This window comes from Lepidochelys kempii, chromosome 9 (genome assembly GCF_965140285.1).
Source record: "Lepidochelys kempii isolate rLepKem1 chromosome 9, rLepKem1.hap1, whole genome shotgun sequence".
Taxonomy (NCBI): Eukaryota; Metazoa; Chordata; order Testudines; family Cheloniidae; genus Lepidochelys; species Lepidochelys kempii.
Genome location: NC_136388.1, coordinates 8,919,451 through 9,063,629, shown reverse-complemented (window position 1 = coordinate 9,063,629; position 144,179 = coordinate 8,919,451). Strand labels below are relative to the sequence as shown.

Genomic DNA, 144,179 nt, shown 5'->3' with positions numbered 1-144,179 from the left:
GTTACTTGGTCCTGTCTCTGCACAGGGGGCTGCGAGGTCCCTTCCTGCCCTACATTGCTATGATTCTAAGTAGTGATGTTAGGGCTGAAGGCCAGGGATAAAGGGCTGCTCTGTGCACCAAAGGGGAGGGTGCCCCTGCATTGAGCTGCTATTCTGGTGACGTTTTAAACTTGCCAGGAGCGGGCAAAAGACTGCTTGGCCTGGGGTATTTGGAGCATTTTGGGCCTCAGGTCTAGTCAGTGGTGCAACTTCTTATCGGTGTCCCGGGCTGGTACTTCCAGAGGGAGGGGAGCAAGAGTCTCTGAGGGGCTCAGCCCATGAGTACGGGCAACTTTCTGGGTTTGCTGGACTCTTTTGCTTAGCTTGGAAAGGGATTCCTGTGGAGTGGTCAGAGGGCTAAATCAGCCCAGCAGCTGGAGGGATCCTGGACAGCAAGAGGACACTGAAACATGGCACACCTGATATGGGTCCAGGTGAGAGGAGCCTTCAACATTCTTAACTCCTTTGGTAAAAGTACCTTATTCTTTTTGGCCCTGCTTGGCTACCTCCCCTATCCCTTTATCCCGTATTGTGTTTGGGATTTCTTCCCCTGTATAGGTTTTAGGAGCTACCTGAGAGAATGACTCAGAGGGGGATTGTGATCAGGTCAGAGCCTGGTAAATTTTTGAGGACTGATTAGAAGACACCATTATTTTATGTTAAAACTAAGCAGCAGGGAATCTGATTGTAATCTCTTCGGGGCAAGGACTGTCCTTCTACTGTGTGGTCCTGATTCTCTGTGGCTGGGGAATGGGGTAGAGCACAAAAGGTAGGTTTAAGCCACTTTTGTGCTCCCCATATTTGGGAGCTGTGCAGGGACCTGCTGGAAACTAGTGCAAGTTTAGAGCAGCCCTCGGACTGCTCTAACCTACACTGTACTTCCCCATACCCTCTATGGGCTCTGGCAAGTAGAGAGCAGCTGTAATGCAGCACATTCTGATCATACCCTGGCACAGAGGGCATATCGTGGGTATGAGGTTTCATGCCAGCTTTTGCAGCAGCTGAAGAGATTCTCTGCATAGGGGACGTTCTTAGGAGATTATTTGCACCTACCCTAAGGCTCCTTTCCGCTGCTAGTATAAAGGGACTTCAGTGTACCTGAAAACTGGCCCCTGTGTTTGAGCAGTGCTCAGTATGATGGAGTCACAACCCTGGCTGGGGTTTCTAGGAACTGGTACTAATGAGTCAGAAGATGCAAGAGAGAAGAGATGTGCAGATAGTAAATCTGTCCATGGAAATAACTGAAATAATCATGCCTTTGTTCTGAAGTGCTTTGTGTTCCCAGTGGATGCTGTTTAGATGATTATGAGGAGGTCCTTAGCTGTGCTGCCTTCCTTTGCTATTGCCAAGTACTTCACAACGCATCATGGTGTGTGTCTTTCTCCTTAAACAGTGGGACAGCTTATCATTCATTATTACCCACTCATTCAGATGTTGAGATACAAGGCGAGTTTTTGGCTGCATGCAGCTTTCTGCAGGAGACTGTTAGGCTGATGGTGGCAAATTGTTACAATCTAATGGCTTGCCCAAGTTAAGTGCAATTAGTGCTAAGCATTTGGCACACCTTGGTTCATCCTTATTTAAAAGAGCAAGGCCCCTCTTCGCACAGAATCCCTTAGGAGCTGCTTCATGATACCGTTTTATATAAAAAGAAAAAGGAAAAAAAAAACAGCAAAAAGCCAGTAAAAAGAAATAGGTCTGTGTTCTCTAATTGTCTTCCCCACCTGCTTTGGAGTTGCATCTTGTCCATGTCTCTGTCACCCCTGCAAAATAGGCCTCCTGTTCTTCTCTCATCACTGACAGCAGCATCCTGTCCCCACAGCCCTCTGCCTTGAGCAGAATCCTGTCCTTATCCCGCCTTATGCTTTGGAGTAACATGCTGTTCCATCTCCCCTCTCACAATCCATGAGCCCCTTTCCCATCCCAGAGCAAGGTTGTGAGTGCTCTAGAAGTCAGGGCTGGAAGGCTCCACCAGTTGCCCCCCAACTGTGTTGCATTCCCCTGGCCACAGTAACTGTTACTCTGTGTGTATTTTGCTTTAAATAAGTAGTTTTCCTGAGAACTGGTGAAATATCACAGAAGCTGGGGAGCAAGTGCATCGGACCCCAATGCGCTTGTAAGCTGCTCTTCTCTTTGCTCCGTTCTGGAAGTCGATCCTCAGCAAACCCTGCGCTTATCTCCAAGAGCTGATTTCCTCAAACGCCAGCATAATTAATTTCTTAAATACAGTCTCAGCAGATCTATGTCCCTTGATAACTGAGTCGCAACAAGCTCGGGCCACGGTGCCACTTGGACAGCTTCCCGGGTCTCATGGTAATTTCAAGATGATTCATCAGACTTTTACAAAGCAATCCTCCGTGCATTAATGGGTCCAGGAGCCTGTCATCCTAAGGGCACTGCTGCTCCTGCTCCTCAGAGGTAAGAGTCTGCAAGGTCTGCCATATGTCCCATTGCCTGTCCTAGAGCTTGTTACTGTCTGTAGCATAGTTTTCTTTCTTAAGTCTTTGCTTGTTGCTTAAGGACTTGTCTACATAGGAACATCCAGAAAAATTAATCCAAATTAACTAAAGATGTGAATTTGAACTAGATTAGTTAAACCACATTTAATCCCCGTGTGGATGCTGTTATTTAGCATTACAGAGTCTCTAATTTGGTTCAGTTTAATTCACTTTGGAAGTGAATTAAGCTAAACTGAATTAAAGACACTTTAATTCTGAGGACAGGTCTACACTTAAAATGCTGCAGCGGTGCAGCTGTGCCGCTGTAGGGCTTTGAAGATGCTCTGTGCCAACAGGAGCCGAGCTCTCCCATCGGCAGAGTTAACCCACCTCTGTGAGAGGCGGTAGCTATGGCAGCGGGAGAAGCGCTCTTCTCGACATAGTGCTGTCTACACGGGCACTTAGGTCAGTATAACTGTCACTCAGGGGTGTGCATTTTCACAATGTGGTTATACCGAAGTAAATTTGTAGTATAGCCCTGCACTGAGCGAGGGTGTTCACACAGGGGTTTAATGTGGTTTAATAATCCACTTCAAATGCACACCTTTATTTAATTCATATTAACTTTTCTGGATTGTCCTTGTGTAGACCAGCCCTAATGCTCTCCTGAGACCTCAGCTGAATATTGAATTTCCTCTCCCCCACCCCCCCACCCCATCTAGAGCATCTACTTATTACAATTTTAATTTGATTACTTTTGGAGTTTTTTGTTTGGGGAAATTGAGGAAGAAGGAATGGAGGTGAAGAGAGTGGTAATCCATATTTAGGCACCTCAATAAATGGTGTTTTTTTTTAAAATGAGGTCTCCACTCCCACTTAAATTGAGAGATGTTAACCCTGTTGGCCAGTTTTCAATGTACATCAAAGACCATTAGAGCCATTTGTGGTTAGGCAGCTGGCCAGCAGGAATTTGGAGATCACTCATCTATCGTGTCTTAATACTTTTAATAAAACCACCCCCTGCCACTGTGCAGTCTATCCCGTGGTGTTCCCGTCACTGCTCCCCTTGTCTCCCCACCTTTCTCCAGCTGTTTGTTGCATCACTCATTGCATTTTTTCTTAATCCAGGTGGTAAGGTCTCTGGGACAGGATCTCGCTGTGTGCGGGAAGCGCTCAAGCACGATGGGACCCTGCTCCAAACTGGGACCCCTGGTCATCACTGTAATGATGATCCTCCTCCCCAGGCCCTCCTTCAAGAAGAGTTCCCACCATTGGCCATGATAGGTGGACCCTTTCTTTGCCCTAAATGCAGCTGGGACAACAACCTCATCGTCACGCTTTACCCTTCTCTTTCAGTGTCCATTCAGAGTGCTCGACGGATATTCAGGGGTACTTTGTGAGGCAGAGAGGTGGTTTCTGCACAGGAGAACTGACACACAGTAAAACTAGGGGGTTGCACAGTCTGGAGCTTCTGGCGGCCAAGTTCATTACACACACCAGAGACTCCATGCATCCCTCCGTCTCCCCCTTCCCTCTGCAGCGTCCTCCCATCCCCTATATCAGGAAAGCCCTGAAATCCCCCTGTGCCCTCCATTCTCCCCATCCCCCCATGCCAGGGGCTGTGTGATCCCATCTCCCCTGTGATACAGCATGGCCAGAGGGCAGCAGGAGAGTGATAGAGGGGAGAAATGTAAGCCCCAGGATGATGAGAGCCTTATTCCCTGTAGAGCGAAGAAAGGTTGCTATAGATCAATTAGAGCACCAGAAGCCAATTAGAGCACCTGAAGCCAGTCACCTGATAAAAAACCCCTGCTTCAAGCAGATAGTTGGAGGAGTTGAAGCAGAGTGGTTTGGTGTGAGAGCAGAGAGCAGTTTGGAGAAGTGCTGTGGTGGGCCAGAAGACCAAGATTCTAGGTAAAGGGAAACCCGGCTTGTGCAGAGCAGAGGGACTCCACAGACAAGGGGTTGGGAGAAACCTGGCCCAAGCAGAGAGAGGGCAGGAAGCCCCACAAGCTGAAGGGCCAGAGAGGGAAGTAGCCCAGGGGAAGGAATCACTAGTTCAAGTGGTTTGCTGCTATCCCTAGGGCCCCTGGGCTGGGACCTGGAGTAGAGGGCGGGCCCGGGTCCCTCCCTCTCCACTCCCCTTCTCTGGAATACTAATGGGACAGTTGATACCCCAGACTAGGGGCGAGAAACGGTGCCCTGAACCCCCCACAGGAAGAGAGAGCACAGGACCCATCATACTAGTGCTGGCAAATTTGCCACACCCCTTTCCCCCATACTTGCATCCCCCATTCTCTACCCATGCCATGGGCTCTGTGTGCACCCCCATGCCTCTCATCCTTCTATCCCCAGGGCTCTGTGTGCCCCCACATTCCCTGTTCCCCACCATTGTTATTTCTTTCCTTTATGTCTAGGAGGTAAATCATTCATGCTAGCAATGTGCTAAACTCCATTAGGACGATGGGCAGAGCTGAGATGGGGGCTGCTTTGCTGGAATGGGTGCCATAAACCAGTACTTTGATCTATATACAAGCCAGGGCTCCAAGTGGCCCCCATTTCCCTCTTCTGTTTGTCCAGTTTTCACCCAGATCAATAGGATTCTGCCCACTGTTGTCTAGAACATTCCCTGAAATTTTGAAACTGATTGGATGCTGTCAAGGCTGATTCCCCACTCTGGCACTTTGAGTGCAGAAGGTGGGGGCCCGCAAGGATTCTAAAAATTAATACTGGCCACTTCAGGCTTGTACTAAACTCCCAAGGTTACAGCTTCTCTCTGACCTTGGATTGGTAGATGCTGCCACCCCCCAAGTGCAGAACTCCTTGGAGAGCCCAGGAAGGCGCACTTGGGAATTCCTTTCTGTGGGGTACCCTCAAGCCCTTTCACCCCTCTCCAGGGAAGAGCTGAGAAAGGAAGGAAGGAAGAAAGAAAAAGGAAATCAGCTGTTATCACCAGCTAATTAAACAACATGCGCACAAACCTCTTAAAACACAAAAATCCAATTCTGTTCTTAAAAAAGGTAAATTTTATTAATAAAAAAGAATACATCTTGGAACTCAGATTTTAAAAGAGCAACAACAAGAATTAAGCACCAAGAATCGCTTTCTTGAGGTCCAGCTTAAAGGTTACAAGCAAAACAAAAGCAACTGGGATTAGTACAGAGGAATCCACAAGCCATAACGAAATAAAAGGGATAAACCTAATCACGTCTTCCTAGACGTTTCCTGATTGACTTACATATCTGGGGTTTTAAATGAGTAGTTTCTAGGTATGATATTGATGATTTTTTTCATACCTGGCCCAAGCTTCTTACAGCATAGCTGTTGCCTGTCTGCCTCTCCCCAGGAGAACAACAACAGACAGACAAAAGGGGAGTTCTCTTTCAATTTCAAAAAGTTCTAGCCTTCCTATTGGCTCTTTTGGCCAGGTGCCCACTCCTTTCCTTTTACCTGTGCATAGCAGTGAGACTTTATAACCCTAGAGCAATTAGAGAACAGCTACTAAGAGGGATTTTATAGCTACTGGCTGGCTGGGTATCCATAAAAGGGAGATACCCCCTGCCCCTTCATTTATCACAGATGCGGTGCTCCAGAGTTATTGTGTTGCATCCACACAGAGAAATGCCCTCCACTTGTCTGCAGGGCCTCACTTTGATCTGACAATTAAGTGATTTGCTCAAGCCGCACACAGTGAGCGAGTGGCAGAGCAGGGCATTAGAACAGAGCTCTCCTGAGGCTCCATCCAGTGCCTCCAATGAAGTGTGGTTCTGCCCTGAAAAGGGTCTGCAAACAATGGCAGAGGTCTCTGTGGTTGTTTGCATCTCAGGGGTCCAGAGCAAACTTGCTCAGTTTACAAGGTTGGGGGGGAAAAAAGTGTGTTTTTGCCAGTGCCACACGGGCGAGTCACCCTAGGCTCTGAGAGTCAGGCTGGATTCTTTCTGGCCCACACACGTCCGCATTGACTCCACTGAGCTGTTTTACAGATGCCAGGAGGTGCCACTGAGGTGTCTGCCTCTGAACAACTTGAGGTAGTGTAAAGATTTTGCTGTTGGAATGAAATCTTATTGCCTTTGGAATGGGGCCCGCTGCTTAGAATTCATTACAAATACCCATCACCTGCCTGACCTCATCCGACCCAATTAAAGGTGATGCCTGGCTGTTTCTCCCGAGGAGAGGCAGTGCTCCTGAATTGTTCAGTGCTTTGTGCCCTCGCAGCTTCCTGACACCAGGCCGTACCATGGCCTGGCGTGATACCCTTGGCGGCAGAGATCTCTCGGCGTATGCTGGGATGCGGCAGGAGTTCAGTCGTAACCTAGTTACCTAAGTGCAGCTTTCTGTGTATACCTCCTCCTTAGAAAGGTGGCAGTTTTCAAGTTCACCTTTTACAGCCCAAAGACGGATTACAATTAACAGGGTAGGCAGCAATCTCTGGAGCCAGCTGAGGTCTCTAGGAGCAATGTCTTGGAAAGATCTGTCTAGGTGCCTGGTCTGAGGGGTCGTGTCATCACCAAATGTGCTGGAGACTCATTTTTTCGGTCTCATTCTGGCACTTCATTTCTTGGGCTTGATGGGCACATTTAAAAATCTGTAGAGAGATGGCCCTTGCTGGGGGAAGGGAGTGCATGTTTGGCAGCTAGATTTTGGGATGGGGATGAGGCCTGAAGAGAGGGAGTTTATGGGCAGGATTGCCAGATGATAGGATTATTAGGGGGGGTTGGGATGCCAGGCAGTAGTGACGGGGCATCTGTTTCTGGTGGTTAGCAGAAAGAGAGAACGGGGAAAAGATACAGGAGGGTTTCCGTAGCTGGGTCAGAGGCTGGGACAATGTGCTTGTCACTTGGTTGATGCCATCAGTAAGTGATGTCATTGCTCTCTTATCCGGCAGAATGCTTTCATTGATAGTATAATGACACAATGCTTCTGCAGTTTGTCTGCCTGGCTGGCAGTCTCCCTTGCAGTATAATTAAGCAACTATATTAATAGAAAGGGAGTCTGTGCCCTGGTAATGTGGTCCTGTGACAGAGACAAAGCAGACGCTTCCTTTAGAAGTACTGCAGTCTGCCAGTAGGAGGCAGAGGCTCTCATCCCCTTAATGGTGTTGCCGTTCTGCAGCATGGAATTGTTTGAAACGCAAACAAAGCTTCCAGATCAAGCCCTTCTGGTCGCTGAGGAAATCTGTCCCAGCTGGGACATGAAACCAACATTGCCAGAACCATGAAAAGGGTTGAGGACCTTTGCTAGTTCATAGCACCCACGCACGTGCTAGGGGCATCGCTGAAGTCAGGTCTCTGCCCCCAGGGAGCTTGCAATCTAAAGGATGGACTTGACAGGCAAGTCAGGGTATGGCTACGTTAGGAGGGGGGAAGACAAGGGTTACAGAGATTAAGCCTCCATGTGTTTACGTGGATCAAAGGATGTGGGTTTTAGTGGAAGTGGAGCCCATTCGTTTTTTCTCGGGCAACGCTGCAGCTGGGAGCTGTCTGAACGAGAGAAGAGTGGAGCAATAGCCACAGAAGAGCTAACTAGGTGAAGCTGGGATAGGAGATGCTTTCCCTGCTCATAGGAAGGTTGCTTAAGGCACAGCTACGCTGCACGCTTCTTTCAGCGGCGTGTCGAGCCCATACCCGTGCAGTGCCCCCTCACATGGCTATAAATAGCAGCGTAGTTCAGGTGAGCAGAGTAAAGATGCTCCTGAACGCTGTGGGCATGTAGGCAAATATATACGCTGCACAGTCTCTACTCAGCCGAGCCCTGTCTCCTTGTGTACACTGCTGCTTTTAGCAGCGTATTGTCTTGCTGCCTCCCACCGCGACTAGAAAAGACTGCCCTAGCGGGGAAAGGCTCTGGCAGGGAGGAAGGCAGCTGAGGAAAGGCTTTCCCTCACCATGGTGAAAGGCTCTGGTGGCAAGGAGTAGCTGAAGCTTTTCCCCACTGTCTCCCCACTGCCAGACCTTTTATATGTATGTAAGTGGGGGAATGGTCCTGCTGTTGTGGGGAACTTTTCTGGCTTCTACACTACACCGGTGAAGTGGGCTAGTGAAAGGATCTGAGTCCTCGCTCCCATGCCCTTTATCCACAGGTCTGTCTGACCTTGAGGGCTCCCCTTCCACTCTCCTGTGTGGCAGAGTCCTCTGAACCTCAACAAGACAAGTCCAGGTTTCCTGGGGGGCTCGACCCCCAACCTTGTTGTGGTCACTTAGGGCAAGGGTTAGGGTGTCCCCACTGCAGGGTGCTGTCTCTGCACTGGATGCTTCTCTGAACCACTGACCACTACATACAGTTCGAAGCAAATACAATTTTTATTAAACAGCAATCAATCAATTTTTAAAAATAAGGAAACAATGGGAAAGGCTAAAGGAAAACACGTCACCCTGCTGTGTGGCATGGGGACATCACAACCAGCGTCTCTGAAATGTAAGTGAAATTCAGTCTGTTCCTTACAAGTCCCAGGCCCCTTCTCAGGCCCTGGCTGTGCTGCAGGGATGCTGCGGGTCGGACGCTTGCTCTGGTGGTGGTCACATGCCCTCAGGCTCTAGGTGGCAAGACCCTTCTTCCCAGCATCGCCCCCACCCCATCGGGGTTACGATCCCCCTCCAAGTCTGGCCTGCCAGGCCTCTTGGCTGTTCTCCCTGCACTGGGCCCGCTGCCCAGGGTCCCCCCTCGCTCTTCCCAGCTGCTCACCGCACCCGGCTCCGGACTGCTCCAGCCCCTGCTCCACCACTCGGTCCCAGCACGGTGGCTGCTCTGCCTCCAGCTCCCTGGGCTGCTGTTCGGGCCCCTCTGGCTGGCAGGGCTCTGCCCCCCAGCTCAGCTCGGGCCCCTGCTCTCACCTTAGCTCAGCCCCACTCTGTCTGACCCAGGCAATTCTGGCTCACACGGAGCGTGGGACCCCCTCGGCCTCCTGACTCCCTGATTAGCCTGCCCGCCCCGTCAATCAGGCTGACCTGGAGCAAGGGCCTCTCCCCACTGTTCCTGGGGCCTGTCAGTCTCAGGGTCCTGATTTCTCATCGACCTGTCCCCTTTCTGTTGGTACTGGGAGCTACCCAACCAAAACACCCCCACTGAGTGTTACTGAGGGGACAACAGTCCCCTTACGTATAGCTACACACCACAGTGAAAAGCCTGCTGTATCCACACTGTGGTGTGTAGCTGCACATACCCCACGTGCCTCTGCCAGTGGTGTGGTGTGTAAATGTTACCATAGATACCACAGCATTAGGTGTTTTAAAAACACAGAGGTAGGGTGGATAAACCAGAGCGTCACTAGTAAATCTGAGGTGGCACTGGAGTGCCCTGGGCACTCGCAACACCTGGGCAGTAGGACTACAAGGGATGCTAAACATCACTAGAGATCTGACGGGGAATTGGACTCGCAACTGTGGCCTTACCCGTGCTCAGCCGCGTTTGAAGAAGCAAAGGGATCACCATGAAGTGTAAAATCAGATGGCGGCAGTCTCGTCTTCAGCATCGTGCTATATGTACATGAGACACGGACTTTAAGGAAACAGGACAGACGCTTTCTGCCTGTGAGCTGGAATGCTACAGGCAATCTCTGCACCTTAGCCATGAGCAAAGTACAGCTAACAAGGAGGTTTATCCCCTTTTTTTTTTTTAGCATAAGTGGAGTGATACCCAATGTCATCAAGACGATCAGACAAAGACAACTTCAGTTTGTGGAACAAGTGAGTCACAGGAGCGGAGGAAGATCACCAAAGCAAGTGTTGCAGGGATGGGTACCAGGGGCACCCGCAGTGAGTGTGATTGGACCATGTGGCTGACCGGACGGGATGCAGTGCACTTTTCAAGTCTGTGTGAAGACCGTGAAATGTGGACGAAGATTGCTGGCCAAAGGCTGTTGTGTTGTGTTTCCTGGTCTTTGCAGTGTGACTCTGTGGCACTTTGTGCTGTGAAAGGATGTTTGTATGTAAACAGCAAGGAAGGGAGAGGGGTTGTTTTAAAGTGGTACTTAAAGTTGTATCACTTTATTTTCTTTTTAAGCCTTTTCTTATTACTAATTCTAATGTTAGATTTCTACCTCTCTCTGCATTCCCCTGTTTTGCTTTACGCTTTTCATTTGGTTTCTTCCCTTCCAGGGAAGAACTTGGTAGCCTAGAAAATTCCACAACTAGACACACAAAGCACCAGCCATTGTGCTATGGGGAACACAGAGTTGCCAGTGGAATTGACCTCATTCCAAAGGTACCATCCATCACATTTTTAAAATATGATTTTTGTAAGTAAAAGAAGGCAGAATAATTGTTTTCTGGTCCCCTCCAATGTTAAACTGACGTTAGACTTTGTATTTGAAATGAAATCTTTACTAAATGTATTTTCTTTAGCGTCCAGAGACTGCGGCAACGAAGTTCATTGTCTACATTCTGCTTTCAACCAGCAGTCTTAATAGGAGTCCCCAGTGGACACTAGGAAAAGACAGTCCTGGAAAGCCCCCGGAACCACATCAGTTCTAAGTGGCAGTTAGGAGGAGAATTATTTTAATGAATACATTTCCTTTCAATTGTACGTGAAGAGCAAGATCCCATTAGAACGGGGAAGCAATTAGAGCTAATAAAGATGAACGCGCAGTGCTTGGTACATGTGGAGTAACAAACAGTGAAGAAAGGATTCAGGAGAGAGCTGACTCTAATCCAAATAAATGAGCAGTGATGAAAGGGAAAACTGCTCTGGTCTCCTACAATGAGATGCACTTCCTCACTGGCTTCTGTCTCCCCGTATTTCACCTAATCAGAGCAGGGAAAGGAACACACTAATTCAATCATGGGAAGAGAGAGGTCAATGGGACCTGTCCGCTGGAGAATTTAAGGCTGCCCATTGTCCCAGGGATCAATGGCTTAGCAATTCAGTGGCGCTATTATTTACACAGTGCTGTGAGTGTACGTGACCCTGTACGAAAGCCAAACAAATACCAGCATCTTAGGCTTTCTTGGGAATAGCCGCAGTGTGAAGTGTGCGTGACTCCCAAGCGTGCTTCCAGCCTTGAAGAGTCAAATGGCACAAGTAGGACAACTGCAGCGGCCTTCGGTCACTTATAAGCAGCTTTCTGAATGGGAAGGGCGCAGAGAGCACTCATTTGCCCTGCGATTTGTTCTCTGACCCCTGGCAGGCCAGTAATCATGACGGCTTCCCTGGAGGTGTTCTGGGAGTGCCTCTCACACATTGGTCCACTGGGCAGGCAAGCAGCAGCTGTGCAGGCAGATGGCTTTGAAAACCGTTCCCTCCTGGGTTAAAACACAGCCAGCTGCCACAGCTTCGAATGTGTTATGGGGCATCTTGATGGAGTTTTTTGTCACTCATGTTAAGCTAACTCAACAGAGCTGACATGATGGGGCGGGGAGGAAACCCACACGTTTTTTGCCCACCAAGACTGGGCCTTGAATACATCACTGATTCACTAATGTCATCCTCCTGCTGGAAGAAAAATGTTCTCTAACAGCCACAGCCAAAAGCCCAATAAACCAGTCATAGAATCATGGAAGATTAGGGTTGGAAGGGACCTCAGGAGGTCATCTAGTTCAACCCCCTGCTCAAAGCAGGACCAACACCAACTAAATCATCCCAGCCAGGGCTTTGTCAAGCTGGGCCTTAAAAACCGCTAAGGATGGAGATTCCACCACCTCCCCATTCCAGTGCTTCACCACCCTCCTAGTGAAGTGAATCCAGCTCTGTAAGTATCCCCCAGGAGGAGCTCTCCTCTTGCAGTTCACACACCCCAGCTGGGAGCCCACGAGACCTCTGCTAAAAAATAAAAAAATCCCAACATGGTTTGGGGCTGCTGACTGGTGCCAGAGTCTACAAAAGTTTGATGGCCATGGGTGCAAGGGGCTTCCGATTGGATAATGGGCACTGCTGCTTTGTGGGGTGTGAAGTAAACACTAGACACTTCCCAATGGGGTATTTACATAGGAGGCTTACAGGAAAAGTGGGTAAACTGATAATGACCCAAGGATATTATTGGCTTTGGCAGAGTCAGTAATAATTAGCACTTTTCATCTTCCAGGCTCTCTGCAGGAGAGAGTCGGTAAAGTACAAAGGGCCCAGCCACCAAGAACTGCTTCCATGTGCAGCGTTGAACGAGTGTTTCTGACCCTCTTTCTGCACTCAGACTCAAACGGGGAAGTTTTCAAAACAGATCAGGGGCCTGCCTTTCAAAAAAGAGCTCTGTGCTCAATGTGCTGAGGCCCCTGGACCGTGCAGCCTGGAGGGCTGCATTCAGGCTAGGCAGGGAATTTGGTGCTGTTGGTCCAGGGATGAGTTTGGTTCTCATGCTTTCCAGATCTCTGAAGTGGGCTTCGTCTGGGAGGGCTCTTTGCAAGTGCTCGGCCATTCCTCTCCCCATGTCAGGCACTTCACCTTTCCCTTCCAGTGAGCACTGCATTTGCGTTTGCAGCGCAGTATGTTTCGTTCCCAGAGGTAGCTTTTGCAGGATTGATGATCTAGGCATTTATGCTGTGCTCCTCATCGCTCTGGGGTCTCAGCTCCTCCTTCCCAAGCTCGGTGACCCATAAAGCCAGCAGTTTCTTCTCCAGGTTGCTAGGCACACAAGAGAGCTCGAATACGGCTTAGGCTGCAGCCACTGCCTTATGCCCGTACTCAATCAATGGTGAGCGCAAGCTGGAGTCCCAGTGCGTGAGGGATCCTTCCGATCACTGTAAGCGCTCAGTGACTTGTATGTGCGGGAGGGGTGCAGCGGGGGCACAGGGAATGGAGGCTCTGTGATTTTACTGATCGCTCTAACCTGGCCAAGAATGAGAATCCCATCCCTGGCCTTTGTGTAAGTCCCACTTGCTGAAATCCTCCCCGTACACTCAGAACCTTCTGTCTAGTGGGGGATGAGGAGGGTATTTACCCTCTGCCCCCTTTTCCGTCTCTCCTGACCCTCTCTCTCTCTCTCTCTCTCTGTCTCTCGGGCAGCCTTCACCTGCCCCTTTCCTTGCTCCTCCAGTCTGTGCTCTCAGGTAACTCTGGGCATGTCTACACTAGAAACGTAAATTAACCTGTGTTAGGTCGACTTACAGCCACCACAGTAATTACTGCGGTGGTTCATGTCCACAGTGCCCTCCTTTTGTTGGTGGTGCGTGTCCTCACCAGGAGCACTTCCACCGACTTCAAAGGCTCCACCTCCCCCACAGGGTCTCTGCTCCCCACCGCCGGGAGTTCGGCTGCTCTCCGGGCTCTTGGCTTCCCGCTACCCGCCAAAGTGGGGCTCCTGGCTGTGAGCTCCGCGTCTGGAGTCTGGGCAGCTCCTAGGAGCCTCAGTGCAGTTGCTGGGCTCCCCGGACAGACTGGGGAGCTGGGAGCCTCAAGGCAGCTGCTGGTTTGTGCCTGTCCGGCTCCCCGCTCTGAGGTAGGCTGTGCCCTGGGCTCCCGTAGGGAGCCTGGGTGCTGCCCAGAGTCTCCTGGCTCCCCTGAAGCTCCGGGCTCCCCTCTGGGTGTGGAGCTCCCTGCCAGGAGCCCGGCTGTGGCAGGGAGCCGAGAGTGGAAGAGCCAAAAGCCGGAGAGGAAGGCAGCTGGGCTTCCAGTGGCAGGGGCCAGCCTCACATCCAGGCTCTGTCTAAATGTTGCCGATTCTTTGTGCATAACGTCTCTAAGATAAAGCCTTTCCTATCCATCCACACAGCTAAAACTCTCATCTGGGCTCTCCTCTCATGTCTCAATTACTACAACATCCTTCTCTTTGGCCTTGGCAAATGCAATCTTGTCTCCCCCGCATCTGTTCGCAACGCTGCAAAGATCATTTCCCTGGCCTGTCACTTTGACCACTTCACCCTCACTTTGCATCCCTCCACTGCTTCCCCCTTCTCTATACATCTACCATAAGCTACAGGTCTTCCCTTCCCTTTCACTATCTCTCCCCTACCTATCAGCTCTCATTCACTAGGGCGATGTTGATTCCACCTCTGATCAGCCCATGCTCCCAGCCTCTATCACCCACTTGTATTTTCAAAAATACACCTTTGTGCTTTCCTGCATGGACCAGTGCTCCTCATGCTTGGGAGGAGCTCCCTGTAAATCTCCACAGTGCTTCCTCCTTCAGTGCCCTCCTTGAAACGCTTCTCTGTCGTGATGCCTACAGAAATCTTGACAAGGGCTAGGCCCATTATGCTGACCAATACACCTCATTGCTCCCCCATCTGTACGTCTGCATCCATCTGTTGTCTCATCTTCTACTTGAATTGGAAGCTCTTTGGGGCAGGGTGGACCATCTTTTGCTCTGTGGTCACAATGAGGTCCTGGTCTATGACTTAAGGCTCTTAGGAGGCTTCTTGTTATTATTTATTTGTATTACCATAGCGCCTAGCTGTATTCAGACCAATAAAACCCCATGGTCGGGGATCTAGGAAGCTGGAGGGTTCCGCCTCAGGCTGGAGCGATCTCGGCACCATCTTCCTTCTAAATCATCTTGCCCCAAAAGGTTAGAGAAAGGGTGATATCTGATGAGATCTGATGAGTGACTTGGCCTTGGGCAAGTCACTTAATCTTGCTGCCTCCATTTCCCATGTGTACAATCGGGATGACAGTGCTTTCTCCCACGCTCTGACTGTCTTGTCTATTTAGACTGTAAACTCTTTGGGGCAGGGGCTGTCTCTTGCTGTCGATGTCTAGAACGCTCACCACAGTGGGGCTCTGACTGGTTGGGACCTCCTAAGGGTCCTCTAAGAATAGTGTATTCTTGGATAAAACCCAGTTCATCCAGGCACCCTACCTGAGGTATGACTGAAGCTACGAGACTCAGGCTTATATGATAGGTAGAAAACAAACAGTGGGTGTTTTGATCTTGTCTCACTAGTTCCCTCTGTTAACCCCATTTTGTATCCTCCTGTAAGCAGAGACAGTCGAGTAGCTGGAGTGTAGCATGTTCACATTCTGCAAGCCTTTCAGATGGTGCTTGGACCGGTCACATGAGCTCTGACGTGAGGTTACATGCCCAGCTGCTATAAATAGGTATAGCTCTACTGAAGTCAAAGAAGTACTGATTCATACCAGCTGAGGATCTGGCTCATAGTGGCCGTACCGTGAAACTAATTTAATATTTTCATTATGTATTTTTCTAAACACTTTCTTAGAAGTTTTCTTGAAACTCTCCTCCCTCCCCTCCACCCAAATAATGGTTAACAGGTTTGGGTGTTACAGCAGGATGATTGGAAAAGTTTCAGCTACAGTCTCACCTCAATAGCATCCTCCCCCTCCCTGCATTCAGACCACCGTGTCCCTTACTTGTCCATGACAATCTCCAGATCCTTGAAATTGCTCACTTGGAATTTTGGAGTGAAGAGGAAATTGCGCTGTTCTTTTCTGTTAGGCTAGCACAGAAAACAGAGCCAAATGAAAAGCAGCAAGCGTATGTCTTGTGGATGTAAACAGCAGGGAAAAAAAAATGTAGTTAAAAGGCTGTTGGGGCCTAAATCCAGGCAGATAAATTCCATAAGGACTCAACTTTGGTGGAAGAACCAAGAAATAAAACCTGGAGAGATGGGTATTTGATGGGCCGTTACATGGCTCCAGCTACTTGCTGTGCCAGCAGTGGCAGGGAGAGGGGGCTAATTAGGTCCTCCCCACCTTCCCTTCTCACCACAGAGTGAGTACTTTCAGTGGCACGTTGTCTGTACAACCTTCTTCCCTTCTAGCAGATATTTATTTATCCTTAATAGTTCTCCTGTCATGCAGTTTGTCACCCAATCAGGGCCCAGAAAAAAATACCATGTGACTTAGCTGACCAATCAGACACCATGCACAGATGACTGACCGGCACCTCGCAGGCCAAAGTGTATTCGTCTCGATGACCTGGCAAGCAGTCACAGCTAAGGAGAATGCGAGAGGAAATCAGGACTGATTCACGAACAGGAAGAAGGGCTAAATTAATAATGAATTTTTCTACCCCCTCAAATGACGTCAAACCACCACACTCCAAAAAATGACCAACTAAAAAGCATGCTTTGGGCCCCAGCCATAGGTGCCGACTCTGTGGGTGCTCCAGGGCTAAAGCACCCACCAAAAAAATAAAAATAGAAAAATAGGGTATGCTCCGCACCCACGAGCCTTAGGAACCCATATGGGGTGCACAGTGAAACTGGAAGGTGGAAAGCACCCACTGGCAAAAACAAAAGTGACACACCCTCTTGTGCTTTGTGGCAGGTAGGATCTCCTGAGCCCAGGAATCAGCTATGGAGGGTCTGTATGAAGCAGAAAGACTCTGCTAGGCCCTAGGGCAGTGGTTCTCAAAGCCGGTCCGCTGCTTTCTCTTGGCCCGCGCCGCTTCCCGCAGCCCCCATGGGCCTGGAGCGGTGAACCGCGGCCAGTGGGAGTCGCGATCGGCCAAACCTGCGGACGCGGCAGGTAAACAAACCGGTCCGGCCCGGCAGGGGCTTTCTCCGCACAAGCGGTGGACTGGCTTTGAGAAAACCACTGCCCTGGGGTATTCATAACTTTCTCTTTGGAAGGGGTCAGAGGGAGGAACAAACAAAGATAATGAGGGTTTGGATTTGATCACTGTTTGTCACAGTGAATAGCTGCTTTTCCTGCCGGAGCTGCTGAGGGGCCGATACCACCCAGAACACATCTTACAAAACCAATTGTTTCTCCTGAACTATTGCCATGAAAGTCATTCTTTTTGTAGTGGTTCCAAACGAGCTGCTGGAGCCTGGACGCGACGTTCTCTCCGGTTCATTGTGCTCAGCAAAAGCGAAAACACTTCGTCTCTGCGTTTCTTCAGAGAAATGTCAGCTATTTAAATAAATCAATGGCAGGCAGCCAGCAGAGAGGACATGTAAAATGGAGAATCCTGGGATTGGAGTGAAAGGGCAACACGAAGAACTCTTTCCCCTTGCTGTTCTTCCTTGTTCCTTACCAAGGCTGTGCACCCAGTCACAAAATTCTCTGGACAAAGACTAATATCATCTAGTTGGGGAAAATATTAAGATCTCTACGGACAAATATAACCATCAGAGGAGTGATGTTCAGGAACAGCCTTCCAGGAGCAGTAGTGGGGGCAAAACACCTAACTTGTTTTAAGACTGAGCTTGATAAATTTATGGAGGGGAGGGTCTGATGAGATTGCCTATGATGGCATGTGGCCTATCCATGACTGCTTTAGGATACATCGACAACAGCTAGAAATGGGACACTTAGAGGGGGAAGGCTCTGAGTTACTATAGAGAATTCTTTCCCAGGTGTCTGGCTGGTGGGTCTTGCCCACATGCTCCGGGTTAAACTGATCACCAGATTTTGGGTTGGGAAGGAATTTTCCCCCACCTCAGATTAGACAAGACCATGGGGTTTTTTCTCCTTCCTTTGCCGTTTAGGGCCTGGGTCACTAGCAGGTTTGAACTAGAGTGAATGGTGGAGTCCCTGTAACTTGAAATCTTTAAATCAAGATTTGAGGACATCAGTAACTCAGCCAGAGGTAACGGGCCTATTACAGGAGTGGGTGGGGGGGTTTAGTGTCTGACAATGTGCAGGCGATCAGACTAGATGATCATGCTCACGGCCTTAATGTCTGAGTCTGTGAGACAATTGTACAGGATCAGCTGTGTCTATAACTAAAGCCCTACCAAATTCATGGTCCATTTTGGTCCAATTTCACGGTCACAGGATTTTAAAAATTGTAAATGTCATGATTTCAGCAATTTAAACCTGAAATTTAACAGTGTTGTAATTGTAGGGGTCCAGACCCAAAAAGGAGTTGCGCGGGGAGAGGGGTGTTGCAAGATTATTGCAGGGCGGGTGCTGTACGGTTACCCTTACTTCTGCACGGCTGCTGACGGCAGCGCAGCCTTCAGAGCTGGGCAGCTGGAGAGTGGCGGCTGCTGGCCGGGAGCCCATCTCTGAAGGCAAAGCCACCGCCTGCAGCTGAGCAGAAGTTAGGGTGGCCTGGTACGGTGTTGCCACCCTTACTTTTTGTGCAGCTGCCTGCAGAGCTGGGCCCTCAGTCAGCAGCCGCCGCTCTCCAGCTGCCCAGCTCTGAAGGCAGCAACGCAGAAGTAAGCGTGGCATGGTCTCGTATTGCCACCCTTACTTCTGTGCTGCTGCTGGCGGGGGGGACGGGGGGGACGGGTTGCCTTCACAGCTTGGTGCCTGGCCAACAGCTGCCACTCTCTGGCCGCCCAGCTTTGAAGGCAGTGCAGAAGTAAGGGTGGTAACACCGTGACTCCCCTAAAATAACCTTGTGACCTCCCCCCCCGCAACTCCCTTTTGGGTCAGAACCCCCAATTTGAGAAATGCTAGTCTCCCCCGTGAAATCTGGTCTTTTGTGTGCTTTTACCATTACTATACCGATTTCATGGGGGGAGACCAGATTTCACAGTCCGTGACACATTCTTCATGGCCGTGAATTTGGTAGGGCCCTATCTATAACTATTGACTAGAAAGAACAGTCAGGAACTCTCCATGTTACTTCCTATGCTATGTAAAATAACCTGACCCTCCTCTCAGATAAACACTTTTTGGGAAATATGATTCATGCAGAAAGGACTATTTCCATGGAAATTTTAACCTTTGATGTGACTCTGACAACCTGCAGTTAATACAGAAAACTGAATGAAGGCCATAAATAAAAAGATGGAAGTTTCATACACCATCAACAAAGGATCCTAGAGACCAGACTGATTCCAGCAGCACAATGAGATTACCACTGATGAGCCATCATGCTTTTTTTCCCTCCAGGACTCCGTCTGCAATTGAAGAAAATGCCAGATGCTAACAGGAGACTGGCACACTTCCTTTACTATTACTACTGTCAGGCCCTGATTTGGCAAAGTACTTTGGCATGTGTTTATCATTACACGTGTCCTTAAAACCCATTGACTTCAAGGTGGCTTCTTTAACACTTTTTACTAGACAGCGCCCTAGTAAGAGACAGTTCCTGCCTGAAGAGCTCACTCTCTGAATGGACAAGACAAAGGGCGGGAGGGGAAACAGGCACAAAGAGGTGTAATGACTTCCACAAGGTCATGCAGTTGGTCAGTGGCAGAACTGGGAATAGAATTGATTTGAATTCTTGCAGTGAAGATAGGCTTATACTCAACCAGAAGTTCAGGGCTCAGGGCACAGATTACTGGGTTAAAATTCCATGCCAAGTGTTATGCAGGAGATCCGACTGGATGATCATGATGGTCTCTTCTGGCCTTACTATCTATGAACTGAGGTCTTCTAATTCCCAGTTGAGGGTCCTGCCCACTGTACTACACCATTGTTTCTTCCCAGTATAGATAGGAAGACGCACACATTGCACAGATGGGCCTTCTAATCCCATCCCATAACGCAGAACCTCATGTCTGGAAATTAACCCAAACCCTTGCTCCCAACAACAGCATTGGGCACTCGGGAGTATGGGCTTCTGGAGCCCCAGAATATGCTGGTATTGCCATGATGTGAGGTACGCTGCATAGGAGACACACCAAAACTGTTCCTTCAAAGCCAGCATTGCTCTGCCAAGCACCTGGTCTGGCTTCTTGGGCCTTGGACTGGGCTAGGGCCTTTCCCCGGAGTGGACAGATAAGAGCTTGTAAGGCAAAAAGAAAGTTCAGTGTGGGTTTTTTGGCCACATCTACAGAACAGGCAGGTTGTCATCCCTCTCTACACAGCTTGCATGCCACCACATCTTGAATATTGTCCTCTGTTCCAAGTACCTCAATGCCAGAGAGCTGTAAACAACTTTGGAAGAGATGAGAGCATTAGGAGGCTGAGGGACTGATTTACAAGGAAAGACTGAGAAAACCAAATATGTGCAGTTTGAAGGATGAAAACACCAAGGAGGGAAATGGATTGTTCCGGACCATAAGATCTGTTGGATCCTCTCCTTTGGGATATGATGGGAGCCCCATCAATGCCATTTAAAACTAGGCTAGAGACTAGACTGTAAGTCCTGCACTAACCCGCAGAGGGGATGGGCTACAGCTAGACCCACCTCAAACGTCTCTGGTTCTGTTTTATATGCCAATTTATCGGATAGCTATGAAGGTTTATTTACATAGGATTGTAATTTTAAGACCACTCATGTATTTCCTACAACAAATGGCGATGAGGGTATACAATCCCCACTCTGGGCAACAAGGGGTTAAAGAACTGCGGGCAGCTCCACACCCCACCACACCCACAATGTATGCATAGGCTGGGGGAGGAGCTTAAAAGGGGGAGCAGAGAGCTCACTTGGCAGATGAGGGAAGGGGAGATACCTTCAACTCCCAGCACCTGAGGAAAGGGATGACTAAAGATAGGAGCTTCCCGGGAGACCGTGGCCCCCTCCCTGAGGAAAGGATGCATCAGCGTCTGGCCCTCCCTAAGTGGGACTCATTCCCCTCTATGTCCTATGAACTTAGTTTATTTCTGTTAATTCTCCTTGCTTTTTGTTCATGGACTACTCTGTAAGGGGAAAGACTTTAAAGTGAATTGCCTGGAGGACCAAGTCATAGAAAGAGGTAGACCACCCCAAGAGGCACTGAGACCATTGCCAGGAGGTGGGAAAAGAATTGCTATGCCATTCTGGAAACAAGGAGGTGCTAGCGGTGAGTCAAGCCCCTTCACTTAAACCCAAGCCTCTGTTGTTGTAGTTTTTTAATCTGTTTGGTGGTAGATCTATTATCCCCTTGGGTGAGAACTAGGGACCAGATCGAAAGCCCATTGAGGCTGATGTAAAGACACTCACTGATTTCAGTGGAACTGGATTGAATCCTGGATGTTCTCACCAGAGCTGGGAGAAGGTTTTTCAACCAACGCTTTTGATTTTTTTGGCAAAAAAAAAAAAAAAAAAGCAGCTCCGGTGACACCAAAATATTTCATGAATTCGTGTTGATTTTGCCAAATTGTTGATTTCGAAAACCCCGGGGAAAAGAAATTCCAAACAGGTCAAAACAAAACCATTCAGTGTTTCGATTTGAAATTACTTTTCGGTTTTGAAATTTCCTTTTATGTTATATTTAAAAAAAATTTAAAATTATTAAATATCCCGGATCAAAATGAAACGTTTTGTTTGAAACAGTTTCTCCCCCAATTTTTTTAGAAATTGCCAGTGAACCAAAAAATCTGTTGTTTGACCAGCTCTAATTCTAACTTCCTGATTATAGAAGCAAAAGCCTTGAGTGCACATTAGTAAGCTATAGTTTCATAGTGAGGGGTGAGGCCTTTGGCTCCATGCCTTCATGCATCCAAAAAATACCCCAATAACCTATTAATGTACCTCCCACCATGAATTACTGCTATGGCTTGTGCCTTGTTAAACGAGTTAATTTTATTTTTGAGAAACCTTTTTTAAACTCCCTTTTGTAATAGTTTTGTGCAATGATTCCTTCCACTATGCAAAGTAGTTCCTAGTGAAATAATGAGAGGAAAATATTAGGGGGAAGGCTTAAAAACACCTGTTATCTATTATTTTTCATTTAATTTTTTCTAACCCTTCTTTTTTTATAAGGCCTATTTGGCCCCTCCTCCAACTCTCTTTCCCCATAACTAAACCTTTAAGCCCTGCCGAGCAACCAATTTAAACACATTTTGCCGTGTTCTCTTCCCCCGCCCCCCACAAAGACAAATGAAATCTGGAATATTGAGCAGCTTTCTGCTGGGACTTTACACTAGAAAACACGTTAAAATGGGTGAAAGGGGACACACACTGCTGCTGAAAGGGCTTCTGGGTGGTGGGTACATTTCTTTTTAAGCTGCCCACTCTCCCAACCGAAAACCTCTTCCCCCTGTCCCGTGTCCCCAGAGGGTGCCCTAACCTTGCCCTCCCCTATCCATTTATCATAATGGGCACAGGGATATGGTGTGTGTAATTCATTAAAAAGAGGCCCCAAATATGCACCCTTGGGAGTTGGGGCACGGCTGTGACATCATCAGAAGGTCCAGCCAACCAGGGATGCCAATGAGCCTCCAACTATTGTGCATTAGTAGCTTATGAAGATTTTGGTTCCCTGCTGGTTCTTGGGCATTGGTGCTGGAACTAGGGGTGCTGGGGATACTGCTGCACCCCCTGGCTTGAAGTGGTTTCCGTCCTACACAGGGTTGACAGGTTGGTTCAATGGCTCTCAGCACCCCCACTCTACAAATTGTTCCAGCACCTCTGTTCTTGTGCATCTCTATTAAGGAACAAATTCTTGGCTTTATAGAGCTGCTGGACTTCTCCCGGGGGACTAGCTTGATCCCAAGTCTATCCAGAGATACTTGTTTAGTCTAATTGTTCACAGTCCAGTGGTCAGCCTTGTCAGATTTGGTGATGGTGCTTTAATGCCCGCACTATCATTGAGGAAGGTAAAAGTTAATTTGCATTACACAGAAATTGGTCATTGAGCAGGATGTGTTTTCTAACAATAATAGTTTCTCAGTCTTCAGCTTTTATTTACAAACAACCATCATCCTATTCTAATTAGAAAGGGGGCCTTGCAGGAAGTGAGGTGATGGAGTATTACCATTGAAGCACCTACTGTCATCCATACAAAAGGCGGACAAGTAGGAGCCTAAGATCTGGGTTACATGAATGGAATGGGTTAGGTGTGCAAGGGAGATGCCCTTCTTAACTATAAACCCATGGCCTGTAATAATGCAAAGGAGTCCTTTGAGTGCCTCTTTGGTGCAATACAAATGTGTCAGGCCTGACTGTTGTTGTACGTGTCAGGTATGTTGAAGTGTGGGATAAGGCAGCCATTGTATTCTTACGGAGAGGACAGGCCATGATTAATGACTAGTCCCTGAATTCTCAGAAGGCGAGATGGAAGGAGGAGATATGGCCTTTACTGCTCCAGAGGGGCAGAACACCAGTGGACATGTGCAGATCAAAGCAAAGTTGTCCTCCATATAGAAAGGCATGATCAATAGACCCTACCCTGAAGGACCACCATAGTCTTCTAAGCCCATTATGGGAGCAACCAGGTTTTAGCTGAGGAGGTGCTGCACGTATTTGTAACTGTTACCTTCCTTTCCCTGCTGCTAATTCTTTTCATGCCTTTCCTTCTACTGTGTAGTGAACGATGCATCTTAGAAGCAAGTTAGATGTCAAGTTAGATGGATTGCAAAGAATGTGTGTATTATCAGGGAAATCCCAATTTGTGCTTTGCCTAATTACTATTCACATAGCTAACTACGTTACCTGTTTTTCAAGTTTACATGCAAAAGGCTTCCAGCCTAAAGCTTTGCCAAAATAAATTACAATTGGTCTTATAAACAACTACTCTTCCAGGAAAGGTTTGTCTGTATTGGGCATTAGTACCATTTATCATTGCTCCACTGTTTGGAGTTGACTGCCCTTTTAGGGTGAGATGTTTCTTGGTTTTAGTGTGTGCAGAGGCATAGAAAGGACAAGGTCTTACCCCAAGAAAAATGTACTGAGAAGATGTCATTAAAGCTAATGAGAGTCCAGGCAGCTGCAGCTCATTAGAGTTTGCCTGAGGCCAGTTGTAACTCAGACCTTTAAATATACATCATAGTCAAATAAACAACATCATATTTGAGCTGCAAAGTCTATATCAGTTCCTGCACAATCCTTATTGTTCGGCCTTACATTTTGCTGAGAAAATGTTCTCTGCTCAGTAACAAACTCAGAAGCGAATAAGACCATCACACTTAGGAGTGGTGGCAGGCGCTTGTTTCAATTTTCAGAAAACGCCCATTTAAATGAATTGATTGTGACTGGGAGTCACTCATAGCCCGATCCCATTGCCCTCTCCCCTTCTGCATCTGACTGAATGGAAAGCAGCTTGAAGAGCAGCCTGCAATCATGCTGCAGATCATAACTTTTCAAGCAATAAGTCATTTCTCCTCCCTTTGGCTTCAGGACACGACTTTTCTGTTTAAAACAAAAATCAGCATTTTCTGGCAGTATTTTTGGTTCCTCTGAAGCATTTAGCTCAGAATTACAGATTTATGAGGTTGGGGGTTTCCTATTCAATTAGCAGAATCCAGAAGTGGCACTTCCCTTGAATGCAATGACAGAGCTCCTGTCTCACGCAGCTGGATAAGCAAAAGGTAGCGTGACAGTGAGAGCAAGCGAAAGTAGCATGATGCTGCCTTCTCTTTCTGTGCTGACAGGTGAGGCTGTGAGGAGGCCCCAGTAGCATGAAAGTGAAGAAGAGAGATGGGAGGAAAGGAGAGATTCCAAAGGAGACAGCAGCCACTGGAGAGAGTTTATGGGTATCAGGAGTACAAGGCATAGGGATAGGTGTAGAATAAGGACATGAGGAATAACTGGACTTTTTGGCATAGGCCGTGGGGGGAGGGGGGAGTTGACGGATGGGGAGGATGTAGGCGAGGGTTAAAGCACTTCATGGAGAAACATGGGTAAGTTCTTGCAACCCCATCTGCTCCTATCCAGCTATTGAAAAGCTGGAAGAAGCATGGCTGGATCTTCGGGGCTGCCTCTCCCCGGGAAAAGCCCCGAGAAGACTCAGGGCTTGTCTAAACACAGCCTGTAACAGGCTGCTGGGGAAGCTCAGTAGCTCACAGTGCAGGGTTACCTCTCCGCCTTAACAAGAATGAACTTCGCTGAAGATTAGACTGTGTATCAGCTCCCTGCCACCCCAGTCCGTCTTCCTCGCCAGCAAACTCCTCAAGGCTCTCCTGGCTCTAACTTCAATTAGCAGGTAACAAGAAGATGCAATGCACAGCTCCTATCACTGTGCATTCACAGAAGATATTAAGTTTTATGGTCTTTTAAAGAGCCAGTACATTACTGCTTATTAATTTAATTGGGGGAAATATACCCTGCCCTTCAAATACAGCACTGACCTGGCTTATAATAAAAATAAAACAAGTTTATTAACAAAAGGACATAGGTTAAGTGATACCAAGTAAAAGGGATAAAGGTAGAAATGGGTCCAAGCAAAAAACATGTATCTAAAAGATTAAAACATAATCTAGAAAGATATAGTCTTTGTACAAGATTGTGTCTCACCCACAGTCTTCTTTCCAGCTTTTACTGGCCAGGATCCACCATAGAGATCAAATTGTCTGGTTCCTTGTCTTCTAAGGTGAAGGATCAAGATGGAATCCTCTGTGTTCCTTATATCCCTAAAGGGATTGTCTGTTTTACAAGCCAGGAAGGCTCCTTGAGGATTCAGTCTTCTGTGTCTCTCCAGGAAGTGGGAAATAATTTGATATAGCCCATCACTGAATGCAGTTGACTTCCTCCTTATGCCCGTTCGTTGCCACTGGCAGGCATGGTGGGGGGCAAGGAGACAGATCCAAGTCTGACCTCACTGCCTGCCCATCTCTGCCCCTTATGTCACATTGCCCGGGGGAGTGGTGAGGGTTGGGCATGCAGCTGCTGTCCTATCCCCTGCCCTGCTCCTGGCCCATGGTGCAGGAACCATAACATAGCTGTGGTTGAGTGTCTTGCTTTTCTGCCTGGCCACATTGGGGGCCAGTTACAACTTGGCTCTAATAAGGCCCTTGAATAGGCTATTTCTTTGCAAGGGCTAAGGGGAAGACCGCACAGAATTCCAGCCCAAGAGCCTGATGCTGAATATTACAGCAGGATGCTGGTGGCCACAGTATAATGGGCTTGTTCCTATTATAATCTCCACTTTCATTGCTCATAACTTTTATCATTTGGGCTGGAATTTTCCAGGCTTGGGCTCTTTTTTTCTTTTTATGGCAAGTATTCAGCCAAAGGGTTTGTGTGTGTGTGTGTGTGTGTGTGTGTGTGTGTGTGTGTGTGTGTGTGTGTGAGAGAGAGAGAGAGAGAGAGAGAGAGATCATAGTGAACAACAGACTTTTCCCATTATAAAAATATGAATAATATTGTGACCTCTGTTTGAACAGCTTTTGCACTGAAATGGCCAGTGGCCAACCAGCTGAGAGCTGATGTTTGGCAGGCAAGTAACTCCGTCAAATCAAACCCAGTTTTCTCCGGAACAGCCGCAGGCGCTACTTCTCAATAAGGGGCGACACTCTTGGATGTTCTGGGGAGGACAGGGTTTGGTTTAACTGAGTTCTGGGCCTTTCATGAAGGCCTTTTGAATATGGATAGTACAATGAGGGTTTTTTTTAGCAACACTTGGAAGGAGGTGGCTGTGCTGCGCGTTAGTGTGAGGCTAACTTAGGTACGGGCTCAAATGCTTGGCCTCCTGAATTACTCAGAGCCAGCTGGGACCTGTTTCTGGTAAACCCAGGTGCTAGTGAGAGGTAGCCTGTATCTGGTGCTTTGTCCACCAAAATGCCTCCTTCGCTTGGGCACTTTGTGGGGAACCAGAAAGGCCCGAGTTCCATTCCCACCCCAGTGACTGGCCTTAAACATTTTAGGCACTTCACAGCCTTTCTTGAGGGCCATCTCACAGAAGAGGAGTGAATACCATTGCTCCCATTTTACAGATGGAGTAACCAAAGCCCAGAGTCGCATGCAGGACAGTATTCAAAGAGGACCATTCAGATGTGCAGCCGGGCACTCAGGTGCTGTGCTCTGGGTGCTGCTGCTAAAACTAGAAGGGTTCTCAAAGCTGCAGGTGGGCTTTGCAGCTCTCCAGGGAATGTGGCTATTTCTGCAGGGCCTGACCCAGCCCCTGTGGTCGGCATCCGGGCAGCATGAGGCTCCAACTGAAGCCAGTGCAGGTCTGCTCCCTGGCATCGACCGCCCTGCCTGTGCTATGCTGCGCCCTTTTAAGCTGCCCCTCCATTGAGAGGGTGCCCAGCAGTTGGTCCTGTGACCAGAACTGCTCCTTAACCCCTTCTTCCCCACCGTGGGGTTTGAACACCCCATCACAGGGTCTCACTTGAACCCAAGGGGGCTGGGCTCTCTGCCATTTATATCCTTGAGCGGGCCTGATCCAAACCCAAGCGCCCTGTGCACTTTGGATGCTTTCAGCTTGCAGTGGCCTCTCCTCCGCCTGTCGATAAACAGGCAGCTCCAGATGATGCTGAGGCCACCTGGACTGCTCCATGGGCTCATATGTATCCTCATTGTCCTGGTGAAGAAGACTGTAGGGAGCCCTTCCCTGCTGTGGTCTGTCTGACCATCTAAACGTTGCTGCTCCTATCTACACAGGAATACTTATAAATTCCTCAGCGCCCCCGCAGCATTTCCAGTGTCCTGCCATCATCCCACCATGCCCGTTGCCTAGTTAGTGCCCAGCATGGGTTTCCGTTCTGGCAGCACCAATTCCTCACAGATGCCAGTGTCGGGGACAGGGGTAAGAAGACGGTGAGTTTTGAATCTGGCCTCTTCAGCCAGGCTTTTCCTCAGTGGCTCACTTCGGAAAACCACATAATCTACCACTGGGCCAGAAATCGAACCATCGTAGATAGTATTTGTATTCCAGGAGAACCAAAAGACGCTAACCAGGGTCGGTGCCCCATTATTATGATTGTCCATTATTTGTATCATTGTAGCATCTAGGAGCCCTTCTGATGGACCAGGACCCCATGGGCAGTGTGTGCGCAGAGGATAGACCGCAACCCTGCCCCACAGCATTTACGCTCCAAAAGGCACGACGCACCTATATAGACAAGCAACTTACCGGAACACAGACAGCACAAGTTCTCTGCTGTTTCCCCTTCACCTTTACCCCCTCTCCCTGCTAACCTCCCCTCTCTCCAGCTGCTGGTCAACCCTCTTTGCACTCATTGCTCAGCTTCAGTATCCTCTTTCTATCCACCCTGCCACCCCTTGTGAAACAGAGTCGTTCTGGGGCAGTGGGTGTGTCTCTGCTCCAGCGGCAGTTCGCACCCTTGTAAGAATGCCCGAGCTCTATGGGCGGGTACCAGAATGGTTAAAACTGACACACACACCCCCCACACACGCACACTGTGCCAACTGCCCCACTGCGTGACTCCCGTGGGGCCTGGGTTGCTTCATGTTTGCTTAAGAGGAGCGTTTTCCACCCACTCCTCTACAGGGCTCACAGGGCGTCCATGCTGTCCTCCCCTCAGCCAATCACACTACCTCATCCAGTTAATCAGCACAGAGTGGCTGGGTTTCCAGGTGGGATGGCCTCTGGGAACTGCGAGCACTCCGCAGGTGACGGTAGGTTTGCAAGCAGGGGAAGGGATCCAGGTTCCTTGCCAGAGAGGTAGTGAGGGTGGTCGGGCCCAACGGCTGCCAGGGGCAGTTTAAGGATAACAGTCTTACACTGGTGCTTAGTGTTAACGAGAGGACTGTTCCCCCTCGGCCCTGCATTGTATCCTTAGGCATTAAAAGTGCCTTTGATGTACTATGAGCATGTGGCAGATGGGGCTATTGTTCTAAAATCTTTATAGGTTTTTTTTCTCCCCTCACCCAGTGAAGAACGGGAACTGTCAAAGACCGCAGAAACTGCACTTTAAATTCTCCAGCCATTAAACTATTTGGCAAGGACATCCACCCACATTCCTGAGTACTGAAGCGTCTCTCACTCAAAGCCCCAGGCTGGGAGAGGGTGGAGGAAACACCACTATTTCTTTGCTCTCTTGTTTTAACAATGACGGCATCAGGTTATCTCAGCACCTTCTTCGTGCTAACCTCGCCCGTCATCCGTCATTTACAAGGCTTCGGCTGTCAAAGCTCTGCCATGTGTGACATTCATCCAGTCCTCGCCCAATTGGGTTCTGCAGCAGAATCCCCCCCTACTTCCTATCTGCCCTGAAGAAACCCACACAAAGAAAGATCTTGTGCATTTCTCCAATTAATGCAATTAAGAGAATTAACGTTTTGGAGAGAGCGAGCGAGAGTTTTTCATTTTCTTTTTATTCGATTAGCGAAATTCCCACCGCACAGTTTGTGCAAATGAAACCCAGACTCTGTTCCATTGTTCTGAAGGCCTCATGAGACTGTGTTACCTTTCAATCTCACACACTAATGTGTTTATAGTTAAAGCCCCTCCAACCCCCTCTCCTCCCGGGTGGCTCGAGGAAGTATCCCAGAGTCTTGATTAAAGCAAAATTTCTTACAGAGTTCCTCAGTATGTGGAACTGCAGGGCCAAGGATAAGGGCATGGTGGAACCCTGCAGTTGGAATTGGGTGTTCTGTTAGTGCGTCCACTAGCCGAGTGTCTGGATATGATTCCTACAAGTTTGTCTCTCTGTCCTTCTGTTGCCAGTTTTGTTACAGGGGGAGGGATGTTGCTGCTCCAGGATTGTGTCTTAAGCACCATAGAATTCCTTGGAATAAGATCAGGAAATTAGGCTGTTGGCCCCAAAGCCGATCTCCCTGTCACCGCTTGGACAGAGCATCCCAGAGATGGTTTGTCTACGAGCCACTTCAACGGGACAGTGGTGTCGGTGTTAGTGACGCGTCCCTGCCTCCCTCTGTCTCTCCAGCCACGGGAGATGAGTTCATGTCACTGAGCAATAGCTATTTTTGTCAGCCCAAGTGGGAAAGCCTCTTTTCTTTGGGAGTAGCTTAAATATCAGGGTTGCTACTAAAGTAAAGAATGAGGAGAAGCCTCCTTACTATTCCATTACAGGCCTTGTATTGCCAACCCCAGGCATTCAAAAATGATAAGCCAGGACCTAAAAAATGAGAGATAAAAATGCATTTGGGGTTCTTTTAATTTGCTTTCTGCTTTCCAAGCCCTTAGGGTGCACCTGGGTCATGTTTTCAACTTATTCTCCCCAACTGTGAGAGCTAGAAACTTACTATATGTTTTTAATGAAATCTGAGAGTCTCGTCTAATCACAGGATTCCAGGAGCTGGGACTTTAAGAAAAACATCAAAATATTACCAGACTCACTGGAAAATCACAAGAGTTGGCAACACTGCTCATTTCAAATTTTATAGGTGGATGAGCATAGTGGTGGCGGTGGTGAGGGGGTGGGGTGTGAGGACAGGTGAGTTCCCAGTAAGGGGTAATCAACAGAATGCCAGGGGATAATAACTGTTCTAGCCTCATTCAGGTGACACCATACATCTCTCTCAGGGCCACCCTGTCCACAAGTGGGAAGGGGATTGGTGAGAGCCAAGCCACCTTGTTTCCTGAGCAAAAGTTTGCTGATCTGAAGACTTGGGCCCTCCAGATAAATAGAGTAAATTTAGGATACAGTTGCAGGGACACTGCCTGTTTCATCATCTCCTAGTCAATGTAACCACAGACCATGTCCATCTTAAACCAGCTGTCACGGAGTCTCCTGGCAATGCTCTGGAACTGCTCCCTACGAAGCCAGTCAGGACTCTGGTGAAGTCTCCTCTCTGTGAGCAGACTGTCTTCAGGGCAGAAAGCTCACACGGCTTCCACCTTCCTGGGTCTGACCTTGGAGCATTCAGCATCCTCTGCCCCTCCGTGCGCTTCCCACAGTGAGTCTACCCAGGGAGAGCTCCTGGGGAAGCCAGAGGGTCCTGCACCCCAACTCCGCAGTCAGACACGACTCTCAGCTAGGCAGTAAAATAGAAGGTTTATTAGATGACAGGAACATGGTCTAAAACAGAGCTTGTAGGTGCAGAGAACAGGACCCCTCAGCCGGGTCCATTCTGCGGGGCAGTGAGCCAGACAACCATGTCTGCACTTCACTCCATGTCCCCAGCCAACCCCAACTGACTCCCCCTCCAGCCCCTCCTCCTCTGGGCTTTGTCCCTTTCCTGGGCCAGGAGGTCACCTGATTCCTTTGTTCTCCAAACCCTTCAGCTCTCACCTTGCAGGGGGAAGGGCCCAGGCCATCAGTTGCCAGGAGACAGAGTGTTAGCCATTTATGTGCACTGGCCCTTTGCTCTGCAACAATTACACCCCCTTACCCCACCACCTAGAGACTAAGAAATGCATAGGGGAAACAGTATTCAGAGGAAACACTAAGAACAGTCCCACTTCATCACACCAGGTTCTCCCACTCCTCCCAGGAAACCAGTTACTTGAACCTTTTTCCGGGGTCTGATTTTAAGTTGGATATGATCAGAGCACAGCCAACTTTAAACATGCTTTCAAGAGTTAGAGGTGACCAAGGGATCTGAAAACAGAATGAAATGGAGGTAACTGGAAGAAGCTTTGATTTTATTAAGTTTATCTTCTACCCAGTTAAAACTCCAGAATCCTGTAAGAACAGACAGTCCAGCATAAAATGTTTGCTTTCTAGTTTCCTCCAACCATAGATTGGGGATTACTCCCTATGGTGCTGTGGCTGAGTTGGATGGTTTCAAGATGATCAATTTTTGAGTTACTTTTTGATAAAGTGAACTATTTTCTCCCGTAACTCAAAGAAGGCTGAATTTCTGTTCCTCAAACTTACTTAAGTTACAGGCTGAAAGTTATGAGCGAGGGAGGAGGAGGAGTTATTCTGAAGCTCAGTACGTAACCTTAACTGCAGCGTTTGCTGGGGTGAACAGCACCATTAGGAAAATCACATTTTATAGTTGCAATAAACAGTTGTGGGCACTGTATGTGTTAGTATAAAATGCATTTCTAGGTTCCCTCCTGGCTCTCAGTCATGCACATTGAGAGTGCTCTATAAATAAGAATCATAATTATAGCCTGGGTCCTGGCTGTGCATGAATCTCCATTACCTGCGCACACTGGTACTCAGCAGCAAGCTGCCTCTATCTTGCGCTCTCAGTGCTGCTGACTACTCAAAGGGGATGGCTCAGGATTTCAGCAAAGTCTTTCAGTGGAGAATTAACATATTTGGCTGCAGAGCTGATGCAATAAAACACCCCTGATTGCTTTTGGATTCTGCCATCCAGCTTCGAGCACATGGGAAAGGGAAAACTTCCCAGTGTAATGTGCGTGGCCTAATTGCAGCCTCTTATGTCAACAGCCTTTAATGTTTCACTTAAGCTTTGCGTTCTTAATATGTAAAATCTGTTTAGGTTTTCTAATTCTCGGAGCATGTGGTGGAAAGTCCTCAAACCTGCCTGTTGGCTTGTCTCGTTTCTGCTCTCCAAGGACCCCTGAGGGGAACGTAGTACAGACCCCAGTGATAACCAAGTCTGAAGAGCTCTTTAGCTAAAACCCTGAAGTCCACATGTGCACTGTAGAAGCACCTAGGACCACTGTCCAGCAGCTTGAATGAGGTCACAGGCAGCTAGCTGCTATGAAGCAATGCAGCTAAAAACGGTTCAAGGCACATTTTATTAACCAACATAAATAAATAATCTGTTTAACAATAAACCCTAAAGCTGTGTCCATGCCTGGAATTTTCTTTCAAATAAATATGGAGCCAATTGCTCTCACCCTTTGTAAAACATATATTGCAAACACACACTCGGAACCGGAGCTTGAGAGCAACGAGTGGGGTAGTCCTGGGATTGCTGTAGTCTATATTCTTCCCCAGCTACATTGTTCATTGGCTCCAGCTGCTCGACCACAGTGCTGTGAGGTTCCAACATGTAGCTCCATAGCAGCTGGCTCTGCAGCTGCTGCATGGGAACGATCCCAGATAAACCTTTATGAAGATGCAGGAATGAAAGTCCCACTCTCCATAACGGTTCAGCAATGCTGGATTAGAGCCGTGCAAACAACGTTATACTGAGTAAATTGTTCTGTGAATTTAGCTCCCCATTTTTGTGTTCATGAATATCTAACAACACGCTGGGAATCTTCGCAGACTTGTTCCCTGTTTGGAATAGTTCACCTAGTTGTTTGTGTGAAAAAATGTGAAGAGTGGATTATTCCCCACACTGGCTGGATCCCCTGGATCATCCTGGTCCATGTGTTTGCTGACACCCTTGAAGAATTCTAATAGATTGGTGAGGCATGACTTTCCTTTACAACAGCCATGTTGAGTCTTCCCCAACATACTGTGTTCATATATGTGTCTGATAATTATGTTCTTTACTATAGGTTCAACCAATTTGCCCAGTACTGAAGTTAGATTTGCCAGCCTGTAATTGCCAGGATCGCCTCTAGATCCTTTTTTAAAAATTGGCATCACATTAGCTACTCTCCAGTTATCTGATACAGGGACTGATTTAAGCAATAGGTTACATACCACAGTTAGTAGTTCTGCAATTTCATATTAGAGTTCCTTCAGAACTTTTGGGTGGATACCATCTGGTCACGGTGACTTATTACTGTTAAGTTTATCAAACCTACTCTGTTGACACCTCAATCTGGGACAGTTCCTCTGATTTGTCACCTAAAAAGAATGGCTTCAGTGTGGCAATCTCCCTCACATCCTCTATAGAGAGAACCAATGCAAAGAATTCATTTAAATTCTCCATAACGGCTTTGTCTTCCCTGAGTGCTCCTTTTGCACCTCTATCATCCAGTGGCCCCACTGATTGGCTGGAAGGCTTCTGATGTACTTAACAAAGTTCTTGCTGTTGATTTTTGTGTCATTTGCTAGTTTTGGCCTGCCTAGTTATACTTTTACACTTGACTTGCCAGAGTTTATGTGCCTTTCTATTTTCCTCAGTAGGATTTGACTTCCAGTTTTTAAAGGATGTCTTTTTGTCTCTAGTTGCATTTTTTTACTCTGTTGTTTAGCCATTGTAGCATTTTTTGGTCCTCTTACTGTTTTGTTTTTTTTTAATTTGGGGTATACATTTAGTTTGGGCCTCTGTTACAGTATTTTTAAAAAGTTTGCATGCAGCTTGCAGACGTTTCACTCTTGTGACTGTTCCTATTAATTTCCATTTAACTAGCATCTTCATTTTTGCATAGTTCCCCCTTTTGAAATTAAATGCTACTGTGGCGGGTTTCTTTGGTATTTTGTACTCTACAAGGATGTTACATAATTACATTATGGTTGCTGTTACTCAGTGGTTCAGCGATAGTCATCTCTTAGACCAGATCCTATGCTCCACTTAGGTCTAAATCAAGAATTGTCTCTCCCTGGTGGGTTGTAGGACTAGTTGCTCCAAGAAGCAGTCATTAATGGTGTGATGTTATTGACATAATCTGGGACCGTATAGATCATTGTTGCAACCAAGGTCCTGTAGTGGCACTAAATCTTGTATAAAGGGAGTCAAATAAGGTGTCTCAGACAAGGTTATGGTTTGCTGGTTATGATTATGCTGTCTGTGTATGTGTATCATTTTTGTGGTTAAAGTTATGAATATTGGCTCTATACTGTCTTTAGTTCAAATTTATGCTATGCTTCTGGGTGACACCCCAGACAAGTTGGTGTCAGCACTGCCTAGCCTGCTTGATGGCCCATTAAGGGCCATCAGCTATACAACTGACCCATTGAGAGAAGGCAGATACGCCTTGTGACTCAGCAAAGTATGCAGGGGCTTGCCCATGTGACTCCAAACTCCATTTTGCTGTAATTTTCCACAGTAAGAACAAAGAGGTGTTACACCTGGAAAAGACTATAAAAGGCTGATGCCTCATTTCCATCTTGTCTTCAGTCCTGCTTCATACCTCTGGAGGAACTTTGCTACACTGAAGCTTTGAACAAAGGACTGATGACCCATCCCAGCTGTGGATGGATTCCAGAGACTTGATTTGAACCTGCAGCTTATTCCACCACTGCTACAAGCCTGAACCAAGAACTTGGCCATCACTGTATGTCATTGATTCCAGTTAACCCATTCTCGCTCTCATCTCTATCTTTTTCCTTTTATGAATAAACCTTTAGATTTTAGATTCTAAAGGACTGGCAACAGCATGATTTGTGGGTAAGATCTGATTTGTATATTGACCTGGGTCTGGGGCTTGGTCCTTTGGGATCGAGAGAATCTTTTTTCTTTTACTGGGGTGTTGGTTTTCATAACCATTCATCCCCATAACGAGTGGCACTGGTGGGGATACTGGGAAACTGGAGTGTCTCAGGGAATTGCTTGTGTGACTTGTGGTCAGCCAGTGGGGTGAGACCAAAGTCTGCTCTGTTTGGCTGGTTTGGTTCGCCTTGGTGTGCACAGAAACCCCAGCTTTGGGCTGTAACTGCTCTGCTTTAAGCAATTTGTCCTGAACTGGCACTTTCAATTGGATCCTGCCAGAACCAGCATCGTTACAAATGGTGTCTAGAAATTTTATCTCGGCATCTCATCTTGAGGTAACATGGACCCAATCAATCTGGGGATAGTGGAAATCCCACAGGTAAGTAGGGCTTTAAAGGCAGAGACAAGAAGCTTGTATCTAATGTGGTGGAAAAAGGGGAGCCAAGTGGTGGGGCTCAAAGAGGAGGTGTGACATGATGGAAGTGACCAGTTAGGAGAGTTATTTCAGCAGCAGTGTTTTGAATGGATTTGAGGAGCAGTCAAAGCCAGGTTGCAGCAGTCAAAGCCAGAGAGGGGGCAGTTACAGTAATTGAGGTAATAATAAAGAACAACTTTTGTCATCTATGCAGAGAGGACAGGTCAGATCTTGGAGATGTCATGAAGGAGAAAGCAGCAAGATTTGGATACAGCCTGGATACAAGAATGCACAGAGAGTCAAAAACAATGCACAGATTATGGGCCTGAGTGACTGGGAGGATAGTCATGCTCTTAAAGGTGAGCAAGAATAAGGGAAGAGGAAGAACTCCATTTTAACCAAGTTTCATTTCTGCTGCCAGCCAGACATCTGTCAAGAGAGATCAGAGAGATGTGTGGGATTGGATGGAGGGAGATAAGTCCACAGTACAGAGGAATGTCTGTGACTTATGAGCACAAAGATTGTGATTGAAGTCATGAAGGCATCAGAGCCCCTAGAGAAGGTGCAGAAGAGGCGAGCGCTCTGTGGGATGATCACTAAAGATCAGGTTCACTGAATGAGACACTGAAGGTTCCATCGGGGAGAACTGTGAGAGGACAGAGTTGCGAAAGCCAGTGGAAAACAATATTCAAGAACTAGAGAGTGGTCAGCCACGTCTCAGGCTGCTGACCATTCAGAGTTTTCGTCCCCTGACTGTAATTACTAAGCTTATAATAAAAAGAGTACCTGAAGAAATCACTGGGGGCTTTGGTACTCTGAGAGAAGGTGACTTGAGAAGGGAACGTTTGAGAGCAAGAATGCAGGAGTTTAGAAGGGTGATTTTAGGGCATCTTATTATATCCCTGTTCTGTCTTGCAAAAGAAAGAGCTTTCCAAATGCAGGCAATATGAACACAATGACTGTGGTGAAGCGCACTCCTCCCCCCACCCCCTGCCCCCCAAATCACGAGTGATGTCAAAGAGGTGACTCTGGGAGACAGAGCTGAAAACACGGCACCCTAAAATGTCCACCTGTTCAATTCACCAGCACTAAATGATGCTGAAGAAGCACATCAGTGTCCTTCTCCACTGCAGAAACCGTGAGCCGATTAGAACTGGAAACCCAACCCCTGCAACAAGGTCTGTGCAGGTGTCTTTTTGGTTTATGGAAGTTCAGACCTCAGTTGGGGGGCGGGAATTAATTAAACTAGGGACTGGGGGAAAGCCGGCAGTAGTTTTGAGAAATACTCTGACCTGACAAGGACATCTCTGTGCTGCAGGTGTCAGTAACATGAAGATAGCTCTGTATACGCTATAGGACAGGACAGAAATTGCAGAAGAACTGAAGGAGAGCTGGCTGAGATCACAGCTGTGAATTCAGGAAAAGTAACTGGGGGTTAGACTAAGGAGTTAAACACAAATAGGCAGATGGCCAAAACTAGTGTAAATGTCTATATACAAATGTAAGAAACTTAAAACAAAAAGAAGTGAACCAGAATGCCTGGCGATGGAAGAGAATCCTGACAACAGGCATTACTGCCACATGATGCAATGATCAATCAATGGGATGCTGTAACATCTGGCTCTGAACTACCCAGCGAGAGCAGGCTAGAGCGCAGAGATGGGGATGGAGAGAGCAGTGCTAAATCTAGTTCCCACTCAGAGTTTAACTTATGGGCATGGTCACTCCTGTGTCAGCATGACATCATCTCATTAGCACAGCCACGCCATTAAGGGTTATGTGAGACCTATTCTTCCAGAGTCAGACCACGTACAAAGGGGAGATCTGCAAGTCTCGGATGCACTTCTCCATTTCTCTGTCTTCAACCTTACAGTTACAAACACTCTCTGGGCGAGGGCATCTAAACAGCTGGAGGTCTGTAATTCTCCACGTGGAGCTGGGCCCTAGCCAAAATGGTGAGGTATCTACCTACTGCGTTCCAGTCTGGTTACTAGTAACCAGTGTCTGACAGAGTCCAGACAGTGCCACGTTCTCACTTGGACAAAGCCCCTTTTCATGGTGCTAAAAAGCCTCCCAGGGCCTGCGGCTTTCTGAACAATCAGCAGCAGCATTCAGCGCTGTCCTTCTCCATCCTGTGCCCCTTGGCTTCCAGATACCAGCGCTGTTATCAGGTCAGGTCCTCTGTGAGTCAGCAGCAGCCAGTACCCTTCTGCTGGAGAGGAGCCAATTTCTGAGCAATGATTTCCAATACCTGGGGCTTGTGGTCAGGTTGTGTGTGGAGAGGATTAATGACAAAGGCTTCCTGGGGGCTTAAGGGATCTGGATCTAATTTAAAACCAAAACAAAATATAGGAACTTAGGAACGTAAGAATTGCCATACCGGATCAGACCAGTCCCGTATCCTGTCTCCAGCAGTGCCCAGTGCCAGATGCCTCAGAGAATGGTACAGGAAAACTCCTAGTACATAGTTATGGAATAACCAGCCCCGCAGAGGGACTTTCTTCCTAGCCCCTGGCTGTTAGTCATTGGTTTATGCTCTGAAACACAAGGGTTTATATCCCTTCTATATATTTTTATTGTGTCCTTCTTCACTAATGTCGTAGATGTTTTTATTAGCCATATAGATGTCTGATCCTTTTAAAAATCCTACAAAGCTCTTTGCCTCGATAATATCTTGTGGCAACGAGTTCTGCAAATGAATTATGCATTATGTAAAAACATGTTTCCTCTTAGCAGATTTCAGTTTTCTGCCTGTGACTTCAGATGACTATCCCCTTGCACTGGTATTAGAAGGCAGGGTAAACAGGAATGCACAACTTACCTTCTCTATACCATGCATTATTTTAGATCTGTATCGCAGGGTGGGCTGGCCCTTTAAGGAAGTTTGAGCTAAATTATACTTGTGCAATGGACTTGAGCTTGGGTGAGTGGGTCAGGTGACCTGTATCACCTGATATCAGCCTGGGGCAGGACTTTCTCTAAGAGGAAGTTTGCTCCAGTAATGAAGAGAGGAAGACAGACTTGCAGGGAGGTTTCTCTGGAGGGGCTGTAGCGTGAGAGAGAAGCAGGGAAGGTACTCTGCACTCCAGCCAAATAGAAAGGCCTGTCTGGAGCTACCTGCAGTGAGACGCAGAAGAGGTAAAAGAAAGAGGCTTGAGGTAGCAGGAGCTGGGGTTTTGCAGAAGAATGGGTGAGCCCATCAAGGGACAGAAGGAACTGTGGAGAAGGGGAAAGGTTCATCTTGATTTAAGTTGGCATTGAACTGTGATGTTCTAATGAACCAGAGCCCCGGAAGGGGTATTGTTTGCCTGGCAATGGGCTGGGTGCAGTTTTTGAGGAGCCCCAAATGGGGAAACTGAGGCAGTAGCACAGGGTCTGATGCCGGATCTGGTAAGACCCTGTTACAGTCCCTCTATGTTCCTTCTTCATCATCTCTCTGAACTAAACAGTCCCATTCTCTCTTCACCCAAGTCTCCCCAGACTCCTATTCGGTCTAGCGGCCTGTCTTAGAACCCCTCTACTTCTGCTATGTTTTGCTGCAATAGGGTAACCAGAACTGAGTACACTCTTCCAGGGGTGGACATACCATTGACTTATGCAATGGCATGACACTTCCTGTCCTATTTATTATGCATTTGAGCATCTTGTTTTCTCTCTTGACCAATGCTTGCACCCTGAACTAAGGTATTCATTGAGCTGTCCAGGTCTCTTTCCTGAGTAGTTACAGTTAACTTAACTGTAAGGATAAGGCATGTGTAAAGATAAGCCAGCTTATCCCTTCCCATGGGAGTGTTAACTTGCATTAATCTACAGTGAACTGCCTCGACTCATGGCGTCCATTGACCCGGCTTTGTTAGATACCAATAAGTACCACAATCCCTGCCCAGCACGCAGGAGAAGCTCCTCAGTGTGAGGCTAATAGAACTAGGTTTTAACCGTTTTCTCACGTTTGAATAGATGCTGAAGATTGGGTGGCTACCTACAGCCAGTTGACATCTGAGGCTGGAGAATACCCCTGGTATCGGCTGGAGAGGAGAATGCTGATTGGTTGGCAGTGATGCTTCCTTCTCTACCGCTGTCCTCTTTGGCTCATCCTCCATCCTGGCTTCCAAGCACTTCTCCCATTGGCCGTAGTGATGACCCTCACCCTTGCTCTCCCTGCGCCATTCAGCTGATCGCTGCTCACTTATGCTGGAGGTAAGACTGCATCTCTGTCTCCCTCCCACCCTGCTGCTGTGCCGGCACATTCTGGTTCTGCAGAACACACACATGCATCCCCTGAGTAGCCAGAGGGTGGTGCCCCACTGGGACACATGGGGAGGAGGGATAGCTCAGTGGTTTGAGCATTGGCCTGCTAAACCCAGGGTTGTGAGTTCAATCCTTGAGGGGGCCATTTTGGGATATGGGGCAAAAATTGGGGATTGGTCCTGCTTTGAGCAAGGGGTTGGACTAGATGACCTCCTGAGGTCCCTTCCAACCCTGATAGTCTATGATTCTATGACAACTTACAGTGGAGGAAGGCCTCCTCTTGGCCTGGAATCAGGGGGTTACAGAGTCTTTGCAGGGAAAGAGAAGGGAAAATGCAACATGGGCTGGACACTGGCACTCTCATGCTGCCAGAAAAATATGTACTGAACTCGTGGGCAGTTGCTCAGCTTGGGGCATTGAGTCCCTTCGAGGGAAATGGCAGTCCTAATGTTATGTCATCGGCTCAGAGGCTATGGGTAGAATCCTCTGTGAAGACCTCACATGAGCTGCTTGGTGCTATAATCGTCGTGTGCCCAAGCTCCTACCCGCACACGTCATGCTGGTGTAGATGTAGCTACATGGATTGATGATGCCATGTCCATATCCACACCAGGCGTTACACTATCCCTCACTACCTCTGGTGCACAATACACGACTGATTTTGTACTCCCCTCCTCCCTTACGTCTGTCAACACTATCCACCTAGAAGTCCCACCCCTCCTATTAACCCGCCAGGGGTGAGGCAAGTGGCTTCCTAGAGTCTGCAAGTTCCCCACCTGCCAGCATCAGCAGCCATAGGCAGCTTCAGTGCTGTCGACCAAAAGGCCTAAGAGCTATTAGTAAAGTGCTAACTCCCTGCACTAGTACTCCAACTGATGCTGTAGATCCTGGAACAGAATGAGCTGGCTCTTTCAGAAAAGGCATTCTGGGAGTTGTAGTCTCCAGGGACCATGTGGTTATAAACTGAGGGCAAGGCCTGCTGGGAGAAAATGCAGGCTATAAAAGCTAAGCCCCTGCAGCAGTGTGGGAGGAACCTAGAGGAAAGTAGGCAGTCTCTTTCTTGGAGACTTGAAGGGAAACAGCTGTGGCTTTTAGCTCTTTCCTGGCAAGGGCGTGAGATGGAACCTGAGTGGAGCTCTGGCCAGAAGCCGGTGAAAGGACCTAGGGGCTGCCAGAAACTACTGTGGACCCCTGCAGCCAAAAGGAATGAGGCTTTAGGGGAACCTGTACAGCTGCAGGGTGAGCAAGGGCTGTTGTGAACCCTGGAGAAAGAGCTGCTTGTAGACACTAGTGTGAGAGCTGTAGAAGACTGAGAAGCTGTGGGAGGGGAGTGGGGCGGAGCTTCCTGTCTGAGGGTGGGAATATAACTGGTCTATTAATAAACCAGACCCCAGAAGAGGAGATTTGATTTGGGAGCATGAGGTGTGTGAGTACTCCTCAGGAGCACAAAAGGTGGGGGTGAAAGGCAAGGAAGAGGGAGTGGGTCGTGAACCCTTCTCCCATATGACTTCCAGAGTGCTCTCCTCTGCATCCCCTGTCTAATGTTAAAATGCCTATCTGCATCACAGACCTGTTTCTCTACAGTTCACAAGCAGAGCTGGTGTCCTCTGGGTTTATTGACACGAATGTGTGTGTGTGTAGGGGTGCAGGAGACTCTGAGAGTAGCTAAATATCTGAGCGCCTTCACTTGTGCCCTAGGCTTGTCTTGCTTCTGAGCACCTGGAATAGTCCTGGAGCATGCCAGGCTGCTCACGAAAATACTGCCTGGAAAGCCAGCCACATACCCATGCCCCTTGGCAGGGCACGTGTCCCAGGAGGAGGTGGGTGAACTCATCTCTCAGCTTTCATCTGCCCCTTCTGAGTGCCCAGTTCCTCCTACAGCCCCTTTCCGGGCACCAGAAAGGCTGTTTAAGCCTTTGCAGGCTTTTGGGAATGCTGGTCTTGATGTATGCATCTTGGCACTGAGTCTCACATTATCATGCCAATAAACTGATTGGAATTGAATTTACGACGGGAGTGCTCATGGAATTCTTTCTATGAGCCTAAGGGGAAAGCTCTCGGTTTTTATCATGCATTTCCCTGTTATTTCTCCCACTTAAATGGGAGAAAAAAGACATTTAAAATTCTCCAATACCTCGGTCCCCAGCTTCCAAACTCAGAGCTTTCCAGTGTAGGAGACTAAAGGAGGAGAGGCCACTGAGCATGCAGGACCCGCTGGGGGAACTCCACCTGTGGATACCTGCAAGGCCAGGCGGACACACAGCTCTTGGCCATGGCAGGGCCCAGCTTCACCTCAGTTCCTGAGCCCTGCAGAGTTCCTTCCCTGAGCTGCACCCAAGGAGGGGCTTCTGTCTCCAGAGGCAGCACTCCCCTTGCCGTCTGCTGGGCCCAGGTCCTTAAAGGTATTCAGACACCTAACTTCCATGGAGGTCAGTGGGAGTTAGGTGCCTAACTACCTTTAAGGACCTTATTCATAGATTCCAAGGCCAGAAGGGACCATTGTGGTCATCCTGTCTGGCCTCCCGTATCACACAGGCCAGAGAACTTCTCACAATAATTCCTAGAGCAGATCTCTTAGAAAAATCATCCAATAGTGATTTAATAATTGTCAGCGGTGCAGAATCCGCCATGACCCTTGGTAAATTGTTCCAATGGCTAATTACTCTGACTTAAAAATTTATGTCTTTTTTCCAGTCTGAATTTGTCTAGCTTCAGCTTCCAGCCATTGGACCATGTTGTACCTTTCTTTGCTAGACTGAAGAGCCCATTATTAAATATTTGTTCTCCATGTGGATTCTTACAGCCTAGAAGAACCAAGTCACCCATAACCATCTCTTTGTCAGACTCAAGGAGCTCCACCTATTTAGCTTATCGCTTAAGGCATGTTTTCTCATCCTTTAATTATTCTTGTGGCTCTTCTCTGATCCCTCTCCAATTTACCAACATCCTTCTTGAATTGTGGACACAGTGTGCCAGCCATGGTCACACCGGTGCCAAATAGGAACCTGGATCTTGATGCCTCTCGGAGGAGGAAAAGCTGAGCAGACCAAGCATGTGGGGAAGGGACAGAATGTGACTTTATTCTTAAAACCCTTCCCCCACCGGCCACATTTTCATTTTGTATCCCTCTGATCCTAGTAGTTAGCCAAAATTCAGGGTCCTGCAGGTTGTTCTGGTGAGGACACATTGATGGAGTAGGGTATCTCTGACACAACCCTGTTTATTCGTAAGGAGGGTGCACAGTCCTCTTTCCCCAAACACAACAGAACACACAACTCCAGGCCCCTTTCTAGCCACCATTCACTCCAAGAGCTCTTTCTCAGGGCCAAGCTGCCCGTGCTTTTGTGGCTCTGTCAGGTGCTTCCTTGCTGCCATCTCTCTCTGCTTCTCTGCTCTTTCTGCCTCTCCTTCACAGATGTACACAGCATCACACACCAATAGCCAGGGAACCCCCTCCGTTCACATGTGCCTGTGTTTGGGGCAGAGGCTGCAATTGTTTCACCTAGCTGGTTCCATAAAGGAATTTAAATTGTTTCCGACATGAAGGGGCGGATGTTACACCTCATGCTTTCCATGAGGTTTAACCAAACTCACAGCACTCTCTTGGCCCCTTCCCCATAGTATCTGAGCACCATCTGTCCTCTTGTCTGGACCCACCCACTCCTACACTGCTGTGCCATGATAAAAATGTCCTCTCTAGCCTTAGAGCTGGGTGTCAAGTTAGACAGTCCCTCTAAGGGAGCGATCGCCCTGGGCGTGAGGGTCCCGTTCACACTGTATGGTGGTAGCACCTGGAGACCAGGCCACTGTACAAACATAAAGATGGCCGCTGCCTTGAGAAGTGTATGGTCTACAGAGCACAGAGTAACACTGAGTGAGATTGGTGTGGTAGGGAGTGCACACACAGAGCGTGACAGCTGCCTTCTCCCGCCCTGGCGTCAGAGCAAGTCCTGTCTCACCGACGCGGCGTTCCCATCGCTCATGTAAGTGGAGGGGACGATCCGATTTCTTTTAATGTGAAAACACTTGTATAATTTTCATTGAATAATTTAACAATTCCCAAGAAATGTCTGTCGATTGTAAGTTATTCTGAGCAGACACCAGTAAATAGCAGCCATTCATCGTTGTGTTAGGAATCGGTAATTAAAAATTATGAGGTAATTTTGACCAAAAATGGAAAAATTCTAAACAAAATTAAATAATTCTCTGGGATCACTAGTAAATGACACCAGTGTTTTATTTATCAGTGGCTACAAATTACCAAGCATTCTCTGACTGCTCTCCCTCCCGCTTTGTGTCTGTGTAGCTCCCTGTAATTTGTTTAATTGCTAATTTTAATGAGTAGGGTTTTTATAACATTTTAGTATGTTGTTTTTTAGCAGTGGGTTTTATTGCATTGTGCAGAGCCTAAAGCACCTTTGGTGCAGGAGCAATTTGGCAGTTAAAATTATTATTATTTATTTAAATCCAACCCTCCAGCCTCTTTAACCATTTGGCTGAATCTGTAATCACAAGAACTGTGTGGTGGAAATGCTCCGTGCTGAAATCTCAGGGCCACTAGGCTGGCACGAAGGAGACCTGGTTCTGTTGTTAACTCTGTGATCTCGGGTATGTCTCTTTCCAATCCCACCCATCTCCCTGTCTCTCCACATAAACTGTCAGCTCTTCCAAACAAGGGCTGGCTCTTGCTAGCACAGTAGGCCCTGATCTTGGCTGGGCCCTCAAGGTGCCACCATACTAGCAATTATAAACCAGTATCTTGCCGCCTAAGTAGGGCACTACTTTGAAAGGCAAAGAGTCAGCGCTGCAAAGCCAGCATTTGGCGCTGGTTTTGCAGCACTGCAAGGAACACGTGCAGTAGTAGCATGCGGCTAGCACTGATCGTTATAGTCACCTTCTAACCAGTCCTAACGTCTTCACGTTCCCCAGCTTAATGGTGACTTTCAGGTACGGAGTTCTTATTTGATAGCACCCACAGGTGTGCTCGGAGCGCGACAGGAACACTGAGAAGTTAGGCCACTGCCCACCGACCGCCCGGAGGGCAGGAGCCAGGCCAGACGTGGGTCACAGACATGATTTATGCAGCTGCTCAGCTTAAGCAGGTGGCCATCTTGATGGTTTAAAGGTGTTGTCTGTACTGTTCTTAAAAATGACATGTATTGTTTTGTTTGCGTGTGAGTGAGTGTGTGTGTGTGTGTATGAGAGAGAGAGGTGCCAAGCAGGTGTATTTAGAAAAGCGGCCAGGACAGATCCTGTGCTGTATCTCTTAGGGGTGGTAGCAGCTGTAGTCCACCTTTACAAACTGTGGGGTTCTCTGCTCTCCCTGGGGCACTGCAAGTTACAACAGCCCCAGGAGCTGCTCTCACTTACACTGGCTTCCCCAGAGCTGCTGGCCAAAGCACTCTGCCCTTCCCAGTTGCTCTCCTGGCATGCTGGGGCTGCACAGAGGGGAGTTTCCCAGGGGGCCACCTGGGTCCCTCTGTGATGCCCCGATGGAGGTACGAAGGAGACAAGCTAGGTAGATACACGACAGCATAGGAGGCAGGGGAATAGGGACAGTTAGCTGAGTGCAGCTGCATTCTTTTTATTTTCAGCGATGAAGATTTTAGGGTGGTTTTGAATCAGATAAGGGGTCTGGAAAAGGTGCCCAGACCGGAGTGTCTCCTCATATCTACACAGAGGGGGTCTCCGTGATGTGATGATGCATTTTGTGCATTCAGCCAAAAATCGCGCTGGCCTTTTTTGCTGCCGTGTTGCATTACCAGCGCCTGTCTGTGCTAATTTGCGATGCACCATCACTCCAGGGGCACGGCTGCTTTCTACATTTCTCCCGGTAAGTGACAAATAAGCGTCTGCCCACTGACTAAGGGTGAGGGAATCTCCCTGCAGAATCTCTCTTCTCCACCCCGCTCCTCTGCTCCTTGGAGATGTAATGGGGCTGAGCTCTGCTTATGACTAACAAAGAGGGGCGGGAAATGGGCTCTGTTGGTTCATTGCTACTGTCCTTCCACTGAAAGATCTGCAAATGCAAGCACCACCTTGCTTGTGTCTGATCATTTCCCAGGTGACAGAGCTGTAATGAGCAGATCCTTTTATTATTTCCATTTAGCCGTTTCTCTGTGGGATGCAGGAGTTGAGCTGCAGGATGAAGTTGTTGCCACTTGTCCTGGGCTTTGCAAAACGCCCACCTCAGGCTGTTCTGCACTTTATGGGCTATTTAACCCCCCTCCGTCCTCTCCCCTCCCCAAATACAAATCTCCTTATAAAGTCCATTTACCAGGCAATTGCCCTCAGACTGTGATCGCTCCCACTTTATGATCTGACCAAATCAGACACCAGCTGGAACAAGGAAATCATTTGTTTTTATGAAGAAGTTTTAACGAGAACTTCTCCCTTCCCTCAAGTCCTAGGAAATAACTGGTTGACAAGTTTAATCCTTTGCTGGCATCAGGCCTGTCTACTTCCAATGAAACTGCTGTTTCTCAGGTACCTTTCCAGGCTGGGAAGCACCTGGCTGCAAACGGCTCGCCTCCCGAAACAGGAAGTCCTGCTCTGGCAGGGCTGCTCTTGGGCAAGAAAGGACAAGAGACCCCAGAGGACCTGAGGCATGTAGGTGGATGTGTCCCCAGTTAGCTGGGGAAAGGTCTGAAAGTGAAACTGCCTGGACTTGTTTATGGAAAAATGTTTTTTTTTTAAAAAAGCAGCAAAGGCATGAGGGTGGTTGTAGTATTGTCAGCCCCCGAGTGTTCCAAAATCATGAATCCGGCCTCCCAGTGTCTGGGAATTTAAAAGAATAATAATAATTTTTGGCTCTATATTTGCCTTCATTGCTTCAAACTTTTGTCTGCAACCAAGCTGGCTAGAAATGTCCTCTTTCTTTCAATCAAAACAGAGATGCTCATTCGCATCCATGAGTGGGGCCTTATGAAAAGTGCCCGATATCTCAGGAGCGGCAAGAGAATTGGCGAAGCTGCCCGGGACCCCGTCCCTGAGTTAGGGAGAGCTCAGAATGACCTCATCATCCCAGGAAGCCAATCCTTGCCCTGGGCTAGAGAGAGAGAGCAGAGAAACCCCATTACGTGAGCCAAGCTTCCTTCAGCTCATGGCTAGACCCCATTGCCCCAGGGAGTCAATGCTGTGGAACTGGAGGAAGGGGGCAGTTGCTCCCCAAACCTCAGTTTTCCCCCCCTCCCTCCTGACTTCTTGCCTTCTCCCCCACACCCCTGACTCTGCAGGATATGACATAATCCCATATAACGTTCTATAGGCTGATGCAACGTTACCGCACCCCACCCCGAATCTTTCTGCAATGTCGCCCCTGCATGCAGGGTTATTCAGAGTTCACGACAGCAGTGAAAAGCAGCAGATGCTTGTTTAGCAGGGGCAGGGACCACAACTTATTATTCACACAGTCTAAGCGCTCAGTTCCAATGGGAGTTTATATGGCCAGCATCTGCCCTCTGCTGGTGAGATCCAGACGTGCATGGCTTATTCCCAAATTTCTGGCACAGAGTAACAGAGAGAAACCATATTGATCCCCTGGTGGCCCCTCCCTGGCTGCCAGAGCCGGATTGTTCCCTATAGACTGTTCCTTGAGGCCTCATCCAGCCTAATTTTAAATGTCCTGGCAATCGGGCCCCTCTCTGCTTCCCTTCAGAGAGACTGTTCCTCAGCCTAATACATCCTGCTCACAGGCATGTGTTTGTAATGCTTGGCATTAATTTTCCTTTGCTTAATTTCATCCCATTTAGAGCTGGTAAAACTATTCATTGTAAACAATTTATCCAGCAGGTATGGCTGGTACTTTCTGTTACTGAGCTGTCCGGGAAGAGCTGCCCCCCCTTTGAATTAATCTTTTCCCATTGTTCAGTGAATACAATTTATGACCATATTTGAGCTCTGGGTTGTTTGCGAATGATTTGTAGCAAGTGACTGGTCAACTATTTGATGTTCAGAATGGTCTAGTAAAGCTTTGGGATGGGTCATGTGGCATTGTTTCTGTTTCCTGATTGGATAGCCTCATCTCCGTAAACTACTTCTGCTTCCCTGCCAAACAAATGTAAATTAATCCTCACACAAAATTTGGCTTCTCAGTTAAATGAATCTGTGTCACGAGCCACAATTTCTCTCTTCTCGAACAAAATTTCACTTGGACGCACCTCCACAAAGAATAAACCAATGCAAGCAGGTGGAATCCAAACCTGGTTTCTAATTCTGTCTGTTCTCCTCGGGCTTTACACAGTGTGAAGCCAGTTTTGGAATGCCTTCCCTCTCCCCAGGTACCACACTAAATAATCACCATCCCCCTGAGGTGCATAAACACCTCAGATATTTGCAGACTGTTATCATGGCTCTCACCCAACATGCACTTAGTTGTTGCCTAGTCAAGCTTGACAGTTTCAGCTCTTTTAATCTTTCCTTAGAAATCAGTCCCTCAGGCCCTTTAATCTGTTTTCTCTCCCTCCCCTGCCTTCAGTTGCTTCCAATTTGTTGACATATTCTCGACGCTGGGTTGCCCAGTTGAACACAGCGTTACAGGTGCAATCTCACCAGTGTCATGCAGGGGCTTCCGGGAGGGATGATCGCCTTTCTGCTCTATGATCTGATGCTTCTTCATTTGCAGCCCAAAATTACATTGGCGTCTCTTTTTGCATATTTGTTCTGTGTGGATTCCAGAGCTCACAAATTGCACTGAAGCCCTTTTTACGCTTTGCCTAATGATGACAAACATACTGGAATACTCACAATCGCTCACTTGAGGACGGCTTTGTCAAAACCTTCCTATTCCAAGGAGTTTTTGTAGGGAGTGTGCAAAGTGGGAGGGGGTGCGGGGGAGGAGTTAGACATGGCGGGTTCTCACCATTTTTAATTAGAATTGTTCCTGTTTTGCAAGAGGGATCGGAGGTTATTATTTATGGATACAAGGCGGCTCAAAAAAATTCCAAGCACCATCTGTTTGAGAGAGAACAGGAAGAATTTCAATATGCTTCAGACCTTGAACAGTAATGTTTGTATCACAGGCTCATAAAATCAATTTCTAATAGTTACAGGTACCCCCTTAGGAATTTAAATAGTCTGTTAACAAAGTTAGTACATCTGCCAAGCAAGTACATTAAGTGTACACACAGTATTGTGTGTATATACACACATGCGTGAGCCCCCCAACGCACTGTACAGCACTGTGTAGACACATGCACAGTGCATGCATTCACTCAGGTTATGTGTATAAAATATTCCCTCAGGCAGAGGTGTATATGCAGATCCAGACAGGAACATCGTGTGTCAAACCCGAGGACACTGAGCTTTTATCTAGTGCCCCTCACTAACCTGCCCTGAAATACTGAGGCACCAGGGGAAATACTTGGCCCGACACTCGGCCCATGTCCCATTCCAGTTCTCCTCCTGCCGGGCCTACCCTCTTCTAAATGGTCTCCCACCCAAGCTGCCTAGCTGTCCGTCCTGCGGCTACTTAAAGACGGATGGGGCCATGACCACGGCGGACGGTTTCACTCTCGACACCCCACTGCGAGCTCCTTCCCTTTAGACTCAATGCTGGGAAGTCCCTGCCTCCTCTCTTCCTCCCTCTACCCCCAGCCTCTGCTGCAGGCCCAGCTGTGTAGAAGGAGGGGTAGCACCTGGTACCCGGGCAAGATGGGTGTTGTTGTGGGGGCAGGCACAGGAGGGGGGGGGTTTACCTGGTGGGTGGGAAGTAGACCCTTATAGAACTCATTACAGGCCGGAGTCCTTAACCAGCCTCTCTGTCAGTGGCTACAGACTTTCCCTCGTCCCCAGCACAATGCCCCCACTACCCAGACCCTGAAAACTTAGCCAGTCCCCAGGAAGCATCCATAGGCTGTAACTAGGAAGAAAGGAAGAATGTAGGTTGAGTATCAGTCTCCCATTATGTGTCCCGGTGAGGGGCGGCAACAAACTGCAGCCTCTGCAATCTGTGCTTGTTTCCCTGAGGCAGGGCAGAGTCCGGTCCTCCACCTGCGCATGAATTTGTGTATCTGCAGAAGCGGATTCTCCCCAGTGCCTGAAAGGGGTTGATTTCCCACCAGATGTTGGGGGAATAATCTTGGCCCAAGTCGGTGGCAAGTACCGAGGTGGAAATTGACGTTCAGGTGTGGGAGGTCGGGATAGTCTGACCCACAGCTGGACTCGGCCTTTTCGTCCAGGGGGGCTGTATTTTGCTAGTTCTTCTCTGAGCCTCACTAGGAGATTGTGGGAGCGTCTGTCACCATACTGGGGGTTTGAGGTCATGTGTTTGCAGCTCCCAGTGCCTGGTGCAGCAAAGGGTTGGGCCCCCTTTCCAGAATTCATGGAATGTGATCGTGTCATGGTGGGAAATAGACTGGCTGGAGTCAAAGTTTTGGGTTTGTCTCAAAGGATTGAGGAGAAGAAGCCATGTGAGATCCAGCTACTGAAGGTTCGCCTACGCTGCACTCAGAGCTGTGACTGCTGCCTGTGTCGGCAAACCCACACAAGCTTTGATCTAGCCAGCTCCAATAACAATAGCCGGCAGCGTGGCCAACTGCCATTCAATTAAAGTCACCGGATGGGCCTTGCAAAGTCGCTCGATGATGCAAAAATTGCTAACCTCCCGAGAGTCTGTATTACGGCTGCTCTCCGCACTAGTTCGGTATGGCCTGCCCCACGTCTAGTTCCTCCCCTCCTGGCCAGGGCCTGGCAGCAGCGGCTGTGGGACGAAACTTCTTCCTCAGCTACTTTGCAGTGGGCTGGTGCCTGCTGATGGTGGCATGTGTCCCTATCAGAGTGGGCCTGTTGATCACAGCATGGTTGGGGTGGTGCCTGGGATTGAGGCTCTGGTGCTCTCGCACATGGTGTCTCCCAAATCCTAGAGGCTAATGGGTCTTCAAGGCCACTCTGTTTCCGTGGTTTGTAAGAGCCCCCAAGGGGCATTCCAGCCATACAACCCTTATCTCCCCTACACTGGGGGTCAGGGAGGGGAGGGCGTACTGTAGAATCAACTAGGCAGGATTCCCCGATACCAGGGAACTCCCCAGCTTCTGCTGAGGGCAGCTTGAAGTGCCTCTTGTGCTGTTTGAGCAGGACTGAGCCCGCGGCCCAGTGGTTCATGGTGTCATTAACAATCTCTTTGAGCTAACGTTTGTCCTTGTAGAAAACGCTCCGACGTGTGCGATGCGGTGCCAGGCTTTCCACGCTTCCGACCTGACAGAGAATATATTCCGTATAAGCGATAGCGGGACATTGGATTTTTGACCACAGCTCTCTCCCCCTGGGAACAGGTGGTTTCCATTTAAGTATCGTCCATGAGAGTCAGTCAGGGTAGTTACGTCTGTCAGTTGAGCGCGGCAGGTTTGTGACTTTTGGCAGAGAGAGGCCCTGGGAAATGAGCCGTTTGTGTTTTCTTGGGCCTGTTTATCCTGTTCGTTCTCGAGCCGTGTCCTGTTTTCACTGGTTGTAAGGCAGGTGCTGCTACCTGGCTGAGGGCTACTTCTCTACATGCGCAGACTTATGCCTGTTGCAGATGCTGTTTCTTCTCTTCCTCCCATTCTGGTTTGTTCCTTTCCAGGTGCTTCTGCCTTTAGTAGCCGGAGTCCTGATTTTAGCGGTTCATTTCAGCTAAATACAAGAGTATTGATCTCTGATTTCTGTTCTGATACTAGAAACTTCTGCTCATTATTTTGTAAATCTTATCCTGCCATCCAGGAGATGGCTTCTGAGTCAAGGGAGGAGAAGTGCTATGTTTCTAGAAAACGTTAATTTCCCTGAATCACGGCTGTGTTGTTGCATGAATAGAGAGAGATACTGAGGGGTTTGCTTTCCATTCCTCCTCGTTCCTCTATAATTATTTGTGGTGTTTTCCTTTCTGACTGTTGTTCCAGTAATTGCAGACGGTCTCGTTCCAGACATTTATTCTTTCTGCGAACATCAACATGTTGGTTTTTGTTCTAGGGCTCCAGTCTGTGGCTAAAATCTGGGAATGGTACTTCAGGGTCTCTGAGAATATTTCCCTTTTGGGCTCCCTGTGTCCTGAGGGCACTGCCTTTGTGAGCTGGGATTTGGCATTCTTGGCCATGCATAACTGCTGCCAGGCATGGTGATTGGTGGGTTTCATATTTGTATGTATTGCTGTGTTTTGCACTTTACTTTGTTGTTCTCCATGTCCAGCGAAAGGGCGAGAGGCTGGCAGTTTACATAATGGAGGGACTGTTTGGGTTGTGGACAAACCCACAACACCCTTTGTGCAGAGGCTGTGCTGTGTGTTGGAGAGCGTCTCGGCGGGGCTGTAGAGAACAAAGTCAGAAGGCAGCAGGTAGCTAGCTGGCTGCCCTCACGCACTGGGATTGGAGCGGGGGCCTGGCTAAGGTGTGCAGGGGTCTGAGACAGCTCTGGCAAGGAATGACACTAAGGCACTTCTGGATCTGTTTGTTGCTGCTGGGGTTTGCTGAAGGCTGGAGCCAGGGTGCTGCGCACACAGAGAGGAGGAGGCCCTCCCTGCCCCAGAGAGCTCTGGTCTAGGACAGGAGAAAGGAAATGTGCGGACACATCCATGGCTCCAACATAGCCCCACTTGTACGGCATGCAGCCAGACCCTGGAGGGGGATGCTTTTAGTCTCTTCCTCTTGGAAGGTCTTGCTTGTTTTATTATGAGTGAGTTTTACAGCCCCACTTCCCTCCTCCCCCCCCACCCGTGAAGCACGCTAGGCGCTGTACGGCACAAAGAACAAGACGAGGGCCGCGCGGTGAGGAGCAGACAGCTTTAAATCATGACTCACCTGGCTTTAAATCATGACTCGGCGACAAGTAAAGTGAGCGAGTGGCATAGCTCTTCTTGGCCCTTTTCTCTGGCACCCCCCGCCCCCCCCGGGTCCCTCCGGTACTTACAACAGCTCAGAGCTGCTTCTCCTCCCACCCCTCTCACCATCGCTGAAGTGAAGGACTGTAACCTCCCCTCCCTGGTGTGCACCCTTTTGTCCCCTCACCGGTCCCCCATAAACAGCCTCTCCTGCACCCCCAGCTCCACCCTGGCCTCCGGTGACATGAAAGGCTGAGCAACTCCCTGCCTCTCCTGACTAACACAAAGCAAAGGGCTGCTGGCCTCTTCCCGTCGCTAATACAGATCCAGGGAAAGCAAGGGGCTGTCAGACGCTGGCATGGAGACACAGAGCAAACACATGCAGTGTCTGTCGCTTGGGGATTTCTGGCCTCTTCTTTTGACACGGGCCCAGCGCTGCGTCTCCGCTCAGGAACATCTGTTTCTTTTGCTTGCCGTGTCTGAAGGCAGCAGGCTGCAAGGAGAGGAGATGGCTTGCGGATCACAGGGCCCTGCTCTTGTTGCTCTCTAGGCAGACTTCCCCCTTCTCCCCCCCGATCCATTTTGAGGGAGGCAGCAGAGCTGGCGGGAAGCCTCACCCCGCACCCCCACCCCTCGCTGCACTCGTCTCCTTGGGTTTCACTTCAAAGCGCTCTTGCAGCTGTCTGGCCCTTGGAAACACGATGGCGACTGTGACGCAGGGGGAGTGGGGCCTGTGGTGCGGGGACCTGGAACACTTTGCCTTTTTCCTTTTACTCACCTTCAACGTGGATCGCAGCCCATCCCCTCCTCGCCTGCTCAGGCTGCCTTACCCAGCAGACTCAACCGAGGCCTGGCTCCTGGGTACGTAAGCAGAGCTGGGCACAGGCCCATCTCTCTGGATTTGAACATTCTCGGTTACTCAGCGACAACTGTTAAGTCATATTTGCACTACGGACAAGTCTTAAGGAGCTAAACAATGGGAAATGCCCCCCAAGCCCCAGCCTCTGCCTGGAGACAGGAAAAATGGGGACCCCTGCATGCACTTGGTTATAGATCTCTGGGGACAGTGAGAAAGACGCAGGGACAGGGTGGTCCCCACTGGGAAGACAGGGAGCAAGCAGAGGAGGTCTGGGTTTTGTGGGTAGTCCTGCAATGCACAGAGTGGTTGTTGGGGGTAGTGTGCAAAACTGGCAAGACTCTCCACTTGCCCTGCCCCCATGGTGGTGCCACTCGGTGCACGTCTTCTGCCATGCCCTATGTTACAGCCGCTTGAGGGCTGCTTAGTAATGCCCACCGGGCATCAAAGGCACAGCCTGGGATCAGCATTGCAGACTCGCAGCCTGACCATGCCTCCTCTTCGGTAACTACATGCGCGTTCCTCTTATGCCAGTGGCAAGGAGGGTATGTGATGTACAATCGCTTGAATCACGGCGGTTGCAGGCTACTGAAGGATCCTCCTCATTTGGGAGTGATCCTTGGTGGGCCATTAACTCAGCTTTTGTACCCAAAGTGCCTGGATGGTGAGGCACAAAGAGGGCACAAGACACCAGAGGATCATTAGTAACTAAGGGCTGCTATGTTCACCTAGACGTTCATCCCCAGCTAAACGTCCCTTGATGGTTTGGAGACAAGAAAGGCTAGAACATAAGAATGGCCCTAGTGAGTCAGACCAAAGGTCCATCTAGCCCAGTATCCTGTCTTCTGACAGTGGCCAGTGCCAGGTGCCCCCGGGGGAATGAACAGAAGAGGTAATCACCAAGTGATCCATTCCCAGCTTCTGGCAAACAGAGGGTAGGGACACCATCCCTGCCCATTCTGGCTAATCGCCATTGAGAACAGACAAGACGTGCTTGCGTGTCCTCGGACTCTTCTGCCCACTATTTTAATTGGGTCCAGTGAAACAGGCAAGTCACATGGGGCCACCAATAGCTTCCGTCCGTTCTTCCCAGCTGTTCTCAATTGCTGTATTTCCTCGTTCTCTTTCACCACCCTGATCCCAGGCGTTGTTTTCCTTCGCTGCTTCCAAGAATGAGGCGCCCACTGTTTGTGCATGTAGAATCTTACTTTTAAATCCAGGATCCTGGAGAGTTGCCAAGACGTGCTTGGTGTTGTCAAATATTTTGGCAACTCATGTCTCTAATTTAGTCTCAAACATCTTCACTAGGGAAACGGCATCAGCTGAGCAGCAAGTTGACTCCCTGCATGGCTGCTGAGTGAGCTGCTTCCCAGACATTCGCCGGGGAGGCACAGCCAGAACGACTTGGCTCTAGCGGGCTGAGTTAGCGCGAATATCCGGCGCACGCTGCAGAAAAGGGAGCAAATGCTTTCACGAGGGCATCGTTCCAGTCCTGATGGAGGAGTGACCTCCCTTTGTCCCTGCCTGTCCCCTTAACCCCAGCGCTTGGGTGTCTTTGAAAAGAAAAGATGTCACGTAACTTTTATTACATCCGAAAGAAAATATCCCCTGGGGGAAATCTCAAAAACTGTCTTCTTGGCAATATGTCTTTACAGGATCTGTCTTCCTCTTCTACTCTAGTCAATGTCCCTTTCAGCTATTTGTCTTTCTGTGGTCCTGGCACATGTGATATGCGCAGCCATGGCCCCACTGACAGTCTCAAGAGCCTGAGAACTCACTGAAAGCCTGGTCTCGGGCCAAGAGCCCAAGGTTAGGCAAATATGTGGATAGCTTGCAAACAGCCCACATATGTTGGCTTGCGTGCAGCTTTAAGAATCAGGTGTGTGATCCTTTTAAAGGATCCGTTTTTTCCGACATTCAGCAAACACACAGTCCTAGATCAGTTCTGGGCTGGGAGAATGTTTGTTTGCTAACTGGTCAGTCTGAGCCTGCTAGGAAAATGAGTCTGTGGTTGGTAAAAGACTGAAGGGAGCTAATTAATGGCCACCTAAGCAAGAGTGCCAAAGGTAAGTATCAAACTAGAGAGCAGATGTTTTCACTAGAAAATGTTTCCTCGTCTTGGATGCTGTAATGATTAATCAAACAGTGCCTCCAACAGTAGGTGGTGCTGTACCTTTAAGTTAGTACCAAACTGGAGCCCTTTCGGCATGAATGACTGCTGGCCCTGTATGGGGGTTCTTGAGCTATTTCAGGGCTTGGATGATCTCTTAATAGGGTGTATGTGTCATGGATGCCAACCTTCTCATTCATAATTGATAATTCATAATCCCATGGGCTAGCTAGCTCCTAACCCATACCATATTCATGGCATCTATAGCAATTGCTTTCATGGAAAAGTCCTCTCAGGACAGTATTTTATATATATTTTAGCTTCTTTTAAAGCAGCTAGAAACAAGGAGGGGCCAACTCTTCGGAGACCACTTCTGGCTCACAAGCCACAGTGTGGTGTAGTAAGATGAAGTTTTTGGTGGGGGTTTCCCAGCCGCCTGCATGTGTTGCGGTGATCTGTAGTGTCCTCAATATATTTTATCACAGACAATATTTATAATAGCTGACAGTGGCTTCAGGATGGCTGCAGCACCTTGCTCTTAGAGAAGATTTCTGGTCATGCATATATGACAGGAACTTGGGAAGATTTACCAAACCCTGAACTCTGACTCTCTGTGAATAAGGAGGCAGAGTACCTGACAGTGTTTGTGCATAGCAATGCTTGGACCCATAATAAGGGTCTGTCCCACAGGCAAGACCTTTGCTGGCAAGAAACTGATTTGAGACTGGCCCCAGTCGTATGATCTAGGCCAGGCTTCCAAAGCCAAATACCCTTATCACATGACTGGAATCTGTTTTCACTGACTCTAGTGTTTACTGTTGCAAGACATCCTATAATAGGTGATAGATAAAGATTTCAACCAGGAAAATGATGAGTCTGAATCTCTCATCTACTACAGCAGATATAACCTTCCCTTTGAAAAGGAATTAGAGGAAACTTCTTATGTGGCATGCAGAGACAAGGCACCATTAAAAGTCCAGAGGGGCCGCAAAATCTCCTGAAAGCCTTGTCTCTAGCAGGAAGAAATGGTGCTGGGTTTTTAAAATCTATTTAAGATGTGGTTCTTCTCTGAAAAGGGCTCTGTCATAATGTGATCATGGGGTTCTATTTATTAAGTCTTAATGGTTCCAAATCAGAAGTGCTCATTTTACAAGTCTAAATGCTCTTTTTTAATTGTCAGCTGTCCAAATTCAACCTGGGACCTGAAAGTCAAGCTGGGTTATTTCCTTCTCAAGCAGCATTACCAGTAAAAAGGTTTATTATGCCAAATTATGCAAATAGTGCCAACCTGTGCAACCTCGCTGTAACTGATCGGCATTGAGTAAACAGGTTTATTTTTATGGCTTTAAAGAATAGAATCCAACTTTCTCTCTCCCAGAGCTTTATTGGCTCTACAGGGCTAATGGAAATAAAAAGCAGAATAACTGATTTTGTCATTAAAATCTACAAATATGGTCTGATAGATGATCTATTAAGTTAAAAAGGTACCATATGTGTACAATCACTTTTCAGAATAGAGCTGCACTTTAAGAGAGAAAGGGAACTGATTTTAAGCCAAGTCTGACATACCTGCTTAGCAGCAATTGCAGGCTCACTTGCTTTATAAGAAAACAACCCAGCAGTGGGGAGAACTGGGTCTTGGAATTCATTCTGAATCCAGGTTGGCAAGGCGAGGATTGGTGAAGAAAAGCACTTTCAAGCTCAAATGTGAATTGAGAAAACTCTTTCAGAGGATCATAGATTTTTAAGGCTAGAAGACCCCCATCTAGTCTGACCTCCCACATAACACAGTCTGGAGAACTTCACCCGGAGCTGAGCTAGAGCAGATCTCTTAGAAAGACATCCAGGCTTGATTTAATGACTTTAGGTGATGAATCTACCCCATCCCTTAGAAAGTTGTTGCAATGGCTCATTACCTTTGCTGTTAAGAATGTGCACTTTATTGTGACTAAGGTGTAGACGGAGGAGGACAGAGAAGCAGGAAACTGGGGAGCAGATGTGACTGTGGCTCAGTGACAAAAGGCAGCATGGTCTGGGAGATAAGGGATTAGCTGTGAGTTGAGAGACCCAGGTTCTGCTCCCACACCTACCACTGACTTACTGTGTGAGCTTGGGAAAGTCTGTTTCTCTCTCCCATAATTTTTCTGTCTTGCCTATTGTAAGTTCTTCAGGGCAGGGACTGTCTCTCACTCTGTGGCTAATACAGCACCTAGTATAATACATTCTTTCGGGGCCTTCTGGTGCTACTATCATACATATAATTAATAATAATAATTAATAAACAGAAAGGAGAACCAAGGGCGCTGGTCAGTCACACCCAGCTGCTTGCATGATTTCTCAAAGGTTATGAAGGAGATTAAAATAGCAAATGTTTTTTTTTTCTGGCAGTGCTGCCATGGCTTTAGTGATATTGGTACGTGAGATAGCTTGATCAAAGCAAGCCAGAGATGTCTACACGTGCTACAGCCACACCTCTGGTTGCAATTTAGACATACCATTAGATGCTGAATACTGCCAACCCTGAGCATTCAAAAATCATGAGGTTAAAAAAAAAAATCGTACATTTTTAAAGCCAAATAGTAAATGTTGGGTGCTTTTTTATTTGCCTTCTGGTTTCCAGGCTTTTAGGGCTCACACTTTCCTTTGCCAGCACAAGGGCAAGAAACTAATTTCTTAAAAAACAACAACCGCGAACTGAGATTCTCCCATAGGCACATGACTCCAGGAGCTGGGGCTTCTAGAAGGACACCAGATGGCATGAGAGTTGGCAACACTGCTTTCTGGGTTTCTGGACACACACATAGCCACTCTGCCTTCTCAGCCGGGGTGACTTCTTTCAGACCAAACCCACAAAAGAACAAGTGTGTGTGAGAGAGAGCACAATGACTCACTGCTGCATTCTGCAGATGAGCGGAGCTCAACATGAGAGCTGCTCGGCACGCAGCAGGAAGGTTCATCTCCATTTGCAGGGGCTGCACAGGAGAGCAGGAGGCCAGCTCCTTTCAGCGACAAAATTGCACCCTCCACACGGTTCTGCAGCATTGCCTAAAGAAATCAGACTGCTTTACAGTCAATGTTATTTTTACTTTGTTTGCACATGTGCAGCTCTGTGCAGATATTTTAGTCATCTACTAATTCTGTGCCGTTCTGGCTTCCTTTTGATGAGCTCATTGTATGTCGTGGTACTCCTCACTTCCTCCCTGTGCGTTAGCCGTTCTCCTCCTTTCACAGGCGGGGAACTGCCCGAGGTCGCACAAGTGGGCAGCAACAGAATTCAGGATTTCCTGGCCTTTAGTGCTATGTCTTTGCCACAAATCCATCTCCCCACCGCCACTACTGCCTGTCATGTTGAGTGTGAGGGATAGGCTTTGTAGAGAAATGCCGAAAGTATGTTGTTGGGGTTTTTAAGTGGGGCATGTGGGAATTGTTAGCAGAGTTGATGACAGTTGAAAAAACACTTCCAAAGACAATCTTCCCAATGAATCAGGTGTCTGGTGGCCCCCACTGGTGAGAGGCTGGCACTTCAGTTTCCATCTCAGGCGCTGGAGGGCATTATCTGGGATCTCAATGCCTGGACCTTGGTTGTTAAGCCTGCGTCAGACCCAAGACTTAGCTGGAGTCAGCCCTCCTGGTTGCTCAGGGTTAATGTTGTGTTGATCATCGGCCTGTTTGTTTGTTTAACTTGCTTTCTTGTGTGATTAGCACCATGCTGATTTCAACTGAATTGCACCAAGAGCAGAAGCCTCAAGGATTTTCCCCGGACACCTGACATTAGAACTGGAAGGTAAAGCCACGTTTGCTTGTGCTTATTGGAAGTGTATGTGGAAAAACTGGAGGGGAATAGTATGAAGAATGATGGGAGAACTTATCATTAGTTTAGGTAGTGCACGTAGGCACCAGCAGGGGAAGGTTTTCTCTGAAAGGGGGCTCAGGAAATAACACTGAAGCAAAGAATAATGGCCTTTCTCTGGGACACTGAGAGCCTTAAATCCTCCATTAATAACTCACATCGTTATTGCCTTGTCTGGAAAGGGCCTTGCACACGTGCATGGCTGTATGAAGGATTATCAATAGTTTGTGGTTAAATGAAATATTCTCATCTGATGATGGGAAGGGCAGATGGGGGATTGTTTGCTCAGAAGGTACGTGCTGGGGGATTGCCTTTCTGCTCACTTTTGGGAAGAGGCACGCTCGTATCTGTCTTCTAGCACCTGGGCCTTAAGGAAGGGCTCTGGTAAACTGAAACAGTAAATAGGATAAGCATCGGAGTGGGGTCTGATCTGTCCGAGGCCCATGGCAGAGCTGCAAAGTGTGGAAGAAAGCGTAGAACAGCTGGCATAGGCACAAGCATTTGCAATAGGAGGAGCGACAATTATACTAGCAATCATATTACTCCCACATATACATCAGCATGCTGCTTGGACATGCGTGCATGAAATAGGCTTGGTTAAAATATCCCTCCTGACGCTAATTGCAGCTCTCCTGGCATGTTCCATAGGGTCCGTATCTCCCCTCTCCTACACATTGGGAGTGACAGCATGTGCAATTGTGGTCGGCTGATGGAATGTTCTATTAGGGCTGCAAATCGAACACTTATCTCTACCGTCAGCAGAATGGTAGGACTTGTGGTCGGGTAGGACTTGGGGCAGCTCTGCAAGGATTCTGTGACAGCAACAGTTGACTTGTTCCCTGTGCGAGTTGTAACTATGACAGAAGAAGACGCTGTGGTTACAGCAGATTTTCCAGTGCAGCTGGAGCAGAGATTTTGGAGCTGTTTTGTGGTACGGCTGACAGGCTGCTCTGACAGCACTGATGTATGGGGTCCTGGAAAGTGGCTCCAAAGCCAAGTTAGAGGCATGTTGTTAAGATGCTTGCCACAACTTAGCCTAGCCTTGCTTTTAGTGCGCACAACTTTTTCTGTCATCATTCTTGTCGAGTCTGCGTCTTGCTAGGCTCCCTGTGAAAGAGAGCGCTGCTCTTCGTGCATGGAATCTCGTGCGTTCGGATGCGTGTACCGGGAACCAGCACAGACTCGGGATTTGGGAGGAATAATGCCCCCTTGCCCCTTCAAGAGATGGACTCATCTTGCTAATAATCCTGGGCCATGCTGTTACTGCAAGAATGCAAGTCTTGTTGCCTTCGTTCTGGAGCTCTTGGGCTTCCAGGGGATCAAGACCATTGCAAATAGAGGTAAAAATCAGAGCCAGACCGTGGGCTTGCTGCTGAGAGTCAGCAGAGGTTTGAGGGGCAGAGGGAGGGCGGTAAGCACAGATATGGTGATGAGGCAGGGCCTGGCAATGGCATTGGTGATATTCTAAACCTGTTACTGTAGCCAGAGCACATAGAGGGTGCATCAAGGGTTTGAAAAGGTTTTCTAACTTTCAGCTTTTGGGGCTAAGAGGGTGAGGTGATATCTTCTACTGGACGAGCTTCTGCTGGTGCGAGAGACCCGCTATTGAGTGACACAGAGCTCTTCTTCAGGTCTGTGTAAGCTGGAAAGCTGGTCTCACCAACAGAAGTTAGTTCAATAAAAGAGATGACCTCCACCATCTTGTCTCTCTAATATCCTGGGACTGGCATGGCTACAACAACACTGCATGCAACCTTTGGGAGCTGTAATTGTCAAGGCTTGGTCCCTGCTGGAGGCCGAATCGGAGAAATTGAGTACAATCCGTTCAGGTGGGCTTTTTAGTGAAAAGGTGGGGGTACGGGAATCACTTTTGCCATTCTATTTTTTTTTCCCTAGGCAGCTCTTGTGGTTCACCTGTTTGGGGCAAAAGCTGAAAATAGTCTTTAGATCAGACACACATCTTTTGCAGGCCTAGTGAAAATCCATTTTGTATTCGTTAGAAAGATTTAAGATTTTAAAAAAACATATTTTGGTCATGGGCACTTTAATTTTTTCCTACACTGTGATGGCAAGGTTCACCCTTCCCCCAGGCCATTAACAATTTCCCAGCATTCTGTTCTGTGTATGTAAGAAAGTGGAGTGGATTTTTTCACTTAATGTACAAGAGCATGTGGAATGCATTCAGTGAGGGTGGGGATGGAATGAGGCAGACGAGGGAAGGAACCCTCCTCCATTCTATATATGATTACATCCACACGCAAAAGAAAAACACATTAAAAGAACATTAAGGTTGCAAAGTCAACTCTAAAAAGTTAGGACATGCCAGAAATAAGGTTGCTGGGGCAACCTTAATTTGGCCTCCTGGCGCACATGCGTTATGATACAGCCTTAAGTTACATCATCACATACTGGGGTTTTTTTTCCACACGACCCATTGAGTGATTGGAAAGTTATTCAATGTTCCTTTTTATCCTCCACGTTCAAGATCTGGTCCCAGGCTTCATTTACTGCACGCCATCCAAACCCTGCTCTGAATACAAAATCGTGAATTTCCTCCTAGGGGTCTCTATGGTGCTATCATCATTGTGTCTGAGGGCCTCACAAACATCAGTGTTTGTGAGCTTCACAACACCCTTGTGAGAAGAGGTGCTATTATTATCATCCCTGTTTTATACCTGGGGAGCTGAGTCACAGAGAGATGAAGGCCAAAATTGTCCATCAGTTTTGGATGCCCAGACTGACACCTGGGGCCTGGCTTTTGTTGTCAGAATCCGGAGCGTTTTTGTAACGCATGATATGTTCCAAGTACTTCAGTTGCAGTTGTAGCCAGAGCACTCTGCACTTCTGCAAACCTGGCCCCAGGTGTCTCATGTTGGGCACCCGGAAAATGAGGAACATGCAGTTAGTGGCCACATGTGAAAAGTCTGACGCAGGTGACTCACTGGGACAGCATCCAGTTCTCAAGGGACACTTTAAACTGCCTTAGCAGGCCCTCTTATGTCTTCCTGCAACCCCATGTCTCATTCACTACACACGTTTCAGCTTCCGCAGCAAACGAGGCAGCGGTCCTGCAGATAACAGCCTCTTCTACGGCACAACCTCGATGCACTCCTAGAGCACTGTTTATCCTGTGCCTTGAAATGAGGTGGGGTCCTGTGGAAAACATAGCATATGCCCCCACAATTAAAAACTGTATCATAATGCATATGCATAGGCAAACTTGGCCAAATTTGGATGCATTTTCATTGGGACTGCAAAAGGCACATCCCTGATACCGGGGCAACCCACTGTTACATTTCAAAGCACTGAGGCCGTACAACGAAACAGTTGTAAGAATATTGTTAACATGGACAAACCAATGTGTTTTTTCGTGACCCGCTTCTGAGAAAAGGCTGACTTGTTTTAGCTGAAACTTCCCAAAGAAATTCAGCGTGGCATGAACCATTTCAGTACAAAGGGAGGAAGTCTGGCAACGTTAGGAGATACTGGAAAAAGGCTTCTTATAATGGGCAGTGCCGTGCAGCCTTAACTATAAGTGGTGCTACCAGCCTCGCCTATAAAATTGCAAAACTCCCTCTTATTCTATGACTGTGCAATGCCCAGCACAATGGGGCCCCAATCTCAGTTGTGGCATGGCCTCTAGACCCTGCCATAATACAAATAATAAATGGAAGGTGTATGTGGAAAGAGGCAAGGCTCCTTCAATTTCCTGCTGGCAGGGACAAGAAGCTGTTCCTTGGTCAGGCCACGTGAGGCCAGAGCTACGCTGTGAGTATAGGACAGTGAATGAACCTGCTATGGCCTAACCTTATTTCTCTGAACTGGGACTGTTTGTACCATCTACCATGCATCCCATTCTGCATGTCTGGGCTGGCTGTTTATACCACAGCCAGCTGCACATGGTGAAACCAGCTTTGCAGCCCTCAATGCTTTTGCTTTGGCACCTGCCTGTGCCTGCTGGATCCCTTACCAAAAGGGCACAGCTAATAATTTCCAAGAATTTTTGCATCCCCTCCTCTCCCCCCCCCTTCTTTTTGAAATTGGAGGGCACCCCAGCAAACCCGCAATTCCTGCTTCCAGTGGATGAGTGGACTTGCAGATTTGCCCTTTACAAAATGGAGCCTTTATTGTGTGTGAAAGTTTGCAAAGAGGCTTGTGGTAGATGGGCAAGGCAGCTATCAAGCAGATAGAAAGCCCTCTGCCCCACACAATTGTCACTTCTCACAGAATATTTCACTATATACCTTTTCTCGCCCTACTGCATTCCTGACTTATCTTTAAATTGACAGGTTTCAGAGTAGCAGCCGTGTTAGTCTGTATTCGCAAAAAGAAAAGGAGGACTTGTGGCACCTTAGAGACTAACCAATGTATTTGAGCATAAACTTGTCTGCCTCATTTACAGCTGCAACATTTGGAGTTTGCCCCCAGTGGGAAGAATGCGACCGTCGTGAGATCTGTAGGAGACAAGAGTCAGGTGATAAAATTGGGTTGCTCTCACACAGTCTGAGATGGGTGGGATTGCTAGTCTAGCGGCAGGTGTTGTCAGGGAACCTCTGTCTGTCAGCGCAGCCAGCGAGGAATCTTCCGAGGTGCAGAGAATGTAGCTTGGCAGCACTTTCAAAAACTGGGCTGCAACTAAATCAATTTCCTAGTTGCTACAAGGAATAATGACTCCCTTGCCTCCCCAAGTCAGAGTGGCAGCTAGCACTGTCCTTCTGACGTACTGGAAAGCCACACTTGGCTGCTGGAAAGACTCACCACACTTCCGTATAAGACTTCCCGGCAGCTGAATAACTCTGCTTGACCAGTGGCCTCTAGTGCCATTATCTGTGTTTTGCTGACTTGCTATTTGCATCTCCCTGTTCACCTCCTTCATTGTAGCCACGCAGAAGACTGACAGGGCTGCCAGGTGTGCCATTATCACCCTCACTAAATTAATCGTCACCAACGCCTAGATCCCCCCCCACCTCTGCATTACTCAGTCCGCAGAAGATGTGGTCACCCCATTTTCCTGACCCCATGCTAGGATCCATAGCTATGTTTCTCTTACAAAGGATGAAATAATCTGGATGCTGTTGCTCTCTGGAAACCATTTAGCACAGGACGTGGCTGTTAATTTAAGTAGATGACAGAAATCTGAACTAAGCTGCAGATAAATCTTCTGGCCGGCTCTTTGGGTTTCACTCTCTGTTGTTTACATGTTACAAAAATAATCACAATTTATTGATTTCTGAAGTCCTGAATATTTTGGTTGGGACTTGCTTCTCTCTTACTGCATGTCGATGGCAGATGGTTCTACTGTTCCACGAGTATCACCTTTCAGAGCTACTGCGAGTGAGACACAGATGTTGTTAGGTCTCAGGTAAAGCCATCAAAGGTGGAGGTTCAATCAAGTTTGACATCATCTTCCACTGAAATCAACCTGAAGGCAAATGGCTTGGTTTTGATTAGCAGCCTGCGGGGTTGTTCCTAACCTACATTGGGGCTGCTGCTGCTACTTTACCTGAATTGCAAAAATCACAGATGGTAATTATAACGATAAGTGCTTACAGATTTCCTAACAACAAAGATAATTTGTTTGCTCTATGCCTTGTTAGAAGGGGAATTTTGTTCTGGTAACTGGGTGGCTTGTGAATCAGCCATTGACCTTTCACCTCTCTGTCCCCAGCTTGACTGCAGCCCCAAACACACAGTGATTAGACACTGATCTGACAAGAAGGGTCTTGTGAAGGCTTTAGGTAGGAGTCTACTGTTCTCTGCTCCCCCTCTACAGTCTTTCTTTGGCCAAAAGTGATGTGGAGCCGAAGACAATTACGGCAATGCTGCAGAAGTCCTGGCCTCTTTGGAAGAGAGGATCCCCCCACAGAAGAAGACTCCAGGTAGGCCACCTAGATCTTTTGCACTGCAGATTTTTGATGGAATACCTTTGTCAGTCATGGATGTGAAGAGGTGTGATCCCTGACAGCATGGATCTGCCAGAAAAAACACAGATTTGCAAAAGCAGGTTTGTTGATTGGCAAAACCATCGTTTGTTTTGCTTGAGGAGGAGAGGGAGCCTGGAATGGCTATACCCATAAAAATGCAGCTATGCCAGTGTGAACTGCATCCCCACTTAGGAGCACGTATACTGGTACAGCTAAACCAGCAAAGCATTCCTTGTGTAGACCTGGCCTTAGGTTATAAACCCCTTGAAAGTAGCAGACCATCCTGTTTCTTCTTTTGTTTCCATGTAGTGCTAAGCACATGGCTCACTCTTAATAAATAATATGTGTTAATCATGTTTATGGAGGTTGGAAAGCATCGTGCACGGAGGAACCCATTGTTCAACTGACGTGTTCAGAGATCATTTCCGGTTTTGAGCTAGTGGACTTCCATGTGCCGTTCAGACACACTGTCACGACTGCCTTTCTTTCTAGAGGAGCAGGGCGTCTCTGGGGACATGTCCACCACATCCGGGGCTGTGATTTGCAGCTTGTGTAGATGTACCTGCACTAGCTGCAATCTAACTAGCTCACTGAAAATAGCAGTGAGGGTCAGAGGTGCTGGAACAACCTTTATAGCCGGGGTGCTGAAAGCCATTCAACAAAACTGCAAACCCTGTATCTGGTGGAAGCCAGGCATCCGGTTGCTATTATTACTTCAAGCCAGGAGGTGCTGCTGTAACCCCAGCACTCCTAAATCCAGCACGCAGGTGGGGGAATGGCAGTGAGGTCGCCCAAGCGAGTACATACCCAGGAGGTTCAGGTGAGCTTGGGCAGCCCATGCTGAAGCCTGTGCTGCCATCTCCTCGCTGCTGTTGTGAGCAAGTTAGCTAGAGTACAGCTAGCATGGCTCTGTCTACCCAAGCTGCCAGCCACGCCCCCGGCTGCAGCGTGGCTGTAACCTCTGGCCGCATGTGAGCCTCAAGTGAAAAGTGCTCCGTGAAATCCCAGAGGCTTATGGATGTGTAGCCCCAGGAAGGCAGGGGAATTTTCAGCACACTGTGCCTCAGAGCTTTGAAAATTCCAAAGCTTTTCAGCGCAACCAATCCTGAGCGCTCCTCGTCCTGACTGCGTCCTGAGTACAAATCCCACAGAGTGGCTTGCTCATGGTCACATGGGAAAGCTGTGGCAGAGCCCAGCTGAGTGACTTAATGGCTTCTTCTGCATGAGCATTCTTCAGTGGAAAAAATTTGGCCCTCGTGTGCGGAGGGGCTAGTAAGTGCTAATGTCTGTTAGATGCTTACCTGGACTTTTGCTCAGTCTCTAGCCTTAAGAAATGCTTGGCAAATGCGTCGTGTTTTGCTTCCAGTTAGAGGGGGAAGGCAAGGGGAACTGAGCTCAGAGGCAGAGGAGAGCTGACTTATCAAAGCACTGGAGATTAGTGTGCACCTCTGGGAGGATGGACTAAATTACCAATCAGGCCTTTTCCATGCCTGATTTCTGTGGGCGAAACCCTTACTCAAGCCCAAACTAATGAAGTCAGTGAGAGTGCGGGCATGAAGGCGGGGCCCTGTGTTCTGGAGATTCCCTTTGCAGATTAATGGCTTGTAAAATGCAGTGGTAGCAAACCCAGGCTCCTTCCCGCTCTGCTGCTAAACCACCCACCCAACTTTCTTCCAGTCTGCTGTCTCCCGGAGTGCAAGTGAGCGAGCTGGCAGGATGGCTCAGTGTCTGTCACTGTTGAAATCTGGGCCTCTTCTCCCTTTGCTCAGGTGGTGAATGCTGGGAAGGCAGCTTCTCTTCCTGACTGACGGTGACCCAGTGCTCGAATTGTTAGAGGAAGGAGAAAAGGCCTGTCATAAACAGGCTGCTATTGATCTCAGACAACGGGGCACTTTCCCTGTCAGCTGTGACTGCTCTCCTACATTGGATGTAGGTTTACCTGTAAATTAGAACAGCTAGAGGCAGGAGTTTGGAGTCCGCAGCTGCTTGTGGAATATATCCTGCTGTACCTTCTCAGGCTAGAAATCCTGCTGTATCTGCACTGGCCACGGCTTGGCTTAGGCTCGAAGGGCAGCATTTCACCCACTTTATGGGCCCAGAGATAACGGGCATGATGTCCTGGGCCTTGGTTTAATCACAAGGACACAGTTTGTTGGGTGCCCGCTTTCATTTCCAGCTGCTCCTTCTGACTGCCAAGTGAGTTCGACTAACAAAGGAATTGCCTCTCTCCAACAGGGACTGGTGCACAAGGGTTTATGGTAAATAAGCTAATGAGATTAATGCACGTAACAACTCATTCTGTTACCATCTCCCTGCCCAATATATGAGAATCCTCCCAATTTACAGTTTCCTGTTACAGCATCACCATTAATAGAAGAATCGGTCGGATCGAGGGGTGTGTGTGCACACGTGCGTGAGATAATTATGTAGCACGTATGTCAAGGTTCCTTCCACACTCTGAACTCTAGGGTACAGATGTCGGGACCTGCATGAAAACCTCCTAAGATTACTTTTACCAGCTTACGTTAAAACCCCAAGGTACAAACTATTCCCCAAGGTACAAACTATTTTACCTTTTGCCCTTGGACTTTCGCTGCCACCACCAAACATCTAACCGGGTTTATTTTATTAGGAAAGAGCCAGGTTGGAAACGTCTTTCCCCCACAAATCCTCAACAAAACCTTGCACCCCCCTTCCTGGGGAAGATTTGATAAAAATCCTCACCAATTTGCATAGGTGACCACAGACCCAAACCCTTGGATCTTAAGAACAATGAAAAAAGCATTCAGTTTCTTAAAAGAAGAATTTTAAATGAAGAAAAAGTAAAAAAGAATCAACTTTGTAAAATCAGGATGGTAAATACCTTAAAGGGTAATTAGATTCAAAACACAGAGAATCCCTCTAGGCAAAACCTTAAGTTACAAAGAGACACAAAAACAGGAATATCCATTCCATTCAGCACAGTTTATTTTCTCAGCCATTTAAAGAAATCATAATCTAACGCGTATCTAGCTAGATTACTTACTAAGTTCTAAGACTCCATTCCTGTTCTGTCCCTGGCAAAAGCATCACCCAGACAGACCCAGACCCTTTGTTTCTCCCCCCTCCAGCTTTGAAAGTATCTTGTCTCCTCATTGGTCATTGTGGTCAGGTGCCAGCGAGGTTATCCTAGCTTCTTAACCCTTTACAGGTGAAAGGGTTTTTCCTCTGGCCAGGAGGGATTTTAAAGGTGTTTATCCTTCCCTTTATATTTATGACCGCGTAAGTCTGAAATTCATCCATATTTCCCTGCTAAGCCAGTTTTGGTCATAGGAATTCACGGGCCCATAACATCTTGAGATGTTCCAGTCGGCGATTTTACTCTTGCTGGTATTGGTTGCTTTCGTGATTCACAAGTTGTGACTGTAACTAGAGATACCAAGGTGTAGAAGTACCAGCATGCAGGATGAGTCTTTATTGGCTTTTGGTAGCCTATATTTCTGGAAGAGTAGGAATATCATCAACAGGTGTGGAGAACTGGTGATTTTCAGTCTGACAACTGTAACAACACTCATGTCCATCCAGGAGTGGCCGTGATATGATCTTTCAGTATTTGCCTGTTCCATGTTCCTATACCTATTGTCCTGCTTCTCTGTACTGAAGAACCACTGGACAGCTGTGGTTTATTTCCCATGCAAATACTTTTGTTATTAGTTTGCCTTGCAGTTTCTGCCTGGGCTTCGCTGCTGCATCTTCCAGCTGTTTATAGGGAACAGTACTACAAAGATGTTGTTTCATCAGTAGTTGGGCAGGTGACGTACACTTGTCCGATCCTCAGACAGATGCTGGGATCTCACCCATCAGCACTGACTTTGTCTACTGAGTGCATCATGTTTTGGACTGTTTTGCTTTTTCTATTTCTGTCCCTGGACCGTTGGCTTTGATCCCTGAAGACACAGCTGTGCAGGTGTGTCCGTTGTCACTGTGCACTGGTAAAACTGAGGGAATGTTCATAGAATATCAGGGTTGGAAGAGACCTCAGGAGGTATCTAGTCCAATTCCCTGCTCAAAGCAGGACCAACACCAACCAAATCATCAATGTCAGTGTTACACGTGCCCAACATGGCATTTTTAAAAACAACTGTAATTCCATCATTTCAAATCCAATTTTTATCCACGTTTGCTAAGGCCTCACTTCTCGAAGGGCACCCTGGAGAGGCCAGATTTGGATGTTGACCGTTCAGACGTTTTCAAATGATCAGTCAGGGTGCAAAGTGGCATCACTTCTTTTTAGGTCCAAAACTACTCAACAGAATCAGGCCAAACAGAGAAATTTCCAGAAAGGCCTGAGCGAGTGAGACCAGGGTTACAGTAGAAATAGTCTTTGCAGCCTTAATTATGGGTTATAGTGGAAATAGTTTTGCAACCTTAATTGAGGCTTTCCCAGTGTACAAATAGAATTGAGCGAAGAGCCAAGGGAGGGTGGGGATGGAGGATACAGTAGCTGGCAGGCCCTTGCTAATAGGCAAAGAGAAGCCTTTAAAGACCATGGGCTAGATCCTCAGCTGCTGTAAATGGGCCCACCTCCACTGACTTCAATGCAGCTACACCTATTTCCACCAGCTAATGATCTGGCTCTATATGTGTGAATCCGAGGCTTTTACTTAATTTCGGCTTCAGAGACAAACCTCAGGAGCCTTCATAGAGCCCTCAAGTCTGTCATCACCGCCTACAGCAGAAGCTCATCTTTCAAACCGTGAGAGTGCCCTGTTTGTGGTAGCTGTCGAAGTGTACGGCCAGGCGTCTGAGATTTCGTAGGCATGCAATTGAGATACAGGGACTGGGCGAGCTTGTAATTTCCTGCTCTGATAAGCCTGGCAAACACCAGCACAAAGGGTCATTTTCTTGGTGTAGACATGCTGTTTGCCCTGCTTTATCTTTGATTGAATTATTATTCTTTGTGTTCAGATTGGCTTCCCCCTCTGGAACTGAGTCACTCTGGTTAGATCCAGAGATCAGTGACTCAGAGCTGGGTCTGGCAAGCTGCCCCTCTTCTGCTCCAGGAAAACGGTTCTCCGTTATGAATGGTAATATAATAAACTCGAGCACAGCTCTCAAAGGATAAACAGCACAGATGACAACTGCCGACCTACAGAGAGACCAGTTTAAAGAATACAGATTGTGAAATAATGACACAGCATTAGCCACGGACAGTAATGGGATGGATTAATTATTGAACAGGAATTGGACTGGAGAGGACAAACCTACCTCCTCTGAAAATCTTCTATCCTTCCTCTTTCAATCCATTGAAAAAGGTGAATTTCTTTCTACAGTTAGACCTGGGGATGGAGCAGTGAATACTGCACGGAGCTAGTGTGACTTAAAAGCCTCCCTTTCTGAGGCTATAAACTAGTTCTGAACCATCTCACAGGAGTTCCTACTCAAATCTCTCTCCTCTCCACAACAGTCCAGTGTCCAAAATGCAAAGCCCTGAGTATGAAGTCCAGGCTGCATTGTACAACACAGATCTTAGGCCTGGGCATCTGCCTGATGGAGTTCTTCTCACACTGGATGAGTGTCCACCAAAAAGTCACATCCAGGGGCTCAAGCTGGGTCTCAGATGTCTGGGTGAACAATGCTTGTAAATGAGTTGCTTTTGCACTTCTGTATGTGGGTGGTACAGACGATAACAGCTATACACATGAGGGCATGCAAGATTCTGAGGAAGAGCTCCAGATGTCACCTGGACATGCTGAGACGTTTTGAGATCCAGAAGGACTCTGGGAAGGGGTTCATCTTCCTCTCATGACCGAGAGCTACTGTTCCCAGGCCAGGAATGACGACAGAAAGTGATTGTAACATCTCTCTGAGCCCACGGATCAGTCCTGGGATCCACAGTGACATTGGAAAAGTGTTAAATGTTGCAGTGATCTGGAAAAGACTTCCTGTTCTATCTCTTGTGTTGTACTAAGCCCTTGGGATATGTGTTACTAGAAAATTCTGTGTCAGGATAGTTTTAATTTAAACCTTCCTGAAAGAGAGCAGAATTGCACAGGAGCTCTGGGTTTACCCCAAGGTGCCCTTCCCAGAGTCATTACAGAATAAAACACAAGAGAAATGGGTTACTTCTCTGGCTTGGAAGGAGTTGGGCTGCTTGGACAGGCTGGGTCCTTCCAGGATCCTGCTTTGGCCCATGGGAAAGGTGGTGTTTATACCCATCCCTATTTCCATCAAGCCTTGGCAGAAGCTCAGACTACAAATCTGAGTGCCAAGATGGACTACAATTCCCAGTCTGCTCTGCACCCCTGGGTCTTGAAGATAGATTGGCTCAGATCTATACAAATCCTGTCCCTGGGTGGCCTTATTCATTCTCATGGCTTCAGTTATCCCCCCTGTACAAAATATATCCCAAATCCACCTCTCCCCGTCCATTCCATCACTGGATCTAACGTCTCCAATGGGATGCTGTGTTGCCAAATGGAAGATGGTGAAAATGGAATTCCTTTTCTCTCCCCCATTCTCTCTCGTTATTGGTAATTCCACCGGCCTTCCTTGTACCAAGGCTTGCAAACTTGGCATCGTTGACTTTCTTCTCTCCCTTCCCTCCCACATATGAAAGCCATTCCTAAATCCTGTCACTTCTTTCTTTACCTCCAGAATTCATCCCTCCCTCTCCATCCCTGTTGTTAAAATCCTGGCCCGTCTCCTAGTCCCCTCTCCCCTCTAGTGCAACCTCCTTTTGCCTTGACTTCTTAAATCACACCTCTGAAGTCCAGCATGCTGTAGACCATCTTCTTTGCCCATCGCTCAAGCCACATTACTCTTCCCTGTTTGAGTCCCTGACTTCAATTGGCTCTGAATCAGACCTTTGGGGAATAGCCCAGATATAGTGTGCAAGGCCACAGATCACCGACAGAAGACGCAAACTGTCCGTGAGACTGAAGTTCACCACCTACACGCACAAGCTGAGGTACAATACAACATAGAAGTACTCTGTGACCAGTGTATGGTGACCCATGGACTTACAATGGGCCCTGTTGCAGAATTTCCAAGTTCTGTTTTCCCATTCTTTCCAAGATTGATGCAACGCTGGTTAGTCTCTAAGGTGCCACAAGTACTCCTTTTCTTTTTGCGAATACAGACTAACACGGCTGTTCCTCTGAAACCTTTCTTTACTTGAGTGGACCATACTCCTTTGCCTTCCTGGCGGTGGTAACTTTCTGGTATCCTTCCTAACTGTCAACCCAAGTGATAGTCTAAGAGTAGAGTTTAAGGCCAGAAGGGACCCCACCAGATCATCTAGTCTGACTTACTGTATATCACAGGCCACCAACACCACCCTGCACCTGCACACTAACCCAACCACTGAAATTAGACCAAAGCACTACAGCCTCTAGGAGACTAAACTATTATGTGCCATAGACCCGGAATAGGAGGGACCGAGGCGCACCAATGCCCAAGGCCCCTGCAATGGCAGGAAATTAAGTCAGATAAACCTGGCAAGAGACCTGGACCCCACACTGCAGAGGCAGATGAAAAAACCCCCAAGGCTGCTGTCAATTTGACCTGGGGGAAAATTCCTTCCTGACCCCACATATGGCGCTCAATTAGACCCTGAGCATGTGAGCAAGAACCAGCCAGCCAAGCACCCGAGAGAGAGCGAATGCTCGGTCGGAGCCCTGGCTCACCCTGTCCAGTGTCTCATCTCCAGCTGTGGCCATCCCTGAAGCTTCGGAGAAAGGAGAGAAGACCAAAACCAAAAAGCTCTGCAACAATGCCAGAATATATTGGGGAGTGTGACAGCGTGCTGGGCAAGAACAGCTGACTCAGCCCTCTGTTACACCAGCACCATTAAGGGAAGTAAATTGGAGCTGGCTAGAGAGAACCTGCACCTTATTGGTGAATGGGAGACAGCTGCCCGCCCAATTAGGCTGGGGCTAGATAAAAGGTTAGGAGGAAGGAAGCCAGGGGAGGAGGAGCAAGGGGGAGCAGAAGCAGAGCGATAGCTCTTCCCTTCTGGGTGCAAACACTAGAGCCCAAGCTGTGTATGGCGACAAGGTGGTGGGAGCACAACCAGTCAATAAATGACACCAGGAGTTACTGAGCTCGAGGGTTTCCAAATGCTCTGGATCCAGCAGCCACAATTGTGCCATGGATGGCCAGATTTTTAAAAGAGCTCAGCTCTCAATGGTCTGATTACTTTTGAAAACGTGGCCACTTATTTTGGTCCCCAAATAGGTGTTGCAGAAAAATCTAGAAAAATCTGACCCCAATTATGGGGGCTGAACTCTTCTGGAAGTTTTGGCCTTGGTTACAGAAGATGCACACCTGTCCATTCCCCTTTACTGCCTGTCCCTCTGGGTAGGATGCAGAAATGAAATGACAATTTAATATACAGCCAGTTAACCCTTGGTAGTGTTGCATTTGTGTAGCACTAAAGAAATATAAAAGAATTGTTCAATGCATCTTGACAGTTACTGTTTTAATGTTCTTATCAGGTTTATTTCTTCTTTTATCAAGGTTTTTGCATTGTGCAGGGAAGATTTCTCTCCCTCTTTTCCTAGTTTATCTATAATTCAGTACGTTTTTACACTTAGGTTATAATTGACTTTTCCATGCTGCAGTAACTCAAACAATAACTATTAATATTCAACAGTCTATAGTGATAAAGATTTCCATTTACTCTTTTACCTAACTCTGTGAATATACTGCACGCTATCTCGCACAGTTAATATTAAATTCATTTATATTTATTCTCTATTTTCCAGTATAATAATCTTACTCTTTTAAGTGTTGTATTTTTTTTTTTGGCTATTCTTATTTTTTGTGACTATTCTTAGCTGGCCAATCATGTGAATACAAGCCAGCAGCATTTCAAGTACAAACACACTTGGATTTCTTCCTCGTGCTCCATCTGTTGGGCTTGGTGGAGTCAGCGGTGCCATTTTGTTGGCTGGCCTTGTGATATGTTTGATTTTTGGGAGGCTCTCAGGGGGCTCTGGGTTTGGAGCACAATAAATATGTATTGCATCTGATAATGTTTTTGTCTGATCTAATAGGATCTTTGTGCCAACCCATTGCCCTGTGCCTTCCTTTGAAGAGGGCTGTTGGATTTGTTTCCTGTAGCATTGCCAACTTCTCTTGCTGGAAACAGCATCTGTAGGAATCTGAAGAAATGTCATCCAATGATGGATAGAGGTTCATGTTCCAGCAGGTAGGGCTGATCATGTGAAACGTTCATTCTCCATGGCTTGGGATTTTGATAGCCCAGTTTGGGAAAGCATCCTTTCCTATCATGCCATTGTGGGAGGTTTGTGGTGACTGCCCCTGGGTGCAGGGGACACTGCAGGAAGGTGGAAAGCCCAGCATTTGATTGGCGAGCCAAGGAGTGTCCAGTGAAAGGAGAGAGAAGAGACAGCCGAAGGGGAACGGGCAGTGGTGGCTCAGTGTTGATTGGGAATAAATAGTGAAACTAGAAAGCAAATGCAGGGACCCTGTCCCTGTTCCCCAAAGCCTGCCATCTAAATGTTAGACATGACAAAATTGAGTAGAGCAGACAGTAGGGAGGATATAGGATGAGTGTTACGGCAATCGGAACCAGGAAACAGGTTCCTTTCCCCATTTCAAAGTGACCACGAACCACAACCACCGGGGCAGGTTCAGACGGGACTATTTGGAGACTTGAGATTCAAAATTCAACGGGATTCAGATCGCCGTTCTGTGTTTTCCCCGTCTCCTAGGAGTTTAATAATGGACAATGAACAGATTCTCAGAGAATCGCTCTGTCTGAAGGACTTTTTGTACCAGAATAAAGAATATAATGCAAGGCAAAGACATGATTCCTGTAATGCCAGGATAACAACCGGTAATGGAAACTTAAGAAATCACATGATCCCACTAGCTCTGACACTGGGGGGGAGAATATAATCAGGGGTTCAAAGGGCGGAGCAGAAAGTGGGGAGAGTGGGGAAGATGGGACAACTGGCTCTCATCAGTTGAAGCACAAAGCAATACTGGGACTGGTTTCCCTCCTGTCACTCCAATAGACTCTGGAAACCCACCTTCCAGCTGCAGTTACTGTGGAATGGAGCCCCGAGTGGGAACACCTGGCTCTGGGCCCTTTGCCATCTCCGAGCTGCGGTTGCTATTTATTTGTGAGAGCTCACAGTAAATAGCTGATGACACGAGCATGGGACTCCTGCTCTGAGCCTATCAGGAGAGGCTGTATGGCCTCCATTCATCTCCCTAATGGAAGCTGAGACCGGGGATGCATCGGAGCTGGGATCAGTTGTGAAAGCAGGCGGCTGGCGTGGTATTAACTGCAGTTGTGTTGAGCTGTTGTGACTGAACTCTTCCCTGTAATTATGAAAAATGTCCCGCACATGAGGAAAGCGGCAGGTTTGCTCGCTGCGGCTGCTGCTCAGGAACAATGATTTTCCCAGACAGCTCTTCTCGAGAGCGGTGGGGGAGCCTTCGTGATTTCATAGCCAGCCACCCACAAAGCTGGCTTGCTCCCACTGGTGCCTTTGCTGTGGCATTCCTCCTCTTCACGGCTAGTTAAGGGCTAGCTGGGTTAAATGAGCAGCCCATTAATCTTGGCCCTGCTGAGGTCAGAGTCGTGGGACACACACGCTGCACTGCAGATGATTTATCGTCTTCCTGGGCGTGTGCCCCTTTTCTTCAGAGCCGCAGCCAGAGTTACCCAGAGCTGGCTAGTCACTTGCCAAAGGCTGGGTGGATGGATGAGCAAAGAAGCTACCAAGCCATCCAGCATCCATTTTACAAAGGAGACACCTTCTGCAGCTGCCTCCCCTGTAAATTACTCTTCTGGGCATGTTGATGACAAGCGCAGAACTTCCTGGAGACACAGAATTACCATAGGATGAACATGTAATAGACTACATAGACATGAGGCTTCAGGGAGAAAGGACAGGCATGGCACAGGCCTCGGAGTCTGGACTCCTGGGTTCTCTTCCCAGCTCCTCCACCCAGTCACTGTGTAACTGTGACCAAGTTGCTGCTGCTGCTCTGTGCCTCAGTTTCCCCAGTTGTAATATGGGGATAATTCCCTTCCTCATGGGGGTGTTTGTGCAACTAAATTCATTGAACTTTGTGCAGGACTTTGAGAGCTTGGCATGGAATTACGATGCAAAGAATTATGATGATTATAATTAATGATAATTAAGAAAGATCAGACTGGAAGCTGCAGCCATTCTGGGCACTTCTAAGAAGCAAGATTCCTGTGAAGATCTCTGCAGACTCCCTTGATGTGAAACACATAGACTATGGCTGGACGGAGCGCCCGTCTTGCTGCAGCCGGTGGCCTTTGCTTATCAGCCACAGGAACTCAGTGCTGTTTCTCTGGTTTGTGTAACGATGTGTTTCCCTTCTTTTAATGTTCATTTTGGCCTCTGATCAGAAGTGCGCACTATCTGCCTCTTATTAGGCTGCCTGCTGCTATCTGCCCCGGGAGCAATCTCGGGGTGAATGAATAAACACAACAGCATTTAGCAGATCTGAAAGGAGATTTAATGATAATTTCTTCCTTGTAAATTGTACATGTTCGTGTTTTCAGCACGCTGGAGGCAATTAAAGTGGAGCAGAGCTGGCAGAATGAGAGGGGAGATGCTCAAGGAGCCCTCACTATGGAACTGTAATAACAATTTAGATTCTATTTAGATACAAGTGGCTACAAGTCGGATTTCTATATTGAATCAATCGACACAGACAAACGCTTTAATATGGAAGCATTTGTGGGAATGGGGGACTGGGAGGTGGGAGACTGGCTTTTAGAGCCAGGTGGGACCAGTGGGGTTGAGTTCAGCATGAATTCAAAACACCCAGTGCCAGCCAATGCGGGGACACCGGGAGACTTGCCTGGAACAAGTGGCTATCATTGCCGTCTGTGCATTCTGGGATGGCTTAGGCGCCCATCGGTTGGGAAGGTATTTTTAGAGCCTGGCTGGTGTTCAAATCCTTCTTTTACATTTTCCAGAGGAAAGCACCACTCTGTATGTGGGAGATCCCATCAGAGATAAAGCTGCAAGTAGCCGGCCCCAGCCAAACTCCTCCTGCAGCTGTATAAATACGCGTACGTTCCCTCCCCACACCCAGTTGGCAAGAAGGATGGGTGACACTGGAGCATGCTTTGCTGTCCTTAGTTAATTGAGCCGCTGATGTTAAGAAAAGGTTGTGTATTTCTCCTGATAGTTTTTCTTTTAAGGCTCTGACACAGCTTTGTTGCAAGAGTGGTCATAAAGCCCCAGCTGGGGAGTTGGAGAAAATCTTCCCTGACGGCGGGTATTTTTCCCAGCTGCTGTGGTGCGGCTCCAGCACAAAGCTCGGACCTGCTCTTCATGTCTGCTTCCCTGTAACGGATCCCTTTTCCCGCTGCCTGGCGCAGGAGTGCGGGGGGACCACCAGCCCCGCTGGCCCTCCGCGGCCTCAAACTTGCCCTGAGAAAGCAGTGGCAGGGTCAGGCGGGGACCTGAAAGAAACATGAGGGCTGGTCCTTCTGCGCAGGTCACGGCATCCCCGGCCAGTACACCTACATGGACTATTCTCTCGCACCGTACCCGTCGACTGAGCCTGAGTCCAAGAGGGCTCGAGGAAAACAACAGTTCTACCCTCTGAGCTAGGGGAACGGACTTTAGCTTAATCAGAGTCAGCACCTCCCTGCTTTCTGTTCCCAGTGCTGCCTGGCATGCATGCCAAATCACACCAGATTGGAGGATGGCTATTCATGTGGTCTCTGAGCACTGACAACTAAGCTGAGACCAGGGCACTTGCTTTACTTGTGACCTAACTGTGATTTTTAACCCAGATCTCTATAGGTTAAAGCTCAACAAACTATTCCACTGAGCTCCAATAACCACATAGGTCTTGCCACCCCATAGGTCTTCATTTGCACCTCTGCTTCCTTCCAAACAGTGAGTGACAGGCAGTTCACGTTCGCATAACTGCCCCTGCTCTAGAGACGAAGCTATTCCACTCCAGAGGGCACAGAAATTCAGTTCCAGTTCTCCTCCTGCGTGGGAGCTGGACTTGGAGCAAGAGACACAAGAGTCCAGTTTAGTGTCACTTTCCCACGGGCTGTGTGAAAATCTAGAGCAGGTTCTCATGACACGAGTTCTCTGAAAGTAGCACAGCAATGTTGCTTTGTTATTCATCTATCATTCTAGAAAGTCCAGTGTGTTTCAGACCCAAAATCGGACCCCTGGCATGCCCCAGCGAGGAGGATGTCAGCGGAGAGGTTTTCTAGAAGGAGATTTTGGGCACATGCAATGACCTGGGAATCACTATGCAGATTAGGAAGGTTCTTGCTGGATCCGAAGGTCTCAAAATCCTTGGCTTGCTGGTATGATTTCAAGCCAGTTTCCTATTCAGAGCATTCAGGATGTTAGCTGGGCTGCCCACTCTCTTGCTTTGGATTGTTAGAGGATCAAGGCATGTTCATGCAGGATTTTTTGAGTAGGCCTGAGATGTTGGCCCAAGGAGGACACTCTCACCTGCAGTTTGGAGAAAGATGGCGGGACACAGCCTCTGTTAACAATTAACTCTCCCTTGAACCATCTGTGCAGTTTCTGGATCTTTAGTGAGGAAGCCCGGTCCAGTGGAAAAAGAATGGCTGGGCACCAGGAGATGGATTACTCCTGTATCCTCTGTGACTGTAATATCTGAGCACCTCCCAAGCGTTTATGGATGTATCCTCACAATCCACTTGTGAAACAGTGGGGAGTAGTATTAACTTCCTGTGACAGGGAGGGTGTATAAACCACTAACAGGAGGAGGGAGGTAAGGAGCAACTCTGGGCTAAGGAGGCCCCGCCCCTCCGCCCATGCTGAGAATGATCCGATTGGAGGCAGGGTTTAAACAGCAGTCAGACAGCTCAGTCAGGGGCTAGCAGGTGAAGGAGAAGGATGTGCTCTGGGAGCTCCAGGGAAGGACATGAGCCGAGCCCGCACCAAGCCAGCAAACGGGGGAGCCACAGCACCTGGAGATTGGGACCAGGGCTGAAAGCCCAGAAAACAGCTTTTCCCAGGATTGGCTAGTGGCCAACTGGGATGCAGAATGGGTTAGGAAGTGATCCTGGGAAGCTGACTGGAGGCTGACGCAAGACACCACTGGGTGGGCGAATCCAAACTAGCCTACTAGGGTGCTGGGTCAGAACCTGGTGGAGTGGAAAGGCCCTGGTTCCCCTACCATGCCCCAGGACTGTACCCACTGGACAGGGCTCTCGCTGGGGACGAATCATTGGGTGTGACTGCCACCATGGGCCCTAACTGCTAGTTGGGAGAACCTACACCAGCTCACACCTCCTTGTATGGGTCAGGTCGGGCATGTAAAGTCTGCTACTGTAACCCAGTACAACTGGCCATGGGTTGGGTGCTCAGTGACTAAGCAGGGAACCACACCACTCACAGAGTGGGAGGCAAGGGGTATGCCAGATACCCACTGGAATGAAAAACAATATCCACAAAGGAAGAACTCCGTCTGGACCTGCAGCTGGTTTTTGGCTGATCAAAGGCAAGGAGAGAAAATGGAACCAAATCCACTGTGAAGAAAATGTCAAGGCACTTGGCACAGCAACTCAGCCCTGCCCTCTGGCATCTGCTGCCCCTGTGCTGGCTTCCAAACATCTTGGTCTCCAAGTCTTTGGGCTTAGTCGGTACTGCTCAGAGGGGGGCCTTGGTCCGGAGACCCACCTCTGCCTCCTTTTTTTCTGCCGAGGCATATGTGTCGAAGGTTTGGGTCTGATTGTCACCGTCTTCAAACTTGTAAGGACAATGTGCACTGGTATGTCAAACCAGTGACCCTAGACAGTCCACCATCACTGACAGACGACTGGAGAAATTTGACATTGACATAGTCACACACTCTGAAACCAGACTAGCTGACACAGGTTCTCTGTGCAAGATTCATCTCACCTTTTTCTGGGATGGAAAAAGCAAACAAGGCTGCCGGGAACAGAGGGTAGGTTGTGTCGTCAAAAATTCGTTAACACCCGTGGTCGAATGTCCCATTGCCACGTCAGTAAGGATCATATCTCTAAGAATATCTACCACTGCTAGCTTTGCCAACATCTTTAGTACATATGCCCCAACAATTTATTGCATCTCTGAAGAGAAGGGCTTGTTCCATCAGCATCATCAATAAGCTGTCACCTGGTGAGCGTCTCTGTCTGCTTGGAGACTTCAACACTAGAGTCAGTTCCAATCAGAAAATGGGGCTGCTACACACTGGCCACCATGGAGCGGGGAAAAATGAATGACAACGGGTAAAGACTACTGGAGCTCTGCACCCATTCAGGGCTTTGTGTTACTAACACCTACTTCAAAGGGGTGACCTCTGGAAGGTCTCATGGACACACCCCAAATCTGGACATTGTCACCAACTGGAGTTCATTGTCACCTGTAGAAAACACCTCCTACGGGATGTCTCCACACTCAGTTCACAGTGCAGACTGGGACATGGACCCTGTGCTTGTATGCTGTGAAATAAGGCTTTCACTGTGGACACTCCTTCACACCACACAAAGCTGTTGGCTGAGCATTAATATCGACAACCCAAGAGAGTAAAAGGAAGGTGTCTCCAATTCACACTGACTCTCAGGGAAGCTGTCTCAACAAGCACCTCCCCTGAATGCTGATGCAGCGGGGAACACAGAATGAATATCCATGCAGCAGCTTTTGGTAAAGAGACTGTACAAGACAAAGCCTGGTTTGCAGCATGCTCTGAAGAAATGCCTCCAGTTATTGCAGCAAAATACACAGCATATCTCCAACGCAACATGAACCCCTCTCCTCAGACATGTTCTAAGCTTAGTGTGGCGAAGGGTGCATGGCAATGAACAGCCAGGCAAGGTGCTCAATCATGCTGGTTTGCTCTGTGCGAAAAGACATAAACGACCTTTGAGAATGGAGATCTACGAGGTAGGTATGATGCAATCAAGAAAGCGATAGATCCTTCAGCTAATCAGACTGTCCCACTCGTATGCAACGATGGGTGAAAATGAGCTTGAAGAGGTAATCACCTCTCTAGCATCAGGAAAGCCTTTAGGAAAAGAGGGCATTTCAGCTGAAGTACTAAACCAAGGAGGACAGGTTGTGTTTAAATGTCAGCACAATGTCTTGTTTTCCTGCTGGAGGGAAGGAGGTTTACCACAAGACATCAAGGATACCAACCTCATAATGTTGTATAAAAACAAATGAGATCAGAGTGAGTGCAACAACTACAAAGGAATCTTTGCTTTGTTGCTGAGCTCCCTCCAGCCCCTCAAGGAAGAGGAGTCATACAAATGGATTTCTCCCATCAGCTGAGGTAGCAGCTCAGAGCACATTGGGGGAAGGGAATAACAAGAACTATATCTTTGTGCTGTTTGAACTCTGGGGGGCCAGGTTTATTAGGCATAAGCAGGAGGTCTCCAGTGCTTAGGCTGGGTTAGCTCTACAGGACATACAAAACTTGCTTGCAATAGAAGTGTCTATTACCTTTTAAACTTAAGACTGTAACTCACAGGTGTGTGTTTACCTGCTTTAACTGTGTACATGATGCTCATTTCCTTTTCCTATTAATACATCTGTATATATTTTATTATAGGATTAGCTACAAGTCTTGTCTCTGGTGTGATATGTAAGGTGTGACTGACCTGGAGTAAGTGACTGGTCCTTTAGCAGTAACAATAACCTGAATACTGTTGTGATTCTTGGTGTAAGGGACCATCTATCCAGAAAGGCAGGCTCACCTGGGTGGTGAGACAGATCAGAGTATCCAAAGGGACTCTTTGTGGCTCCATGTTTAGACTGTTATAGCACGTGAGGAGTTTACATTTGATAAGTGGTTGGTGAAATCTATGTATAGAACTTGCAACCAATGTGGGGTTTTGTGCCCTGCTTCATCACCGTCTGCTCTGAGGTTAGTATTCTTGCTCTTGAGTCACTGCAAGGCACCCTGACAACGTCTAAGAGCAAAAAAAATTGTCAAACACCTGCTGATAAGAGAACTTCTTTTCACCTCCAGTGGCGTGCTGGTCACACATCATGAGGAGGTGCTGCAGCAACTTTGCGGTAGCTTTGCACTAGCTTGTGCTGATCTTGGACTAACCATCAGTCTAAAGAAGACAATGATTATAGTACAAGGTGTGCTGACTGCACCACAAGTTGTGCACAGCGTCTGCTATCTAGGGTCAAATGTTTCAGGTAACTTATCTTTAGATGATTAATTGCCTCCTCAGAAAGGCAGCCACCACATTTGGCCAAGTGACCAAGCACATGTGGGGTAATAGAAAATGCTGACATTGATCACCAAGATACAGGCCTACCCGACGTGCATTTGGTGCACACTAGTGTATGGTGATGAGACCTGGACTACGTGGCCATGAGAGAAGGCTAAACACCTTCCGCTCTTGCCGTCTTTGTCATATTCTAAATATTGAGTGTGAAGCCAAAGTTCCTGCCACTGAAGTACCTGAGAAAGCAATCACTAGTCACTGCTAATCACTAGTCACTGTTCTCAAACTCAGACATCTCTCTTGGCTTGGTCACTTGCACCTGGTGGATGATGGACACATTCAATAGGCTCTCCTATATGGAGAACTTGTGGATGTCCCAAGGCTACTGGTCCAATGTGGGCTCAGGTTCAAGGACATTTGAAGATGGACTTGAAAACTTTCAACATCAACACCACAAGCTGGGAAAATACAGCTAGCAACGTGCTGGAAAAGCTGCACTGCACCAGGGCATCAGAGGCTGAAGAGAAGTGGTTGAGAGAGAGGAAAGCTGAGAGAGCAAAGAGGAAGGGCAGGTCTACACTATGGGGGAAAGTCGATCTAAGCTGTGCAATTTGAGTTACATTAGTAGCGTAACTCAAGTCGATGTAGCTTAGATCTACTACGCTCCCAGTGTAGTACCACCGGTAAGTGTAGACAAGCCCAGCAGGCACCAAGTGCTAGTAATGTGCTGGCTTCTGGCCCTGTGCCTTATCCCTGCATTATCTGTGGCTGGGACTGATGCTCGACAAATGGACGTTTTAGCCACTCGTGATGCTGCAGCATGAGACAGCAGCTGAACTGCTTTGGCGCATACTTCATGGTCTTTTGAGGTGGACGGTTGCCATTCATTTAGCAGATTGGGAACTGAGGCACCGGGAAATTAAGTGACCAAGGTGTGAGTCTACGTCAAAGCCAGAAACTGAGTCCAGGTCTCCTGAGATTTGGTCCAGTGCCTTTATCACAAGTCCTGGCTGTGATCCAGACTCGCTGTGTGAATCTGAGCACTCCTTCACCCGCTCCTACTTACTGCCAACCTCCCATCATCCCTTTCCCCCTTCTTTGTGTCCATTATTGTTCTCCCTTCCCTAGAGACAAGTCATTAATCCATCCCTGCAGAGTCCCCCACTGTAGGTTGCTAATCACAGATCCTGAATGCCGGAATGAACGGTGTGATGCAGTGGACACCCACGAATCTATAACGAGGCTCCACTTCAGATTAATTGGTCATTAGGCCAGAATACCAGCGCGTTACCAGGAAACAACTTGTCCTCAGTACTGCTCTGACTTTTTATTTGTCTCATTTTAAATGTCTCCGAAGGCTCCATTCTCCCTCTTTCCCTCTAGCAGGAGGAAGGAGAGACCTCCATGCCAAAGAGATCAGGGACAGGCTCTGTTCCCATCTTGGAAGACCAGCCAGAGAGTTCCTGGTTTAGGCTGGAGGGGAGGCTCTGGAAATTCTTCCAGGCCTCTGCAAATCTAACATGTGTGCTAATCTAGCCAAACGTGAGGTCCTACATCTAGGAATAAAGAACATCAGCCATACATACAGGCTGGCGAACCATGACTATGAACAGTGTTGGTGTTGTGCTAGACAACCAATGGAACATGAGTTTCTTGTGCAGTGTTGTGGCTAAAAGGGCTAACACTATCCTTGGGTAGGGGAATATTAGGTAGGAGTAAGGAGGTAATATTATCTCTCTCTATAGCACTGGGGGAATGGTGAGGGGCACCTCTGGAATACTGTGTCCAATTTTGATGTCCACACTTCTAAAAAGGATATTAAAAAATTGGAGAGGGTTCAGAAAAGGGCTCTAAGAATGATTTGTGGTATGGAAAACATGCCTTACAGTGAGAAATTTAAGGAGCTCAATCAATTTAATTTATCAAAGAGGAAGTTAAAAGGCGACCTGATCGCAGGCCGCACTGGGAGAAGATATCCGATATCAAGGTTTGCTAGCCTGGCAGACAAAGATCTAATAGGACGCAGTGGCTGGAAGTTGAAGCTCAGAAAACAACAGACTGGGAATGGGGCACAAATGTTTAACGGGGAAGGTAATTAACCATTGGAACAGAATACCGAGGGATGTGGTGGATTCTCCATTGCTTGTAGTTTTCAGTCAAAACTGGGTTTCTTTCTAAAAGATTTGCTCTGGAAAGCCACAAGTAACTGGGCTAGATGTAGGACTCACTATGTGGAGTTCTCTAGCCTTCGTTATGCAGGTCAGACTAGAATCAGGTAATCATACTAGCCCCTCCTGGCCTTAAATGAATCAAATGAGAGAAATTCAGAGCTGTATCACACGGATCATTTAGAGATCACTGCTGTTGAAGGAGTGGAGTTTGGGGTATGCATCTGACCAGTGTTCTGCCTCCTTATGATCCTGCTTCTGTACCTTCCTGCCACGGAGGAGGGCAAATCTGATAAGGGTCAAAGTTAGCCCCACACATGGAATTTCTGAAGTATGCCTTGTTTGAAGCCAGACCTGTTCCCTGTCCTTGGGAGCCACAAGCAAACCCGTCTCAGCTAACAGGAAATAGCAGCAAATCTGTAAAACATGTTATCAACAAAGTCAAATCACAACTGGACCCTTTAGAGGCTTTGCGCCGTAGGTGATTCTGTGGCAGGGGGTTCAATGAATTACCCAGACTAAAGGACAGTCTCTCTCCGAATCACCTCCCAGGATGCTATGCTCAGTAGCTGTCAGTACCTAGGATAAAGCTGGCTGGATGTGGAAACAAAGAGTCCCAGGTAAGGGCTTCTGGCTGTGTGGGAGGAGGGAAAGGTGTCCTGTCCAAGTCTTGCCTCTGAGAACACAACACTTGAGGCGGCTGTTTGCACCAGCCTTTCCCGAACAGGGCCTGCACCACTCGGCCTATCTCTCCTCCTCTCCTGAGAGACAGAAGCGGCGGTGTTAAGACCCAGGACACCCCAAAGCCTAGGTGCTTGGACTTCAAAAGCATGCAGAGTTGGCCCAACTCTGCTCCCATTGAAGTCGAGGGGATTTTACCTGAAGAGGATACCAGCCTGGCAACTATGTACCGGCATTTGCATGGCATTGGACATTATAAATAGAGTTACTCCGTATTATATCATAGGCATGGTACCAGCATGGCAGGTACGTACGTAAGAGCTGCTGCACTGGGTCAGACCATGATCCATCTTGCCCACTACCCTGTCTCTGACAGTGGCCTGTACCAGAGCTTCAGGGGGAATGCACAGAACGGGACAATTATGCAGTGATCCATCCATCCTCCAGTCCCATCTTCTGATAGCTTCTGGTTTAGGGACACCCAGAGCATGGGTTTGCATCTCTGGCCATCTTGGCTAATAGCCATTGATGGACCTATCCTCCGTGAACTTATCTAAATCTTTTTTGAACCCAGTTATACTTTTGGACATCACAACATCCCATGGCAATGAGTTCCACAGATTAATTGTGTGTTAGGTGATAAAGTACTTCCTCTTGTTTGTATTAAACCTGCTGCCTATTAATTTCACCAGGTGACCTTTAGTCTTTGTAGTGTGTGAAAGGATAAATAACATTTTCCTATTCACTTTTTCCACACCATTCATGATTTTATAAACTTCTATCATATCTCTCCCTTAGTCTCTTTTCTAAGATGAACCATCCTGATCCTTTCAGACTCTCCTGGTATTGGAGCCATTCCATTCCCTTAATCATCTTTGTTTCCCTTCTCTGAACCTTTTCCAGTTCCACTCTATCCTTTTCAATGTGGGGTGACCAGAACTGGCCACAGTACTCAAAGTGTGGGTGCACCATGGGTTTATATAGTGGCACTATGATATTTCTGATGGATCTGCACTTGCATGGTGTTGGGCATTACAAATGGGATTAGCCCCCTGGCATCCTTGGGTCGATCCTGGGCTCTTCCAAACCATTTTCACCTCTCTGCTTTCCAGATTTTACTGAAAAGCTCCAACTTTTCCCTCCGTTTCCAAATGTGCAGTAACATCGCAGCCCCTCTGCTTGGAGCTCCCGGAAGGCACAGAAAAAAGGGAGGCTTGTGATAAACAGATGGGGAATAGGGGAAGGAGTCAAACCAAACCAAGGAATGAGAATGAGAAGAGAACGAAGTGCAGATTCCTGACTGTTGGGGAGAGAAGATTATTACGTTAAGAGTGGCTCCGAACTCCCAATTCTCAGGGCATGAAACCTGCACAATTTAAAGTAGTCAAAACAAACCCTTTGCCGCTATTTATACTTTAGCTGCCTCCAGGCGGCAAAAACTTGACTCTATCGTCCAAGTCTAATAGATTCCAGGTGTTTTCCAATAAACTACCCTCTGCCAGTGAGAAGTCTGAGTAAGCTCACAGCACCTTTAGTTCCCCCCTCTCTTGCGCTGTCCAGGGGGAGCTCACCCCAGGAGGTGGACAACGCTGAGCAAAACCCACGTCGCCTCCCCTGCAGGATGACGTGCATAGGATTGCTCCAGGCCCTAGTTCCTTCCTTCCAGCCTCCTAGAGAAACCCCAGCGAGCCATTCACTCTAGTCAGATTGCATAGCTGAAAAGTGACTGAACTGAAACGTTGGCAGCAAATCAGAGACTCCTCTTAGGGGGAGCTTTTCTAATTAACGAGGGGCACTTTGCAGTTACATGATTCAACTCTTAGGAAACGGGCTCGCTCCCAGGTGGATAACACCTGTGAGTAGATTGGTATGGGGGGGCTGTGTGGGTCACAGAGGGGGCAGTAGTGCAGGAGGTCAGGGAAGGTTTCCAGCAGGAGAGTAGGGCAAATTTGGACTGTTCTCTGGAGTAAATCCCAACCTGCCCTGCCTCCCCAGTGCCTGGCTTCTCAGGTACCAGCTCTTGACCCAACTCTTGGGAAGGGACCCCATGGAAGGAAAGCAGATTGGCAGGGAGTGGAGACAGACCGCAGAGGGTGAATCCCCACGGTGACTGAACCTGGTGATAGTCTAGAACAAAAAGAACGAGGAGTCCTTATGGCACCTTAGAGACTAACAAAGAGCTCCCAACCATGCTCATAGTTGTTTCCGTCGCTTCACACTGGCTCAAAGCCATTTTAGGCTTCAGAGTGACGTTCCTGGATTCCTATTGTATAGTTGGAAGGATTCAATTTTTATCAGTAAATGACGGTAAATGTCGATTTCCCCAAACACACAAAACGCATCGGAAAAAAATATTATCTGAGGGGATCTAAAGCGCTCATCTCAGGACTGTTTCCTATGACGCAGCAGCACCGGGATAGTGCTAATGCCCCGGCAATAGAGTGCCAAGGCACGTGTGGTTTCCAAAGGAAATGCTACACCAGTGCTAGCGTGAATGGCTCATCAGGCCCGGTGCTCATTATTACGACCCTGGAGTATTTGTATAGTAGCCCTGAGGTGCCTGGCACTTTACAGACATGTAGCTATGCCTCCTGCTCCAAGGAGTTTATAGCTAAATTAGACGGTATTTCAGTGAACAGAAGAACGAAGTGAGTTTTGGAAGAGGCACCGAACATCAGCGAAAGCAGATGCCGATAGGTTAACAGAACAGAAGCCTTTAGACTAGAAGGCTCTGTAACAGAACCCCCCGCGTTCCGAGCACCCGCCAGGCTCCAGACCCGTAGCCTTGGGGCTGCAGAGGCAAGTCTGTGGCAAGGTGCAGAGTGACTAGAAGGGAGCCAGTGCAGCCTCGCGGCCAACTGCAGATGGGAAAAGGCAGCCCTGTGTCATGCTGCAGTGCCATCTTAGAACCCAGATGCCACAGGTCTGAAATGACCTTCATCTCCAACAGATGGCACGCTTCCTGCTCTGGTTCCTCCCCATCATGTACCAGCTGCATCATGTGCTTTCCAGGTGCTTGTTAAACCCAACTGTTGTCTCTTGTCTGAAATTAGTTTGTAAGGTACTTGGAGCAGGGACTGTCTCTTACAATGTGCCTGTATCGTGCCCAATGCAATGGGGCCCTGATCCTGACTGGGGCCTCTGGGTGCTGCTGTCACAATACAAATGTATGTTCATTATCTCTGTTGAGCCTGCACTGACCTGATCACGTCCGCATCACTGGCAGGCACAGGGAGAGCACAGCTCAACACAAAGGAGATGTAGATCCAAGTGTCATGCCCATCTAACCACTAGACAACACTCCCCTGCCAGAGCTAGGAATAGGCCCCGAAATTCCTTGTTTCTGACAGTCTACTGCATTCTAGCAGATAGTTATGTAGCCTAGTGTATGTCAAGAGCCTTCCAGGAGCTAGATAGACAAGTAGCACTGGGGTTCTTGACCATCCAGGTTCAAACTCTGCTGACAACCTTAGTCTCTAAGGTGCCACAAGTCCTCCTTTTCTTTTTGCGGATACAGCCTAACACGGCTGCTACTCTGAAACCCATTCAGCGTTTCCTTATGGTTGCAGTTGAATTCATTGGTGTATTTAATTCACAGAGTGAGAACATTTCCATAAAACCAGGTTTTTGTTATTTAAAAACATAATCCGTCGATTACGGCAAGCCCGGCAGCAAAGCCCCAGACGTTCCACTTTTTGGTTGTGTGTCACACCTGTTGATGGCTGGGGTCGTGCCCTGGGAAGTTTGTAGGTTGAGAGGCGTGTATTGGAGCAGAGGAATGGGGCATCGAGCCAGGCTGTGGAGAGCATAGCAAAAAGCTCATCCTCAAAAATAATAATTGCTGACAATCATCAATGACTCGTACATCCATGAGAATTTTCAACTATGCGCCAGAGTTGTGCATGTCTGTATGCGGGTGGGGCATATCCTGGTGGTAGAATAAACAGATGTTGCCGTAGAATTTAGGGGGTATTACTGTAGGGTTTGATCCCATTATGCCGCGGAGTATGTGGGACCCTGGGCTGATCAGGGGAAATGTCCTTCCTGACCTCTGCAGTGATTGGATTAACCTCATTGTCTCACATCTGTTTTTACTTGCATATCAGTAGGGTCCGGAGCTCCAGGCATGGACCAGGGCCCCATTGTGCTAGGCACTCTACAGACACAGAACAAAAAGATGGGTCCCTGCCCCAAAAGAGCTTACACAGGAAATGGAATCAAATTGCATTGATAGAGAAAGCTCGCCTAGCTGATATCTTGCTTGGCACCAGTTTGAGGAAGCTTGCAATGCTGGGATCTTGGCTAGGGCATCAGCCTAGCATATGGATGATTGCAAGTGGGCTCCTTGTGCAGCAGGGTATTACTTGACAGGTAAGGGTGGCAGAACAGGATTCTGAGTGGGGAAGGCACCCACAGTTCATGCTGAATCCTCCCTTGTGCTTTTGCTACACCCCAATGACTGGGGAGGAATAGAAAGCAAGAAGTGGGCGGGAAGAGGGAGAGGTGACTGAACGGCATGTCGCTGGCACCCAGCAGCCTGCTGAAAGCTTTATTACAGAGATAATAAAGTTCAGGTAGAAATTGTGCACAGCTGGCAGGAACTGGACTGCAAAGGAAGCTGCTAATAAGTTTTCCTTTTTCCCTGCTTACCCAGAATTTCATCTGAGCAAGGAAACCACCCCAGCTCCTCGGAGAGCAATTTCCAAGAATTCATTTCTGTTCTTCATGCTTGCTTTCTCTTTCATCCAGTTAAAGATACATAATTGTATGAAACCAGCCCTGATATTAACTCTTAATACAAAGCTCAACACAGGCCTGAGATCGTGGAGTGTGAAGGCAGGAACGTGAGCAGGGAAACCCCATGGTCCCGATTCTCCTTTTCTCCCTCTCTGGGCTCAGTGCAGGAGTGGGGGCATGGAGGGGGAGGCAGAAGTGGTCCCTGAGTCCTGTGGCTTTGAGGTTCCAGAGGTGAGAGTCTGGGGCATGGTGTGGCGTGACTAGAAGGGAGAGAGTGCGGCCTGGGGGGGCAGATGCTCAAGGGAGAAGAATAAACTGATGTTGCTGTGGAATGCAAGGGTTGTTACTGTAGACTTTGATCCCAGTATGCCACCATGCCATGTAGTGTGACCTACAGCTCTAGGTTGGATATTAGGAAACACTATTTCATGAAGAGGGTGGTGAAGCACTGGAATGGGTTACCTAGGGAGGTGGTGGAATCTCCTTCCTTTGAGGTTTTTAAGGTCAGGCTTGACAAAGCCCTGGCTGGGATGATTTAGTTGGGGATTGGTCCTGCTTTGAGAAGGGGGTTGGACTAGATGGCCTCCTGAAGTCCCTTCCAACCCTGATATTCTATGATTCTATGTGAAAGGTCCATTCTCCAAGCTCTGTTTCCAGTTGGGAATCCCCCTACCCCAGAGGGAATCTCCAGCACCAGCTCTGTCCACTCGATGGCCCAGCCATGTCAGTGGAGCGATGTAAAGGGGCCTCAGTGGAGTCAAGAATCAGGCCCTGGCTTTCCCCGTGGCTGTCCGACAACTTTAAAAATACTGGGATTCTGTATGATTTTGTGTCTCTGAACTAGCCAGGTTGCAAACTTTGAGCTCTGCTGCACTAGAAATTCTTCTGGAGCCCCACTACTACCCCCACCCAGCCGCGGATGAGCCACATCTGCACCCACTTATCCCCCAGTACAGCAGGAGATGCGTCCCCCTTGTTAGTCCCAGCATGCAGTGCCAGCTGAACACACAGGCCTGGGCCCCCAATGTGGGCACACGGGGCAGCCTCCTCCCGCTTCTCCCTGCACAACAGATCTGTTCTCCACCCCCCCCATCACCTCAGCTTGGCCCCCTCCTACTGTCCTTAACCCTAGCCCAGGCCATCTCCCCACTCGCCCTTAGCCCAGCCTACTGCTGTGGGAAATTCCTCCGCAATCTGGTTTTCTGTTACATTCCTTGTACGGTGGCTGAAGCAGGAAACGTCTTTGCCAGAAATAGCTGCTGTTCAGTGAGTACACTTTACAGACCGGCCTATTTTTAACCCTTCGTTGATTTGCAGGGGGCTGGCACACTCCTGAATGGTGCCATGCTCCTTTAAGTGCCAGCGTCCCCCGGGAACGTTAGCGCTTCAACAGGGACAAGTTTGCTGCGCATACTTGGTGCTTTACATTCAGCAGCGCTGTGGTGGTTAATTACACGCAGACCGAGTCACTCAGCCACTCCTGCAGTCTCACATTGCGGGTTTAGGTCTGTGTGTGTAGGCAGATGATCAAATATAGAGGTACACCTGGGCAGATGTATGTACATATACACACGTCAACACACACACACTCTGTGTCCAGGTTCTCTCTTACCCAGCCATGCTACTCCATGTCTGGGATCTTACACACACACACACACACACACAATGTCCAGGGTCTCTCTTACCCAGACACACATGCACATATACACTGTGTCCAGGATCTCTCACACATGCACTGTCTGGCTCCTTCTCTCTTACACCTACAGACTGTGTCCAGGATCTCGCTTACTCAGGCACACATGCACACGTATCCTGTGACTGGGATCTTGCTCTCACACGTGTACTCTATCTGGGATCTCCCACACATAGAGACACACTGAGCCCAGGATCATATACAAACTGCATCCGAGATCTCACACAGAGACACAGGAACACACACTGTTTTTGGGATCTCTCTCTCACACACACACACGAGTGATGTCCCGTAGAACTGTCTGATGCGTATACAAAACAGCTCCACATTATCTCCAGAACAGCCTCTGCTGCTTGCAGTAGTTTGAAAAATCATGTCACAGAGCATCAGTGATGGGGCCAGGGCTTGGCAGGAGCTGGGCCCAGGATGACCGTGCACATGCTCAATCTTGTCTCCTTTCACAAGGAATTCCTGTGACACAATTAAACCATCTCACTAGATGCTATTATTTACTTAAAAGGAGCTCTTGTGCCGGATGCTGGGGCCTGGCAACTCAGCTTCTCACACATCATTTGTGTTCTCAACAGCTTTGAAGTAGGACAGTTCCAGCAGCACTTCTTCCCTTTGGCGTCTCCCGCCTGCCTGCCTGGGTGGAGACAATGGAAGGAAAGTTTAGGGGATAGGCTTGATGTGGCAGGGCAGTTTGAGTCTCGTCTTAGCCCAAGTCCATATCCTGGAGAGCTTTTCCCAGTGCTGTCATCACACAAGAGCCAGAGGAGGGGTGGTGCCAGGTGTGACACTGCACCCCGTACTCTTCACAGCGATTATTATTCTGTTAGGATTATGGCATAATTATGATGCATTTTGTACAAGATAAGTCATGTGAGGTGTCATTGGCAAAGTGATGATTTGCTGAATATGATTATCTTATTTGTATGCATGGATCATTTTTGTATCTGAAATTATGAATATTGACTAGGGTTCTGTAATTCAAATGGATTTGCTCTGGAAAACTCCCATAGCCATCCTTTCAGGTACAATAATGAAGAAGCCAGATGCGGATGATGGCCCATCAGCAAAGACAATGGACTGTGGAATAGCTTAACCTTCCTGTGGGCTTTCTGGCCAGCCTGTAAGCAATGGCTGCTATAACACTGCAAGGTCATGTGACCAGACCACATGTCTCTGGATTCCATCTTGGGATGTCAGTATTTTTCCACAAACCGGTCTTGGAACCAAGTTTTGAAACAAAGGGTTCCTGCCATATGCTAAAGCTATATAAGGCAGGGAGTGACATCATCTGTGGTTCTTCACTTCCCACATAAGAAGACTCCTGCAAAGACCCGAGGAGCAAACACTGAACTGGGAAAAGTGCTGGACCCAGGCTAAAAGGATTTCTAGCCTGTGTATGAAAGACCAGGGGATTCCAAGCTGTAAAGCAAATGCAGCTTCCCCCTTAAGCATCTGCAGCCTGCTTGTATCATCTCTCGGGGTGAGAATCTGCTAGTTCATATCCTATCTTTCTAGTATCTTAGAGTTAGTTTGTGTTTTGTTTATTTACCAGGTAATCTGCTTTGATCTGTTTGCTGTCACTTATAATCACTTAAAATCTATCTTTTGTAGTTAATAAATTTATTTTATGTTTTAATCCGAACAAGTGAGCTTTGACTGGAGCGCTTGGGGAAAATCTCTGCTTGGTTACCACAAGCGTTCATTGTTCTCTTCACATTGAGGGAGAGGCAGACTGGGTATTAAACCCATATACTGGCCAGATTTGACCAGGGCAGGATGGTACTGCTCTGGGGTCCTAGGCTGGGAAGCTGGTGGTTAGAGAACCTTCGTGTAACTGCAGCTGGGTTTGTCCCTACCTGTGTGAATGCTGGTGAAAGCTCAGGCTGGAGGGCTTTGCAGCTTGTCACAGCAGCACAGTGTGAGAAGGAGCCCAGCCTGGTGGGTCAGGGGGCTCAGTGGTACCCCAGTTCCAGGCGGCACCCCGGGGAAAACCCGCCACACCGGGCAGCTCACCCCGGCTTGGCTTGTCACTCCTAGAAGGGATTGTGGCCCAGATCCTCAAAGGGATTTGTGTGCTGAAGTCCCAGTGAAGAGCTGGACATTGGAGACCATCTTACAGAGCAGCAGGGACTGAGCTGTGAGACATGGGCCATTCACTCACCGATCTGATGTACTCTATTTGTAAATGCCCAGCCTGAACCCCGGCCATGCTACACACATTATCAATGGGCCAGCATGCCTTCAAAATCCATGGTCCCATTCCCACAGCCTCACCCTGCATGCTACCCTTCAGCCCACCGCCACCCCCGCCGGGGAAGCCTGAGACTCGGCTGCCAACAAATCCGAGCTCTGTGGGACCGAAAGGAAAGAGCTGATTCCAGAGCTATGGGCCCCTCGCTGCAGGTCGCCCCTTCCCATCTCAATCAGGGGGCTGTGAGTTGAAGTGCCACCGACAACTGCTACTGCCACCACAGCATCCCACACGGCAAGAAGCAGGGAGCTAGGTCCCAAAACACATACCAGGTCTTTCTAGGATGAAACCAGCTCCTTACATTCCAGCTGGAAACTGATTGGGGGCCAGAGCCAGATCTCCTAGCATAGCTGCACTATGCCATGGGAGAAGCACATGTGACCACAGACTAGGACTGCAGTGTCTCATGACTTCCGGGAACAGGGACATGAGCCATTGGTCACAAGCTACAGCTCCGAGGTCAGCATGGCAGGGGGAAAGGAACGCAGTGCTCCTCTGCTGAGCCTCTCTGAGCTCAGGTACTAGGAGCTTGCATCAAGATGCCACGTAATTACCACTGACTCATGCTACCAGCTGGCTCAAACCAGGACATAACGGGTTGGAGCTGCCCTTAGGTTCAGGGAAGTCTGCAGAGAAACTCTAGGAACAGCCAAATGTGGGGAGAAAGCAGAGGCCGATTGATATGTTTTGTTGGTGTTATTTAAGTTACCAGTAAAGCCACATTCCAGGAAGGGAGTAGATTTGGTTTGTATATGGTCTGCTGTGTGTATGCTCCATTCAGAGCCAGTTGGAACTTCTCTGCTTGCAGTTGGCTTTGGGATAAGGGCATTCCCCAGTGAGGCTATTTTTGGGGTGCCATCCCCCTCTACTTCTTTCCCCCCACAAATCCTAATCTCCCTTCTCCCCCACCAAATACGATCAATGTCTCCACTGTCCTTCTCTCCTGTCCCCTTGCCTTTCCATCTCTCCCCCTGTCCTTTGCATGGTGTTTGTGCGTGTCAGGCCTTGCCTTCCCTTCTCCCTACACGTGTGTGTTGGAAGGAGGCCTAGCAGACAGGACATTTCCCAATTCAGGGCAGCATGGGATGCCCAGAGCTTCTCTCTGTTTCAGTCTAGGCTCAGCTAGAAGGAGTTTCTGTCCATGTGTTTAGACCTCAGTGTCCCTTGCACTGCCCTGAAAATTAGGGGCCTCCTTAGCCCCAGTCTCCAAAGCAGATTTGGCCTGATCATATTCATCAGATCATGTATTTGAAAAGTGTGATATTGTTCACAGTTTAAATGACTTGCCCAGCTCTCCCCAGAAGCCACATCTGGGCAGATACAACCAGTAGGTTGGCCAGGCCAGGCAGACTTCTCCACTGTGAAAACCCCTGAAAGGACTCTGCACTCGTGGCAGGGATCTCCAGCAGGTATTCCCGAGTTGCTTGCCACAGGCTGCAGGGATTATTCTGATTTTTATTTATTTGTATTATAGCAGCATCTACAGGGCCCAGCCAAGACTGTAGTCCCATTGTGGTAGGGGCTGTACTACATACACCTAGCAAGAGATGGACCCTGTCCTGAAGGTCTTACGATCCACATAGTAAAGGTGGACAATGGGTGGGAGGGGAAGGAGATGCACAGAGAGGGGATGTGACTTGCCCATGGTCACACCGCAGGTTATCAGCAGAGCTGGAAACAGAATCCACCTTTCATCTGGAGGCATGTGCCATGCGTTGCAGGGGTCTCCGGTGGGTTCTCTGGAGGTACTTTCCATGCACTACAGAGATCTCTGGTGGATGCTTTTGGAGTCACTGGCCATGTGCCACAGAGATCTCGGCAGGTTCTCTGGATGGAGAACTTGTCCCACCATGAAGATCACCAACAGGTTTTCTGAAATCACTCCAAACCTGATGGAGCATCTCACAAAGTCCCGGGTTTCCGTCAGCTGCTGCTTCTCAGCTGCTGCATCTGCCAAATATTTTGGGGAGAGGAGCCAAGTCAGGCAGTTGGGAGATAAATCTAAACACTCTTTGGCTGCACTGGGCCTTTGCTCTTGATTAATGGAGCTCAGAGTTTCTTGCATTGTGCTTCTTTCTGAGTGCTGGGGAATCTGGTCACAGCCCTGGTCTAGTGTTTCTCTTAATTATACACTTTGGGTATTTTTGCACACATACACAATTGCTTGTGGATGTGCTGTGTGTGCGCATTGTGTATGTGTGTTAAACTACGAGTATGGGAGCACATGGTCAAGCCTTTCTCGAGAGGTATCACCTTAACAGTACCTTGTAATAAAATGTTAAAAGGGGCTCGCAGTTCTCCTAATAATAGTTTGCTTTGGGATTGCTTTATTCTTAGCCAAAATAGTCACATTAAAATGAAATTTGCTACAGTAAGTCTAATGGATATTAGAAAAAAATAAATCCAGAGAATATTAAATAGGACAACACCCTAACTATTAAAAAGTGGGAAAATGAGATGTTCAGATGGTTGTTATTTTATTATATCCATGAAGCACCAAAAATGCCCTGGGTGTTTGAAAAGGCACAAAATACAATGCCTACCCACTAGGAAACCCAGAGGGAGGTATGTAAAGATTTGAATCTCTTTTCTTTTCATATACACAAACCCATGTATGTGAGAATGAACAGTATATATTCCAATAACACCTTAATTTTGACCCCCCTCAAACAGTGTCACCAAGAAACATAGTAGTTAAGAAGAAAAGGAGGACTTGTGGCACCTTAGAGACTAACACGGCTGCTACACTGATAGTAGTTAAGGACAGTTTTAAAAGACTTAAAACATTTGTTTCAAAACATAAAGTATAATACATCTACAGTAACTATGCCTTGCATCAGACTATAAAAAAATACCCTTCAAGGTGCATTGCACATGCATCTTCTAACCGCAAAATGTTACTGTTTTAATTATTGAATTACATCAAGAACATTTTTTTGTATTTAATAGTGATCCTAGTACATAACCAAGCTACATCTTCCTACAGTTCTTCCTCTATTATACTAAGTATATAATTCCTAAAATAACACATTAGCCTTGCATTAATTATTGTACTTATGTAAGTAACTTCCTGTACCATGTCAGAATTACTGGATACACTGTTGAGCAACTGTATTACTATACTAGGAAAAAAGAAAAAGGGGGAGTGAAAGTTAAGATTGTAATTGGTAATTCTGATTTTCCGATGTCTAGCTTTGTGCTGGAAAATGTCTGAACTATCAGGAAATTCAAATCTTTATGTTCACTATATTAACTTCTCGTTTCCAGGTTTAAATGGTTGGGGTTCTTTTTTTTTCTTCTCTTGGAAACATTCTTTATGGTTATTTATTCTTTCTGTTTATGTAACTTCCTCTAGCAGCCTTACCATTAAATTAATTAAGTTTTTGTCTAGGAATTTCCTTATTGTTTTTTTGTAAATCGAAATAAAAGGTATATTAAGAGCATAAATTAGACTTGTGCAGGTCAGCATGGGCTCGAGCACATCAAACATTTTTCTCTGAAGGATCCAAGTTCTTCTCTAGCTCCAAGATCCTTCTCTTCCCAGATGAAGTTGGGTGTCTCTTGTGTGCAATCCCTTTCCACAGACCCAGCCCAGCTGCGGCTCCTAAGATTCATGGCTCCTAGAATAGAGCTTGGGAACTCATCAGTCCCAGCTGTTGGTAAGAGATGCAGAACCAGCACCCTACACTTGATTTCAGCTGGAGAAGTCAGTGGCTGGTGGGTGGGATGGAGGGAGAGAAGAGTGGGCTGCATTCTGTTCATGATGGTTTAGGCACATATGTTTTTTCAACTCACACAGTCTTATGGAGGTAACACGGGGTGTGCTGGCTCGCTTTCAGCAAAGAAGGATTTGTGTGCACAAAGCACTGAGTGATGGGAACAGCTGAGTGGTGCCTGCCCATCTCTCCTTCCAGCTGGCACATCCCAAGCCAAAGCAAATGTGAGATTCTGGGGCTGTTCAGTGGTTGGAGTCTATGCAGTGTTTGAAAGCTCATCCTGGACTGACATTAATCTTAGAAGCACTGCGTGGGCTGGATCTGCTGAGTTAGCCATGCTCCATACATGTCCATGAGGCTCTGCCTCGGTCATCTGGAAGGGGTGTGTGGACTAGGGACCCCAGACTTGTTTCTTTCTGGGTGGCTGAAAGGCGCTTGGAGCAAGGGTAGAACTGCCTCTGTTCGATACAACGCACGCTTCTCTGGCGAACTGCCGTGTTTGTAAGAGGCACTCGTGGAGGGAAGCTCCACTGTGGAAGTCAGCTCCTGATGGGCCTCTGCAGAGGAGGCTGGGGCCAGGTCACGTGGTCGATGGGGCAGGAGGAACTGCCGCTACCTGGACCTTCCCTCTTCCCTCACCAACAGCAGAGGGCGTGCACTGGGACATGGAGGATTTTCTGCAGCCTTAGCTCTGCAATAGCCACCACAGAGTGACTTTGGAGGCTGGGGTGTGAAGGATTCTTTCCCTGGCTCCCTGCTGAGTAGAGCTTGTAGCTCAAGGCTGAGGCTGCGAGCTGCTGCCTGGCTCCTGGGACTGACTGCCCCAGTGCTGGAGGGTGTTCCGGCAGATCCTGCGCTGGACACCAAGGTCATCTGGCTGACCCCTAGGTGCTGGGAGCTGTCTGGGGGAAGATGCAGGACAGAGTGCGACTTGGATTGGTTGTGAACATATGTACAGGGATAATGGGAGCACTTGGAAAGTCTGCTGGGTGGTTTTAACTGTTCATCTTTCCTCCTTAGCGAATCCTATTTTACTGCTCTTCTGTGAATGCTCTCTAGGCCTCTGGGGCTGAGAAGCCCAGAACAGAGCATTACATCCCAGGTGGGGTCTCCCCAGGACAGTCTCCTCCCTGGTCTGCGACTGAGGGGCCAGAACTGAGTACCTGGTGGGGAAGGGGTTCTCCCTAGAGCTGTACACAGAGGGGGGCAGCCCCTCCATGCTCAGTACTGAGATCCTGGACAGAATACATCTCTGTATTCCCATCCTGCACGCTGTGTAATAATCTTTGTCCAAGGTATGACTTGTGAGGTATCATTTGAAAACTCGTAATTTGCTGGTCAGTATTCTCCTGATTAAATATGTGTGGCAACACTGTATGCAAAGTTATAAAATCCCCCTGTATGATGTAGAAGGAAAAGGCCTGGGTAGAGACTGTCGAATCGTGGAAGTCAACGAATGGCTACCCAGGTGGTGTCGGAGAGAAGGCTTTGGACTCTTTCATCATGGGATGGTGTTTGAAGAAGGAGGAGTGCTAGGCAGAGACGGGCTCCACCTAACGAAGAGAGGGAGGAGCATCTTCAGAAGCAGGCTGGCTAACCTAGTGAGGAAGGCTTTAAACTAGGTTCACCGGGGGAAGGAGACCAAAGCCCTGAGGTAAGTGGGGACGTGGGATATCGGGAGGAGGCACGCGCAGAACGCGAAAGGGGAGGGCTCCTGCCTCATACTAAGAAAGCAGGACAAACAGCAAGTTATCTTAAGTGCCTATACACAAATGCAAGAAGCCTGCGAAACAAGCAGGGAGAACTGGAAGTCCTGGCACAGTCAAGGAATTATGATGTGATTGGAATAACAGAGACTTGGTGGGATAACTCACATGACTGGAGTACTGTCATGGATGGATATAAACTGTTCAGGAAGGACAGGCAGGGCAGAAAAGGTGGGGGAGTTGCACTGTATGTAAGGGTGCTCAGAGCTCCGGTATGAAAGTGCAGAAAAACCTGAGTGTCTCTGGATTAAGTTTAGAAGTGTGAGCAACAAGGGTGATGTCATGGTGGGAGTCTGCTATAGACCACCAGACCAGGGGGATGAGGTGGACGAGGCTTTCTTCCGGCAACTCACGGAAGTTACTAGATCGCAGGCCCTGCTTCTCATGGGAGACTTCTATCACCCTGATATCTGCTGGGAGAGCAATACAGTGGTGCACAGACAATCCAGGAAGTTTTTGGAAAGTGTAGGGGACAATTTCCTGGTGCAAGTGCTGGAGGAACCAACTAGGGGCAGAGCTCTTCTTGACCTGCTGCTCACAAACTGGGAAGAATTAGTAGGGGAAGCAAAAGTGGATGGGAACCTGGGAGGCAGTGACCATGAGATGGTCGAGTTCAGGATCCTGACACAAGAAAGAAAGGAGAGCAGCGGAATATGGACCCTGGACTTCAGAAAAGCAGACTTTGACAACCTCAGGGAACTGATGGGCAGGATCTCCTGGGAGAATAACATGAGGGGAAAAGGAGTCCAGGAGAGCTGGTTGTATTTTAAAGAATCCTTATTGAGGTTACAGGGACAAACCATCCCAATGTGTAGAAAGAATAGTAAATATGCCAGGCGACCAGCTTGGCTTAACAGTGAAATCCTTGCTGATCTAAAACACAAAAAAGAAGCTTACAAGAAGTGGAAGATTGGACAAATGACCAGGGAAGAGTATAAAAATATTGCTCGGGCACGCAGGAATGAAATCAAGAAGGCCAAATCACACCTGCAGGTGCAGCTAGCAAGAGATGTTAACAGTAACAAGAAGGGTTTCTTCAGGTATGTTAGCAACAAGAAGAAAGTCAAGGAAAGTGTGGGCCCCTTACTGAATGAGGGAGGCAATCTAGTGACAGAGGATGTGGAAAAAGCTAATGTACTCAATGCTTTTTTTGCCTCTGTCTTCATGAACAAGGTCAGCTCCCAGACTACTGCACTGGGCAGCACAGCATGCGGAGGAGGTGACCAGCCCTCTGTGAAGAAAGAAGTGGTTCGGGACTATTTAGAAAAGCTGGACGAGCACAAGTCCATGGGGCTGGATGCGCTGCATCCGAGAGAGCTAAAGGAGTTGGCGGATGTGATTGCAGAGCCATTGGCCATTATCTTTGAAAACTCATGGTGATCGGGGGAGGTCCTGGACGACTGGAAAAAGGCTAATGTAGTGCCCATCTTTAAAAAAGGGAAGAAGGAGGATCCTGGGAACTACAGGCCAGTCAGCCTCACCTCAGTCCCTGGAAAAATCATGGAGCAGGTCCTCAAGGAATCAATTCTGAAGCACTTAGAGGAGAGGAAAGTGATCGGGAACAGTCAGCATGGATCGCCAAGGGCAAGTCGTGCCTGACTAATCTAATTGCCTTCTATGACGAGATAACTGGCTCTGTGGATGAGGGGAAAGCAGTGGACGTGTTGTTCCTTGACTTTAGCAAAGCTTTTGACGTGGTCTCCCACAGTATTCTTGCCAGTAAGTTAAAGAAGTATGGGCTGGATGAATGGACGATAAGGTGGATAGAAAGCTGGCTAGATTGTCGGGCTCAACAGGTAGTGATCAATGGCTCCATGTCTAGTTGGCTCCATGTCTAGTGCCCCAAGGGTCGGCCCTCAGGCCGGTTTTGTTCAATATCTTCATTAATGATCTGGAGGATGGTGTGGATTGCACCCTCAGCAAGTTTGCAGATGACACTAAACTGGGAGGAGAGATAGATACGCTGGAGGGCAGGGATACGATACAGAGGGCTCTAGACAAATTAGAGGATTGGGCCAAAAGAAATCTGATGAGGTTCAACAAGGACAAGTGCAGATTCCTGCACTTAGGACAGAAGAATCCCATGCACCACTACAGACTGGGGACCGAATAGCTAAGCAGCAGTTCTGCAGAAAAGGACCTAGGGGTTACAGTGGACGAGAAGCTGGATATGAGTGAACAGTGTGCCGTTGTTGCCAAGAAGGCCAATGGCATTTTGGGATGTATAAGTAGGGGCATTGCCAGCAGATCGAGATCGTTCCCCTCTATTCAACATTGGTGAGGCCTCATCTGGAGTACTGTGTCCAATTTTGGGCCCCACACTACAAAAAGGATGTGGAAAAATTGTAAAACGTCCAGAGGAGGGCAACAAAAATGATTAGGGGACTGGAACACATGATTTATGAGGAGAGGCTGAGGGAACTGGGATTATTTAGTCTGCAGAAGAGAAGAATGAGGGGGGATTTGATAGCTGCTTTCAACTACCTGAAAGGGGGTTCCAAAGAGGATGGCTCTAGACTGTTCTCAGTGGTAGCAGATGACAGAACGAGGAGTAATATTCTCAAGTTGCAGTGGGGGAGGTTTAGGTTGGATATTAGGAAAAACTTTTTCACTAGGAGGGTGGTGAAACACTGGAATACGTTACCGAGGGAGGTAGTGGAATCTTCTTCCTTAGAAGTTTTTAAGGTCAGGCTTGACAAAGCCCTGTCTGAGATGATTTAGTTGGGGATTGGTCCTGCTTTGAGCAGGGGGTTGGACTAGATGACCTCCTGAGGTCCCTTCCAACCCTGATATTCTGTGATTCTATGATGTTATTGACACATGTTCCAAACCCCACTACCCTGTCCAAACAGAAGTCCTAAACAAAGGAATGTGTGCTTGCTTTAAATTGCATTTAAGCGGTAAATAGAGTCATCAAGCAGGAATGGAAACAAAGGAAGATCCAACAGGTGAAAAAAGGCAGCAGGGAACATCCTTCCACATAGGCTCTGTCTCCTGGTTCTCAGCTGGAAATGCTTTTCAAGAGGGGAACTGAAACTATAAAAAGGTGGGACAAACACACCAACGTACCTGAAAAGACAAAAGGAAACAACAGTTGGACTCTAGGGGAGGGGACCTGACCTAAAATTTTGGTCAGTAATCTGCTAGAGCATGTGGTGAGAAAGTTTGATTTGCAACTAAGATTGTTTCTTAAGTAGACACTAGCAGGCATTTTATCTTTGGTTTTCTTGTAACCATTTCTGACTTGTATGCCTCATTACTTGTATTCACTTCAAATCTCCCTCTTTGTAGTTAAAAACTTTTTATTGTTTTATCTAATCCAGTGTGTTTAAATTGAAGTGTGTGGGTAACTCTATTTGAGGTAATAAGCTGGAATAATGGACTTAATATATTTGTACTGCCCAGGAGAAAGCTGGGCGGTACAGGACATATGTTTCTGAGGGAGAAATCTGGGACTCGGGGTGTGTTGGGGCCACCCTGCAGTAGAACCAAGACTGGTGAGAGCCAGAGTGTAGCTGGAAGGCTGCAATTGCACACAGACACTCAGGCTGTGGCTTGCATGCTGGAAGGCTGTTTGTGAGTGACCCAGGTGAGAGCTACTTCATCAAGGCATTGTAAGGCACCCAGGGTTACAAGACAGGGGTGACACAGCCCCCTTTTAGTCTGTATCGTGCCCCGGTATGTCACAGATCCTCAATTGTTTCGCAGCCCAGAATTGCAGTTGGGCTTTTCACCTTCATATTACCTACGAGGCCCTGTTGGATCCACCGCCAGCTCCCCAGGCCTCACCCTCCTGTGGAGCATCTGAGTTTCGGGTTATTTTACCCCGCAGATGGATTAGCTGCAGTTGGCCAGGTTGAATTTCATTTTTTCAATACTTCTCCCCTCGCTAGGCCCCTTCGCATTACTCCTCGGTCTGTCTGCTGGTGTCTGTAACACCTCTCCGTGTAATGTCATCTGAACATTTAATTAATGTGCTGTTTGTTCCCTCTTCTAGATAATTACTTGAAGGTGTGAGATAAAGCCAAACCTCACACAGACCCTTTCGGCTCCAAGCAGCTCTTTTCTGCTCAACATGTTATTGTTACCTTTTGCTTACGGTCCTTCGGCTCATTTTCCACCTATGTGGTACTGCGCATATCCGAACCAGTTTGAATCATTTTTTTCAAGTAAGATGTCATGAAACAGACACACCATTAAAGGCTTCACTAGAAATCAGGGTTTATGATGATACATTCTTCTATCGTCTCCCAATCTACTAGGTTTGTTCCCTCCCAAAAGAGTGACCAATTTTGTCTGGCACGATTTTCTCTCCATAAACCAAAAGCCATGTGTGTGGTGGGGTGGGGGTAGCTGGCATGCTAGGGGTACCAGTGGCCATAGTGCCATAGATGATGATCTTATGAGACCTCACAAGCTATACAGGTTTGAGGTGGATTAGAAATGTGGGAGACTCCAGGGAAATCCCAGGTGCTGTGGACATGGTGTTGGAGATTCAGTAAGGAGCCTTTCTCTCTAAGTCAGTCTTTACTTTTGTTCAGTGTTGGTTTTGCAGTGGTGCTAGGATCCTCTTTCAGGGACGTGAAACTGTGGCCCTGCCTGTTTGTGGTCATTAAATGTCCTTTTAGCAAGAGGCGATGTTAGCACAGGTGTTCAGTGTGAGTAACGACCTCCTGCCTCCCTGAAATTCTCTTGCAGTTTAAACTGGAAACACAAGTCTTCACTTCCTACCCTAAACAGCAGCATGGCTCTTACGCAGCTGCCAGGTTCCTCCCCAGAGGTGGCTGCATTTCAGTGCTGGGTGAGTGATCTCTGGGATTAGAATCAGTTTGTAAGGTGCTTTCTGAGCTGTATAAAAATAAAGCTAACCGGCGCTGCGTCTCCTGCTGGCTTGGAGAAGCGGGGGCCATGTGCACGTTGTGGGCAGCTGGCATTATTGGGCTGGATCCTGGCTTCGGCTGACTCATCGCACGTGCAGTGGAGGAGGGGGCCACGGCCATGTGTACCACATACTGTGTTTCCTCCAGCACTGGCCTGGAAAGCAGAGATGCAGACACTCTCCATGCTGGGCTTGTGCATTACAAATGGATAACCAGGAGGGGTGGTTCAGGCAGCCTTGAGATGGGAGTGATTAAAAGGGGGCCTATGTATGTGATCTCTAACCCTCGGTCTGGTTTATTACACAGAGCGAAAGCACAGTCTCTCCCTGCCTCCCATGAAGGGAAGGGATGTTAGTCCAGTTTGCAGGGCTGTGGAACAGAGCCCCCTTCCCCTGGGAATTCCATGACCGTGGCTCTTAGCCAACCATGTGAAGCAATGGTTTTAAAGATCTCTCATGGAGCTAGGCCAGAGCACCTGGCTCACCAGGGAGCAAAAAGCAGGGTTGGAGGAAGAGGAAAAGCAGCCAGTCAGATCAGGGAAGCTGAGCGCTAAAAGGGACCCTGGGCTAACAAAGGGAGAGAAAATAGCCAGGCCCAGTGAGGAAAGGGACCAGGAGATCACTAGGTTTGCAGCAAGGCTCAGAAGGCAAAGATTAGCGCTAGGGTGGGGTCCAGAGAGCTAGAAGAAGGCAGTGACTTACAGATAGGGACTCTGTTACTTTGTCTGTAGACTATGCTCCACAAAGGCTCTCAGGATAGCGGGTATGAGATTGCTGCTGCAAACGAGCACAGAGACTGCCAGGAGATTAAAGGCCTGTAAGGCTCCCAGCTGGGCTTTAAGAGGGTGGGGGTTCATAATCTCAGCAGGGAAGAGCATGGGGGGACTCTATGCATTTAGGAACAGCTCGGTGCAATGGAGCAAATGCCTCCTGCTTGCATGGACCGTTTCTAACACCTGCCCCCCTTTGCTGTCCCATTCCCTGTCGCTCTTGTCTAGAACCGTTTAGCCATCTGAGGATGCAGGGAGGCAAACACTTCTCTTCAGTCACACATGTGCTGCAGGTGAATAGTTGTGTGGTAGGAGAGGGAAGGTCCCATTCCAGTTTCCATTCTGCCCCTATGCCCACTGTGTTTCAGACTTATACAAGAGCATCTCTAGCCTCCAGGGAGTTTCTTTTGCCTGCTCTCATGTACTGCACAGCCTTACTTAGGCATAGTGTTGGAGAAGAGACAGCTAATTGCAAAGCTAATTTAACTGCACATAAGTGCAATTGCCACCTTTCTTAGAGGCAATAGAGGGGATGACACAGTTACTTATGAAGCTAAATTAGTTGTAAACTGAAGTGGGCTGTATATATGCCAGCAAATTTTCACTGTACACCTACTGTAATCACAAGTAACCCCTTAGATCACTTTAACTGAAAGAAGTTAGCAAAAAAAAATATTTTCTCTTTTACCATCTTGTCACCTTTTGGTTGGGACTTTGGGAGGAGCCTAAGGGAGTTAGGAGCCCGTCCGTTGAAAATCGCAATTTGTCCATTTAACTGCACTTTGTGTATAGTCAATTTCACTGGTGCCCCTGTCTCGTCAGTTAGGCCCTGGTTCAGGAGGGCAACCCTGTCCAGGAAGTGCTGTTGAGCACGTTCTTAAAGTTAAGCGCAGGTTAAAGTCCTGTCCTGAATCAGGGGCTTAGTCTTTCCCTTGCTGAAAAAGATCATTATGAACATCATCAGGAGCGTGAAAAGCCATTGTAATTTTTCATTTAAAACAATTTTAAAAAAGGAAAATTCAAGCCTTGCTATTTAAGAGGCTTGATCAGAAACTGAATTTTTGTGATTTGTCACTTTGCGACCATTTAAGCTGACAGTCAGTGTGCCTGTATCATTCTCTTAATGTGGGCTTTTTTAATGCAATTAATAAATATTCTACAGCAAATGTACTCTCTGTCCAACTTACTCCTGGTCAGTCTGTTCCACTGGCACCTTACAGACTGTAGAGAAGATGGTTGGTGGCTGAACGGGTTTGGTCTCCATTACATTGTGCCTTGCTGGAGAGAGACAAGTATCTCGCAGGCACAACACTAGTTTGCTACTCTCCAAAAGCAGCAGAGGGGGAAGCGAGATGAAGAAAGTAGGGGTGTGGGAGGAAGAGAGTTCTGTCCCAATAACAAAGAAAAGGCCGCTGGGACCGTTTTCTGAGCTTGCTTTTACATAAGTCATTTTGATTCAAATTGCTTGGAAAGCAAAGGAAATATCACAAAAAAGGGCCTTTTCTGGTATAATTTATCCATCCTCCCAGACCATCTCCATTGTGGGAGAGAGAACAAGCTTCCCTCCCCCCTTGCACTGTTCCTTGAGTCCCCTAAATGCAATGCTGACACTTGGGGGTTATTCTTTTCCAGCCCTCCCTGCGCCGCTCTCCACCCTGCATGTAAATGGAGTCCTTTCTAGCTCCTTAATAGGAACGACGCCGCATTGCTTATTGTCTATTAACTCGAGAGGCGAACACATCAGCCTGCGGAATCAGAAACGTTTACCATGAAAAGGAAGAGCTGAAATCCCATTTTCTACCCACTGCTTGATGGGAAATGGTCTGTCAGTGCCAGCCAGGACGCTCAGCGCAATGGCTGAATTCATTAGGAAGCACAGTTCAGAGTCAGCACTTTTTGCTGGTGCTGAACACTCTTCTGGAAAGAAAAAGCATTTCAAAAGCAAAGGGGTCAAGGCCTGTGCAAGAAACCCACTGATTTCCTCCTGTTTTCTATTGGCAGCATCCAATTCCAGTGCCTCTGTACCAGACACATACTTCCCCTTTCACAGGGGCACCTCTGGGAAAGCAGCAGCTGGGAAATCAAAAGTCCAGCACCATCCAGAGACCACACAGAAGCCCCCCCACCCCACCCCCCCAACATGCCACTTTAGTTCTGGGGATTTAAGTTTCCATTACGGTCTGTTTGGTAGCCCTTCTCCTTTACGCCGGCATTTCCATGGTTGCTTAACTTCACTGCATTTCATTAGTGCTGAGGTTTCCATCGCTATTAGTTAGTCTCTGTTATCACCAAAGTGATTTGTATGGTTGTTAGGCTGGGTGGCTTGTTACTCATTGGGTTTTTCTGGGCCTTTCCACAGCCCTCCCATGAGAAATGTGCCAGCCGTCAGCTCTGAGCGCCCTCGTTCCTCCCCCCAACAAGCTCACTTGTTGTGTTCAGCGATCCCTCTGACAACTCCCTTCAGCACTCGGATTCGGATTGCGAGACACCAAGGTGACAGGCCTGTGAAAAAGGGGGTTCTCAGGGCAGTTCAGTCACGTCTAGCTCAGTCAGAGTCTCCCCTTGCCAGTCTTCTAGCTTCCCAGCTCACTACCTCTCGGCCACTCAGAATATGGTGGAAAGATCCAGTCCTTCCCACCACTTCCCTTCAACTTCCACAGCAGAACCAGCCATGTCCTCCTCCCCTTCAGGGTACTGCACAGTGCTGCGGCCGCCTGTGTCTTTTGTCCCAAATCCCCCTTTCACGATGCCCCATTTTGCTTTCTTCCGCTGTCCTCTCCTTCCCCTTCCTCCAGGTCAGGCCTCGTCTTGGAACTCCCTCCCTTCTGCACATTCCCATCCACCTCCTCCTGCATGAGGCCTTTCACTTTCAGGCCTGAAACACAAATATTCCCTGCTGCCGCTGATGTCTCCTGTGCATTTGGCAGGTGTGGGCGAGGTCTCAGTCTAATTCCCTGACAGGGAGCATATCCTACCCTGTGTTCTGTACAGGGCTGAGCACTCTGACACCCTCCATACACAAGCATCATCTGCAAGACCAGAATCTTTGGTTCTTCTAAAGCAAGTCCCAGACCTTGAAACTGCCCCTTCTTCCTCTCACCAGTGGGACCCCAGGGCTCAGAGACCACAGGTGCAGTCCTAAGTGGTGGTGAGGCCTATCTGGATGCTGGGTCAGATGGCATGGGCCAGACCCCGTTTGTCACTGGGATCCAAGCCTCCTGGTGCCTTCTGGCCCCAGGCCAAATCACTTGCTCATCTCCATTTTCTCTCTTTGCCAGAGTTTTATTAGGCACGATGACAGTTTAACCAGACAGAAGGAAAAGACTGCAGAAAAGGTTAGTGAAAGGGGTGTGGGGTTCAGGCTGCAGGGACGGCCAACCTGTCCTGTCATGCTTGGTGTAGACAGGGCCTGCTCCATTGACAGTGGAGGTTCTGTTTTGTATCGCAGGTTTCAAACGTCCTTGGAGAGAGCAGTGATTTATGTGAAGTCTCTTGTTTGAGGGAAATAAACCTTCGACCAGACCCGACTGAAATCTATACTGCTTAATTTTCTGTGGAATCAGGATTTTACCCCTATCTGAGGATTTCGCTTCTTTCCAAGAAAAACAACCACCCTCTTTCTCATAAACAGCCACTTTCTCTTCCATTTCTAGAGAGAGAGCAGCTGGGAAATGGTCTCCTCTTTCTCAACGGGGCCACGTGCTGCGCGCCGCATTCTTCCATTGGCCCAAAACAGGAGGCCTTTGGTTCACAAATCACTGATCTTTCTACCAATGCCGAAGCCAGAATGTCTGCTGGGAAAATCAATAGTAATTAATTAGCTTCAAACTTGGAGATAGAGAAGAGGGAGACTCCCTCTCCCCCCCTTTAATGAGAATAAAAGGTGTTTTAGTTTGGTAGAGACGTGCCGGGATCCCCTGTGACACCCCAGTTCCTTTGTAACATGAGCAGGGGAAAAGAATTTAAACCAGAACTAAAACTCAGAAACCGTTGCTCAGTGCAATTGCTGTATGACGCCTAAAGAGGCAGCACCCGAGGTCACCCCAGGAATAAAGTGCATGGTAGAAATGCCCAGGTTGCCTCTGGACATGTCCAGATAAGCAGCAGAAAGGAGGAGCTGGCAAATTAATCACCCGCGAAGCTGCTGGAAGCCTGGTCAGGTCATAAAAAGGACAGGTAGAGCCGCAAGCCAGGTAACATGGAGCTAGTTCAGAGCTGGAGGGAGGGAGCCTGATAAATGTGCTGTGTGAATGTGAGGCAAGGAGGGATCCTGTTCGGGCAGAGAGGTTAGTGTTGAATAGGAGAAGCTGGAGGCAGGAGAAGACGAGAGGATGGGCTACCATGAGATGAAGGGAGATGGTCTAGAATCAAAGCTGCCAATCTGACACATCCAGGGCACCCTATCTATCAGCCCAGGCCTAAATTGACAGCATCGCTGTCCGTTCAGGAGGTGAAAGCAGGAGCTTTGCACTGAGAAGGCGAATGAAGGGTTAAAGCCACAGTTTAGCAGAAGTGGTGTGTTTGCTTGGAGAGCCATGGTTCAGTGTGGAAAGCGGAACCATCAGAGGGACTACAGCTTGGAATACAGGGTGGGGGAATTGGACGGGGACTTGGTGAATTCCTGGAGGCAGAGGCCTGGAGGCCTTGGCTGAAATGGAAAAAAACAACCCAATGAAAGGCAAGGAGCAGACAGCAAAGGGAAGTGATACAGAACGAAAGAAACCCTGACACTGGTAGAAACTGGCTTATGCTCAAATAAATTTGTTAGTCTCTAAGGTGCCACAAGTACTCCTTTTCTTTTTGAGGAAGAGGATAAGTCACTCAACCCAGGAGGCTGCAAGGAAATGAAGATGGCAGGCTGGGAGACTGCAAAATGAGAGGGGAGAGCTGCATAAATCGTGTTTGTCTGATACATGTTCCCTAAACACTAGGTGTTCCAGTCCATTATATACTGAGGTAATACTAGGAAGAAGGGTAAAACATTAGTGGGCGACAAAAAGAGAGAGTGGTAATTATAGGAGAAAAAATGCCCAATGGACTGTCCTATGGAGGCACTGGTCATGCCTCCATGGTTAAGATGATTATTTTATTTGTATTATCGTAGTGCCTAGGAACTCTACTTATGGAGCAGGACCCCATTATGAAATGTTTTGTATGAATACAATGCATCCTCCCCATGTAAGGTGTGAACAAATGCTGGATTTGCTAGTAAACCTGTTAATTAATTACAATGTGCCCTTAGGGAATTTTTCTGAGTCTCACCTTTTCTTCTCTCTCTAGTTAATAACCAGCTTGTTGCTAACCCTGTGAACTTTCCAGATAGTTAAAACTCATTCAGAACTTAGGCATAGGCTACTTTTTCATGGGGGGATGACAAAAAAAGCTTGCTTTTGATTTTAAAAAAATGGCATTTTTTGGAAATGAAAATTTGCACAGAAAATAGCTGTTTTGAAATTTTGAAAATTTTCTGGTTTTTCCAAAAAGAAACTGAAATTTACAAATTCCTTTCTATCTCTTTCAATCTGAATCTAATCTAAGGTATTTGTAAAGTTCCTATCACCATGACATCCAACATCTGGATGATCTCTATGGAGTCCAGTGGGCCAGATGCAGCCTTCAGCTGTCGGGAGTTCTAGGATACATGGGCTCTCTCTGTATGGTAGTGTATGGGAGGGATGATATAGGATGGGCCTGAGATATTCGGTATGATAGGGACATTTTTTCTGTCTGTTTCACCTCTCCTTGATTCTGGAGTAATTGCTGAATGTGGTTCTTCAGGCTCATCCTACAGTATGCATCCGATGAAGTGAGCTGTAGCTCACGAAAGCTCATGCTCAAATAAATTGGTTAGTCTCTAAGGTGCCACAAGTACTCCTTTTCTTTTTGCCTACTGCTGATGTTAAGTTCCATTTAACCTGTAGCGTTGTCCTTTTTTAATTTCCCCTCTCTTCCTGAAATTCCTCTTGCTGTGGCCCTGGCATCAGCATGTTCCATGAAGCAGGAAAAGAGCAGCTTTGGAAGAGATGAAATATCCTGAGGAAGCTTGTGAGTTAATCCTGAAAGGACTTTCTAATTGGTGATGTTCTTATTCCTTTCAGCTCTAGGAGATGCTGGTCCCAATAGCCCTAGAAGGGGAACAGAGGGAGGGAATTACCAGGCTCCATACAAGGGAAATGATATAATTAGAACTGTTTGGATTTAGAAATTAAAATAATTTGGGTTTGCTCAGCAAGATTCACACAACGTCAGCCTCCATGAGGCCGATGAGAAGCAGAGGTGTCTGGGGAGTGAGAGCTCTGACAGCTCTCCCAAATAACACCCCCTCTGATGGAGCACTCTGCCTTTATTTCCATTCTCCATTCCCAGTTTGTTGTTTTGTTTCCTCGTGTGCTAAACAAATCTGTGTGCGCTTCCCTAAAGCTTGGTGAAGAGGCTGCGTGCAGGGACTGTTCCAGGACAAACTGCTTTCTCTTCGCAGCCTCACAGGCTTCGACTTAAACCTTCTATCCCTGTTGTGCACCCTTCTAGCCCTCTGAGTGCAGCCAGTGTGGCTCAGCACCCATTGGGGGAAACCTGTTCCTTGCTAGGATTTGAACTCTAAACCCTCAGATCCAAAAGCAGCAGCTGTTGCCTTGACCTGGCAGAGAACGTCCAGTCACTAGTGAGTGAGAATTCCATACAGTACCTCCCCTGCACTAACAATCAGCATGGACCAGACTGACCCAGCACTGCACAATGCCGCTAATGCTCAGAGAATAACCTAATATTCAAGAAGCTATATGGTATCCAATGGCTGGGAGGAAGGGACCAGATGCCTTGCAAGCTCCTGTCTAATTTGCTGCCTACAGCTGCCCTTAGGTCTCCTAAGTCTTCCCTACTCCCTAGGTTTCTCCGCCCATTGGGTATCTGTGTTTGGGATGTCTTTCCCCCAAGACCCTTGCATTTTTCCAGCTTAGTTACCATCCTGATTCCTTCCCCTATTGCTAACCTTCCTATTTCTCTTTGTATTATTTCTGTTCTCACTGGTTTTTGCAACACATAATCTTCAAATGCAATTAATATGCTGGTTACCCTTTTCCTTGTTACCAGCATTCATGGTGACTATGACCAGGCCCGATCCTGGTCCCCGTAACAGCCACTGGACTTCTCCTCCAGCTCATTATGGCGACATTGCCATTGATCCTTCTACTCTTCAGCCGCAGCGACAGTGTCATATCCAAGCCAATTAATATTTTTTTGAGCAAGGTTTTTGAGAGACCCTGATCTATGAATGCTTTGGTGAAGCCCAGCGAGCTCTAATCTGCCAGTTCCCTTCCTCCACTCAGGGTGCAAATGCTATGGAAAACAGCAATCAAGTTTGACTGGCACAGTTTCTCCTTAATAAATCCCCTGTTTTTATATTGTTCATGGCTCTATTATCTCCTGGGGGCTGACATTTCTTTTTCTTAATCTCAGGTCTCTGTTGTGTTCTGTTCCGGGTGTTTGAAACTAATTTGCAGGTTATTAATTGTCAGGTTCTCTCTTCCTTTTAGTTTATTTGTTGAGAGTTTGAATTCATATTTCCTTCCCCATGCACAAATCGTCTGAATGTTTCGCCAGCACTCCCAGGGCCAGATTCTCTGCTGGCTAAATGGGTGTAGCTGGGTCAAAGTCAATGGCACTGAGCCCCTTTCCATCAGCAGAAAATTTGGCCAATATTTTTTTTCTTTATGGCAGCGGTTCAGTACATTCATTAGCAAATTCCCTTAATAATTCAGGATGTCCATTGTCCGGACCAGCTGATTTGTAGATGTTTGGTTTGTCCAGACTTCCCTTACCAGCGTTTTATCAGTAAGTGTATTTACAAGGTCTTCATTACTTTCTAACTGAGCGTGCCTCTTTAGTTGTCTTCTTAAAGAGCAATTTAAAAAAGAGCAATTCAGTAACAGCCATTTTAATGCCATTCATTCATTCCAGCCCCTGTCTTGTTTATTATCATCTTACTGTCTCTCTAGCATTTCTTTTCCCTCGATCCCTGTAAAAGCCCATCATAGTCTGTGTAACCTTTTCATTAGCACTAACTCATTCTGCTCTTTAGTTGCATTATCTTTTCCCTGTAGCTTTAACAGACTCTGTATCCTTGTTTTCGGTTATTCCCCTGCCTTCTCGCCTTCCTCATTTCCAGTCCTGGTTTGTCCTCAGATCTGCAAGCCAGTCCCTTGTATCAAATGTGGGGTTTTTTTTATCCCTTGTATTTTCCTTTCTGAGAAAAAATTGTAACTGTTATCTTTTAGGATGCCCCAGCCCTCTTCTACAGCCATAGATTTAGCACTTCAGCCCTTTGCACCATGACTTTCAGGTTTAAGTTTCCAAAATTTGCTTTCTTGAAATGTACCAGTTCTCAGCCCATCTCATGTGACTGGATATTTGCCTTATCTGTATAAATCTTGGATCCTTTTTGGAATAGTCTTGACTTCAATGGTATCTTGTGGCAGTGAGTTCCCCAGGTTAATTGTGTGCTATGCAGAAAAAGAATTTAAATTGGAGGTTTTTTGGTTTCAGTGACTATTACGTTGTTTTTATATTGTGCTAAAGGGTAAATAGGAGTACCTGATTCACTTTCTCCATACTGTGCATTGCTTTGTATATATCCTTGTCATATCCCCACTTGTTCTCTGCCAATCTAGTCAAAACAGTCTCAGTCTTTTCCATCTTTCCATGCCACTAATCATCTTCATTGCCCATCTCAGATTTCCCTCTATTTCTGCTGTATCTTTTTTGAGATGGAGTGACTGGAGCTGAAGTTAGTATTCCAGGTGAGAATGTACTATTTATTCATAGATTCATAGAGTTTAAGGCCAGAAGGCTAAATCTAGATAGTCTAGTCTGAACTCCCTTAAATCACAGGCCATTACATTTCACCCAGTGACCCCTCTACTGAGCCCAATAACTTGTTCAGCTAAAGCACATCTTCCAGAAGGACATCCTGTCTTGATTTGAAGACAGATTTATATAATGGTATTACAGTATTTTCAGTATTATTTTCTATCCCACCCTTTATACATCCTATAACAGAGGTGGGCAAACTACGACCCATGGGCCACATCCAGGACGCTCCTGCCTGGCCCCTGAGCTCCTGGCCCGGGAGGCTCGCCCCCGGCCCCTCCCCCGCTGTTCCCCCTCTCCCGCAGCCTCAGCTCAATCCTCTGGGCAGTGGGGTTGCGAGCTCTTGCCGGGCAGCGCAGCTGCAGAGCCGCGGCCTGACCCGGTGCTCTGTGCTGCGCGGCGGCGTGGCTGGCTCCAGCTGGACGGTGCGGCTGCCTGTCCTGGTGCTCCGGGCGGTGCGGTAAGGGGGGGTGGGATAGAAGGCAGGGGAGTTCTGGATGGTGGTCAGGGGGCGGGGATGTAGATAGGGGTCGGGGTGGTCAGAGGGCGGGGAACAGGGGGATTGAATAGGGGCAGGGGTCCCCAGCAGTCAGGAAGGAGGGGGGGGTGGGATGGGGCGGCGGGGGGGCAGTCAGGGGCAGGGGTTCTGGGGGGGCAGTCTGGAATGAGAGGAGGGGTTGGATGGGGCAGTGGGGGGCAGTCAGGGGACAGGGAGGGGTGGATGGGGCAGGGGTCCCGGGGGGGCCGTCAGGGGACGGGGGGGGATTGGATGGGGCAGGAGTCCCGGGGGGGGCCATCAGGGGACAAGAAGCAGGGGGGGTTGGATAGGGGGCAGGAGCTGGGCCAAGCCTGGCTGTTTGGGGAGGCACAGCCTCCCCTAACCGGCCCTCCATACAATTTCGGAAACCCGATGTGGCCCTCAGGCCAAAAAGTTTGCCCGCCCCTGCCCGTTAACATTTCATTTCCTTTTTGAGCACTTCTACATGCTGTATGGACATTTTCACGGACATCTCATCAGTGATACCCACGTCTTTTTCCTGAGTGGTCGCAGTTCATCTGGAATCAGCCAATGTGCAGGAGTAATTCAAAAGGTTCCTACCAATGGCCCTTATCCTGCAGTGGTCACCATCAGCTGTTGTGCTGCCCAGCGGCTTAACTGTGTCAGGTCTTTTTGTAGTCCCGCACAGGGTTCACTAGCCTTGACAAACTCACTGCAAATAAGTTTGCAAGCTTTGCCACCCCATTGCTCGCTTCTCTCTCCAGATCAGTAATGAACAACACCGGTTCTAGTACAGAACCTTGGGAGGCCCAGTTGTTGGTTTTTTGCCATGTTGATAATTGACCATTTATTTCTGCTCATTGTTTTCTGTGGCTTCCGTTCCATGATATGACATCGGATGGTTTCTCCTGCGCTTTCTGCATCGTAGAGTGCTCCGCTGTGTGGAATTAGATGGTGGCAAATAATATTTGTTACAAGCGTATCACTTTTCAGTTCTTGAATCCTTTCTGACCCAATCCCGATTTCTGCAAAGGTACTTTTAAGCGAGGAAGCATGGTTTTGTGGTTTGGTGAAGGAACGGGACTGGGATTCAGAAGCTTTGGAATCAATTCCCAGCTCTACCCCGACTCCTTGTGACCTTGGGCAAGTCACTTAATCTCTCTGCCCCTTAGTTCCCCATCTGTAAAATGCAGGTACTAATACTTCCTTTCTCCTGTCCTTTGTCTCTCATGTTTACTTAGATTGTAAGCCCTTTAGGCCAGGGAATGTCTCTTGTATGTGTATGTACAGCACCTAGAACGATGAAGCTCTTCAATGCTACTATCATAGAAATAATATGTATTCTCTGAATGGTTGATGCAAACAAATTTCCTCCTATGGAGTATTCACAGTCTGTTCACTTCATCTGCTCGTTATATTCATGGTGTATGATTGATCGTCTCAGTCACTTGGTATTGTTACCACTCCCAGAGTGGATGCTGCCTGAAACTTTTAAACCATGATACTGATGAAAGGCATATGAATTTTCAAATGACTATATACTTGATAAAATAAGTAAAATGTTGAGGATTTATTAGTGTACTCACAAATACCTACTGGCTGTCTGCATATGCACAGACAATGAATGATGACTCTTTGAGCCTTGGTTATTATATCTGTTATGAAATAAATGTCTGGTAGTTAAGCTTCCACCCAGGCGTGTTCCTTACTTACTTTCCTGCCATCCTTGGAAGCAAATGCCCTTTGTACTTTTCCCCCCCATTTCTTATATCTTCACTCAAAGTATTTGCTGCCAACTTGATTATTAAATGATTGACCCTCGTTGGCTTTGCAAATATATTTGACGTGTACTGCAGTGCACAGCTCTGCCTCACCTTCCTTTCTCGCCCTCCTCACAGAAGAACATCTGGAGGAGGTTCTGTGACCTGCGATGTGCAGGAGGTCAGATTAGATGATCATGATGGTCCCTTCTGGCCTTAAAGTCTGAGTCTATGAAAATTGCACCACCAGGTTTTAGCTATGGACCTAATCCCCATCAGCCAGTCTCACTCAACAGGCCTGTTTCCCATATGCCTCTTCTTTGTACAAAGCATGTAAGGACATTTCTACTCCTCTTACTTTTATTATGCATCTTCTCTTGCAGAACATCTCCCTCTTCTGTCTTGTTTTTATGTTAGACTTTTCCTTCTGAACCAAAAACAATCCCCCCTCCTCCCTACCCACTTAGTTTAAAGCCCATCTGACAAGTGCTGCCGGTTCCCGAGCCAGCCTGCTGGTCCTCTCTCTAAGTGGAGACTGTCTAATCCAACTGGTCACCTCTCATCACTTCCCAGCTACATCATCAGCACCTATGTCAGTTGGACTCGAGTGTCTGTCTTAACTTACCATTGGCACTGGGTCTCCAAAAGATACTTGCATATACCCATCCTTCCAGTCTCTCCCCAGGTCACTAAAATCAGCCTGAATCTACCCAGTCTCTCTCCTCTGGTTCCAGTGCAGATGCCCCAGCATCCCTGAGGATTCATTGTGCTCTTCTCACCTCTCTTTCCCAGGCCGTATTCCTCAGTAGAGAATTGCCAGTCAGGATCACCTGTCTCTTCTCACTGCATGGTGGCTCCCTTTCAGGGTTTGTCTTGTGATCATCACCTGGGCCGCTTCAGTCCTTAGCCTCTTCTCAGTCTGATCATCCTCTTATCACTATCAAAACACCTAATGCGGGTGGCTGTTAAATGACTCCAGATGCGTTTCCCTTCTTCTCTGCCTTTATTGTCCTTTACATCTCCTCCTCTGGAGTCTCACCCTGACACATACGTCTGCTGAGTCACCGCACCCCCTTTTGTGACCTACCCAATTTGGCTTTGCTGGTGTGTCTCAGAAACGCTGAGCGGCTGTTCCAGTCCCTCCATCTTCTCCTCTGGAATGGAAAGCAGCTGGTGCTGCATGCCTTGGTCTCTGTTCAGAAATAGAGGCTTTGCACATCTTCTGCAGACGGCATCAAACTGTCTTGGCTCCATTGGTTGCCATCTGTATCTCAGCTGACACTTCATACCTCAAGTGATCTCCTTTCAGCTGTTGGAGCCTGGGAGTATCTAAGCAATTAGCTCCTGCTCTGTTACAATCTACACACACACAGTCTCTTAAGAGCCTCACTGTTAGCTGCTTTCTGCTCACTGCTCAGCTGGGTTCTGGGAGCCACAGCTGCTTACCTGACTTAACTCCACCTCTCGTTAGCAGTGAAGTTAATGGGAGCTTCTGGGTTCTCAGCACCTTTGGAAAATGAGGCTGTTTGTTTAGGTGCCTAGATACGGATGTAGGGTCCTAACTTTCAACACCCATTTTTAAAAAATCTCAGACTAGAACTGTACGTCTCCCTTCTATCCCCATCCCTACAAGATGCTGTTAGGCTGCCAGTTACCTGCAGGCGAGATGACTGCTGGTCATTCGGTTCTGCTCCTCTCACTTGGGGGATTCTTCAGACCTAATGAAGACAAAGGGTGAACTTAGCTGATGTTACATAAAAAAAAGTATGTTTAAAACAATCTTAAGGTTGCAAAGTGCAGCATTCAAAGGTTAGGAAATGCCAGAATTAAGATTGGCCAGGTGCTTTTAATTCACCTCCTTTATGCTGTATGCATTGGGATAGTGTCAAGCCCAACATCACATAAGAAATCTCTGGCAGAATCAGGAATACAGCCCAACTCTCCTGGGTTCCAGTCCAGTGTCTCATTTGCAAGAGAACCTCCTTTCTCCTCTTGCAGCCGTCTGACTCATTCCCTGTGTATCCAGTGCCCTGAGTGACACAGGTCTTGTGTCATATAATTTAAAACTGTGTCCTAATGTTTATAATTTCTAGGACTGGTCGAAAATTGGAATTTCTGTCCCACAGGAACTTCATGGGAGTTGTAGTTTGGGTTCCTCATACCCTCTTTCTCCTCTGTGGGCTGAGCTCATTAGCTGGACTGCATCTCCCATGGTGCATCATGGCCATGTGACTCGCATGATAGTCGTTCAAGCAGATGAGAGACTGGGGTGTTTCCCGCTGCATTTGAGGGCTTAGTAAATAATGTTCTGACGTGGAGGATGCAGGAAATAGCAGCTTGAGCCTCTCCAAGGGAAGGTGCTTCACAGGTACGGGAGACGAAGGATGGTCTAATATTTAGGAAGTTAGCCTGCGATCCAAGAGACCTGGATTAATTCCCTGCTCCTGTGTGTCCTTGGATGTGTCTCAGTCTCTCTGTTTCTCAGTTCCCCATCTATAAAATGGAAGGAATAGCTCTGCCCTTTCTCAGAGGGGTGTTGTAAGGATAAATACATTAAAGATTGAAGGTTTTCAGATACGATGGTGATGGGGGGGGCGGATAGTCTCTGGAGCTGTTTGCAGGTGACCATACGTGATCCAGCTATGCAATGGAAGCCTGCTGCAAATCTAGACACATGTCCTCGGTCTAAGAATAGCATGTGAAGTGCAAGATATTCTTGGGGGGAGGGGGAGGGGGAACTGACAGCATATTGGTGACTTCAGATATAATTGGACTCTTAGTTAAGAGTCTTGGCAGCTTTATTATTGTTTCTTCGGAAAGCAATGATTCAGCTACCTTGATCCTGATGGAAATCACTGTTCCATGCACCTGTTGACTTCAGTGGAAGCCCCACACAAGGAACAATAGGGCTGTAATTAAAGCGTTTTCTCTACTACAAGCTGATTTGACACCTTCAGCCGGGCTTTGTTAGTGGAGTAGGGAAATTTAAATGGATGTGCTCTTCCATCTGAATGCTAAGGAATCAGTCGCAGAAGGGCACCATAAAGAAGAGATTCCAGGCTGAAGATATTGTTGCCTACAAGTTGAATAATGGAAGAAGACACATGTATCCATGGAAAGCAAAGTTAAGTTCCCCCTTACCCCTATCCTGCCCTGTGCTCTCTGAATTGAAGTGATTTTCTCACATGCTTTTCACCGAAAAAGGCTTAGGAGAAAAGGGACAAAGGTGAGTTTGAATTAGCTATGTAGAGAAGTGATTCTTAGATTAGTGGTTTATTTAAGTCGTTTCCCCTGTTTTCTTACTGCCGATCAGAGCGTGTGCTTTTCTTTCCAGCATGTTAACTTGGATGCACTCTGTGCTAGAGTAGGGACAGAAATCTGTCTCTCTCACTCTTGTTCAATGTACCAAAACTCCAGGGCCAAAGTTTGCTGAATTATTGTGTATCTTCTGATTGTACAGCTTGTTTCAAGTTCACGTTTCTGTTGGGACAGCCCTCTGATAAGAACTTTTTCCATCCATTAGAGAAACTGGGTTTGCGATCTCTGGCAGTCTCCGAAAGCTGTTTCGGGTAGAAGAGATTTTTTTTTTCTCAACCGTCCTTGGGTATAATGGTTTCCATCCTGTGTGAGCCTATATTTATGTCAAGGCAATTTAATCTATTGACCCTCCCGAATCAAGGATATTATCACAAAAGGCCCTGTAATTTAAAGGCTTTTCCATATGGAGTGGGATGCGGTGGACCCTTGGAGCAAGATAAAACTTGGGCTCCCTTCCTAGTCTGCAGATTTTTCCTACCCTGTGGTTATACCTCCTACCCCTAAGGGTAGTAGCTTTAAGGAGCAGGGGCCACTCCACCCTGTCCTCTTTCTTGCACAGGGCTATTATAGGGTTTATCCGTCAAAAGCCTAGCATAGGGATACTCTCCTAAGAGGACAAGGTTCTGCTCTCTTCCCAGGAGGCTGAGATATCTTTCTGGTATCTGAGGTGGACTCCTAGGGACTAATCCCCATCTTCATATCCATCTTGTCCTTCGGACGCCATGGCTGTCTTCTCAGAACCGTGTGATGGGTGAGTAGATGCAATGCTCTCCTCCTTCCTCTGAAAACCAAAGCCTCCCTGCTTTGGTGGCTGCCCTAAAACCTCCTTTCTCTCCCCCTCCGCCCCCCCCGCCAAACACACTATTTTAAAACCCCACTTTCCTTCCCTCCCTTCTTTTCGAGAACCCACACTCCATTCCGGCCATCATTCTGCTCTAGAACCCACCTCCCCCCCACCCCGCCCCTGCTGTGCTAGAGTCCATCTCCCCTACCCTGGCAACCCACTTCCCAACCCCGTTGCTCTAGAATGCACTAGAACCCCCCCTTGCTTTGGAACCCCCCCTTGCCTGTGCCATTCATTTAGAATCCACACATCCGTACCAACGTCTGCCCTGGCACTGCTCCAGTTCCCAGCTACTCAGCTCCCTGGTGCCACTGGGGACTTTAGGCAGCGGCCACAAACAGAAGCGGAGTTTGCTACATGTACAGTCCCAGTCCCCATGGCACAACTTTGGCTCCAGATGTCTCCTGGTTATTATTAATACCTCTGCATTGCTTACCCTAGTGCTTGTAAGGTCCAGTACATTTTTAGGCCTGTCCTTACCCTATTGTTTGGAAAGATTCATTAGGACTTTGGCTGGAAATTATAGTGACAGATAGAGCCAGGTAATTTATGGCTTTTCTTGAAGGTTGTACAATTATTCAAGAAGTGTCCTTCCTTCCTATCCCTCCCGCCAGCAACTTGTTGGAAATAAATATTGGATTTATTTGTAGAAAACTAGCTATTGAAGAAGTTGAATGTCCAATATAAATCCAGGACTGGCCTGTCCGGAGTCTTTACGCACTTTCTTCTGTATGCTTCTGTGCCTACAAACAGTTCCTTTCCAAACAGAATCTGGATTGACACCCCAGTGCCCCTGCGCCCCATAGCCCAGCGGGGGCTTACTGAAAGCTGGCTTCGCTCTTCGCCAGAGGATGATAATCTGATCCATTATCTCATCATTTTAATGGCAACACATTTTGAGATGAAGCATGTAAAATGTGGCAGAAAGAGGACCTGATGCTAGGATATTTTATATATCATCCCTCCATGGCCCTGTCGGCCAACTGCCCTCTCTTGAGTCACAGCTTTTTTTGCTTTTCGGGGCAGGTTTCTTCTAGTCCAGCTGAGCCTGGGTTACATTTTGCAGGTTGTCACTAGACGCTGAAGTCGTCCATATGACTTTTCTGAGGGTTTCTGAGCACTTATTTCCAGAGGAACCTGCTGGCCACTTACTCCTGTTCCAAAGAGTGGGTGACAGGAGTCTGCTTCTCCCAAAACATCCCCCCCTCTGGGCACTCTCCTCTCCTCTCTTGTACACCCACGTAGCTCTAAACTGCTGGGGAAATTGTGCTGTGCCTCGGGTTTCTGGCATCCGCCCTCACACCCAGTCCTCTGAGGGTCTGTCTGTACTGCAAGGAGTGACTGCAGCTTACCCAGGCTAGCCATAACCTTGCTAGCGTGGCTAAAGAGAGCAGCAAAGACCCCAGTGCAGGCTGGCTACACGAGTAGGTACCTAGGGCTCCAGGCGGCCTTGTCCAGCCACACCATTATGTCTTCACTGCTACTTTTAGCCGCTCTAGCTAGATGGAAGCTAGGTGGGTAGGCCTACCTGAGCTGCAGTCGCACCTCCAAGTGCAGCGGAGACCCTGAAACTGGTGCCAGTGCCGTCTATTCCAGGGGTGGCCAAACCACGGCTTGCGAGCCACATGTGGCTCTTTTACAGTTAAAGTGCAGCTCACACAGCGCGCCCCCTCCTCCCTCCCTCCATTCTCTGCCTACCAGACTGCGGAGAGGGGAGAGCTTCTGCTTTGTGGTGGGGTGGTGGAGCAAGGGCTTCTGCCCTGTGGGGAGGGAGGCCCCAGGGCTTCAGCCCCACCAGGCACACCTGCCGGGGCTTGGAGCTGCAGCAGGAGCAGGGCTGAAGCCCCGAGCCCCAGCAGGCACTTCCCGCGTCTCTCGAACTTCTGAAGACAGTCGTTTGCGGCTCGGAGGGTCAGTACGTTGGGCCACTCCTGGTCTATTCCCATCTCCCTTTGCTCCAGATAAGCTCACTCTGGTTCGTGCTTCACTGAGGCAGCTCAGCTAGAATTCTTGCCCTGTCCAGCCCTGACATGCCCAGGAAATGGGTTACGGATGTTCCTGATCTGCAGATTAATCAGGGACGTCCGTATGCTTCCTGCACGATCTGCCTAATGCCATTAAAGGAGCTAATGATTCCAGAGATGTTACCGAGCAGCAGAGGGCTCAAGAGGGCACAGGCCACTTCTCCTTCCCCCCGGCTGATGCTCCAGGCCTCGCACACGAGCCTCTTGGGGAGCTCTAATTTGGCTTTGCAGGCTGCTGCCAGCTTCAGTCCTCCAGTTGCTGAGAGACTAATGCAACCTCTCCCCCACTGTGGCAAAGGGGCAGGATGATGGTGGTAGGTGGAGGCCGTGGAGCAGGGTGGGGCCCGCCATGGCACCAGAGGGGTGGCAAGGGTGGCAAGCAGCATTGGCCTCTGTCATGGCACCGGGTGGTGTGGAGCTGATCAGTGTGAGCCCTGCCATGGCACCGAGGAAGCAGGGGGCAGGGATCATGATGACAGTTCGAGGAGGGGGGAGCCAGAAGGGCCCCACAATGACCCCCGGAGGAAGGCACAGCCAAAGAGCCCAGCTCCTGGGCAGCTGTGGGTTGGGCTGGGGAGAGGAGAGCAAAGCAGGCTGGGCCTTCAAAAGAAAAACGAGACCCTTTTACTGCTGAGCTTCTCCTCAGAGCCAAGTTCTCAGAACTGCAGCCCACAGCCTTATGTAAAGCAGGCTGGCTGCGCTGGCTAATGTCTGTGAATCCAGGCCTGTGTCAGAGGCCCAGGCCTTAGCGCCGCTTTCTATGTATGTGTGTGCGAGAGCCAAGGTCTTCGGGGACTCCATGAGGGAAGGCAGAGCCCTCAGGCGCCCCCCCGCCCCTCTGCTGCCCTCTCCATATGTGGATTGCTCAGCACTGTTTACATATTTTCTCCTTGGTATCATTTCCACTGTATTTTCCCCATCTGCTCTGTGTGAGCCACTCTGAAAGGCCTCTGTTTACCCTGGATTGGCCTGCGGTATTCGGTTTGGCTTTACGGTTATTCCCCTCCCTGTTTGTAATGGAGAATTCCCCAAAGCCATCTCCGTGGGCCGCTTTGTCCAGATTTCAAGGCAAGGCCCCTGATCTGGGCCTGGTATCTCTCATGTGTCAAGTCTGCGAAGAGCCTTGCCAAATGAACCTTCTTCCCAGGATGCAGTGCTGCAACGTGACGAGCTGCTAATGCCGTGTCAGGGCTGATACCTTACTGCACCGCATTTCCCTCTGTGTTCCAGAGGCCTGCACCAGGCTGAATTCCAGCCCCTCTTCCCCCCGCCACCCAGTAAACTGCCATGCTGTCCTGTCTCCCTACATCCCGACTCTCACATCCATCCCATCCCAGCTACATGCACACTGTTCCCATGATTTGAGCTACTTTCTTTCAATATCTGCACCCATTGCAAAAACACCATAAAGGTTTGTTATTTTCAACCGAATGCTGAAGAGCTCTCTAGATTCTGCTGCCATCCTGTCATTATTATTGGATCGGTATTATTTCCAAAGGTGTCCACGCTGTGCGGGGTGCAGTACACACGGGGGGGAAGGCACAGGCCCTGCCCCAATGAGATCACTTGCTAAACAGAAAGTATTCAGACAGTCACTTAGCCCCCCATAGCAGCCTTACCCAGCCTTAGAGGAAAGGATGACCTGGGGGTTAAGGGACACACTGGGAGACAGCAGATTTAGGTTCAATACCTGGTCAGCTGCAGATTTCTGGTGTGACCTTGGGCAAATACTTACTCTCTCGATGTCTTGGTTCCCCAGCAGAAGAATTAAGATAATAATATTTCTTAGTCTATTTATATTGTCAGCCCTTTGGGGCCGGGAACATCTCTTGCTGGTGTTTGTAAACACCTAGCACTATTCCGCCCCGATTTTGGGGCCTCTGTGCACTAATGCAATATGAATAACCTCCCATCACATGTATCATAGAAACATTAGCTGAGCATCTGTTTGAGATAAATGAACACAATATTCCAAGGGGGAGGGTGTATCGCTGATTTATATACTGACATTACAAATAGTTCCAGTGTTATATCTATCATATTCCTTATGCATCCTAACATTTTGTTTGCATTTCGGTCAAATTGTTCTTTGTAACGTGCATTTGTCCACGTTGAATTTCATCTGCCATGTTCCTGCCCATTCCCCTACTTCTGTTAGGTCCCTCTGAAGTTCCTCACAGTCTTGTCTAGCCTTGACTAACAAAAATAATTGTGGGGGCCTTTTCAGATTTTGTTATCTTACCATGCACCCCTTTTTCTGGATCATTAATAAAAATATTTCACCACTGGGCCTAAAAGAGAACCTTGGGTCAGACTGTTGTTAACCTTGGGCCATGCTGGAAAATGACCATTTATTCCTATTCTTTGTTTTCTGTCACTTAGTTGATTTCTAATCCATGATGCTACTTTGCCTTTCACCCCAAGGCTACTTAGTTTCTTTAATAACCTCTTGTGAGGAACCTTGCCAAAGACTCTGGTTTAAAGAATCATAGTAGCTTAGAGAGGCGTGATTTTCCTTTAAGGATGCCAGGCTGGCTTTCCCTCATCATAGCTCATTAATCTATGTATTTTAAAATTCTATTTTAAAATTATCATTTCAGCCCAGTTCCGTGGTATGAAGTAAGGTTTATTCATCTGTCATCTCCAGGGTCGCCCCTAACATCCTTTTAAAATTTCCACCCTCCATCCCCTAGAAGAGAGGCTGATTTTAACGAGTAGCTGATTCAAATGATGTATGATTTGTTTGTTTTTAACAACAGCCCTTTGGCCCAGTTCCTCCAAGGTATTTAGGCACTTATGTCAATGGTAGTTAAGTGCTTAAATACTTAAGGATCTGGGCCTTCAAACATAAGATCCTTCAGAGCTCTTGGGTATAACCATCTGGGCTGTCACACTCATTCTTTAATTTACAGGTTTGCTCCAAGAGCACTTCCTCTTTTGACACGGTTTCTTACAGCATCTCATCTTTATTACCCGGAAAAAAGCAGGTGTCTCCCCACGGTCCCTTGTAGTGAAGATTGAGGCAGAGAAGTCATTGGGTTTCTCTTTCCTTATCCTCCTCCATTGCTCCCTTTTCTCCTGGTTGGCCAGCAGACCCACTGGTGTGAGAATTGGTTTGATAAGATCACCGCCGAGGCTGGTAGGTCTTTACATGAGGGTACAGGATTAAAAACCAATGCTGTATGATTGATTCCACTTTACTCCAATGAATCACTTCCACTGTAGTGTATGTTTTACACCATCTGAACAGCAGGGTTGTATTTCTGCTACATGTATAAAGCTCTACACAATTTATACCCACGCTCCCATGTTAAAACATTTACACTCTTTATTGGATGCTTTAGGATATATACCCCCTTTGCCCATGGCTGTGGAAATTGTACCACTGGTCTGGGGGCCAAGCTAGTGTTTATTGTTATCGGAAGTGATCGTACCCCGCAGTGATTTCTTACCAGAGGAAGGGGGGTTGGATGGGGAAGCTGTTTTCTCTCAAACACCCAGGATCAATGAATCTTTAAACAGGAGAAATTATTTCCCAGAATAGCAAATGTTTGTGAAGAGGTTTAACTTTAAGAATATGTGACAGCTCATCAAATGAAGAAGTGAAATGTTTTGCTGGAGGTGCAGAGAATGCTAAACGGCTCTCCCTGCTCAGAAAGGGAGGAACAGCCCGACTGAGGTGAATCTGTCCAAATAGACTCTCCTGGGTATGCAGCCAAGCTGCAAATCAGCTGGGTTTAATGAGAGAGAGAGAGAAAATCCTCTTGTATTCAGATAGCATGGAGCCAGAGCGGTCCAGGGATTTTTAAGAATGAGCCCACTGCCCATCTTACTATTCCGGAAGGACGCTGGGCTTTGGTTTTTAACAAAACGCGGCTACTTTTACCTGAACATCACCAGAGAAACACTTTACCTCAAATTACCTGTCTGTCTAGGCTCTTATATTGGTGCCCCCATCACTGCCGTCTCTTGCTGTCAACACTGTTTATAGGGAAGGGGAGCTGCAGCCTCATTCTGCAAAATTTCCTTTTTTTTTTTTAATCTGCTTCTGTTTCAGGTTCCCTTTCATCAGAGACCACATGAAAACCAAAACAATCCCCGTCTGTCATGCTTAGAAAACTTGGCGATGTACATTCCACTGACTCTCTTGAATGCCCTGCGTGTTCAAGCCTTGCACGGGAATGAGGAACCACCCCACCCTTTGCCCTCCCTGGGGAATCAGGTACAACCCCCCTGCCCTTCACGCTGCTTGGGGAACCAGGTACAGCGCCCCCTCTCATTTCTCTGAGTGGGGAACAAGATAGCGCCCTTTACCCTTCACCCTGCATGGGGGACATGGTACAGCACCCCCCCTTCCATCACCCTGTATGGGGAACGAGGTACAGCTCTTCGCCCTGGGTGGGGAACAAGGTACAGCACTCCCCCGCCCTTCGCCTTATGTGGAGAACGAGGTACAGCCCCCCCCCGCCCGGCCCTTCGCCCTGCGTGGGGAACACGGTACAGCACTCCCCTGCCCTTTGCCCTGTGTGGAGAACGAGGTACAGCCCCCTGCTCCTCCCGCCCTTTGCTCTGGGTGGGGAATGAGGCACAACCCCCTGCCCTTCACCCTGGGTGGGGAACACAGTACAGCCCTCCACCTTTTGCTCTGGGTGGGGAACATAGTACAGCCCCTTCGCCCTGCATGCACAGACTCTACCTGGGGGAATACCAAGCATGCTGCATGTGTTACTAACCACCTCTCTCTTGTGGGGCAGCAGCTGAGGGGCTGCAGGGCTGGTGGTATCTTCAAAGCCTCAGTGAAAACTGGAATACAAATTGGCATTGAGCCCCGAAGGGCCCAAAGACAGGGTCCTGCTCTGCCCTGTGTATGGCCTGCAAACTCGGGCCCTGAGGCGCTGCACACGTTTGGTAGAGCCCAGGCAATACAAAGTCTTTGGGTATCGTGTGTGTGTGTGTGTGTGTGTGTGTGTGATGTCATTTACCTGCTGTAAAACACTGTGTACACAATTACAGTGGGCTGTAAAGCACACTGCCAGGGAGGGAGGCATGGGGCTGATACCGATTAGGCAGGAAATGGCTCTCTGTGGATGGCATTTGTCTGGGGAAGCTGATAGATTTGGCGCCTTGCAGGCACTGCTTGATGGATCCATTGATGACCTGGCAGCACAACAGAACTTGGCTAACTTATTCCCTGCCAGAAGCCTAATTGAAGCCTGCATGGTTGGTCTATATTAACACCTTCCTCCAATGGCACATGCTCCTCAAACCTGCTACCTCTGTGGTAAGGATGGGCAGCTTTAAAACACACCTCCGATCCCTGCTTTAGTTGGCTGCAGCAGGTTGCTATAACTGGACAGCTTTTTGCGAAAAACTCTTGCTGTGGCCATCGCTGCTGGTTTGTTCCCTTTGAAGACGCGGCAAGAAATCTGTTAGGAGTTTAGGGAAGCAGGAGGGCAACACGCCGAACAGCCTGAATCCTTGGGATGGAGGAGCTCTGGAAAGAATCACAGGGTCAGTGAGCTGGGAAACCACTTCTACATTGGAGACAGATTGGGAATGGAAATATGGATAAATGGGCTGGATTTCCTCCCAGCAGCTGCCCGCAGCTTTTCCTCCTCTGCTGCAGATCTTTATGTTGCTCGTAGTGTAGTTTAATTTTATGACACGTGGTTCGTGCAAACTCTTGCATTGTGCTGCACTTGGCAGCCTGCCAGAGCAGCCTCTGCCAGGACTAGTTTGGTGACACCATCTAGTCTGGCCTCAGGGATGCTTTCAAGGCTGAGGGCCTTGTCTGCAATCAGGATCTAGGGATCCGTGCTGAGAATTCCCCTGCGGATGATTTGCATGACCTTCCAATCACTCCATCTCACCTTCCTCTCCTCCTGTGTCCCTCCCCTTCCAGTGGATAGCAAATTAGACCCGAGTTTGCATAGATCATGGCTTCAAAAAAGGCCAGGCCAGTTTGAAGCTACATGCACAGAGGTGTTGCTTCATGGGACCGAGGTAATAACATTTCCTCTCCACATAGCTGTGGGTCAGATGCACCTGGGACATGGGCCAGATTCCTTGCAAGTGTAAACATGTGCAGCTCCTTTGAAATCAATGGCATTACGTTAGCTTACACGTGTGAAACAGATGAAGGGGGATTGCAGGGGGAGCCGGCTGCATTTGCTGAATTTGGAACCAGTTCTATACCAGTCCTGGCTCCGGGATAGATTAGAGCATCCTGTAGACGTGCACCTATGGTAGGGGCTGTGGAGGTTGGCATATGAGCTGGCTAAGGTGGCTCTGTGTTCGCGGATGTCTTCCCCACACTGGGGAGAGCCAATGACTTTCCACTCCCTTTTTGCCTGTGAGAATCTGGCATGTTGTGTTTAATTCCAGATACCTCCCTATCCAGAAGATATCGGCAAAATAGGGGGAGCTCAGAAGAGAGAAACAAATATGTAGTTGGAGAGTCTGAGTTGAAAGCCAGGGTTTGGGTACATCTTGTTTTTGCTAAGTAATGACTAAGGGAGACACAACAAGTATCTGCAGATGCCTAGGAAGGCAAGAATTATTGAGTGTGGATATGGTGGTGTAATGAAGGGTAATGAGATGCAATGAAGTTCTCAAGTTACACTGAAGTCTGTAGAACTCAGCTGTAGAATCATCTCCCAGGGGAGCTAGGAGAGAACGCTAATACGACAGGGAGCTGGGCCTGGGCTATTGCCCTCTCTAGCATCTGTGGCAGCTGCAACAGGAGCCTGTTGGAAAGGGTGTTTTTATTTGCTGTGTTTGCTGCTGAATGATAGAGAAAGGTCCTGGTCCTCAGGAGCTTACAGTGCTAAAACTGACAGCAGAGTTTAGACAGCAATGGCTTGTCTACACCTAACAGCTCAGTCCAGCCTGTGCTGCTTTATTGGTGGCAATAACCGTGTGAGGACGAACACAGGCACGACTCATGGTTTTTTGAGACATGCTCTGTCTACCATAGCATTGACACTGGCTGGCAAGTCCTGGTTCAGCCAGGGTAGCTGCATCCTGATCTACTAAGGAGTGGAGGGTCCAATCTCAAGCATCACCATCGTCTCTATCACTCAGGCTCACAACCTACGCATCTCCTCTCTCACCTATTCCCCCGCACCCCTGCATCCATGGAGTTCCCATCATCCTATACAGCTTTCCTGTGGCTGCACCATTGCATGTGTAAGCAGAGTCCGGATGAGCTCTACCCTGACATCTGGTGGTGAGTTGTGGCGGGTTGTGGAAAAGAACTTCAGGGGCTGATCTCATTTGCATATTCACACCCACCCTGCCTACGTGGTCACTTTGGCTGCTGTGGGATCCCCAGTTTCTCTGTTATTGGGGCAGGAAGAATAAAGTGTTTTTATCCTGATTATGTGAATCAAGGACAGTGGAACTGTACTTGGCTTTTTGTTATGATGGAGGGACTCGCCATCAACTAAGTAGTACTTGCTAGGCAAGGGGCATGGGTTCCAAGGCTCAGTGAATGGAGAGAAGTTGGGGAGAGGTGTTTGTACTTTGTGGTATGGGTCCCTAAATGCTAGCTGCACCTCCTTTTTCTCCCCCCCTACCTCCACTGTGTAATAGTAGAGTGCTGGGGCTTCCCTGCTATGAGCTGAAATCACTGAGTATTGTGTTAAGTAGTGGGGAGCCTGAAGATACATTGGTGAGCGGCTCGCAGGATGGCTACCGGAGAGGAGCAGCTGGTGGAGTGGTTCGCAGGACGGCTACTGGGGAGGAGCAGCTGGTGGAGAGGAGCGGCTGGCCGTGAAGGCTGTAGCGGAAACCCACGGAGAGGTGGGGCAGTCAGCTGTCAGAGCACGTAAGGTGCCCCTTTACTTTCCCCCCACCCCCATTTCCACACAGGCTGGGGGGGTTAAAACTCTGCAGATGAACTTTTGAACTCTGGACTCACCAAGGACAGAGACAGAGACTTTTCGGTTGCTGGACTTTGGACTTTGGGGTTGTTGGACTTTTGGGACTTCGGGTGACTTTTGGGTTGCTGGACTCAAGAACCAAAGGGAAAGGACACGGCCCAATTTGCTTGGGGTAGGTTTTTGCTCAAGGTTTGTGTTAGGAATCCTGTTGGTGGTGTTTCCCCAACATAATGTCATATTGTTTCTCTTTGTTATTAAAAGGCTACACTAAGGCCTTGTCTACACTACGAAATTAGGTTGAATTTATAGAAGTCGGTTTTGTAGAAAGCGTTTTTATACAGTCGATTGTGTGTGTCCCCACACTAATGCTCTAAGTGCATGTAGTCAGCGGAGTGTGTCCACAGTACCAAGGCATCCGTTGACTTCCGGAGCATTGCACTGTGGGTAGCTATCCCACAGTTCCTGCAGTCTCCTTTGCCCATTTGAATTCTGGGTAGAAATCCCAGTGCCTGATGAGGCTAAAACATTGTCGTGGGTGGTTCTGGGTACATATCGTCAGGCTCCCCCTTCCCTCCCTCCCTCCGTGAAAGCAAGGGCAGACAATTGTTTTGCACTTTTTTTCTTGAGTTACCTGTGCAGATGCCATACCATGGGAAGCATGGAGCCCACTCAGCTCACTGTCACCGTACGTCTCCTGGGCGCTGGCAGATGCGGTACTGCATTGCTACACAGCAACAGTTTATTGCCTTTTGGCAGCAGACAGTGCAGTATGACTGGTAGCCGTCGTCGACATAGTCCAGGGTGCTCTTTTAACCGACCTCGATGAGGTCAGGGGTGCCTGGGCAAACATGGGAGTGACTCAGCCAGGTCATTTCCCTTTTAAGTTTTGTCTCATGGCAATTCAGTCCTACCGGCAGTGCACTGTCTTTTAATCTACAGCCAGCAGAAGACGATGGCCAGCAGTCGTAGTGCACTGTCTTCTGCCGGGAACCCAGGAGATGACGATGGCTAGTGGTCGTACTGCACAGTCTGCTGCCAGCAAGGTGTATAAAGATAGATGAAGTGGATCAAAACAATAAATAGACCAGATTTGTTTTGTATTCATTTCTCCTCCCTCCCTCCGTGAAATCAACGGCCTGCTAAACCCAGTTTTGAGTTCTACCCTTGAGGTTTTGAGTTCCATCCTTGAGGGGGCCATTTTGTTTATCGCAAAGCCACCCCCTTTGTTGATTTTAATTTCCTGTAAGTCAACCCTGTAAGCCATGTCGTCAGTCGCCCCCCCTCCGCCAGAGCAATGGCAAACAATAGTTTCGCGCCCTTTTCCCTGGATTGCCCGAGCAGGAGCAGACGCCATAGCATGGAGCCCATTCAGCTCACCCCAGCAGTTATGACCATTGTAAACACCTCGCACATTATGGTGCAGTTTACGCAGATCCAGGACCCAAAAAAACAGGTGAGGAGGTGACGGCAGCATGGTGATGAGGCCCTGAACACACTTTTCTCTGAAACCGTGTTCCCCCACAATTTGGAGATCATGGTGCTAATGGGGCAGGTTCATGCGGTGTAACGCCAATTCTGGGCCCGGAAAACAAGCACAGAGTGGTGGGACCACATAGTGTTGCACGTCTGGGATGATTCCCAGTGGCTCTGAAACTTTCGCATGCGTAAGGGCACTTTTGTGGAACTTTGCGACTTGCTTTCCCCTGCCCTGAAGCGCAAGAATACCAAGATGAGAGCAGCTCTTACAGTTCACAAGCGAGTGGCAATAGCCCTGTGGAAGCTTGCAACACCAGACAGCTACCTGTCATTCGGGAATCAATTTGGAGTGGGCAAATCTACTGTGGGGATTGTGTGATGCAAGTAGCCAACACAATCACTGAGCTGCTGCTATCAAAGGTAGTGACTCTGGGAAATGTGCAGGTCATACTAGATAACTTTGTTGCAATGGGATTCCCTCACTGTGGTGGGGCTATAGACGGAATGCGTATCCCTATCTTGGGACTGGACCACCAGGGCAACCAGTACATAAACCGCAAGGGGTACTTTTCAATGGTGCTGCAAGCACTGGTGGATCACAAGGGACGTTTCACCAACATCAACGTGGGATGGCCGGGAAAGGTTCGTGACGCTCGCGTCTGCAGGAACTCTGGTCTGTTTAAACGGCTGCAGGAAGAGATTTACTTCCCAGACCAGAAAATAACTGTTGGGGATGTTGAAATGCCAATAGTTATCCTTGGGAACCCAGCCTACCCCTTAATCCCCTGGCTCATGAAGCCGTACACAGGCACTCTGGACAGTAGTCAGGAGCTGTTCAACTATAGGCTGAGCAAGTGCAGAATGGTGGTAGAGTGTGCATTTGGACATTTAAAGGGTCGCTGGCGCAGTTTACTGACTCGCTCAGACCTCAGCGAAACCAATATTCCCATTGTTATTGCTGCTTGTTGTGCGCTCCACAATCTTTGTGAGAGTAATGGGGAGACGTTTATGGCGGGATGGGAGGTTGATGCAAATCGCCTGGCCGCTGAATACGCACAGTCAGACACCAGTGCGGTTAGAAGAGCACAGCGGGAAGTGGTGTGCATCAGAGAAGCTTTGCAAACCAGTTTCGTGACTGGCCAGAGTACTGTGTGACACGTCTGTTTGTTTCTCCTTGATGAAAACCTGCCCCCTTTATTGACTCTAATTCCCTGTAAGCCACCCACCCTCCCGCCTTTGATCACAGCTTGCTTGCAAAGGAAATAAAGTCACTATCATTTAAAAAACATGTATTCTTTATTAATTGATTATAAAAATAGGGATATAACTCACAAGGTAGCCCGGGTGGGGTGTGGGAGGAGGGTAGAAGGGAAGGAAAAGGTCACTATAAAACTTCTTGAATGCCAGCCTTCTGTTGCTTGGGCTGTCCACTGGGGTGGAGTGGTTGGGTGCCCGGAGCCTCCCACCCCGCGTTCTTGGGCGTCTGGGTGGGGAGGCTATGGAACTTGGGAAGGATGGAGGGCGGTTAGGCAGGGGCTGCAGTGGCAGTCTGTGATCCTGCTGCAGTTCATGAACCTCCACCAGACACCGGAGCATGTCCGTTTGATCCCGCAGTATCCCCAGCATTGCCTCCTGCCTCCTCTGATCTTCCTGCTGCCACCTCTCCTCACGTTCATCAGCCACCGTCCTGTACTCTGCTATTGTGTCCCTCCACACAGCTCTGTCAGTGCTGGATGATTGCATGAGCTCAGAGAACATGTCATCGTGCGTGCATTTTTTTTCGCCGCCTTATCTGAGATAGCCTCTGGGATGGAGGAGGGAGGCTTGAAAGATTTGCAGCTGCTGAAGGAAAAAAAGGGAGTGAAGTATTTAAAAAGATACATTTTACAGAACAATGGCTATACTCTTTCATGGTGAACAACACTATTCACATTACATAGCACATGAGATTTTGGTACAAGGTCGCATTTTACATCTTATATTGAGTGTCTGCCGCTTTGGTGTTAGAGATCACACATGCAGGGCCGGGCAACAGAATTCGGCTTGCAGGCGGCCATGGTAAGCCACAGTCTTTCGGCTTCTGCAACCTTAATAACAGCAGCCCCCTCCTTTCCCATACCAAGCAAAGCCCGTTGAGCTGGCCATTTACTGCTGCAGTTTTCCTGTTAACGTGCAGCAGCAGAAACCAAACTAACCCTCTCCCCCCATCCAATTCTCTGGGATGATTGCTTTTCCTCTCCCCCCACTGCATGGCTGGTATCAGGGAAGATCCCTGCTAGCCAAACGCGAACAGTTCAGCACCAATGGCCCCCCCTCCCACCGCATGGCTAACTGCGGGGAGGATTTCTTTTCAACCACAGGCAAACAACCCAGTAGGAATGGGCACCTCTGAATGTCCCCTTAATTAAATTCCCCTATTTCAACCAGGTTGCCATGAATGATATCACTCTTCTGAGGATAACGCAGAGAGATAAAGAACGGATGTTGCTTGAATGCCAGCAAACACCGGGACCATATGCTGCCAGGCTTTGTCATGCAATGATACCAGATTACTTGCTACTAGCATGGCGTGGTAAAGTGTCCTACCATGGAGGACGGAACAATGCTGCTTTCCCCAGAAACCTTCTGCAAAGGCTTTTAGAGTACCTCCAGGAGAGCTTCATGGAGATGTCCCTGGAAGATTTCCGCTCCATCCCCAGACACGTTAACAGACTTTTCCACTAGCAGTACTGGCCACGAATGCATCCCAAGTCCTCAGGGCTACTTAATCATTAAAAAATGCTTGCTTTTATAACATGTATTATATTTTAAAAGGCTTCATTGGGTTGGGAGGGTATTTCAGTCAGGGTGATAAAAAGATCCTGGCTGTCGGGGAAAACGGTGTGCTGTGTGCTCTCTCCAAGCTCGTCCTCCTCCTCATCTCCCCCTTCTGCAAAATCCTCAGCCATGGCAGAGAGTATCCCATCCTCGGAGTCCACGGTCGGGGTGGGATAGTGGTGGCGGCCCCCCCCAGAATTGCATGCAGCTCAGCGTAGAAGCGGCATGTCTGGGGATCTGTCCCGGAGCATCCGTTTGATTCTTTGGTTTTCTGGTACGCTTGTCTGAGCTCCTTAAGTTTCACGTGGCACTGTGTTGCGTCCCTGACGTAGCCTCTGTCCCTCATGGCCTCTGAGATTTTTCAAAATGTTTTGGCATTTCATCTTTTGGAACATAGTTCTGATAGCACGGACTCCTCTCCCCATACAGCAATCAGATCCAGTACCTCCCGTTCGGTCCATGCTGGAGCTCTTTTTCGATTCTGGGACTGCATGGTCACCTGTGCTGATGAGCTCGCCTGGCCAAACAGGAAATGAGATTCAAAAGTTCCCAGGGCTTTTCCTGTACACCTGGCCAGTGCATCTGAGTTCAGAGTGCTGTCCAGAGTGGTCACAATGGTGCACTGTGGGATAGCTCTTGGAGGCCAATACCTTCAAATTGCATCCACACTAACCCTAATTCGAAATGGTGATGTCGATTTCAGTGCTAATCCCCTCGTTGGGGAGGACTACAGAAATCAGTTTTAAGAGCCCTTTATGTCAAAAAAAAAATGGCTTCATTGTGTGGACGGGTGCAGGGTTAATTCGGATTTAATGCTGCTAAATCCGACATAAACTCGTAGTGTAGACCAGGGCTCAGACTCTGTGCTTGCGAGAGGGGAAGTATTGCCTCTTAGAGGCGCCCGGGGAGGTGGTATATATTTGTCCCAGGTCACTGGGTGGGGGCTCGAGCGGGTTTTGCATTCCGTTATTGGAACAGAACCCCTAGATACTGAACCTGGCCCCCGTTGCTGCCAACTCTGACGGGCAGAAGGGTTATACATGGTTCCCATCACTGTTTCTGGTTTCAGTGTGATGTGTCTGTATTAAAGCTGGTGATTACAAGTGTCACATACACAGGCTCTTGGAACAACCACACACTCTTGTGACAAGAGGCGAGCTAAGTAAATATCAGTCTTGAAACAGCCCCCAGTTATGGCCAACTCAATGACTAAAATATAGCCCCTGGAAGGCCCTGCAGCGCTGTACTTGGCCCATTGCATTAGTCACAGACAGAGCTGCCGAGCGAGTGCGCAGGTCACCGCCTCTCAGCTGGAAGCCAGCATTGTAATTTCCCTGCAGTTATTTCCAAGATAACTTATTTCAGATTTTTTTATGATGCTTACAAATTGGACAACATTTTAAAACATAATTCAGGTGCTAAACGGTCTTAAACTTGTGTGAATTTTTACAGAGCCAATTCAAATATTTTTAACTGTTGGTAAATTTCAGTGAATCAAGCTCTGTGTAAAAGACAAGGAATGGACATCAAGAAAGAAACCCTGGAACATAATGGAACATAAATGGAACCAAAGGGCTCTTTGAAATAGAGGCTGAATTTGAAAATAAGTATTTGTTCCAGCCACGAGGAGCTGGAGAGTTACAGTAGATCCTGTGACATGTAAAAATGTGTGGAAGGCAAGGTGTGCTTCAGAGTATTGGCCTGTATCTGTTCTCTCTGGAAAATCCCCTGACAAGGGCTGAGATCTTATTTGAGACAAACAGAGCTAAATCCTTCCCTCAGACACGTGTGTGGACGTCCTCCAGTAGCCAGTGACAACCGGGGATGCATATCTGAGCAGCAGCGTTTCGCCGATAATTCCCAGCATCCCCATGAGCAGTTTTGTAGTGAGTTATGTGAAGAAAACCATCTCTTGTAAGTTGAATTTTTCTTTCCTGGCGGCTGATATATTTTATCCACCAGAGGCATGAATCTTCGGTTTGTCTTTGTGGCACCTGGGATGAGCAGTCCGTCCAGGAACCACTCCTGTTTTGCAGGACTGATTCAAAATTAGTTTGTTCAGCCAGGGCTAATACGAGTATCTGGATGGCTCCCTCAGAGGCTGGTTTCTGACCCCCTGCCATGGGCCATCAGTGTCATGAAACCCTTTTCCCATGGGGGGATGAGGTGGGGATGGGTCCTGCCTTTTGGTGCTAGGATCTGGGAAGCCAGTCATTTGACTGAATCAAAATTCAATACATAAAAGACCCTGGAAAACTAAGCAGAAAGTTTGCCTTCAAAAGTGAGAAATAAAGCCAAGTAGATGAAACGTAACTAATGTGTGTTCTAAAGTATCCTACATCAAGGGACCGTGTGAGTCATCCAGCCTGAAACCTGCATTGGCAGGACTCCTCACCAGCATCTTAACCCTCCGTCCCTAAGGAGCATGATTGCCAGCACTCCCATTTTGGCCGGTACTGTCCCAGGTTTTGTTGTGCCAGGTCAGTTCCAACCAAAGTTCCCGGCGCGGTGGCCTGATCTATTCAAAGCCTGCGCTGCCAGCCTCTTGCCACTAGGAGCAGCTGATTGGAGTAGTGGATGGACCCACTGGAGACTGCTAGCAATACCCCAGTCCAGCCAATACGCTCGCATGAATGAAAAGGTCACCCTTAGTTGCAGTTGAAAGATGTTGGGAACCTATCTGGGAAGGCTCTTACCGTAACACGCTGAGCAAGACTTCTCAGCAACTAGGGCTGATGCTCTCAGCAAGCTGTGCTCCTTTTCCTTCTTCTGTGCCATGCCAATGGTCTGGGGTTATAAAACACCACCTGCCTACATCTACCCAGCACACAGTCCCTGCTCCTGCCAGATCATCATGCTGTAAGGTCCCAGATGTTTTCCAAAGTGCGGAGACATACAGCTTTAGCCCTGCAAGACCATCAGAGACTGATTAGTGATTGTCACAGGCAGGCTGGCTCTTGGAGAGGGGTCAAACCCAGCCTCGCCGGTGACAAATCGGCCATCTTCCCAGCTGAGCCTGATTGGCTAAGGATCAAATGGCCCAATACAGATATTAGATCCAGCTGGGAAGGAAGGGGTCACAGGGTGTCTAGAAAGGGTGGGAGATTGCAGTTAGCAGGGGAGGCTGCAGAAGGGTGGCTGGCTTAGGCTGACCAGACAGCAAGTGTGAAAAATTGGGACAGGGGGTGGGAGGTAATAGGAGCCTATATAAGAAAAAGACCCCAAAATCGGGACTGTCCCTATAAAATTGAGACATCTGGTCACCCCAGGCTGGCTCCGCTGGGAAGCCCTGGAGAAGGGTCCCTCCCAGGCAGAGGACTGAGGAATTGCAAGAGGGAGAACTGAAAGTACCCTATCACTCAGACTCGCACAAAGGGGTCTGGTAGAAGACAGACAGAGGGTATTTGGCAAGTGGTGTGTCACTGACTGGATGTGCCAGGGTCCATCCGGAGCATTAATAACACGACTGGTCTGACTCTCGCCTGCCTGGCACCTTATGGAGTTATTAGCACCTGTGCACCTTGGGTGCAAACTGCTCCCACTGCACAATGGCACCATTTTACCTCTACTTTGCACAGAGGCGAGTGATGACACAAGGTGCGAGGCACTGTGTTTTATAAGGCAGAGGTTTGCCTACTGGGTCTGCACTGGGCTATTGGGCACATTTTAAAGCAGATGTTGTAGAAGGCCGGGGGGAAGACTGGTCCCCATGTCTTAAGGAGAACTTTGAGAACAGACAGAAAAAGCAACACAGAGAGGGAGGGAGATGCGAGGAGAGCTATGTTTACCTAGTCCAGGAAAGACAACTCTGTGTGTGTCTCCCTAGGAGGTATCAGTACCCGCTAAGAGATTTGCACCAGGAGAGCTCTCCTCTGCCTACACACCATCTGTGCCGAGCTGGTGGAAATGCCATTGGCAAGATAAGGATAGTGAATCCGTGTCTTCTGCCCTGGATTACCCACAGCAGAGAGACACCATCTCATACACAGGGCCTTGGACGCTTGTTCCATCGTTGCCCAGTACTGAAGGCACGTGAGTGGGAAGAGTCTGGCCTCAGTGGTGGTAGCACAGGGAATAAAGAGTTATTATTACACCGTTATAAGGCACTTAGCAAGGTGGTATCGGCTGCACCCAGATGATGGAGTTTTCACTAGAGGATAAATCAGTGGTTCCCAAACTGGGGTACATGAACCTCTGGGGGTTCACGAAATCTTATAGGGGTTCTCGGAAAAAAATTCCCTAATGGCGGACAGAGCTGTCCATAGGGATCCTGGGCAGCACAGGGCCAGCAGCCCGGAGCCGTGGGGACTTCCAAGAGCTAAGCCGATCAAAGCAAGCATATCTATCACACTGAGGAGATTTCAGAGTAGCAGCCGTGTTAGTCTGTATCCGCAAAAAGAAGAGGAGGACTTGTGGCACCTTAGAGACTAACCAATTTATTTGAGCATAAGCTTTCGTGAGCTACAGCTCACTTCATCGGATGCATTCAGTGGAAAATACAGTGTGGAGATTTATATACACAGAGAACATGAAACAATGGGTGTTACCATACACACTATAACGAGAGTGATCAGGTAAGGTGAGCTATTACCAACAAGAGGGGCAGGGGGGAAACCTTTTGTAGTGATTAATCAAGGTGGGCCATTTCCAGCAGTTGACAAGAACGTCTGAGGAACAGTGGTGAGGGGGGGAATAAACATGGGGAAATAGTTTTACTTTGTGTAATGACCCATCTACTCCCAGTCTTTATTCAAGCCTAAGTTAATTGTATCCAGTTTGCAAATTAATTCCAATTCAGCAGTCTCTCGTTGGAGTCTGTTTCTGAAGTTTTTTTGTTGAAGAATTGCCACTTTTAGGTCTGTAATCATAGAGTGACCAAAGAGATTGAAGTGTTCTCCGACTGGTTTTTGAATGTTATAATTCTTCACGTCTGATTTGTGTCCATTTATTCTTTTACGCAGAGACTGTCCAGTTTGGCCAATGTACATGGCAGAGGGGCATTGCTGGCACACGATGGCATCTATCACATTGGTGGATGTGCAGGTGAACGAGCCTCTGATAATGCGGCTGATGTGATTAGGCCCTGTGATGGTGTCCCCTGAATAGATATGTGGGCACAGTCGGCAACGGGCTTTGTTGCAAGGATAGGTTCCTGGGTGAGTGGTTCTGTTGTGTGGTGTGTGGTTGCTGGTGAGTATTTGCTTCAGGTTGGGGGGCTGTCTGTAGGCAAGGACTGGACTGAGGAGATTGAAACTTCAAGACTCCTTATAAGAAATGGCAAGGGAGGTGGATATTTTTTGCTGTTTTTAGAATTAAATAGGCGGCTAGTGTTGTTTTTAAATTATGAAGAACAAGTTTAAGCTTTGTTGTAAGTGCGTTGTTTGCCTGGACTGCTCAAGACCTGAATGCTTGTGTAGGAGGAACTCTTTGAGTTGGCTTCTTAAATCCCTTCCTGCTGTTTCACATCTGATACTCCTTGATGAAACCTAGGAGCCAGAGGCGCCAGTATGGGGTGGCGACGAGAGTCACATGCCGCCCCCGCGTCAGCGCGCCTCCCCACGGGTTCCTCCTCTTTTTTCCCGTGGGGCCCCCCACTTTTCGGGCGGTGCCCCTCCCAGGCCCTGGGGTGCACGGGGGCTTTGTTCCTGCACCCCTTTTTTCTACTGGCACCTCTGACAGAAGCCTTGTCTTATAACAGACATAATCAAAAGTGATACAAACTACAAAAGTGAGATTTTGGAAGAGTGTTGCCATTTTCATAATGTAATAAAATACTGTAATGATAAATAATAATTAATAGTGCATAATAACCATGTCATAAAAACTAATTTTATATTTCCAAGATCACTTCTTTTATAATTTATGCTGAGGTAAGGGAGAAAAATCCATGGAAATATTCATTTTTAGGAGGGGGCTCACGGGATTTGACATTTTAGTGAAAGGGGTTTGTGGGTTGTTAAGGTTTGGGAACCGCTGGGATAAAACATGACTGTAACCTGGGTATCCATACTCCCCTTCCAGCAGAGGCCTGACCTCATCACTGAGCCCCCTTCACCCCAGCCTGAATCTGACCCCATCAGTGGGTCTTTCTGCGGTTCGTAAGAATTGCCAGGCTGGGTCAGATCCATGGTCCAGCTGGTCCAGTTCTGATGCTGGCAAACCAGGGGCCAGCTCATGCCAAGGTCGCCATGTCTCAAGTGGAAGTGACAACCACGCAGCTGGCATTAGTCTGGTATTGTTCAAATAGGCCTTAGAATGATAAAAATGTGCCTTCTGTGTAGACTGCATTGAATGCGTGCGAGTTACAGCATGCACTCGTCTCACGTATCACACCTGTATCCCAAGGTATCGGCAACGTTTGTGTGTTTTCAGTGTAACCCTCTGTACCTCACCACACAGGAACGAGACTTGAACGAGTGTGAAATGCTGATTTCCAAAGGAGACTTTTTTTTTTTTTTGGTCCTTCCGAACAGAGAAGGCCCATTGACACCAGGGAAACTACTGTGGAACATCAGAGGACAAAAGACTTTGTTGATTGCTCCCCCACCCCACCCCCGGGACCGCCATGAAGAGGAGACCTGCTAGTGAATTCCTCCCATCAGTTAAGTGTGCAACTCAAAGCAGAAGGGGGAAGAAATAAAAAGCCCTAACAAGGAGGAACTGTATCTCTTTGCAGCTTGGATTCTGGGGGGTGGGGAGGCAAGATTTCTAGGCATAAACAAGGGATCCTCAGCTACTTAGCCTGTGTTAGTCCTAAGGGACATATAGACCTTGCGTATTATAGGAGCTTCTATTCCCTTAAAGCTTATGCTCTAATAAATTTGTTAGTCTCTAAGGTGCCACAAGTACTCCTGTTCTTTTTGCGGATACAGACTAACATGGCTGCTTCTCTGAAACCTCTATTACCTTTGAAACGTAAGGCTGTAACTCATTCTTACACTGTGTGTGTGTGTGTGTGATTGTCTGCTTTAATCTTGTAAATAACGCTTATTTCCTTTTTCTAGTTAATAAGTCTTCAGTTAGTTTGTTATAGGTTTGGCTACAAGCATTGTCTTTGGTGTGAGATCTAAGGGGCTATTGACCTGGAGTAAGTGACTGGTCCTTTGGGTCTGGGAGTAACCTGGATATTTTTGACATGCATCTGAAGAAGTGGGTATTCACCCACGAAAGCTCATGCTCCAATACGTCTGTTAGTCTATAAGGTGCCACAGGACTCTTTGCCGCTTTCACAGATCCAGACTAACACGGCCACCCCTCTGATACTGGATATTTTTGTGATTTTGGGGGGTAAGGGGCCATCTATCAAAAAGGCAAACTTCCCAGGGTGGTGAGATAGATCAAAGTGCCCAAGAGGACTGTCTGTGATTTCATATTAAGGCTGTTGTGGGGCCTGAAGGGATTACATGTAATAAATGTTTGGTGAAATCTAAGTACAGAACTCAGAGCCAATGTAGGGTTTGCGCCCTGCTTCATAGCAGTCTGCCCTGAGATTGGTACTCATGCGCTTGAGTCACTCCAGGCAGTCTGACACCAGTGTTGTGACTCTGACAGTGTCCAGCTACAGCTGCTTCAGAGAAAGGTGTAAGAGCCCTGCAGCAGCAGATGTGGGATATCCCCCGCAGAGATAGCAGGCTGCCTTTCAGAACAGTAGAACCTTTGCTAAACTACATTTCTGCTCTTGGCCCAAGGGATTGGCTGGCTGAGACCTGATGGGGCTCTCCCGTCTTTAACAGCCCTGGAATGAGAACTGCAGACAGATCCGCACGTGGGGAGCAGAGCATTACGGTTCTCGGTGCTGGGGAGCTAACAAGGCACTGACAGGAAGTTGTTTTTCTTTCTGAATGTTTTTTTTATTGCTCCTCTCAAAGGGGTGGAGCCAGCTCATCTCCTTAGAGAGGGAGACTGGGAGAGAGTGTGACAGAAACGGCATGAATCTGCGGCATCTCTCACCTTGGCTGGAGCTGGCTCCTTCGGTGCTGGGGGCGGAAGGTGTGAATCTCCCCTCAGCCCAGCTTGAGGAAGCTTTGTGGCAGATCCTGAAGTCATCCCCATCCCTTCTGCAAGCAAGTGAGGCAGCTGAAGACGTCTGCTGTTGGTAAGAGCCCAGCCAGACTCCAGCATAAGGAAGTGATTGAAGCTTTCATGATCTGTTTAACTGGTGACATATGTTTCCTGTAGGCGAGCCAGTGTGCTGCATGCCGTCTGTATGAGATATGGCAACGCTTTGGGTTCTCGCTTGTGCAGGGAACTTCCCTGCCTGCCTCTGAATGCTCCAAGAAGAGATGGCCCCATCCCAGCAGCCAGCTTCATATGGCTACGGACTGATGTACTGCGTGTGGGAAGGGGAAATGACTTGCACCACGAAGGGAAAGAAACGTGATGAGACCAGCCCATACGCAGATGGTATCTCTCCGGTTTTTAAAGATCCGTCAAGTGTTGCCCTTGAACTCCCACTGTAGGCGACTCCGTGGATGTGAGGGGTGGAGGGTATGATAGTGAAGCTGGCACAGGAGGTGCTGGGGGTAAAGGAGGAGTAAGGGAAAGGCAGGAAGCAGTAGAGGGGAAACAGGAAATGCAGAGCGGTTCATTAGATCCCTTTCATTTACCTCTTTATCGCTCTCTCCACGTTGTCATACTGAATCCCATCACTGTCAGATCAGAAAAGACAACAGAGAATTTCTGTAAATTACAGAAAAATCCAACTAGGGGATCTGGACTTCTTGCAGAATTATAGGGCAGTTGAACCTGGATGAGGATCTATTGCTGTTTATATCATCGCAGGGCCCCAGACATGCTAAACGCTTTTGTAACACAGAGGAACACATTCTCTGCCCTGAAGAGCTCAGAGGCCAAGGACACAAAGAGAGGTTGAGGGAAAGGGATACACTTATAAGCAGATGTATCGGGGGTGAGGAGGCAGGAAATAGAGCATGGCTTATTAGTTCTGCTTGGCCTTTTTAAGTTAAACACACTAGGTTTCCCTGTTCCATCCTTCCTCCACCTTTCAACCCCCTCATCTCGTCCCATATTAGCCCCTACCTATGCTTCCAGTCTCCTTAAGCCCCTCCCAACCATCATTTGACTGCCTCAGCCTGCATGAAACTGCTCATCTGGTAAATTAAAGAAATAAGTAGAGGTCTTGGTCAAGTAACAGGTTTCAGAGGGGTAGCCATGTTAATCTGTATCAGCAAAAAAAAAAATCTGTATCTGTATTAGTCCTTGTGGCACCTTAGGGACTAACCCATTTATTTGGGCATAAGCTTTCATGGGCTAAAACCCACTTCATCAGATGCATGGAGGGAAAAATACAGTAGGCAGGTATATATATTACAGCACATGAATAATATAATATATATACCTGCCTACTGTATTTTTCCCTCCATGCATCTGATGAAGTGGGTTTTAGCCCATGAAAGCTTATGCCCAAATAAATGTGTTAGTCTCTAAGGTGCCACAAAGACTCCTCGTTGTTTTTGGTCAGGTAAGTTCTTTTAGGTATTGCAGAAGAAATGCAAGAGACAATCAATAGAGATCAGGTCCTGGCTCAGGAAGGGTGTTCCATGCACTGAGGCAGCATGACAGATGGCATGGAGATGGTATTGGGCAGAGGAGACAAATGGATTAATGAAGCTGACCTCAATGGGAAGAGA

The 144,179-nt window shown here is 48.0% G+C and overlaps 1 long non-coding RNA gene across 1 annotated transcript; it reads left to right on the top strand.

The window, feature by feature from the left end:
* The first annotated feature begins 38,401 nt into the window (after positions 1-38,401).
* On the top strand, positions 38,402-134,493 carry LOC140916859 (uncharacterized). The gene is made up of 4 exons (XR_012160670.2): positions 38,402-38,527; positions 39,347-39,586; positions 126,411-126,575; positions 134,140-134,493. It is a non-coding gene; the product is annotated as an uncharacterized LOC140916859 (long non-coding RNA).
* Positions 134,494-144,179: the final 9,686 nt, after the last annotated feature.